The 144,179-nt window shown below is 33.6% G+C and overlaps 9 protein-coding genes and 5 pseudogenes across 10 annotated transcripts in view; 6 read left to right on the top strand and 8 right to left on the bottom strand.

Annotated features, from left to right (window-relative positions):
- Positions 1-2,284, top strand: part of LOC120160978 (pectin acetylesterase 11-like) — a 4,350-nt gene extending 2,066 nt beyond the window's left edge. Inside the window, exons 2-13 of the mRNA XM_039171292.1 lie at positions 67-184; positions 265-347; positions 438-567; positions 664-743; positions 813-899; positions 991-1,115; positions 1,196-1,256; positions 1,353-1,412; positions 1,491-1,568; positions 1,698-1,803; positions 1,902-2,053; positions 2,132-2,284. Coding sequence (XP_039027223.1) covers positions 76-184; positions 265-347; positions 438-567; positions 664-743; positions 813-899; positions 991-1,115; positions 1,196-1,256; positions 1,353-1,412; positions 1,491-1,568; positions 1,698-1,803; positions 1,902-2,053; positions 2,132-2,254 — 1,194 coding nt within the window. The 5' untranslated portion in view covers positions 67-75 and the 3' untranslated portion in view covers positions 2,255-2,284. The remainder of the gene's footprint in view (positions 1-66; positions 185-264; positions 348-437; positions 568-663; positions 744-812; positions 900-990; positions 1,116-1,195; positions 1,257-1,352; positions 1,413-1,490; positions 1,569-1,697; positions 1,804-1,901; positions 2,054-2,131) is intronic.
- Positions 2,285-4,584: 2,300 nt separating this feature from the next.
- On the bottom strand, positions 4,585-9,404 carry LOC120160977 (uncharacterized RING finger protein C4G3.12c-like). Its single transcript, XM_039171291.1, has 5 exons — positions 8,268-9,404; positions 7,795-7,992; positions 7,559-7,710; positions 5,842-5,952; positions 4,585-4,836 (listed from the first exon to the last, which is right to left on the bottom strand). The coding sequence occupies exons 1-5, from the start codon at positions 9,093-9,095 to the stop codon at positions 4,776-4,778; spliced, it is 1,350 nt and encodes a 449-aa protein (XP_039027222.1). The 5' UTR covers positions 9,096-9,404; the 3' UTR covers positions 4,585-4,775.
- Positions 9,405-10,232: 828 nt separating this feature from the next.
- On the bottom strand, positions 10,233-19,515 carry LOC120160901 (annotated as a pseudogene).
- A 26,265-nt stretch (positions 19,516-45,780) lies between these two features.
- Positions 45,781-47,815, bottom strand: LOC120160900. Its single transcript, XM_039171217.1, has 4 exons — positions 47,729-47,815; positions 47,536-47,652; positions 47,271-47,450; positions 45,781-46,440 (listed from the first exon to the last, which is right to left on the bottom strand). Exons 1-4 carry the CDS (start codon positions 47,789-47,791, stop codon positions 45,781-45,783), a joined length of 1,020 nt encoding a protein of 339 aa, XP_039027148.1. The 5' UTR covers positions 47,792-47,815.
- Positions 47,816-55,097: 7,282 nt separating this feature from the next.
- Positions 55,098-60,919, bottom strand: LOC120160899 (the record flags this gene model as incomplete). The annotated part of the gene is made up of 3 exons (XM_039171215.1): positions 55,098-55,273; positions 60,547-60,623; positions 60,705-60,919. Coding segments are annotated over 3 exons (468 nt in total), but the record flags the coding sequence as incomplete, so codon positions are not given.
- Positions 60,920-63,834: 2,915 nt separating this feature from the next.
- LOC120160974 (ABC transporter E family member 2-like) lies at positions 63,835-69,729 on the top strand. The gene is made up of 12 exons (XM_039171288.1): positions 63,835-64,084; positions 64,833-64,918; positions 65,001-65,098; positions 65,208-65,325; positions 65,406-65,495; positions 66,156-66,460; positions 66,551-66,746; positions 66,830-67,015; positions 67,121-67,390; positions 69,049-69,294; positions 69,374-69,512; positions 69,598-69,729. The coding sequence occupies exons 1-11, from the start codon at positions 63,982-63,984 to the stop codon at positions 69,491-69,493; spliced, it is 1,818 nt and encodes a 605-aa protein (XP_039027219.1). The 5' UTR covers positions 63,835-63,981; the 3' UTR covers positions 69,494-69,512; positions 69,598-69,729.
- A 4,423-nt stretch (positions 69,730-74,152) lies between these two features.
- On the bottom strand, positions 74,153-74,727 carry LOC120160975 (glycine-rich protein A3-like). The gene is made up of 2 exons (XM_039171289.1): positions 74,488-74,727; positions 74,153-74,361 (listed from the first exon to the last, which is right to left on the bottom strand). The coding sequence occupies exons 1-2, from the start codon at positions 74,660-74,662 to the stop codon at positions 74,168-74,170; spliced, it is 369 nt and encodes a 122-aa protein (XP_039027220.1). The 5' UTR covers positions 74,663-74,727; the 3' UTR covers positions 74,153-74,167.
- Positions 74,728-79,688: 4,961 nt separating this feature from the next.
- Positions 79,689-81,865, bottom strand: LOC120160898 (coatomer subunit zeta-2-like). The gene is made up of 6 exons (XM_039171214.1): positions 81,767-81,865; positions 81,066-81,225; positions 80,829-80,976; positions 80,662-80,739; positions 79,923-80,007; positions 79,689-79,814 (listed from the first exon to the last, which is right to left on the bottom strand). The coding sequence occupies exons 1-6, from the start codon at positions 81,863-81,865 to the stop codon at positions 79,755-79,757; spliced, it is 630 nt and encodes a 209-aa protein (XP_039027145.1). The 3' UTR covers positions 79,689-79,754.
- Positions 81,866-84,751: 2,886 nt separating this feature from the next.
- LOC120160964 (conserved oligomeric Golgi complex subunit 6-like) lies at positions 84,752-88,764 on the top strand. 2 transcript variants are annotated; one of them, XM_039171271.1, is made up of 10 exons: positions 84,752-85,154; positions 85,283-85,430; positions 85,541-85,648; positions 85,900-85,967; positions 86,432-86,555; positions 86,648-86,794; positions 86,918-87,184; positions 87,269-87,553; positions 87,842-87,982; positions 88,086-88,764. In XM_039171271.1, the coding sequence occupies exons 1-10, from the start codon at positions 84,883-84,885 to the stop codon at positions 88,590-88,592; spliced, it is 2,067 nt and encodes a 688-aa protein (XP_039027202.1). In that variant the 5' UTR covers positions 84,752-84,882; the 3' UTR covers positions 88,593-88,764. The 2 variants fall into 2 exon arrangements, with proteins under 2 accessions (XP_039027202.1, XP_039027203.1); XM_039171272.1 differs by having other exon boundaries at positions 85,021-85,154; positions 85,260-85,430.
- A 16,899-nt stretch (positions 88,765-105,663) lies between these two features.
- On the top strand, positions 105,664-109,283 carry LOC120160911 (annotated as a pseudogene).
- Positions 109,284-111,213: 1,930 nt separating this feature from the next.
- LOC120160928 lies at positions 111,214-117,366 on the bottom strand (annotated as a pseudogene).
- Positions 117,367-124,669: 7,303 nt separating this feature from the next.
- LOC120160919 lies at positions 124,670-127,962 on the top strand (annotated as a pseudogene).
- A 1,586-nt stretch (positions 127,963-129,548) lies between these two features.
- Positions 129,549-130,603, bottom strand: LOC120160912 (annotated as a pseudogene).
- A 5,170-nt stretch (positions 130,604-135,773) lies between these two features.
- Positions 135,774-142,327, top strand: LOC120160924 (MOB kinase activator-like 1A). The gene is made up of 7 exons (XM_039171235.1): positions 135,774-135,885; positions 137,081-137,129; positions 137,857-137,965; positions 138,264-138,357; positions 139,381-139,514; positions 139,746-139,909; positions 142,161-142,327. The coding sequence occupies exons 1-7, from the start codon at positions 135,863-135,865 to the stop codon at positions 142,233-142,235; spliced, it is 648 nt and encodes a 215-aa protein (XP_039027166.1). The 5' UTR covers positions 135,774-135,862; the 3' UTR covers positions 142,236-142,327.
- Positions 142,328-144,179: the final 1,852 nt, after the last annotated feature.

Here is a 144,179-nt window from a genome sequence, read left to right as displayed (position 1 = left end):
AGACTCTGAAAGTATAGCTGTAGTAGCAGTATTTTTCCGACACTGACTGTAAATTAGTAAATGCAGCACGGCAGAATGATCGGGTCAAGTCTTCTGGCCTGTGTGCTTACAATTATATCACTGAAAGCTGAAGGCGCTAGCGTAGGAATCACTTTTCTGCAGGATGCGGCAACGAAAGGAGCCGGTAGGGGATCGCCTTTGTTTTTCTATGTCATTTATATGTTTATGTACATGTTTTTTTATGGTTTTGATGGTGTTGTGCAGTTTGTTTGGATGGCAGCCCACCAGCTTACCATTTTGACAAGGGCTCTGGCACTGGTGTTAATAACTGGATTGTTCACATGGAGGTTAGTCCTTTTCTCATCTTGCACCGACCGACCACTGGCCATCGTGTTGCTTGCTTGTGGCGTGTATTTACTTTCACAATGACCTAACAGGGTGGAGGATGGTGTGAAGATGTCGCTACTTGCCTTTCTCGTAAGAAAACCGACTTAGGGTCATCGAAACTAATGGTGAAGCAATTTGGTTTCTCTGGACTTCTGAGCAGCCAACAAAAATCCAATCCAGGTAGGTTGGATCTGACAATTTCCCTCTGCCTCATATTTAGTCCGACCACAATCGAATGCTTTTATCTTAACACACTTATTTTATCGAAACAATTAGATTTCTACAATTGGAACCGGATTAAGGTTAGGTACTGCGATGGATCATCATTCACAGGCGATGTCGAGGCTGTCAATCCAGTAAGTTACTTCACTTAATTGAGAAATTAAGCTTGTACGTGTGTTGACGCATAACGGTTGTGTGATCAGGCTAATAATCTCTTCTTCAGAGGAAATAGAATTTTTGAAGCTATCATTGCTGATCTTTTAGCAAAAGGAATGCAAAACGCTAACAATGTAAGACCTTGCTGAGCTTGTTTAATTCCTTGAGTAACCCTTTTTTTCTACTTGTTCATAACTTGTTGGAATCTGTATACACAATAAATAGGCCATTCTTTCTGGCTGTTCTGCTGGTGGATTGGCTTCGATATTGCACTGCGACAGATTCCGAGATCTCCTTCCCGCGACAACTAAAGTGAAATGCATTTCAGACGCCGGCTTCTTCATCCATGCGTGAGTTCAGAGACCTTGACCTTCTTTACTCTATGTATACATATCTCTCATCTGACATTAAAGGAATGCTTTTCTTGTAGGAAGGACGTTTCCGGAGGACAGCACATTGAAAATTTCTATAGCCAAGTGGCTAAATTACACGTATCGTCTTGATTACTTCTGTTCTTGGCGGACTTCATGAATAATTGCTTTTTCTGTAACAAGACACATTACTTATGGATGTAATGTCCCGTGCAGGACTCCATTAAGAACTTGCCGGCGTCTTGCACTTCAAGAATGGGAACAAGACCAGAGTTGGTACGACTACCGTTGTCCCTTCCGTTAATTCGTTAATTTATCACTTCATTCTTACCAGTTTTCATTGCAAAATTGCAGTGTTTTTTCCCACAGTACGTGGTGCAGACCATGCAAACACCAATGTTCTTCATAAATTCGGCTTACGACTCCTGGCAGGTCCGTTGTCAAGCCGATATTGAATCCAATATCGCTATGCATTTGCTTTTATGCACCCACAATAACGATTCCTTATGATCCTCCTACGTTACATACTCTAATGATAGCATATGTTTAAATTTTCATCAGATTAAGAACATTTTGGCTCCCAGTGCTGCTGACAAAGCTAAGGCGTGGAAAAGCTGCAAGCTTGATTTGAACAAGTGTACACCTGCGCAGCTCAAAGTCATCCAAGGTGACAATGATTCTGCAACATGTATATATATCGTTGACCTGTCTCCTTGATGAAAGGCCAGATGAAGTAAAGTAACTGTTGTCTTATCTTTGATACAGATTTCAGGGATGAGTTCTTACTTGCCATTAATACAACTGGTGTCCTCAATTCTTCGTCAGGAGGAATGTTCATAGATTCCTGCTATGCTCACTGTCAAATAGGGAAGCAGATAACATGGTCGAGCGATACTTCTCCGGTAGTGGATAACACGGTAAGAGACTCGATACTCATCTCTTATAAACCTTAACCGGTCGCGGTCATGACATGAACTTCATGTCGTCGCATGCAGAAAATTGCGAAGGCTGTGGGAGACTGGTATTATGAGCGGAGCACCATAAAAAAACTTGATTGCCCGTACCCTTGCAACCCTACTTGTCCAAAAGTTGATTCTGAATCGGGGCTGGATGTATAATTTATTTATTTATTAGCATTATTAATTTATGGACATTGTTCATATTTCTTGGAACGTCTAATTCTACATCTATCTTATTGGATAAAGTGTATGATCTTAGAAACAAATAAAGTTGCTTGAGCTTACTACTAGTATTTTTATCCATGAAACGTTATGTAATTGCCAATTCCAGAGTTGGTTAAGATTTTATTAAGTCTTTTTTTCTTAAAGAATTGCATATATTAATTGTTCGGGCGGAGTTAGAAAATTCATTGAAGGGTTAAATTTTAATTATATGAAGAATTTTTTTAAATGAGAAAATTGAATTTTTAATTATATGAAGATTTTTTTTTTTAAATGAGAAAATTGAATTTTTAATTTTATTTTAAATACATTTTAAAATATAGGATTTGTTTAAGTGGTAAGCAACTTGATATCACTTAAATAAATCTCGTGTTTGAGTCTTTGTGCATGTAGAAAATTAAGTGGTAAGCAATTCCAGGTGTGCGACTGAATTAATCAAGGCAAAGCTTTGGAAATCGAAACGGACAAAAAAAAAAGATAAAGTCTATTTCTTTTTTAAAAAGTGTCAAAAGAAATTAATAGACTAAGTAGAACATTAAACTGTTGATTGAGACAGAATCGACCTTGGGTGGGGCCTTGAGCTAGGGCAAAAGGAGTACCCGCCCAGGCCCATAAATTTAAAAATATTATTAATATAATATTTTCTTTTATTTTTGATAAGAAATTAAAAAAATGTAAAATAAGATAATGTTTTTTTAAAAACTGTAAAATAAAAAATGGAACCCATAAATTTATTAAGATGTAAGTTGTAATTATTGAAATTTTGTATTAATGTTAATAAATAGGTACACTTCTAATAAAAACTCTAATTAAAATTTTATATTACATATTTTTTTATTTTTTTTTTGAATTAGGGGCCCAACATTTTAATTTTGTCCCGGGTCAAAAAATAGTCAGGATCAACCTAGATTGAATATATGAAAAAATATGATTTCATAATTTCAAACGACTATAACAACCTTAGGATGCTACAGCAATTGCAGTGAAGAGGCCGAAGGAGATAACATCCAGAAAATAGGAGTTCAAGCAACAGGTGGAGGCAGTCGGAAGCGTCAGGCATGAGAATGTGTCCAGGCTTAGGGCATATTATTATTCGAAGGACGAGAAACTCGTGGTTCATGATTACTACGACCGAGGAAGTGTCTCTGCTCTGTTACATGGTGAGTTGATGTGCTTAATCTCCATCGTCAGCTCAGCTCTTACTTCAATCTTTCTGAATTATCTATCTTGCTTGCTTTAGAATGATGAATCATGATTCGATAAGATAAGATAAGAGTTAACCCTATCTGTTAACTCACTGGTTTCTTGATCCCTAGTTTTTAGTTTCCTCAATATTATATCCTTTATGCATATGTAATATTTCACGTAAAATAGGAGAAGGCCGGAGACCTTTGGACTGGGAAACTAGACTTCGAATCGCCATTGGTGCTGCAAAATACATTGCTTATATGCACGCAGAAAACAATGGAAAACTAGTCCATGGAAACATAAAAGCTTCCAACATTTTCCTGAATTCTTAAGGATTCGGTTGCGTCTCATATATTGGTTTGGCAGCAGTGATGAGTCCAATGTCTCCACCTGCAATGCGAATAGCGGGTTATCGTGCACCAGAAGTAACAATCACTAGGAGAGCAACTCAAGAATCTGATGTATACAGTTATGGGGTCTTGTTACTTGAGCTCTTAACTGGAAAATCACCAATACATGCCACCGGTGGTGAGGAGATCATTCACCTGGTGAGGTGGGTGCATTCTGTAGTTAGAGAAGAGTAGACTGCAGAAGTTTTCAATGTAGAACTTTTGCGGTATCAGATTATCGAGGAGGAAATGGTGGAATACAAATTAAATTTGTTATGTAGTAATAGTGTTTCTCTTGGTTGCGCTGTAAGTTTGTTAATCTTCACATGTTATGAACGACATTAAGAATAAGAGCACTCGAGTACATAAGCATAGATATAACATGAGGGGGCTGGGATTTCACTAGTTACGCCATTCATTTTAGTCAGGTATGAAGGGTTAATTGGCCTTAGCATCTCGTGCCATAGCATCATGTTTGGTTGTTGAATCCAAGTGGCTTCCACAGTCGGTGACCATTGCAACATCTGATCATATAGCCAATGAATGAGCATGAAAGAGAGAATCATAGTCTCATAAAATTCAAGGGATGGGATGGGATTGGATGTAATGTAATGCGGTGGTGACGGATAATGAAATTCTAGTTTGCAGCATTATACCTATTTCTTTGGTAAAAATAAGGGAACATTGAAGAACAATAAAAATTTATGTTATCATTTTATTGTGCAGCCAAAAAGTGATGAAACTGATCACAGATGAGATTTATTAAACACACTCGTTCATATTCATGTTCGATTATGTTGCCAATGCTCACCAAAGTCTGTTCCCAATGCTCACCAAAGTCTGTTGCCAATGCTCAATTATGTATAAACAAACTAGAAGCTCTACTTCTCCGTAGGCATCCAATCAGGTCCGCATACATCACCTCGACAAAGAGGGCACACCCTACAAGCCAAAAACCATATTAATCTCATTGCAATTCTATTAACACTAGCCTAAGGGAACATTTAACCCTCCATTTAGGTACCTATATTATTTTTCGATCAATCTAAGTACCTAACATTACAAATTTTATCATTTTAAGTGCCTCGATCGTAACGTCCGTTAAAAATTTATGTTATCTATCACATGTCACATTTATAGAATTTTGAAATTTTTATCTGAAATAAAAAACTTAAAATTTATATTTTTTTTTATAAAAAACTCCATTTTTTTCTTAAATCTTAAAAAAACCAGAAAATATTAAAAACATTAATTCCAAAATCCAAACACCAACTGCTGCCGTCCTAATTGCAGCCAATTATTGACGAACAGTCACCCCAATCGTCACCGGCCACCCAGTGACCAGCCGTCGCTCCACTCCCCTAATTCTTAAACTTAAATCCCTAAATTTCTAAAATATAAAACACTCAAAATCCCTAAAAATCTCCTAAATCCCTATGATCAGCCGTGACCGTAGATCGTTTGGCCACCTATTAGCCTTTGGCTGCTCGACAAATTGGCAAAATGGCAAGCATGGCGCAGGGGGGTGTTACAAGGGATGACACAGGTTGGGGGATTGTGTTGTTGTTTTTTTAAAATAATATTTTCAATATTATATAAATGCAACATATGTCACTTAACGAACTTTTTTAACGGCCATTATAGTCAAGACACTTAAAATGATAACGTTTGTAATAGTAATCACCTGGATTGACCGGAAAGTAATTTAACCACCTAAATGAGAAAAAAGGTATAGTTTGGGCAGTTTATTTTGTATTAAGCCTTCTTAATAATAGGTAGTAACCTAACATATGGCATGCAACCTATGATGTTCTCCTTCAGGGGAACAGAAGCTATTTACCAAAAAGCCATTGGCAATTCATGCCTATTTTATATGGAACAACGTTAATCAAATATTTAGTCATGTTAAATAAAAATTAACTTCAATAAAAGGTAATCATCTTATACCTGTGAATCTCCTTGAGCCACTTGTCGATACATGTTCTATGAAATTCATGATTACAAGGCAATCTCCGAATGATATCCCCCTCCTCGTACTCCCCAAGGCAGATGAAACATCTGTTAATTTAAATGGAGGGGAAAAAATTAGGACAAAAAACACATGATTGATTGCATACAAGTTCCATTGGAAAGTCTTGAAAAAAAAAGCACAAAGGTTACGACCCCTAAAAACCATCCCCCCTTGCCAATTGCAGTGTTTAAGGTCTTGACCTCTAGCAAGGTGATTTAGCAGGACTGACAGTTGCAGCATCAATGCTCAAAAAGATAGATATGTGTTACTTTATCATGTGAATCTCAACGCTTTTATTCTATATGCTTCACATAGATAATTTCACATTTGCAATTACATCCAGGTTATTCATACATATTACCCCAAGTTTATCAAGTCTATATTTCAAATTTTCACACTTCAAAAAATCAAAGACCATGATTACATGGTTGCTAAAACCTAACAGTTTAAAGTAAAATTAGTTCGTCATTTATGCTTGTAACTTGTGTATTGAACTCATCTTAAATGATATTGTGGGTAAATGGTAGGGCAAATAAATTATTCTTCATGAGTTAACATTCCTTTCCCGATGAGTCATCACACAGATCAATTAATGTTGTTGAACTTCGTAATATAACACCGAATTAGAGTCACGAATCCACACAGGATATTGCCCATGAGGTCTGCCAACAATTATGCACAATATACTCTGTTTAAGCAAGCTCACTAAGAGTTTCAGATGCAAAATACTCTGAATCTATTTGTAAATATAACTTGGAAGCATGCTTGATAACTTAGCGACCAAAGAGAGCAAGTATTTCATTGTCCCCATAATACAGAACTAGTAACCATTCTTTCAGGTCTAAATAGTCTATTAAATTAGCTAGTCGAATATTGACTGTGCCATTCAACCCTCAATTATCCCAAAAAAGAAAAAAATTCCAGTTACCATATCACTAATGCTGTCACATACTCTATCTTAATTTCTAGTTAAGATACAAGTTAAGTTGTCTCGTTATCTTCACAAAGATCTACAAAGTTCACAAAGCTATTACTCCTCTGTAATAGCTTATGTTTCCTCTCACCTGATTATACATGTTTTTAAACTTAGTCTGATCTAAGATGGTAACCATTCTCATTCCTTGCTGCTTTGTTATCGTCATGTCTAATGCAATTATAACTCATATTCACAATTCAATTATCCCCCAGAAACTAATTTATTTCAGGCATACTTTGCATCTTCAGTCAAGTCTAAATATTAGACGTTTAGACTAGAATGTTTCTTTGGCAAGAGAAGAACATATTATGCTCGCATAACATTTTCCTATCCATGTTCACAACTAGTGCAAGAGTAAAGATGTAATCAATAATTTTCATACCAATTTTTAGAACACATTTCTGCAATGCCTATCTTACTCCTAAAGCACAATTGAAGAAGCATGAGAGATCTAATGTTATAGAGATTAATTGAAAACTACTTGAACTCCGAGCTAATTTGTATGTAGTGTTTGATTAACTTTTCCTGAATATATATTTAAGGCCATGATTTTAGATTCAGTCAAATAACATACACACTTGAAAACTAATAATTTGTCAAAGGCGTCCCCATACAAGTTAAATCAAATGGACAGCTTGGTTAACGGTTTAGCATAGTAGAAGAAAGTAAATACTTACTGCACAGCCTCATCATTCATAAGTTTCTGTGACTTGTATACTTTGAGAGGAAGTGATTCCACAACTTCATTTGGTGCAGGAACAGACCCAATTGGAGACAAAGATGGTTGAGAAGATAAAACCAACGATTGCTGGTGAATTTCATCCAGGGCCTAGTTAAAATACACAAAATATGACTCCAATGGAAACGTGGAGGCTTACTCCGAGAAGGCAACAAAATAACAAATAAAAATCACCTCAAATAAAGCTTCAGCTAGCATAACAATTCTGGACACGCTAGACCTAGCACTGGTGGTGTCATCGTTTGAGCTAGAATTTTGATTATTTACATGACATGCGCATTGACCAGTTCTGTGTTGACCAGATAAAATGCAAGATCTTTCATGTCCTGATAAGTTCTCAAAATGGCTTCCTGACTGTTGAAGAGCTCGGACCTGGTGCAGTTCATAGGTCAGTGACTAAAGTAAACAGACAAGGATCTGCATTCTGTGAGATGGATAATTTTTCAAAGAACCTACAGCAGAACGTAATGCATGCAGGCAAACCCTAAATAAAGCATCAGGACAGGCCTTAGCCAAACTGATTGTTCTGATTATAATTGTTAATGGAGAAAGTTGAGTTATCATCAACTTTGTCCACTAATCACCAGGATTTAGATTAAATTAAAAAGCGTTGTGATTAAGGTGGTGGGAGCAAGAAAGTTATAAACCTGAGATCGTATTCTTCTCCTCCTTTCAAGGAAATTGGATCTGTGGTGGAACAAATCATGATACCTGGCTTCTCTGGATCGTGGAGTTTCAATTTCATTCTGGGAAACGATGGAGGAATCAAGAGCGGAATCGGTGGTGGTGGTGGATGGAAAGGTAGCTAATTCCCGAGTTTGATTAGTAATTAGTTGTATGTCTTGCTGCGAAGGGAAGAATGAGGAAGCTCTACCAAGAACACGATCACGAAGCCTTCCAACACTTAAGGCTCTGCTAAAACGAGCATTGCTTTCAATAGCCTCTCCAGTTCCATCTGCATCATTGACGATAATCGGAGAGCACGAATTGCGGGGAGGTTGTTGAGGTTCTAGTGTGACAGAATTGTCACCACGGTTCAACATTGAAAGACTCGTAGGAGAAACACGATATTCCGCGGAGGACTCCAAACTATTACCTCTGCTTAATCGGAAGCTAAAGCCGGAGAGGCATCGAGAAGGAGAGTGATGCGCAGCTGTTGCGGCCGCACCAGAAGTGCTACCACCAGAAGTTACGCAAGGCGTTGGCATTTCATCGTGAGATGCCGTTTCGTCTTCAACCTTTTTGCGACATTCTTTTTTGACCTGATCCGACTCCGACGCAGGTTCTTTCCGATGGGGAAAGTTAGGTTTAGGAGACTCAGATCCAGATAACGCTCTCAGACAAGAGGACCGGAAAACTCTGTTCTTCCCCTTGGATCTTCTCCGTCTGGCAGCGTCGCCAGACGAGGAAGAAGAAGATGCAATTTCTGTTCCGCCGCCTAGTCTGCAACAATGCTTGCTCCCACCGGATCCCATCTAAGTGTTGTTTTTCAATTGAGTTTCACCCTAAATCCAAAAGAGAAAAGGGGGAAAAGCAGGTTGAATGAAGAAAGTGACATTTGGAAGATGTGATTGAAAGGCACTCCAAGTATTATTTAGGGAAGGATATGTATTCAGATCTGAAGGATGGTTACGTCTTGAAAACAGCGTGTAAGGTTAAAAGGCTTTTTCTTTCCCCAAGGAAAAGGAAGGAGGGAGTCTGCAATTGCCTCTGTTGGTGTTGGAGTCTTGTGTGGGGAAGCAGCAATTGTCTCTGCCTCCATCACCCAATGTGGATCCACTCCTCCCGCCACCCTTCATTTCCTTTTTCAAATATTTCTTCACCCAGTAACAATCTTTGTTTCATTTGATTTCGAGCGACCTCGAGACCTTGCAGTCTCGTCTATCAAAATTAAGCGTGCCACATATATCAATTCGAATTCATTTGAATAAAATTACGAAAAATCAGGAGTACAACAAACAAATAAATATTATAAAAATAAATTATATAAATAAACTTCATGAATAGTATGTTCACACTCAATTCTACCAAACTTAAGAAAAAGGTACGTACTTGAGAATTAAATCCTTTAATCCCATGGTTCTTCCAACTTCTCGTCAAGTTGAGATCACATACCTTGAAAAGTTATTAGGTAATTGTAATTTTTATCCGGTCTATCTTTCTTCCAAAGTCTAAATATCTGTAACATATGTATTAAATATTATTAAATAATGATAATCACTTACAAAAGCAGTGTTGAAAACCATACTTCTATAATCCATTAGATATATTAAGGTGACATTCCTACAATACCACATGTATCATTACCATTACACCAAACTCGACGACTCCTACTTGGTACTTGGTGTTGCATGTACGACTCCCTGAGTCCCTGTCAGTATCAGATTCACAGTTCTTCCCCTCTAATTTTATTCCTGGAAAGCACCATGTTGAGTCAGGGTTGCACGCAGAGATGGAGGGAGGGGAAGGAGGGGTTGCCCCTAAAAGTTTTAAATTTTTATATAATTTAGATTTTTTTTGTATTTTCAGTTGAAAATCCATTTTTGACCCTTATAATTTTTCAAGTTATCTCCCTTTTAAAATTTTATAAATTCATCATTCCTAACGTAAAATCATGCATCCCTCTTAAGCAAACTATCTTCCTGCAGTATTTCTCTCATCCTGCACATTATGCTGAATGCCAAGCTCTTTAAGACACGAGAATATGCTTCCAGAATGGAATGTCCAACATCCTACGCACCAGTCATTTTAATATGGATTCAGTAGTGAAAGATAAATGCAGAATAAAAATTGCCATCACATGTATGTATAATAAATTGGGTAAAGTAAATAAATGGTCCCCGACTATAGGATATTACTTTGTTGAGTCCTCAACTATAGAGAGTTACTTTATTGAGTCCTTCGACTATTGAATATTACAAAATGATCACCCGACTATTCATTATGTTCCAAACTTGTCATTTTCCGTTAAATAATTAATGATCTTCTAAGCTAGACGTTAACATGCTAACTGAGATATGATCATCATTTGAGATTATGAGATTAGATTTCATCATATCTCAGTCAACTGATTAACGTCAAACTCATATTGTCGTTAATTTTTTAACAGAAAAGAACAAGTTTGAAACATAATGAATATTTGAATGACAATTTTATAGCTTTTAATAGTCGAGGGACTTATCAAAGTAAATCTCTATAGTCGATGGATTATTTTGTAAATTTTAATAGTCGGAGACTTAACGAAGCAGTATCCTATAGTAAGAATGCCATTTGTGTACTTTACCCTAATAAATTTTACTTTAAACACACTTAACTTAACTTACCATATTGAATTTTTGTAGCATCAAGAAAAGTTTGAAGAAGGTTTGGATATGCACTCTTTATGTGATGTAGAAGTGCTTCGGCTCGGTCCACTAGTAGCTCCGCCTTATCCGTTCCAGACAATGGATCCTTAATGAAAGACCATGATTTTCGCACTGGGGATTTACCACTAGTTTGTTCTGTAAGTCTCCCTTTCCATGCAAATACAGCAGCTTCCAACCTATTAATGGCCTCAAGAGCATTATTTTCCGACTTTATATTGAACAAAACAAACATTTCCTCAACTGAGCTGGACTCGAGAGTCAAAACCTTGTACAATTCATCACCGATACTTGCCTTCCCGGACTGCAAACATGGGGAATGAGATTGAGTTGCCATAAATGCAATACAAACTATTATATAAGTGTGTGCCCTGAAGGATCCAAGCTTGTAACCAGCGCTGAGGGCTTCAAGCTATTATATAACATCACATAAGTATGCTCACCTTGGGAAGGGCATCCCTAATTATGGAAGGGATAGGCATTTCAAGCAAGACATTTTCATTAATTGATGTTGCAGCCTTGAATACTTGATATACCACCTTGCCTTTGCATTGCAACCTCTTTCTTTCGGTGTCTGAGAGCCCGGTTTTTGGTACTTGTGGCAATGGAAGCCACCACCTCTTGCTCTCCCTTGCACTCTTGTTTCTTCCTTCTGCTTTGCTTCCGACTTCTGAATAACAAAACTCGGTATTCACCATCGACTCCAGGGTTTCCTGACAATATTAAAAATTTAATCAGGTAAATGTGGGACGCGTTCATAAAAGAAAATACAAACTATTAGGAAGACTAAAGAGAGCGCCTACTATAAGCATGAATCCAACTTCTGAAGTGCTGGGAGATTCATGTGAACGTCCGCACGGGCTTTTGGAGTCATTATCTGCTCATAAGAGAAATTTATCACACTATATTGCAGAATGCACATTGTCATTTTAATCAGAACCCTACAACCACAAGAGTACCTCCATGGTCCTGCCATTTTCAGCGTTTTGCTTAGCAGGCACTAACTCCACCATATAGTTGGTAGGAGAGAGGAACCAGTCCATTTCTCTTCGCCATTTGTTTTTCCTTTCTTCAGCTAGTGGCTCCAGTTTCCACAACTCCCCAAAAACTGAAGCTGCACACTCGAATTTGTGTACCGTATAAGCTGAAGACTAATGAAAGAAGCCAATTCTATGATAACAGGAAACCACGGTGAACTTCGTAAATGTACATGCTTTTCAAGTTGCAGCTCTTCCTCATTAAGCATGTTTCCCATTGATGGGAGACAAAATGAATGAACTACAACATGAAGTGCGATGACTTTTCTTATTTAAACATATTTTTCCAAGTTCCAATCCAGAATATAAGTTTCTGGTAATATACACAAGTCTCTCGAAACAAGCTCACCTGCGAGATTTGTTATGGCCTTCGACAAAGCTAAAGCTGTAGAGACGCCCTTACGTCCACCTGTAATATCTTCCCCCAATAGAAGCTTTGCAAAATGTTCTTTCATTGTCTCGACATCTGAAAATTGAATGGGATAAGCAGGTTTCTCTTTGACATAAAAGTGCTTGGGGATTTCTCAGAGCTCCCATTCATCCGAACCCTGTTCATCTCTCTTCATCCACTTGGAAGAAATGATCCAAACGCATCTTTGCTAGAAGAACAGCTGGAGAATCATCATCCGATGCACATCCATCTCCTCGGCTCGTTCTGCTTTCATGCTCATAAGACTGATTGTTGAGAATGCAGCTCTCGAGACCATTATATTTCATTATCCCTGAAATTCTAAATTTAATATTCCATTTACTGAAATCAAGTCGGAACATACGACAACAAATAGAACATAATCAGCTAGAAAACCTTTGCAAAATGGTCTGCATGCCATTACCAGCTTTAGGCAGGTAGAAAGCAAACATACATGAGCTCAAGTTTCTGGTGTATGTTGTTCTAAATACATAAACATTGTGCAGAAATATAAGCTTTTTCATGACAGATTTGTTTGACATGCAAGTTGTAATTAAATGTAACCATTTTATGAAATGAAAACTGCAGCACTGCTCGCAAAAGGACTCATTGTAAATAAAGGTACTGATGGTACATTTCATGGACGTTCCTAAAAGACAAACAAGACAAGGAAACCCGCATGGCATGCTTTTGAAAATCCCATTTCATGTTTAGCAATTTGAGGTATTTTAACTATGTATGTTTCTCAAATGAATCATGTGATGATAAACAACAATAATAACAGCATCCTTGCCAATTGGCACTAGAATACATGATAAAGTTTACCATTTAAAAGTAAAAAATAAAATAAAAATAAAAAATAGGCGTGTGTCATTTAATAGATTTTTTAATGTTTATTACGGTCAAAAAATAATAATAATGTTCGTAACTTAGTAATTAGTAATTAAATGATCATCATTTCATTTTTGTTTGTAACTTGTGAATTGTGATTATATATAGCTGCCATCATAGGGGTGGATACACTAAATCCCTTAAAAGTATGAGTGTTTAAAATTGGGGAGTATTCGGGATTTTAATATATTAAAATGTTGATTTGTGTCGCAACCTGTCAAGTTGGATACTCATAAATCAGGTTTTTGTAAAATTTGAATACCCACATTCTCGGATCACGAGTATCCGAATTATATTTTTTACTTTTTTAAAATTACATTGTTTTTAAAAATAATTTACATACAAAATTTAAAGTTATATAATATATAACTCACACATAAAATTTAAAAATTTAGATTACATAATTAGAAGATAAAACTTATTAAAAAATAAAAAAATACAATTAAATTAAAATATTTTGAAGTTAAAAGAAATAATTTAAGAAAATAATATTTAGAATGTTATTGTGAAATAATTTTAAAAATTAAGAACTTATAATGTTAGGGTGAAATAATTTGTGAATTAAGAATAAAAAATAATATATAAGAAATCGAATACCGGTCAACGGGTACCCAATTAAAGGATATTAATAGATGAATATGTTGCAAAAATTAAAATAAAAGTGAATTTAATATGTTATAATTGAAATATATCATTTTTATTATTTTAAATTAATAAATTGTCTTCATTATTCTAATTTTATTGAACTAAAATATATCATATCTTATATTTTAAAATATTATAACGTCGATCGGATTCTAATCTTATTTAAAAACTCTATATTAAAATAGACTAATTCAATAAAATCAAGTTTCCCCTAAAATTTTCTTCAAATATATAATGAATAAATAATTAAAATAAAAAATCTTACTCTAACCGGGATATAAACAAGTCAATGCATAAGTTAAAATGCTTACTACAATAAGCCTTCAACTATCAGGAAAATTTTAAGTCAATAAAGTTCTTCGTTATATTTCAATTATAATATATTAATTTTTTTTCATTAAAATGATTTAAAATATAAATAAAATACATTCACATATTAATCAATTATAATATTTGTGTGTGTATACATATATATATATCATATTATCGTACTATTCAATTATTTCGTGTTGGAGTTCTTATTAGGTCATTTTCCCCTTTTTTATTGTCATTAACTATATATATTATGTCGTGATAGTTTTATTATTTGAATGGTGTAGCCTAGTGGTTGGGGCGTTTGTTTCCTCTCCTTATGTCTTGGGTAGTAGCGGCTTTTAATTCAATTTATTTTTTATTCATTCAATTGGTGACACGCACCATTTGATTGGATGAAAAATATATTAAATTAAATAAAAATATTAAGTAAAAACATTCAATCACATAGCGACACATGTCAACATCTGATTGAGGATTAAATCTATTGAATTAATTAAAAGTCAGGACCAAATTAATAGAATGTATAAATAATGAGGACTAAATGTGTAATTATACAAATTTTATTAACTATCATATCATATCGTTCGTTAATATTTAACGGCGGGTGGCTTGATTGACAAGATTTAAATAGTTATATGACTTGATTGACAAAATTAAAAAATCGACGGTTAAAATAAAAAAGGTTAATAGTTAGGTAGTCAATGATATAATTTACCCTAAAAACTAATGTTTTATAAATATTGTATTTTAATTAAATTACATTTAGATTTCTAATTAATTTATAATTATACATGTAATACTTTATAATTTAACGTTTTATAAATTAATTTAATAGTGCTCATCGTTAACGGTATTCATCCACGCTCGGCGAGCGTTGTAGAATTTTTCAATTTACATACACATTGTCTTATAAAAAAAGAGTATTAAGTCAACAATCTCTAAAGTAAGTGATTAAAAGTTATCATTTGATATATTCCTTCTCCTTTAGGTTGAAGTCTGAGCAAAATTTCTTTTACCCTCCCGTTAAGTAGTAATTGTTCAAAAGTATAATAATTTTTAAATACTCATTTTGTAATTGTTAAATCCCCCACTAATAACACCACCATTCAACTTCCAAATTCAAACAAAACCAAAAGGATTCAAATAATGAGATAACCCGTGCCCCATGTGGTTTGTTTTGCTTTGCTTGCAAGTAGAAGATACCATGACTATGGCATAATCCTTGGGCCCACTGAGGAGATCCAATCATAGTGAAGATGATGGTAATTAGATTTGTCCTACTTGCTAATTTAATCCGTGACCAAATTAGGGCTCCAATCATACTTGCTCATCAAACACCGGACTTTGACTGGGAATCACTTGGGTTTGAAGAATGATAGCGGTTTGTTTTTAGGGGTGATCACCTCTCGATTTTAATTAAATTAATCGACCGAATCAAATTAATTCGATTAAAACAATCAATTACCGAATTAGTTCGATTCGAAAAACAATTGATTTTTTTAATATTCGATCAACGGTTAGTTCAAATTGAAATTGATTAATTAAATTAACCAAAAATATTAAATATATATTATTAAATACATATTTTAAGTACAAACTCATTAAAAATTAATATCTAATTACTTTTTAACCATGTTATATTCACTAAATTATCAATACTTAGTTAAAATTTAACCCAAATAAAAAAATTCTTCTAATAAATTCAAATTATTCTCACTGATATATATATATATATATATATATATATATATATATATAAGATTCGGTTAATTCAGTAACCTAAGGAAAAGATAAATGTGTATGCTTTAACGTATGATGTGTAGAGAAAGAAAAGAAACAAAGGAAATACGGGTGTCCCGTCGGTTGTAGAGCAAGAGAGGAACAGGGCATTCACTCATCGGCTTCAGGTACCATAAATGTTCTGCTAAGAATTAAATAGCAGCAATATATTGCTGCTTGCATGATAATGGCGGTCACTGATACAAGTGAAGGTCTACTAATGGCCAAAACACAAAACAAGACCCATGTTATGGATACTCAACATTTCAACTCATTCTCACACACTTTGATAATTTTTTTTTATTAATTATGAGATGGTGAATAAAAGATAGTATACGTTCAATGACTCTTACTTTTCAACAATAAAAATTTATATTTCTACATATGCGGTGTTTGAATCCAAGACCTTTAGGAATAATAACAAATCTCTTAACCATTGATATAATCCTAATCTTACCTAGAAAGGAAAGAAAGAAAGAAAGAAAGAGGAGTGCTTCTAGTAAATCTAAAGCCCGCGACTTAGTAGATCTACCAATGATCAATTTTTTTAACAATAATGGGAAAATGAAATTCACATCAAATACAATATTTTCCCTGTATCATTAAAGATGTGCCTTTTGATTTTTAAAATTATCATATTCAAAATATCTTATTAGCAACAAACAACGGTTTTTATATATTTTTATCATTATATGTCTCACTCTTTTACACATATCAAAATAAATATATCAAATCTATAAATTACTTTTTAAAAATTATTTTATCATTTTTTTGACCAAATGTATATCCTAAAATTATATGAGTAATCAATATAAAGTATTATATATGTATAGGTGCATGATATAGACATGCTAAAAGGTTAATGTGTTAGGTTAGGTGTTTATATATATTATGGTTGCACAAGAAAACAAAATTAAGAAAGAAAATCAAAAACAAAAGACTAGAATCACGTGGCATCAATAACGGAAAATTTCATCACGAAATAGCAACACTCCCATAACCCTAAAAGAATTTAAAATTAAAATGGCAATAGGTGAAGTAATAACAAACTTACTATCTTCTCGCTCATCAAAATCGAGGCTAAACCGCCTGTCGCGCGTACAGCACGCCAGTCCTCTCCTCATCGTCATCACTTTCCTTCCTTCGTATAGGCGATTTTTCTGGTATATCATCGGTGATCAGTATTATTATCGATTTAATACTGATCAGATTATATTTTTCGATCTAACACCCTTAGCAGAAAAGCGCGCCTCCTGCACCGCGTTATATACTGATTTGGCGCCACGTGGGTATAGCGCGTCTCCTGTCCCGCGATATACGATGATCTGACGCCACGTGAGGTATAGCGCGGTGAAGGGGACGCGCTACACCTCTAAATGCCCAACCCTTAACGTCTCTATCCTCCCTATAAATACCCCTATCCTCCCTATAAATACCCCCATCCTCAATCACTTTTATCACCTCAAATTCTCTAATTTTCTCTCAAATATTCTCTTTTTAAGGTATATTTTATAAAATTTTTACTATTATGTTTTTACTTTATTTAATATTTTACTAATATAATTCTTTTGCAGATATATAATGGAAGGTAGTCTACTTCGCTCGGATGGAAATCATATATCTCTACACTTTGCTGATACGGTAACATTTTAACGTTTTAATTTAATTTAAATTATTAGTAATATTTAGTTGATTTATTTAATGCATGGTTATTAGATTAAGAATTAAATATCTCGACATTTTCCTGATACGGTAACATTTTAACGTTTTAATTTAATTTAAATTATTAGTAATAATTAGTTGATTCATTTAATGCATGATTATTAAATTAAGAATTAATTTTTGTAATTATTTATTTTTAGGAGAAGGACAGTGTATTAGATCCTTTTATTAGGAGAACGACAACATTATTCTGTTACTTTCAACATGAATCTTCCTCGAAATCTTCGTTATTAGCTCCTCAAGAGGTATGTTTCTCTTGAATGATATTTTAACACGCTCATTTGATACGAAAATAACGCCGGTTTCATCTTCTCGAATTTCACCATCATAATAAACAATAGTTGAAAGTCGCGCCATTCTTTGAGTTTAAAAGTGCGACAATATTATATCTGCAAAAAAAATAACTTAAACAAACCTGATTAAATAAATTATATATGAACGAAAATATAACACAATAATTTTTTTACACATCAACGTAAATAATTTAAATAATATAATTTTATATTATTACCTGCACCGCAAAACTATTTCGACGTATGCTTCCGCTTTTTAATTTTACAAACTTAAATATTAATTGAAAATAATTAGTATAATATTTTTTCAAATAATGATAATAAACAATAAGTATAATTAAAAAATTATAACAAAATTACCTTATAACGAAAAATCACACGAGTTTCTAAATCAAATTTGAGAATATTGCGAGAATTATTACTCGTTGATGGAATTGTTGTATTAATTTATAAGAGAGGAGAGATGCGAGGAGATGTGAGCCGAAAGAGTGTATTTATAAGCATATAAGGCCCGGTACCTGCACCGCGCTATATGTAATTATTCAGATAAAAGATATAGCGCGGATCAGGGACCGCGTTAAATATAATTTTGGTACGGCGTATAACGCGGCCCCTGATCTGCGCTATACCCTTACGTGACGTATAGCGCGTATCAGGGGGCGCGCTATACCCCACGTGTAATTCAGTCAGCGTATAGCGCGGTTCAGGGGCGCACTATACTCCACGTGGCGCCAAATCAACGTATAACGCGATGTAAGGGGGGCGCTTTCCTGTTAAGAGTGTTAGATCGAAAAATATAATCTGACCGGTGTTAGATCAGTAATAATACCGATCACCGGTGATATACCGGGAAAATCGCCCGTATATCTCTCTGTCCACCGAAAAAACGTTTACAATTTGCCGTCGAAGAATAGAAAGAATAGGGTTTGATTAAAGAAAAAGCCAATGACATTGGAAATGTGAACCCTATTCTTTCCGAAAGAAGAAAAGCCTAACAAAACCTTTTTTGTTCTCCCTTTTCGTGAAAGAAGAAAAGCCTAACAAAAAAGGTGTGTGCTAACTTCAAAATTAAGATCATTAATGAACAATGGGGCTGGAAATGTGAACCAAAAGAACCAACCAGTAAGTAAGCAAACTAGGCTAGCAGGCTTCATTATGTGTAAACGAGAGACCCAGAGAGATGCATTTCTCAAACACCAACAACATATAAAACGTCTCAGAATAATTTTTTTTTTGTAATTTCATAAACCCAGGCGTTAAAAGAATAAATAAATAAATAAATAAATTATATATATATATATATATATATCTATATATATATATATAAAACCATTCCAAAAGTTCCAATCTCCCATTAACAAGAAACAAAAAAACACTGCATTTGGAGAACATACCTGGGAGACTGAAAATGCAAGAGCTAAGGAGTGAGTGGTGAGGCTTCAAAGTTGAAAAGCAGTCAAATCTGCATTTGAAGATCAAGGAAGGGAAACCCAAAATCTAGAAAGAAAGGGCGAGAATGTCACACCCCAATTGGTGGGGTTAGATTTCTTTAATTTTAAATATGGGAAATAAATAAACACAGGGAAGAGTGGTTCAACCACTGCAATTATTATTATTATTTTTATAATATGAAAAATTAGACCATAAGTGGCTAAGAGTTTGGCATGAAAGAAAACAAAAGATTCTAACAAGAAATCTGTAATCTCAAATCCCAAATCATGGTTTCATTACCCAATCTACCCACTTTCCTCTTTGTTTCTTCGATGTAACTGCCATAGGCGCCATGCTATGACGATCAACCCCTTGTATATCCTCCATGAACTCTCCAACAAGTCAAAGACTCTAATCCCAAGCTTGTTGTGACTGTCCGGAGTTATTGGACAAGGTAAGGGTTTCGAGTTCCCTGTAATTTTGCTGGTCCTGGACGAAACCAACCACCATATATGAAGTAAAATAATATCCCAAAGATACTGTCTTTTCACGATCTTCTGGATTTAGCGGGGGATGTAAAAGAATTTCCTGTGATTTCTATTAAGCATATTGATACACAGCCCTTCGACTCTTCAGGCACAACAGGGTCGGTAAGGGTGTTGTTTTAACACTGGAATTCATGCAGCGACTTTGCTGGTAACCATGGATCAAAAATTTGTGGGGAAATGCATTGGGTTACTTGTGTATTGTCAATGTTCCATGTGTTGGGCTGGCAGTTATAGCTTACGGGCAGCTGCAGAAGGGGAATTTGTTGGTGTTAATGTCCAGGTTTGACTTTGGGATGTATTTTGAGGAATATAGAGAAGTATAGAGTAACTCATTTATGGGTTGTGCCTCCGATCATGCTGCCATGGCTAACAGACTGTTGTTAACAGTTTGATCTTTCTTTGGTGAGGCAATCGGTCTGGTACTGCTCTTATGAGGAATGAAATGATGGAAGGTGAAGATACACGATCTGTCTGGCTCGGCTGTTGCGGCGGCTTCATAACTACGCCCTTTGTACCATCAACAGGTTGCGATTGGGTTGCCAAGTCCAACCGGGAGCTTGGTGATTCTTCGTCCCGACGCTTTAAGGCAGAGAGCTGGTTGATTTGGGGAAAGCTCAAGCATTAACCCCGAACCCGAGCGGCTTATAATGAGCTGAAGAGTCCACGGGGAAGTGAGAGCAGCAAACCGTCGGTGCAACTGGCCATGCGACACGTAACATGCATAGAGGATGTTGTCATATTCATGGCACTCACGGCTGTCGTTGACCATAGCTTTGGTCTTTGGTTCATTGCCAAATGATACAACTAGATTTAATAATTAGAGTGTGCATGCAAGGGACACCCATGTGGGTTAAGTGGCAATGCTTCACACATCAATTATTTGAAAAATGGAGTTATGATTCCCAAAAAGGAAAATCACGTGGTTGGTTATTAAATAAGTGGAAATCATCATGAGTCCTCAAAACATGGTAAGAACTGGTCTTGTCTCATAGTTTCCTTTAGTTTTATTTTTTAGCTTAGTATTGCAAATTAATTTGGTTCAGTCCCTAATTTTAATGATTAATTATTAAAGTAGCCCCACAATATTCTATAATACTAATTGGGTTTCCAAATTATTATTTCAATTTAATAAGCTATCTTTATGGTGAGGAAAATATTTGGATACGAGTTAGTAATTTTGATGGTCGGATCGAGAGAAAATATGGAAGTTGAATCAAAGATCGAGGGGTTCGAATGGAATTTAATTGGTCGACCAGTATGGCACGGAAAATCGAGGTAATACTTTACTACCTCTTTATGCTTTATTTATGCTTTAGAACATGTTGGTATTGGTAAATGCATGGATGGAAATGTTTGGTCTCATATGTGTAATTAATGAAATCTACACTAGATACGAATACGGTAGAAAGTAGGTAACTGATATGGCTCAGATGACTATTATAAAAATGAAGGACAGTTGGAATTAAATTACAAGTTCTGGAATTAAGTGATAAAGAATCAGCCATAGATATGTAGATTATAATTTATCTCATTAAAGGTGCTTATATATAAATTATGAGAATATTTCGAATAGGTAAAATTATGAAATTACCCTTATGTTGGAAATGACAAGAATTGTCCTTGGAAGTGGATTAATAAATCTGAAAAGAATTACTGATATGCTAAAACTATTGATGTGCATAAGAAATGTTAGTTTTAATTGGAAATTATGGATAATCGGTTTTAACCCCAAAAAGGTTTATGCTAGATACTGAAAGTCTTTTAAGGAATCATTTCAAGATCAAAGAATGTTCGAGGAAGCAATTAATCATAGGATCGCTATATTATATATTTCGTTAAGAGCTAATATCGAAATTATATCTGGTTAAAAAATAACGAAAATGCCCTTGAGAGGTAAAATAGTCAGAGTTAACCCTGAAGGAGAAAGTACTTTGAGATTTGTACTTAACTCGATTAAGTACGAATTTAATTATTAAGATCCTGTCTTTGTAAGAAAATTCAAGATTTTTCGTTTGTAAAATCCGAGAAGGCACCTGACCCGAAAATATCTGAGTTATGAGTAAATACCTAAAAGAACAACTTATTGGAGAGTGCTCTTTTATCAGAATTGTTTGAACTGGAATAAATGATAAGTTTGGATAAATAATAAGTCCGAACAGAAGAAATGATTGAAATATTATAGATTTGTAAAATGACCAAATACCCCTAGAATGGAAATGACTCAAGAATGTCACCAAGCTCAGAATGAATGAATATACTCAAGCATGAAATGAATAGAAAAACGTTGAGCACCAAAATGACCAAAATACCCTATTGACCTAGAATAAGTAAATGTCTTGGATTAATTAAGGAATCCAAATAAACATGGATGTTGTACTGCTATTAAAAGTTATAGAATGCAGCTTAGTGATCAACCAACGTTAGTGCTATATCATTACCTGAATGATAAGTACCACTTGAATTTTTGTTAATCTTCTCAATTTGGATCGATGATAATTCTGGAAGTACTTGGCTCATCTCAACTCTAGAGCGCATATAGTACTAATAAGTGGGTTTTCGTGAGTCAAATCAACCACGAATACCATAATGACTTTATTATATGAATAAATTGAACTGAAATAAAGACAACGTGTATTTGAAATTCAAAAACGTTTGAATTATTCTGGAAAACTTTAAATCGGGATAGACTTGCTTACTAAACGAACTAAGTAACATCAATGACTGAGGATTAAATAGGTGATGGATGAGTTGGAAACACTGTGAACTTACATGATGAATTGTCCTTATGGGTTATGAGTCATGGATCAAGTACGTCCATATTTCCTGATATTGTTAAACGTGGAAATGAAATAAAGACCGTTGGAAGATTATTCAGTGATGATTATGAGGATGATCTATGGATCTGCATTATGGTATTAAAGAGTGAATACACTGGAAGGATAATGAATTGACTTGTTGACATGTCTCGTTTGGGAGTCGTGTAACTCGATTTGTTTGATAATATGATCGATAGTCATAGATTGTAAATGACTTGAATCTTCGATTCTATATTTTCATCTAAAATCACTTCGGTCATGTTGGAAAAAACAAGTAACGCAGAGGAAAAGATTCTGAATATCTCATTTGGTTCAATTGGGCTGAAATCATATGAATTCAAAGTATTTCCTGAATACCCTGATTGTTTGGGTAATGGAATCACTTGCAGTAAATCTGAATTTAGAATTATTGTATAAGGTTCCTGAACGTTTTCCTAATGCACACGAAAATATAGTGGGATTCTAATGTATCAACCTTAAATGTCTGGCTAGATCGGTTAGTAATCGATTCTCCTCAAGGACCTTGTTCTTGGAATTCGATATCTGAATTTAGAATTATTATGTATAAAGGTTCCTGAACGTTTTCCTAATGCACACGAAAATATAGTGGGATTCTAATGTATCAACCTTAAATGTCTGCTAGATCGTTAGTAATCGATCTCCTCAATAGACCTTGTTCTTGGAATTCGATCAAATTTCATAAGTTTCATGTTATCCAAAATGATAACTACAATGGCCTCTGAAAATACTTGGATTCTCTAGTGTGTTCCCTAATTTACTGAACTATTTTATTGGTTTTAATAAGGTACACTGAGTTCTTTGGTTATTGTTTTATTGATGCACCAATTTAATGTGATGATTTATGAATTGTGTCACGGTGCATTGAACTTTTGGATTGAATTACAATAGTATAGCTCTGATCAAGCTAATAAACAGAATGGGCCTAATGTGACTCTTGGGGCCCCAAGATACATTAGTTGGCTTCCCTTACTGTGTGCTTAGGGTAACTATATGGACTTGGCTTACGGGCTTAAGGATACAAGCTATAAAGCTTATCCTTAGGTTGGCTTTATTTTTGCTGTGTGCTTAGAGTAAGCTATATAAAAATAGTTTTTGGAAATTACTGATGTGTACAAGAAAAGAGTTTAAACTATGATTTTCAAAAGTTAAATTTCATTATGATTTTATGAGATTTACTGAACTATCATTTGATAAGTGTACCTATTATGATTTTATTATACTTTTGGAACACACTAGACATCCTATTCGATCTCCTGAAAATGTCATACTTTGAAAGGTTTCTTATGACTGAGATTCATGGCTTCTACTCGATAAACTTCTAAGGGAACCCCAAATTATTCTACAAACTGGTATACGATGATTCATAAGGAATCTATATGGCTTTCCATTTATCTACATGTCATGTAGCATCATCTGGTAGTTCTGTATTACTGAGCTTTCCGAAGCTCACTCTATTACTCAACATTGCAGGTTAAAGAATTGTACCAATGCAGCTATCGACATCAGTAAGGTAGTTCTTCCGGCGTTGCTTACAAGAATGGCACATGTGATTAGGGGGCATGTGAATTGTATTTTGTTTTATATTTGAGTTTGAAAAACCTATTTTATTTCTGAATAATATAAATCATTTATGATTTTACATATTTTAAGAAAAGTTTTAAATTTTCTGCTATTTTTACAGTGGGTCGCTCCGGTGGCCCTAATGTGACTTCCCGGATCGGATCATGCTACCCGCATCGGTCTGGGGGTTACATTTAGTGGTATCAGAGCTATGGTTTGAGTCAAATTTTTCATGATAGACTGGCCGGTCAATGTCAAATATGTTTGATCAGTACATGCCCTAGACTGCAATCGTATCTCTCTGAGCCGGAACTCCAAGGCTGAGTCCCTATCTGTAGCGAGTAAACCAAGTTTCTATCTGTTAGGCTATACTTGTACAAAAGAGAATACCAAAACATCTGTTTAAACGCTGTGAAGCACCTCACGATCCATGTGAGAGTTATTTATCTGAAAAATTCTGACTTGACTCCGGAAATGAAATTTGGATATGGTACTTCTCTATGAGCCTATTCTTATAATCAAGGCTGAATGATTTCATAAGGATAATTCTATTTAGATTCTTTTATTGGAATGAGGGAAAGTTATGACGAAATATTCAGATGGTTAAAGATTAGTAAATAACTCATACTTCTGTAAAAGTTATTTGAAGATATGAAAGAACTGTTGAAAGTTTTATTTCAGCAATTATGTGACATGAATGAATTTCGAGGAAGAAATTCTTTTAAGGAGGGGAGAATTATCACACCCCAATTGGTGGGGTTAGATTTCTTCAATTTTAAATATGGGAAATGAATAAACACAAGTGGGAAGAGTGGTTCACCACTGTAATTATTATTACTATTTTTATAATATGAAAAATTTAGAACCATAAGTGGCTAAGAGTTGGCAAAAAAACAAACGATTCCTAACAAGAAATCTGTAATCTCAATCCCCAAATCATGGTTTTCATCACCCAATTATACCCACTTTCCTCTTGTTTCTTTCGATGTAACTGCCATAGGCCCATGCTATGACGATCAACCCCTTGTATATCCTCCATGAACTCTCCAACAAGTCAAAGACTCTAATCCCAAGCTTGTTGTGACTATCCCGGAGTTATTGGACAAGGTTAGGGTTTCGAGTTCCCTGTAATTTTGCTTGGTCCTGGACGAAACCAACCACCATATGAAGTAAAATAATATCCCAAAGATACTGTCTTTTCACGATCTTCTGGATTTAGCGGGGGATGTAAAAATTTTCTGTGATTTCTATTAAGCAGATTGATACGGCAGCCCTTCTGACTCTTCAGGCACAACAGGGTCGTAAGGTGTTGTTTTAACACACTGGAATTTCATTGCAGCGACTTTGCTGATAACCATGGATCAAAAATTTGCGGGGAATATGCATTGGGTTTACTTGTGTATTGTCAATGTTCTATGTGTTTGGGCTGGCAGTTATAGCTTATGGGTAGCTGCAGAAGGGGAATTTGTTGGTGTTAATGTCCAGGTTTGACTTTGGGATGTATTTTGAGGAATATAGAAGTATAGAGTAACTCATTTATGGGTTTGTGCCTCCGATCATGCTTGCCATGGCTAACAGACTGTTGTTAACAAGTTTGATCTTTCTTTGGTGAGGCAAATCGTTCTGGTACTGCTCTTATGAGGAATGAATGATGGAAGGTGAAGATACACAATCTGTCTGGCTCGGCTGTTGCGGCGGCCTTCATAACTACGCCTTTTGTACCATCAACAGGTTGCGATTGGTTTGCCAAGTCCAACCCGGGAGCTTGGTTGATTCTTCGTCCCGACGCTTTAAGGCTAGAGAGCTGGTTGATTTGGGGAAAGCTCAAGCATTAACCCCGAACCCGAGCGGCTTTGTAATGAGCTGAAGAGTCCACGAGGAAAGTGAAAGCAGCAAACCGTCGGTGCAACTGGCCATGCGATACTAACATGCATAGAGGATGTTGTCATATTCATGGCACTCGCGGCTGTCGTTGACCATAGCTTTGGTCTTTGGTTCATTGCCAAATGATACAACTAGATTTAATAATTAAGAGTGGTGCATGCAAGGGACACTCCATGTGGTTAAGTGGCAATGCTTCACACATCAATTATTTGAAAAATGGAGTTATGATTCCCAAAAAGGAAAATCACGTGGTTGGTTATTAAAATAAGTGGAAAATCATCATGAGTCCTCAAAACTTGGTAAGAACTTGGTATTGTCTCATAGTTTCCTTTAGTTTTATTTTTTAGCTTAGTATTGCAAATTAATTTGGTTCAGTCCCTAATTTTAATGATTAATTATTAAAGTAGCCCCATAAGTATTCTATTATACTAATTAGGTTTCCAAATTATTATTTCAATTCTAATAAGCTATCTTTATGGTGAGGAAAATTATTTGGATACGAGTTAGTAATTTTGATGGTCTGGATCGAGAGGAAAATATTGGAAGTTGAATCAAAGATTGAGGGCGTTCGAATGGAATTTAATTGGTCGACCATATGGCACGGAAAATCGAGGTAATACTTTACTACCTCTTTATGCTTTATAGAACATGTTGGTATTGGTAAATGCATGAATGGAAATGTTTGGTCTCATATGTGTAATTAATGAAGATCTACACTAGATACGAATACGTAGAAAGTAGGTAACTGAATATGGCTCAGATGACTATTATAAGAAATTGAAGGACAGTTGGAATTAAATTACAAGTTATGGAATTAAGTGATAAAAGAATCAGCCATAGATATGTAGATTATAATTTATCTCATTAAAGGTGCTTATATGATAAATTATGAGAATATTTCGAATAGGTAAAATTATGAAATTACCCTTATGTTGGAAAATGACATAATTGTCCTTAGAAGTGGAATCATAAATCTGAAAAGAATTACTGATATGCTAAAACTATTGATGTGCATAAGAAATGTTAGTTTTAATTGGAAATTATGGATAACCGATTTTTAACCCCAAGAAGGTTTATGCTAGATACTAGAAGTTTTAAGGAATCATTTCAAGATCAAGAATGTTCGAGGAAGCAATTAATCATAGGATATCTATATATATTATTTTCGTTAAGAGCTAATATCAAATTATCTGGTTAAAAAATTACAAAATGCCCTTGAGAGGTAAAATAGTCAGTTGACCCTGAAGGAGAAAGTACTTTGAGGATTTGTACTTAACTCGATTAAGTACGAATTTAATTATTAAGATCCTGTCTTTGTAAAGAAAAATTCAAGATTTTTCGTTTGTAAAATCCGAGAAGGCACCTAACCCGAAAATATCTGAGTTATGTGTAAATACCTAAAGAACAATTTATTGGAGAGTGCTCTTTTATCAGAATTGTTCGAAAGGACTGGAATAAATGATAAGTTTGGATTAAATAATAAGACCGAACAGAAGGAAATGATTGAAATATTCTAGATTTGTAAAATGACCAAAATACCCCTGGAATGGAAATGACTCAAGAATGTCACCAAGCTCATGAATGAATGGATATACTCAAGCATTGAAATGAATAAAAAACGTTGAGCACCAAAATGACCAAAATACCCTATTGGCCTATAATAAGTAAAATTCTTGGATTAATTAAGGAATCCAAATAAACATGGATGTTGTACTGCTATTAAAGTTATAGAACGCAGCTTTGATCAACCAACGTTAGTGCTATATCATTACCTAAATGATATAAGTACCACTTGAATGTTTGTTCATCTTCTCAAATTTGGATCGATGATAATTCTAGAAGTACTTGGCTCATCTCAACTCTAGCGCATATAGTACTAATAAGGGTATTCGTGAGTCAATCAACCACGAATACCATAATGACTTATTATATGAATAAATTGAACTGAAATGAAGTACAACGTGTATTTGAAATTCAGAAACGTCTGAATTATTATGGAAAACTTTAAAGTAATCGGGATAGACTTGCTTACTAAACGAACTAAGTAACTTCAATGACTGAGGATTAAATAGGTGATTTGATGAGTTTGGAAACACTGTTGAACTTCATGATGAATTTCCTTATGGGTTATGAGCCATGGATCAAGTACGTCCGTATTTCCTGATATTGTTGAAACGTGGAAATGAAATAAAGACCGTTGGAAGATTTATTCAGTGATGATTATGAGGATGATCTATGGATCTGCATTATGGTATTAAAGAGTGAATACACTGGAAGGATAATGAATTGACTTGTTGACATGCATCAGTTTGGGAGTCGTGTAACTCGATTTGTTTGATAATATGATCGATAGTCATAGATTGTAAATGACTTGAATCTTCGATTCATATTTTCATCTAAAATCACTTCGGTCATGTTGGAAAAAACAAGTAACGCAGAAGAAAAAGATTCTGAATATCTCATTTGGTTCAATTGGGCTAAAATCCTATGAATTCAAAGTATATTCCTGAATACCCCTGATTGTTTGGGTAATGGAATCACTCACAGTAAATCTGAATTTAGAATTATTATGTATAAGGTTCCTGAACGTTTTCCTAATGCACACGAAAATATAGTGGGATTCTAATGTATCAACCTTAAATGTCTGGCTAGATCGGTTAGTAATCGATTCTCCTCAAGGACATTGTTCCTGGAATTCGATCAAATTTCATAAGTTTCATGTTATCCAAAATGATAACTACAATGGCCTCTGAAAATACTTGGATTCTCTAGTGTGTTCCCTAATTATTACTGAACTATTTTTATTGGTTTTAATATGAGGTACACTGAGTTCTTTGGTTACTGTTTTATTGATGCACCAATTTAATGTGATGATTTATGGAATTTGTGTCACGGTGCAATTGAACTTTTGGATTGAATTACAATAGTATAGCTCTGATCAAGCTAATAATAGAATGGGCCTAATGTGACTCTTGGGGCCCCAAGATACATTAGGTTGGCTTCCCTTGCTGTGTGCTTAGGGTAAGCTATATGGACTTGGACTTACGGGCTTAAGGATACAAGCTATAAAGCTTATCCTTAGGTTGGCTTCCTTTTTGTTGTGTGCTTAGAGTAAGCTATATGGAAAATAGTTTTGGAAATTACTGATGGTGTACAAGAAAAGAGTTTAAACTATGATTTTCAAAAGTTAAATTTCATTATGATTTTATGAGATTTACTGAACTATCATTTGATAAGTGTACCTATTATGATTTTATTATACTTTTGGAACACACTAGACATCCTATTCGATCTCCTGAAAATGTCATACTTTGAAAGGTTTCTTATGAGCTGAGATTCATGGCTTCTACTTGATGAACTTCTAAGGGAACCCCAAATTATTCTGCAAACTGGTATACGTATGATTCAATAAGAAATTATATGGCTTTCCATTTATCTACATGTCATGTAGCATCATCTGATAGTTCTGTATTACTGAGCTTTCCGAAGCTCACTCTATTACTCAACATTGCAGGTTAAAAGAATTGTACCAGTGCAGCTATCGACATCAATAAGGTAGTTCTTCCGGCGTTGCTTACAGAGAATGGTACATGTGATTAGGGGGCATGTGAATTGTATTTTGTTTTATATTTGAGTTTGAAAACCTATTTTATTCTGAATAATAATAAATCATTTATGATTTTACATGTTTTAAGAAAAGTTTTAAATTTTCTGCTATTTTTACAGTGGGTCGCTCCGGTGGCCCTAATGTGACTTCCCGGATCGGATCAGGCTACCCGCATCGGTCTGGGGGTTACAGAGAAGGTGGCGCAGGATAGAATTGATATATAATGGCGAGCCATGGGGTGTTAGCGTGAGGCTCCTTCCTTACTGAACTGGAAAGAGATAGAGAGCTTTATATTCACAATGTCACCATTTGCTTATATTTTAAACTCACAGAATGCGACAAGGAGCGTCCGTGTATTGGATGAAAGATTGGACGAGTTCTGACCGTAGATGGAAAGTGAGGCCCAAACCCATTAAATAACTCGTGCTCGAATTTGATTAAATTAAAATTAAATTAACGTTTAATTTGAGTTGATTTAATATGAACTCGACTCGATACATTAACAAATGAAATCAAACAAGTTTCAACTCGAGTGGATACGCCTACAAACAATTCATTAACTTTTTTTATAATTTTTTAGTAGTTACTTTAAAAAAATATTTCATTAAAAAATTAATAATTACTGATTTTTAATAGATAATAAGAAATATATTAATTACAAATTAATAATTATAACTAATTATTAATTTTTCTGCTAAACAACAAAAAGATTACTAAATTATTAATCAAAACTCTTATTACAAAAGTTAACAAATAACAACATTTAAATTTCTTTTATTAACAAATAATAACATTTAAATTTCTTTTTTTTAGTCTTTATCATATTGTCCCATCAAAACAAATCTATCTAATTTATCGATTACTTTTTAAGATTAATTTTATTATTTTTCTTATTTATGTGACTTGGTATGTGATTAAATTAACTTCCTAAAACTATGTGATTAGCCAACGATGGATAAAAATAATAAAACAAAGAGAGTAATTATTAATTTACTAATTAATAATTTACTAGATTTTACATATATCTAAAAAAATAAGGTAAAAAATCTAGTGAGTTTAATGAGTAACGAGTCTAGTCGAGTAACAAATTTTATTTGATAATTTTTTTTTAACGAACACAATTCAAATAAAATTTTATCGAACTTAACAAATAACGAATCGAGTCGATAACTTTTTTTTAACAAACAACATAAGTTAAATACTGTTCAACTCGCAATTGAGTCGTTCGAAGAACACTCATAGGGCAAAGCGGCGCAACTCAGTTCTATACCTATGCCCATTGGTTCATCATCAAGCTTGAGCTTATGCCACTATTCGGATTTAAATTCTGATTAAGTGCAAGTGAAGTTACACTCTCCAAAAATCCAATCCCTAATAACGTTGGTTGTAAAATTCTAGTATTGTACAAAAATTAGGTTACTTCTACTATTTATATAGAATATCTACTTGTACCTATTGCAGATGAGAAATGGGGATGTTTTATGCTTTGCTTAGATTATATATATATATTCTTCTCTGTCCATTCAGGTGCTACTTTTAGCACATTGGTAAAAACATTTGCTGGAGGGAGATATTGTTGATTTTTTATTTGAATTTGAATGAGGGTTGAGTATTGCAGTGAACGAGTCGAGTCGAACTCAAATAATATTGAGTTTGATTATACTCGAAAAGTATAAAATTGAGTTTTACTCGACTCAAAAGTTCACGAGCTTAAAATTGTCAAACTCGTCTTGAACTCGAAATAAAAAATTGAAGCTCGACTCACCTCAAAAGCTCGCGAGTTTAAAATTTTAAATCTCGACTCGAAATCAAAATTTGAAGCTTGAATCGAACTAAAAAAAACTTGAAATTGAAATATTCTTAGACTTAGCTCGATTGAAGCTCAAACTCGAGCTTGAATCTAAATCTTAAATACATGAAAGCTTTATATTGTATTTTTTTAAATAACATATAAATGTTAATATTAATAATAATTTAGTTTAAATAATCTAAAAATTTAATATATTATTTTTTTTGGATTGTTCACAAGATTTTCGAATCAGATATTAAATAACACACTTCAATTCATTAAGAATTCGAATCGAGTTCAAACTGGAATCCAATTTATTTGATTCGAAAGTTAACCAAATTTTGACAAAATGAATTTCGATAACTCGCGATATGTTTCGTCTCATTCATAGCTTTAGTGTTGAAATGGGGTTGTATTAACATAAATTATACCAACTTTAAAAAAAAGGAAGAAAAAAGGAAAGAGAGAAAGTTGTTGATGTTGAGCAGAAGAGGCGCCGGAAGAAATGGACAATTGTCTTTTTGTCTTGACCCGGATGGAACTCTCTTGATTCTTGAATATTTTCAAAATGAATGGGTGTAGTTTACGAGGAGCGAGCAGAGCGGCTGTCTCATTATATGCAAAACATATCATTATTCTTGGTCTACCAAAGAATCATACTCAACACCAAGCACAAAGTGGCAATAGCAACGGAAACCAAAAGAAAGCTCACTGTCATAGGCTTCTGGGTATTTATGCTCTGCTACAGTTTAATTTAAAGATAAAAAAAATATATTTTAGATTAAACATAATTTAAAATATTATTATTTTACTAACATTTTCTATTAAGCTTAAAATGTTACCAAAAATATATTTACAATTATCTAAAAATCATTATTTTTTAATCTTAAATTAAACAACTATTCCTTAGACTTTGTCTAGACTTATGGGCAGCGAGCCGAGCGCATTATCAGCACACTGGCCCATACCTATCTCCCACCTTAAGTTTTCATTTTGAACAACACCAAACTGAATGGTGTGTACTTTATTGGAATGCGTACCTCCAATGTCTCCCTTTCTTTCTTACTTGTTACATTTCTTTTTGGGTCGTTAACAACTAAGAAATTCTATTTACTATTTTAGAGACATTTAATCCAATTCTACATATTTAAGAATAATATGTTCACAACCTCTCAATGGTTAAAAAGAAACATTTTCTTTTGATGACTTAAGTTTGAGCAATTTAGTTTTTACTAGGATTGTTATCGAGCGAGTTGATTGTGAATTTAACAATGTTTGATTTGTGCTCGTTAAAAGAATTTATTATTGAACTCAACTTGTTACTCGTTAAGCTCGATAAAAATTTACTCGGCTCATGTTCGTTAAAAGACTTGTTACTCTACTCGAGTTGTTACTCATTAAACTTGCCAGAATTTTAACTTTATTTTTTAACTATATATAAAATCTAATAAATTAATAATCTTTAATTAATAATCTAATAGACTTTTGTTGTTTATTAAAAAATTAGTAATTATTAATTTAATAGTTTTCTTATTATCTATTAACAAATTAGCAATTATTAATTAGACTTCATTTTTTAATCAAATAATTTTTAAGATAACTACTAAAAATTTATAAAAAAATAAATAAATTACTTTCAAACTTATTGAGTCAAATTGAACCTTACTCGACTTAACTCATTAAGGTCTTAAGTCGAACACTGACCAAGTTGAGCTCGAACAACTCACAAGCTACTAAGCTCATTAAACACCCCTAGTTTATACATGTGTGTGAGTTTAGATCCAAGTCTTTTCAAAATAATAATAATAATATATTTGTTTATTTTTACTTATAGATTAATATAATTATTTCTATTTGTAATATATAATCACAATCAATAATTATAATGAAAAATCATAAAAGTTAAATCAAAATAAAATTGATTTATGTATTTGTATAAAATCAACACCATAATTTCACATATACACAGAGAAGTACACTCACTTAATACTAAGCATATCAAAACATCAACTAAGCCTTCAAATGCTTTAAATTTTCCTCAGAAATTCTTCATTTAACCCCACTTTTTAATCAATTCAATCATAAGCACTCTAGTTCAAATTCATAAACTTAAAGAACGCATATTGACACTAGAGGTGCACAAAAAATCCGAATATCCGATTTTACGTAAAAAATATCCGAAACCGGATTTGAAAAAAAACCGATTTTTTTAAAACCGGATAGTATAACTAGTTTGGGGAAAAATTGAACGACCGGATTTTTTACCGGATTAAAAACGTTTTTTTAAAACCGGATTTTTTCAAACCGAAACCGGTTACATCATCCGGCTCTCCAAACCGGTTATGATCCGAACCGATTTTTTATAAACCGGTTTTTTAGCTTGGTGAAAAAACCGGATTGGTTTTTATCCGATCCGGATCGGATTTAAATCCGGCTATGTGCATCTCTAATTGACACCATGGATGTATGAAACATCCTTATCTTCTTGTCGAAATGTCTTTAAAATTCGGGGTGAATATTTCTTTAAAGTCCCGTTTTGAAGGAGTACTAAATTGTGATTCGAGAGAATCGCCATCAATCCTAATTAGAGTTTGATTGAATCACTTAAAAGTTTGTTAGTTTTATAAAATTAAAATAAAAAGAAGTGTACCTACAAGAGAAAAGAATCCAAGAGTTGATTAAGTATGGGAAATGATTATAAGTATGGGAAATGATTAACACTTTTACAACGCCCTTTCGGTACCTAGTCGATTAAAAATGTTATCTTGAGAATGAAAAAATTAAGAATTAGAAAGTTAATTTGATTAATGATCCTTTAAAATAAAATAAATTTCACTTAAACTTCAAAAAGAAAGTGAAATTTGTTAGTGAAACATAATATATATATATACAAGAAAATTAAAATGATATGTACCACATCACCAAAAATGATCATTACAATGGTATGTGCTACATCACAAAAAATAATGACATGACTTGTGCTACATTAATACTACAACACATGTAAAAATGTCATGTTAGCAATATGGATTGAATGTTAGTCAACTATCGATTTCCATTCAATAGGTTTGTTTTGACAAAAATTAAAATGTTAAAGAGGTAAAAATGTTCAAAAAAAGATAGAGCATAAAATGACCATTTGTATAAACATTGAGGAGTAATTTTGTCATTATGTAAGAAAAAAATTAATGACACATGAAAAATTTCTACTTAATAGCAAAGTTCTACTCAAAAGTACCGGACAATGTTTCTAATAGTACAGAGGCAACTATCTACCTATACTACTATAATATTATTGTACTTGTGCAGATTAAGGGATATTTGTAAGCATTACCCAAAAACAAAACGATATTTGCAAGCAAATATATATAAAATGTATTTTCCATTTAATAAAAACAACATTAAACCGGAATAAAAAAATCAGATCAGCGTAATTCAGTTTAATAAGGTAGACACAAAAACAAACCTCGGTACGTCTCTCTCCCAGCCATTCCATTCTGTGTCACAAATTCTCACCATCGTTTCCAAAACACATACTCGACATTTTAATCACTAAGATATTCAATTTGTAAAATGTCTAATTCAGTTCGACAGGAAGCCTATAGTAAGGATAAAAGAACAGGCATTGCGTTGAAAATTCAAAGCCAACCATGATTAGATAAAGAGAGAAACATTCTATCGACAAATTTGGCAAAAATCGATTGAGAAAAGGCTCCCAGGACATCAACAGATGGGAAATGAAAGATCTGTTTCCATGACAAAATGTGTCAATATATACCAAGTATAAATCACATATGCGTTAGTAATCAATACGGCAACCAAGTATAGGAATTGCAGACCTTATAATAAATGTAAATATCTTCTCGGAAGAAAGCTTTTACAAACAATATAGACCTAGCCAAAACAAGAGACAAGAATCTCTTATCAACAAAGAAAAAGGTGAGGGGGAAATTAGATAAATGCTAATCACCAAAGATGTTCTCACTTGGTGAAGATTAAAAGCAGAGTGCAAACAAGAAAGTTGCAGCCATGAGGTATCAAACAACCAGCACTTCAACTAGAAAAGTAAAAAGTTAATCCTCAATGAAAATTTCTACTGTAATTCCTGTTTATACTGATATTATAAACATGGAACAAAACAGAAACAAGAAGAAAGTAATAGAACACATGTTGATCAGTGCTGCGATCGATCAATTTCAGTGGCAAATTAAACAAATTTCAAGATCTAACAAGTTTCAGTCTGTTCCAATATCTTATAGGTAATCTAAAAAGTATAAAAACCAATGAATTGATAAGTAATTGCAACAAAGGGCATTTAAATAAATTGATAAACAATAAATCAGTTGCATCAAATTAGTAGACAGAAATATAGACAAATAATTAAAAACGATTAAAGAGTCAATGTCGGATATCAATTTAGATTCCAGATGGGCTGACAAATATGTTTCGACAACGAATAAAATAAAGTGTATCGGAAGTAGAAAATAATTTATCAAATTCTGAATTAATATCCATATTTAACAAGTTTCAGTCTGTCCCAATATCCTTATAACCATTAGAGGTAATCTGAAATTCATAAAAAAAAATGGATTGATAAACAACAAACCAGTTGCATCAAATTAGTAGCCAAAAGATAAAAGAGTCAACTTCGGACATCAACTTAGATTCTAGATGAGCTGCTAAATATGTTTTGGCAACAAATAAAATAAAGGCTATTGTAAGTAGAAAATGATTTATCAAATCCTGAATGAATATCTATATTTACAGAAAAGATTATACTGAAAACTAAGGTTTATCCCTTAAAAAGCTCACATGGACATCGCAAATTGAAACAAAAAAATGCAGGAACAAAAACTAACGGAACTAGACAACTTAGTTCTTCTACTTATACAGTGGATTAATATGATTAATAAATTTATGGATTTTAATTTTCTATTATATTAATCTTTTGTGCAAAAGACTTGAAAATGGTGTTAACCAAATGAAACCTAACAGCACAAAAGATTAAAGCATCACAGAAAATGCTAGAACAGACTACAATTATGGATGTTACTCTCAATCAACAATAAATCGGAATTTACTAATTTCAACGTAAAATTATCATAATAATTCCTAGACTTAAAGAAAACATTTGCAATAAGTGATGCTTTTTTTTTACTACAACAGCACCATCGTTTCGTAAATCTAAAGATTCCGAAGCAAATGAATAGTAATAATAACAGTAATGATAAAAAAAAGCAAGTACCTTTGTTTTAAAAAAAGCAACTACCGAAAACAAGAAACAAAGACTAAATCCAAACTGAGATCTGAAATCATAAGCCGAAAAAAGAGAGAATAAAAGGCAAGATCCACGCAATCCTCACCGCGGTCTCCGATTCAGTTGATGCAAGGCGGGATCCAATTTGTGCATCCTCCAATCACGGCCCATCTGGCTTAAAAATCAAAATAAAAAACAAATCCAGTCCAATCTAATATTAAGGAGCAGCCAATCAGTTCCCGACCTGCACCAAGCGAATTAGAGACCGCCGGTAACTGAATCAATCTCCAGCTCCTTTTCTCCCTTTACCGAAATGGTTGGTTTTGGGAAAAGGGCTCTTCCATAGCATCTATAACTATTACTGTTTCTATAACCCTATCACTGAGCTTCATTTTGCCATATTTGCCCGTTATTTATAATCGCAACAGACCAGTTTTTTCTCTCCACGTGTCCCAAAGTGACTCCTGTTCTGTGAGCAAACAAAGGAAAAGTCTCACTGTCTCCACTTGGAACTTAAAGCGCAACGCGTGTGTTTTTTTTTTAACATTTTTTCTTTCTTATAAACCTTTTGAATTTTAATAACTATGATAATGGAATTTTATTTCTATTTGTAGGATAAACTATATAAAGGTGATTAATGTTTGATTAAGTTTTTGTTTTGTTTAATAAAATTTTAAAAATAATAAATTAGTCACTAATTTTATCAATTTGTAATAAATTAATCACCCAATATTACTTGCGGTTAACTTGGATGAGAGAAAATTAATATGCCAAGTTAGTATGATTTTTTGACATCATTTAAGCATGCGAGATCATTTTGACCAAACCTCATTTTTTCCTTCTTATTCTTCTTCTTCTTCAAGTCATCATTTTTTTCCAACTCATCTTTCTCAAATCTCGAACAAATCATATAATGTTTAACAAAGAGTGAAAATGAGCATTGTACCATGATCAGATAAAGAGAAAAACCTTAATGAACATCTCCAATGGAGCATTGAATGTAATATCCCAAATACAGGGCTAGTGACTAAAATGTAAATTTTGAAAACTTTGTGCTCAATTTCAAAATAAGTCAAAAGTTCAGGGACTTATTTAGGGAATATTTTATGAAGGATGATTCAATAAATATGTGATGAAGTAAGGGTAAATTTATCTTTTCAAAGGAAAATTTTTTTATTTTTCCTTTATAAGGAATTAAACACGTGGGAATGGGGGAAAGAGAGAAAGAGAAGTCTGTAAACTTACTTCTTCTTCATCCTTTCAACGTGAGCTCTTTGTGTCTAAGGTGAGTTTGATTTTTAGCTTGTTTTCTTGCAGTTAAAAGAATGGTTTTGATTAATGGATCCTTAAGAAAGATTATGGGATCTTAAAAGGAGATAGAAAATTAAAGATAAAGAAGTTATGGAAGATTTAATATAAGGGGTGATTAAGTGAAATTATGGAAAGAGTTAGAAAAATGAGTTTTGAGGTTAAATTTGACTTGTCAAGAATAGAAATAAGAAATTCAAAGTGTTAGAACTGAATTTGGAACATGTTGATTATTTGGTATGATTCTTGAATTCAAGTATAATAATTATATATGGGATGTTATGATGAGTTAAAGTGAAATAAGTTAATTTGTGTAAGTGGGGTTAAGTTTAAAGGCATGAAAGAAGAGTAAAATAAAGAATTTAGTTGGGTGATGGATGATTTTCGGGTGAAACAAGTAAATGTTGGGTTAGGGGTATCGGTACTGTTCATTCAGTACCGATATTTCAAAGAGAAAAGAAGTAGTAATTGGGGTAGGGGTATCAATACTGGTTGAATGAGTATCGATACCCTAAGGTGAAAATTCATATAAATGTTCATAAGTTATCAGTACCATAGTATAGTAGTATCGATACCATATTAAGGGTATCAATACCAGACAACATCGAATCTAATATTGGTATCGATATCAGGGGGTATCGATACCATAGCATAGAAGTATCGGTACTGTGATGGTAGTACCGATACTACTTAAGTTGGAAAATAGAAATTAGTGCGTTGCTTAGTTGGCAATAGTAAGAATCTTTGCAAGTAATTCGAATTCTGATATTTATTGGATTGTGTATTTGTATAGATAGTGATAGAGAGCAAAGTCCGGACAAGTCAACAAGTAATAGTCATCAAGAAGAAATAAGGGATCAATGTTGACTAGTGAGGCCAAGTGAGTGCATATTAGTTAGTTTATGATGTTTAATGGAAATAAGACTAAAGACAAGTCTATTTCCTATAGTAGAATATATGAGTTCATAGATATAAGCCTGTGTTTGTTATGATTTATATGTATTGACATGTTATTGTATATATTACATTATCTGTGTAAACACATGTTAGTATAATAAGCCAGGTGAAATAGTATAAATGATCTATGTGATTATATAAGAATATGAAATAAGAGATAAGGTAAGGATATAAGGAATGATATGAACATGTGATAAAAACTACGAGCTAAATATAATATATGTGAACATAAGATAATCCAAGGGTAAGCTATATGATAGGGTACAAATGATTACTCAAGAGAGGTTAGGAGCTCAATGAGATATGACCTATGTGATCTAGGTGAAAATAAGAGAACAAAATATAAGATGTGTGGTATAAATATAAATGATTATATAAACATGTAATATGGATTAGTGAATGATAATCTAGGTGTTTATATGTCTATCAGAAGATATAAGAATATATCTATAAGCCATTTAATATGCACTAAGTAAGTTAAACGTTATGTGATATGGTCTATGTAATTATATGAAAATGTTCATATTAATACATGTATAAGTATATGTTATTCTATGTGCTATGTGAGTATATGTATCAGTGTATATGTGAATGAACATAGATGAAACATGTGATGATATAAGAATAAGATATGAATCATATGATATGAGTTATATGGGAAATATATGTGAACATGATATGACCTATATGTTTATATGAAACCATGCGAAGTGATATGACTATGTAACATGAATAAGTGAATATGTGACAAGTATAAAGATAATGCCCATGTTATGTGTCATGAGAGCTAGAGGTATAGTTGGCATGCCAAGAGTCGAGGGTTACCTATGTCCTTTGGGACATATGAACATGTTACCTATGTCATTCGGAACATATGGATAGATCATTCGGGACAAATTCTACCCGCCCCTAGTGGGAATTATACGAGCTGTGATGACACTATATGTGCACAACCTCAATGAACTCACATATTTTTAGTTCTCAAAAGTGTACATGGGTTAAACAAAGAAATAACATAAAGAAATCTTGTATGATGTTAGATGCTTTGTTTGTGAAAGGTATAGTATGAAATGCTTCAAAGGTTAAGATCAAATTATATGTTCTAAATGGATTAATGATAGAAATAATGACAATAATGTGACTAGAATAATGACGATATGTATGCATGTACATAATTGGTTATATGATATGGTATATGATGTTTGTATTATATTATTATATGAATTTTGAAATGTTCGTGCATTACTGAGTTTATAGAGTTCATATTATACGTGTTTTATGCCTCACTAAGTTAACGACTTAGCGTGTGAGTGTTTCACACGTAGGTTTCGATGAGATTATGGAGCGAAGAGGAGCAAGACAGGTCATTCTCCTTTCCACGAATCAGATCAGAAATGTATTTGAATACATGTAACTTGTTACCTATAATGTAGTTGGCATATAGTATAAAGGTTTGAATTGTATAAGCTCTGATATGTTTTGTAAACCAATTGTTTTTTTAAATTAATATAAAATATTTATTTTCTTGAATTGTGAATTTAAATTTTAACCAATTTGTAAAAGAAAATGATTTGAAAAGTCAATGTGACACATGGAACTTGGATCCGGGTTGGGGGTGTTACATTGAACACAACGTCCACTTCAGCGAGATTCGACTTAGGCTTGGATGCTTTTTGGTTGTGAAGTATGTTGGTATCAGGAACAGCTCTAAGAAGATGTTGTACAGAAAATCATTAATCTGTAAATAGCTGAAAGCCAAAGCAGAATACAATGTAAATTGCAGGTATAAGATAAATATTTCAATACCTTGAATAAAAATGATTCAAGAACAGTAACAACATTCACAAGCGAAGGGTCCAATCTAATTTATTATTTAGCTTCTCTAGTAGTTGCATCGTCATCGTCTTTTTAACTTCCTTTGCTTTCCCATCTGGCAATGAAACTTCCCACGCAACCAAGTGCACGATAAAAACCATTTTACTACAACTCAAATCTATCACACAAATTTAAACGACCTGAATCAGTAGGCATTCTTAAAGCTCTCTGCTCTTAATAAATTCACGGCCTAAATTTTGAGTAGCCTTGATTAGAAAGACTATAAATTTATCATTCTACTTAAATAACTATTCTTGACGAGTCCATAATTTTGAGAATGACTAAATAGACTTACTGTTAGAAAGGATGGGTTTCTTAACTCTTAATGTATTCAATCCGAAAGAGTTTAGATGATCTTATTTGAGAATAACTTATTGAATTAACTGATAAAAAGATAATGAATTCTTATTTTAGAGTTTAGGTGGTCCATTTTTAAATGAATTTGAAGAATTCACTTATTTTTATTGTAAGGATTAGCTTACAAAAGCTCTCAATAATTTCATAGTTCTGATTCGAGTGATTTATTTTTAGATAAACCTAATGAAATTACCTATGTAAGTGAGAGAGATTAACTAATTTTTATGAAAGACGTTGGGTCGTCTCTCTAGTACACTTATTATTGTTGTTGTGCTTATTGTTGTGATTGTCTATTGTTGTATTTTGGAAGATCGAAGTCCAAGTTACTCAAAGCAATGAGGAGAGGACGAATTTGTCTTAAGAAAACTGTTCATACATGCTTCAATAAAACTTCTACTTTCTCGACTCTACTCATATCCATTTTTATGTTTAAATACGAGTAACAATTTCGTTTCTTTATTTTAATTTTATATTTATTTTACTTCGTTCGATTAAATAATAATATTATCTTATTTTAATTATTATTTTACTAATATATTTCTAGAATTAACGTTTTGTCTAACAATCAAAACACAGCATAAATTCTATTCTTAAAAAGATGTGTCTCCACACTTCTTTATTAGGTTCTGAATTAGTCTAACCAATAAGATCTTGAAATTAAATTATACATTGATTAATTACTTTCATTTTTCCTTTAACATTGTGACACAGATGTTTGAAATGAAGACTTCGATCTTCACTTTCCTTGGATCTGACCATGTAATTATATTCAATGCACTTAAAATTTGGTGCATTTTTTCTGCACTCAGTGTCTGATACACTGACTTTGAATTTCAAATTCTTTTCTCAAACTCTTTATCACGTGGTCGTTGGGTTTATTTATTTACTGTTTTAAAAAATTAAAAAAAAATATTCTTCCTCTTGGTAGATTAGTTGATGAGGTTGTTATAGTTGTTCTACCTTCAAAGATTTTTTATTTCAACACTCAAATATAGAGGAATTCTTGAATGGTGAGAGAAATTTAATTGTATTTGAGATATAAATAAAATAATGATGATAAATGATTAAATGATTGTGAGAATATATAAAACTTTTGAGTATAATGAGATTATATTTAATAGTGATGATGATAATAGAAAAATTATCAAATGATAATGATACATATGAGAGTAGGTCGACGATTATATTTTTTTGTTAATCTTTGATGATATATAATATATATTAAATACTCTTAACTATTTGATATTGAATACTTATATATTATGTGCATGCGATACTCGAACTTAAAATCTTAAGGAACAACAATAATTCTTTAATCATTTAGATTGTTTGGTTTGTGCAGTTAACGATTATTAATATGTGACGTCAGTTCCTCTTAAAAATAATGACGATAATGAAAATAAATTAAAAGTTTAATGACTGTATTACAAATTTAAAAAGTATGATGAAAAAATCATGTATCATAAACATTAAGGGATCACATGCATAATCTACCCTAAAATAAAAAAATAATTGTTTACTTTTAAATTGAATGAGGCGTGGATTAGAGAGAGAGATGGCAGTAGAAGGCCGATGCTGAGCTACAGTAAGAGCACGTGCGAGTGGTTTACATATGCAACGTGGAATAATTAATGGTGTGTGACTGAAAGTGATAAAGATGAAAGAAAAAAAATGATTTGCGTCGGTATTTTTTGTGTTTGGTTCACGAAATATAAGATAATCAGTGAGAATAAGATTACCGGCGGAAATAAGATTATTATTAATGTTGTATTTTATGTTTAGTCTGTTTAGTAGGAATGTAAGATTACAATGTTTGATTAAAAAAATAATAGAATATTGAAATGTATATTTTAACAAATTGTCCTTATTATATATTTGTTTTTTAACAAGTTGAATTCTACTATAATTTTACTATAATTAATTTATATATATTTTTAAAAATTTAAATTCATAAAATTTATATAATTTTTTTTGTAAAATTGAAAAGATAAATAGGTTTAATGAAAGGACAAATTTTTATTTTAACCCCTAAACTTCATATAAAATTCTAATTATATATTTTTTTGTAAATATAAAATAGTTTAAGGATAAACTTTTAATTTAACCTTCGTAGAATTTTTTTATTCAACGACAGAAGAATGATATTTGTTAAAAAAATAAGGACATTTTAGTTTAAAATGTCGATAATTTAACAATACCTAAGGAAATGGAGATAATCACATTCCCGATAATATACCCCCAAAAGATTACCGAGGACTGAGAATGTTGGCCAACCGAACGGGGGAATGACATTCCATTCCCCCCGTAATCCGAGATCCCCTAAACTAAATAGCCCCTTATAGTTTCCGACAACAACATGATATCCGGTGATAGAATTTGGTGATAAAGTTTAAGGATGTTAATTTAAAATTTAAAAAAATAAAAAGATTTAAATTAAAATTTTTAAATTTTTTGAATAGTTTAGTTTATATTTTTTTTCAAAAAAAAAATAAAAATCTAACTAAAATTTTTGAAAAATTGAGAGATTTAATGAGATTTTTTAAAAATTATGAGAGGGGGTTTAATTACAAACATTGAAAACTTTTAAAGTTTAATATGAATTTTCAAAAATTTTAAGGGAGACATTAAACTTTTTAAAAGATTTAAAGGCCTAAATTATAATTTTTTAAAATTTTGGGTGAGCCTTCACCTCACTAGTTCCTCTTATGTTTCGCCACTATTCACTAGTTATTTTAATTTTCTATTTTAATAATAGTATACGATTAGGGCTGATAAGAGATTTTACGTTAAAAACAAATTATCAATCCTTCTTAGTTGAAAATGGAGGTAAAACCATACTTCTTTTTGTTTAAAAATTGATTCAAAACAAATATAAATTAATATTTGCTTAAAACTTTTTAATACGAAAAAACAGACATAATGTAAACAAATATAGTAAAAAACACGGGGTTGGGTATAGGTAACTCATAAAGGTATTGCTTTGTATACAGGTTTTGTTACCTAAAAATACACGAACTTAGATATTAATGTATGTAATAACTGCCATAAAAGTTCACTCCAAATCCCTTACAAATGTAGTGGCTACTAAATTTATTAACAACTTTTTTCCAAACATCATTTTTTTAATTTATAAGACTGATATTACCTCTTTTATTAATTTTTAGACACAAATTTAGAATTTTATTTTTTTTAGACACAAATTCAGAATTCATGTAATTAGGGACGGATCCATGTTATAGGTGGGAAGGATAATTGGCCCCCGAAACTTTCATGATCTAATTATTTCTTAAGTCATTAGTCGTTTTGAAATCATTGCAATTAAATCCCTACCTTTCTAGAACTTTCTGGTATAATCGGTTTGCGGACTCTGTCATTTTTAAAATTAATAAAATTAAGCTTCAATCCTAAATTTATCTGATTCAATTATATTTTAAGACTTTTAAAATTAATGAAATTAAATCCTTAATCTTTTAATTTTTATGGTTTAATTATTTTTTACGATCTTATTTATCTTAAACTTAATCAATTTATCTCCTCGTAATTCAATCCTAGCTCTGTCCCAACAAATAGCTACGATAAAGGTTATCAAATTCTACTTAATAGATTGACAAATCTACTAAAAAGTTGAACGTTTCTTTAACAAAAGTAGTAACTATTTAAATATATATGATTAGTGTTACTTATTTTACATCATTCGTTTCTATTTTCGAACCTCCTACAAACCACTTGAACATTTGGGATTTACATTGAGATCCGTTTAAATACCCAATTAGCCCATCAATCCCTTTTACAATTCAAACCCTAATTGCTGACCTTTGAGATGCATTTCTTTTTCAACCATCACATCCTTTACTTCTAAAATCGCATTATCCTCCTTAAAGTAAGCAAAACCCCATATCGAATAAACAAAAATAAAACTAAATTACCTTAATTTCACTTTTTTCAAATAAAAATATCCAAAAAAAAGTAATTTCCTTTGCTTGCTTTACCATACATTTCCTTTGGTTAGCCCAATCCTTAATCCTGCAATGCACTTACCCTGAATGGACAAAAGCATACATAAATAAATGCAAGTGGAGTCTCTTTGATTCCTTATGTCTATCAAATTCCAAAAGCAAAATAGCCATAAACATGACACTCTTCATTATATTTTATATTAAAAACAGCTACAATTTCCAATACACCCGTCATTTTTCATTATTTTATGTCTACTGTTATAATACCCGTTATATCTATCAATCGCGATAAATACAACTCCCTTAACACATATCTACGTAATCTGAATGGGATATAAAACCTAGTTGAATGAGATACCAAAGCAGCTTGCTAGTCGGTTCTCGAGGCTTAAGTTCAATGGAGCCAGCATATGGGTAACCTTGGGCAGTGCTGGATAACTGAGTGTCCCCACTATGAACCAATTGAAACTCAAGAGGGAGACTGCATCAGAAGCAGGTTTGTTCTTTATACTGATGAAAAACTGAACAACGCTTTTCAGTGACATGCCAACAACAGCAAAGAGGGCCACCACAAGGGGCATGCAAGGATCTTCGGCTTCCCAGACTACCATTCCAACCAAAACTGATAAAATTGCACTGAAAAGAGTTTTTGAAAGTGCAACGTCTCGCCGTTGTCCGATAAAAGTGTCGACATCTTGAACACTAGGCGTAAATAGTTCCACTGATCCGCTTGGTTCAGGGCCAGGTTTTAATAAATTGAACAATTTAGTGTTACTCTTGTTCTTACCTTCCAATACTTGTCTGTTTATCATCAGCTCTTGCAAGGAGATCCCACTTCCCTTATAACTGGAAATCCATGGGGCAACGCTGTAGGGAATGACATGATTATCAACGGAATTCATACTTTTGTTCGTTTTTGTCGCATTGTGATCGGTATAACTACATGCTGCTTTACCTTGAACCTCTTTCAGCTGAAGGTTTTCATCCTCTAAATACTGCAACTGGTAGCATAGTATTTCAGTATATGCTCAAAGCTACATGCAATGCAGAAAGTTGTACATGGATTTCAGTCTTCCCAAACACATGTTCATAAATGACCGATTGTGCATCTTTTGGTTCTAAGATAATTTATGTCTCCATAAACGACAGATGGTCCATACTCAAGTACAATACATTTAATCATACCAGTTAAATAACAGGGTAAGTACACAAATGGTCTCCGATTATTTTTTTGTTGAGTCTCTACTATTAAAAATTACAAAATGATCTCAACTATAAAATGTTGCTTTGTTAAGTCTCCAAGCTATTAAAAGTAACTAAATAGTCACCTAACTCTTCAAAGTAACTAAATAGTCACCTAACTCTTCAAAGTAACTAAATAGTCACCTGACTCTTCATATTCATATGTTCAAAATTCATCATTTTTCGTTAAAAAATTAACGACAGAATGAGCTGAATATTAATATACTAACTGAAACTGAAATATGATAAAATCTGATCCAAAATCTCAAACGACTATACAACTCAAATGGTTCTAGGATATGATTCCTAGTCACTAGGTTAGGATTCATCATAAATTTTTAATGATAAATGATAAGTTTGAAATACATAAATAATCAGATAATCATTTAGTAACTTTTAATAATCGAATGACTCAACAAAGTAATATCTTATAATCGAAAGATAATTTATAACTTTTAATAGTCAGGAGACTTAGCAAAACAACGTAAAAATAACATCTATAGTCAAGGACCATTTGTGTACTTTAAATAATATGTATGTATCCATAAATGCCAGATGGTCCATACTCCAGATAGTTTGAGATATTTACTTCACCCTCCAATAATTCGATCCTGGCAATAGCCTTGTCATGTTCCCCTTCAAGTTCAATTAACATAGACTCCATAATTCTTCTTTCTCTTACAGCTGCTTGGAGATGGTCCTCAAGCTCCTTCCTGTCCCAAACAAGCGTCTTCAAATCATACTGCATCTCTTGTAGACGTTGTTCCAGCTGCAAACAAGACCATGCTTCTTATTTCCGTTGATAATAGCAGACATGATAGAAGAGCAACTGTCTAAGCTATGCTGAAACTAACCAGCATTTCCCTCTGCAAGGCAGTCAACATTCTGAAAGGAAGAGATAGAAGAGCAACTGCCCAAAGTACTGATTTCCAGAACATGTTCACAGGAAAGGAAATTGCTGCCTTCACCAACTGCAACCAGGTTTTAACACAAATTTTCGGACAAAATGTACCAATTTGCAGAGAGAAAATGGTATGGTTATGATACCTTGGTAAACAACATTAGCAAACCAGCCATTATGAATCGAGGGAGCTTCTTCTTTATAATCATACTCCCATTTACTGCATCAAAATAATTAAAGATTCATTACACTAAAATGAAGAACGCAAGCAAAGCATTTCAGCAAGTACTATATATATATATATGAAGAATGAAGAGAAAAACCTGGAAGATTCGGAAAGTGCTTACAGTGGAGTACAGAGGAAAGTTATTTCGCAATGTTACTTGCGAACTGAGTGTGTTTGAGTGAGAGAGAGAGAGTGGATGTTAGGAAGGGGGAGAAAGGTGGCACCAGGAGCGCGTCTTCGCTGACACGTGTGCAAGTTTTCATGCAATTTATATTTTATTTTATTTTTGGACAACAAAGTTTAAGCTTATCTTATTACGTTTTATTTGGACCATGCTGTTACGTGTATCATATTCATAGCTTCAGTGAATCTCCCACCGCCATTGTTTTAGACTCTACTTCACTCAACTTTCCTTTGGGAGAAACTGGCTCTATTGACGTTAGAATTGGATCTATTTATTTCCTATGGGTCGGGTTTCCCTCCATGGATATTCTTAATGTTAAATTAATTTTTTTATTTAGCTCTTATTTTTAATATTTTGATCTTAATATTTAATTATGGGTAATTTTTTTTGTAAATAAAAATATTAATCAATAGGTCACTAGCCATCCGTCGGGAGTTTTGGGGTTAATATCGATATTTTAGCAACAAATCTAATAAATCTAAGCATAATTCTTGGTGTATTGATCTTTAAGGAGTGTGTGCGAGTTGTTTCAAGAATAGCTAGATTCACCCAATTATACTTTTTTTCCATTATATCTAGGAAAACAAAGAGTGCATGATCCCACGAATGACTTTTAAATAAATTTTTAAAATCATATTTAACAACCATAGCATTTCGTGGTTTTATCTTGAGTCTTGTGGTTCCACCACATCAATCTGTTTATTCTTTAATATTTTTACAAGAAATATTATTTAAGTTAAACTTATTGGTTTAAAAGTGAAAATATGATATCAAAAATATTTAAAGGAGGTGGTTAAAAGCTCTCACTTTTTTTCTTAAATCGTGAATTTATTACTGTTAAATCTATATTTTGATATAAAAAATAAAAGTAAAATGTTTTTATACTTAATTGAATTTATTCAATTATTTCAAAAATAATTTAAAGTTAAAATAAACTTGAAAAAATGTTCTAAATGTGTTTCTATTTAGCTAATTTTTTTAACGTTTTCTCAAACATTTTTATACTTTAAAACAAGTCCAAATAGTTTTTCAGCTTTGAAGTACTAATATTGTATGAACTGTACCGATATTATTTATGTAGTATTGACACTATTCATGTAGTATCAATACAACATTTTATTTTCAAAGTTCAGAAAATTTCGATAAGCCAAAATGATACTAATACTCCTAAGAGTACTGATAGTACATGATGTAATACCGATACTCCAATTCCCCAACCTCTAGCTTTTTATTTTAATAATACAGGTAGTATAGATACTTCAAGAGGTAGTATTGATACTATTTTGTCAGGACACTTAAAATGATAACTTTTGTAACGTTAGACACTTCAATTAATAAAAAATAGTTTAGACAACTAAATAGGAAAAATAGTATATTTTGGGCACTTATTTTTATATTAAACCTTTAAAAAGTTACGGGAAGTGTCATTTTACGGGTAAATTACATCATTCATCCCTCAACTATCTTCTCACTTTTATTTTGGTTACTAAAGTTCAAATTTTTAATTTAATAATTTAACTTTCAAATGTTTCATACTTTAATCACTCTAACTTATTTTATTGATATATGAGGGGTTCATGATTTAGGATTCATGGTATAATTTTTGGGTTTGGGTATAATTTTAATTTTTTTATTTTAATTATATATTAATAAAATAATAATAAAAAATTCATACCATAAAAATATAAAAAAATAAATTAAAGTGAATAAAACAGGAACAATTTGAAAGTTGAGTAATTAAATTGAATTTTTTTAAATTTTAATGACCAAAATAGGAGCGAGAAGATAATTGAGCGATGAATGATGTAATCAACTCATAAAAATATCACATAGAACAAATCCACTAAGTTTTTAACGGCATGATACTAAAATGAAACCTAAACTAATGTTAGGTATAATTTTGACAAAAAATATAAAGTTTAGATACCAAAACGGAATAAAAGTAATAATTTAGATACTAAACGTTTAGTTTTAGCCCAAAAAAACAAAAGAAAAACAAACAAATAACTAATGTGATCAATATTAACTATGTTAAGCCTAAGCATATTATCGATGATGAGAAACAAAAAGGTAGAGGAGGGAGAGGTTGAAGCGTTGCTTTTGTCGCAGCTGTCTTTCGGTTGGGCCCCGAAATTGGGCTTCGACTTGAAAAATATGGATTGGAGTCGCCACCGATCATTTATTTAAAACAAATGAGTTGATCGGATACCCTATTTCTTACCTGATCTGCGTCTTTCCAAAGATGTGTCAGGTTCGGGAGTCGGTTACGGTCAAGGAAGGATTAACACCCTTGAACCGTCCTTTCGGTACTACGTAATTTCCAGTTGTCTTTGATTAAGAAAATTGCAAGTTAAATTAAAAGGTAAAATTTGATCCGAATTACTTACCCTTAATGAGTTTACGGAAATACCCTTAAAAAAATAAGATTTTAAAAGAAAATAATAATAATAAAAGAAAGTAACAAAACTAAAGAGTAAACCAAGAAAATAAATGAAACCAATAATAATAAACATAAAATAATTGGATGAAAAAAATGAAATTGAATAAAATAAAATAAATGAAGATAAAAATATATATACAAAAAGAATAAAAAAGGTAAAGTGTTTTTTAAAAAAAGAAAAATAATAATAAGAGCAAAGAAACTAAAAATATAATGAAAATAAATAAATAGTATAAATAAAATAATAAAAAAATATATATAAAAATATATAAAAATATATGTATAATATAATAAAATACTAAATAGTAATAGTAATAATAAATAAATGAAAAATAAATATACATATAATATTAACTAAAAAAATAGTAATCATAGTAATATAAAATAAAATAAAGTAAGAATATATATATATATAACATTAGGAAAATATAGTAAAAAACAGCAAATAAGTAAACATATATAAATAATAATAATATAATATTTATACATATATATAATAGGAAAATAATATAATATAACACAAAAAAATGAAAAAAAGAGAACTATAATAAATAAATAAAATATAATTAAATAAATATATATATATACATATAAATAATAAGGGTTAAATTAAAATAAAAAATGAATTAGGGGTCGAAATTAAAAGCCAATTGAAGAAAAAACGAATCTGCGTGTATTTAAAATCAGGGGGACCGAAATGGGCATTAACCCACTGTAGAGGCAAAACACACGGATCCAAACGACCCGTTTATAAAAATCTGAATAGTTTTTCAAAAAAACACAAGCATCGGAGGCTAGATCTACAAAAATAGATCTCGAAAACGCCCCCGTTCATTGGCCAAAAACATTTCTCTCAGTTTTCTTTCGAATCAAAAACACATCAAGGGTAAGGAAAAATAACATGCGAAAGTATGAACTTTACCTTTCAAAATATAAATGCTTCGAAAAATGGCTACGAGTTGCTTGTAATTTTTTGCTTGGTATTTCGTATATCTCTTCCGAATGTGTTACAATAGTGAGTTACAATGACTATTTATAATGCTTGTGGATCCTATCTTTAGGAGTTTAAATAATAGTAGAACTCTATCATATTTTTAGGAGTTTGAATCCTAGCAAAATTCTATCCTATTTTTAGGAGTTTGAATCCTAGTATGACGAAAATGTGTGTTGACAGCTGCCCCTCTTTGCCCATAATCGTGTAACGGGGATAGGACAAAGATTAAAAGACACACTTTTCATTCAGTGGAGTTGAAAATTGACTCTGATGTTTCAATAACTCCCTGTCGAATTGAGTTACGGATGACTCCTCTATCGTGAAGTCGAGTTCATCTTGAAATGATATGAAATTGAAGCTGTAGTTCAGAATTTGAATCAGCACGTGGCTTCCCGTTGACCTTCGGTCTTCTTCTCGGTTTAAAGACCTTGGATCGGAATCGAACTAAAAAATCTTCATTGACAGATAGCTTTTTCTTGACTTAAGCTATGCTGTTTGAAAATGGTTGCTTGTCACTCAGGCACGGCTAACCCAGGTCCTCTTCTCGACTTAAAAACCTCGACTGCAACTGGAAATTAGTGCGATTGATGTGCCATCGATCTGAATGGAATCAAACTCGACAATTTTGATGGCAGATAACCCTTCTAGCCTTGAGTTATGCTGTAAATGATGTGCCTAGGAGCTGAGCGTAGTCGAACTCGAAGGTCTTTGTTGACAGATAATTCTTCTATGAGTTGGATATCCCTCGTCGTGAAGTTGAAATCCAATATAAAGATGGATGATGCTTGTGTGCACGATTCCCTTCGTCGTGAAGTTGAAACCGTAGGTGGCCCATTCGTCGTGAAGTTGAGCCTGAAATTGGATATCCTTCGTCGTGAAGTTGAAATCCAAGTAAGTAGCAGTGTTCCGAGTCCAATATCCTCCGTCATGAAGTTGAAATTAGCTCTGGAATCAGGAAATTGTTTGTTGACAACCAGTCGTCCCTTCGTTGTGAAGTTGAACTTGTGTTGTCTCGAGTCCAATATCCTTTGTTTGTGAAGTTGAAATTGGCTCCAAAATTGAGAAATTGTTTGTTGACAACCAGCGGTCCCTTCGTCGTGAAGTTGAACTTGCGTTGTCTCGAGTCCAATATCCTTCACTGTGAAGTTGAAATTGGCTCTGAAATTGGGAAATTGTTTGTTGACAACCAGCGGTCCCTTCGTCGTGAAGTTGAACTTGCGTTGTCTGGAGTCCAGTATCATTCGTTGTGAAGTTGAAATTGGCTGTGAAATTGAGAAGTTGTTTGTTGATAACCAACGGTCCCTTCGTCGTGAAGTTGAACTTGCGTTGTATGGAGTCCAATATCCTTCGTTGTGAAGTTGAAATTGGCTCCGAAATTGGGAAATTGTTTGTTTACAACCAGCGGTCCCTTCGTCGTGAAGTTGAACTTGCGTTGTCTGGAGTCCAATATCTTTCGACGTGAAGTTGAAATTGGCTCCGAAATTGGGAAATTGTTTGTTGACAACCAGCGGTCCCTTCGTCGTGAAGTTGAACTTGCGTTATCTCGAGTTCAATATCCTTCGCTGTGAAGTTGAAATTGGCTCTGAAATTGGGAAGTTGTTTGTTGACAACCAGCGGTCCCTTCGTCGTGAAGTTGAGCTTGTGTTGTCTGGAGTCATATATCCTTCGTTGTGAAGTTGAAATTGGCTCTGAAATTGAGAAGTTATTTGTTGACAACCAGCGGTCCCTTCGTCGTGAAGTTGAACTTGCGTTGTCTGGAGTTCAATATCCTTCGCTGTGAAGTTGAAATTGGCTCTGAAATTGGGAAGTTGTTTATTGACAACCAGTGGTCCATTCGTCATGAAGTTGAACTTGCGTTGTCTTGAGTCCAATATCCTTCGCTCTGAAGTTGAAATTGGCTCTGAATTTGGGAAGTTGGCATATACCATTTGCACTTAGAGGATTGTTTTGTTTGAACACGTATTTGATCTTTCATGTTTGTTTAATCTTTTAAATGATTGAATTTATGTTGCTTTCTAAGGTGGAGCAATTGAACAAATTTTAATCTTTAGTTCTTCGAATATTAAATGAATTAGTGATTTTTTTAATTCTTCAAGAATTATAGATTTTTGACATATGGAAAGATTAGACCTTTCTTACCCTATCTCAAACCCCAGAATAAAATACCTTGATTCTTTGCCCAAAACAACTCGTGGTCATTACCAAAAGATGAATTTTTGACATTAACTCCTTTTGAAATTCTTGAACATTGCCTTTATCTTTTTGATACACTCATACCTTTCTTTGAGTCAATAAGATCACACCACTGTCTTTTTTAGTCTCAAAAATAACCTTTCTTACCATTAAACCGTCATTTCGGTACTACGTAATTTCCAGTTGTCTTTGATTAAGAAAATTGAAAGTTAAATTAAAAGGTAAATTTGATCCGAATTACTTACCCTTAACGAGTTTACGGAAATACCCTTAAAAATAAGATTTTAAAAGAAAATAATAATAATAAAAGAAAGTAACAAAACAAAGAGTAAACCAAGGAAATAAATGAAACCAATAATAATAAACATAAAATAATTGGATGAAAAAAAATGAAATTGAATAAAATAAAATAAATGATGATAAAAATATATATACAAAAAGAATAAAAAAGGTAAAATGTTTTTTTAAAAAGAAAAATAATAATAAGAGCAAAGAAACTAAAAATATAATGTTAATAAATAAATAGTATAAATAAAATAATAAAAAATATATATATAAAAATATATGTATAATATAATAAAATACTAAATAGTAATAAAAAAAATAAATAAATGAAAAATAAATATACATATAATATTAACTAAAATAATAATAATCATAGTAATATAAAATAAAATAAAGTAAGAATATATATATATATAACGTTAGGAAAATATAGTATAAAAAATAGATAATAAAATATATATATATATATATATAATAGGAAAATAATATAATCTAACGCAAAAAAATGAAAAAAAAGAACTATAATAAATAAATAAAATATATATATATATATATATATATACATATAAATAATAATGGTTAAATTAAAACAAAAAATGAATTAGGGGTCGAAATTAAAAGCCAATTGAAGAAAAAATAATCTGCGTGTATTTAAAATCAGGGGGAGCGAAATGGGCATTAACCCACTGTAGAGGCAAAATACACAGATCCACACGACCCATTTATAAAAATCAGAATAGTTTTTCAAAAACACACAAGCCTCGGGGGCTATATCTACAAAAATAGATCTCGAAAACGCCCTCGTTCATTGGCCAAAAACACTTCTCTCGATTTTCTTTCGAATCAAAACACAGCAAGGGTGAGGAAAAATAACATGCGAAAGTATGAACTTTACCTTTCAAAATATAAATGCTTCGAAAAATGGCTACGAGTTGCTTGTAATTTTTTGCTTGGTATTTCGTATATCTCTTCCGAATGTGTTACAATAGTGAGTTACAATGACTATTTATAATGCTTGTGGATCCTATCTTTAGGAGTTTAAATAATAGTAGAACTCTATCATATTTTTAGGAGTTTGAATCCTAACAAAATTCTATCATATTTTTAGGAGTTTGAATCCTAGTAGGACGAAAATGTGTGTTGACAGCTTTCAAAGACATAATGATTAGTATATATAAAGAAAGAAAAAGACATCATTTGGTCTTGGAAGTACAGCGTGAAGGAATATAAGTTCCATTCAAAGGATAGAAATGCAACTGACAATCGAGACGACACAAGAACCTAACTGAACCCAAATTGCTTATCCTCCATCTCACTCTGCTACCGCCTTTGAAGTCCAATATTATCAAATCTTTCTTCAACCCCACGTCTGTTGGTTTTTGGCAAATATCCCACATTGGTTTTGTATAAGGAGGAGGGGAAATTCTTTGTTATAAATAGAGCCCTCATCCTCCTTAGTTTAGCATCCCACAAATATAAGCCTTCTTCACTATTAAAGGTTATTTGTACTCTTTCTCTCTTTGTAATATTTCCTCTACTAGTGAAATATTATTTAATAGTGTTCGAGGAGGTATGCATAATTTTGGCCTAACCTCATTAAATTTTGGTGTTCTCTTTAGGTTTATTTAATAGCTATTGTCGGGTATAGTTGTTGTTAATTATTGTCCTATTAAAATGACTTGTCTTGGTAGTTCTGTCTAAGGAAAATGGATTTTAAGAGGGACTATTGTGACCCTTCCTCTTTCCTGGGAATCTACCTTGGTGTGATTTTTAGTACAATCGTTTTCACACTAGTCATATAGATAATAGTTTTCAAGGTGAATTTGTTATTATTGGTGGAAATTAACCCGAATTCCACAACAATTGGTATCAGAGCTCTTGGTTTATTTTAGTATGCTCTGTGGTTGCGGCTTAGGCTGATCTTCCACATCAGAAAAAATTTCCTTGGGATAATTGACATTCCGCATTGACAGCTATTAAATAGAATTTGTAGCAGAAATGGAAGACGCAACAAAAACATCCACATCGTCGTCAATAGCTGTGACAAATATTAAATTTGCAGTTGAGATTTTTTATGGCACCAGTCATTTCGGCATGTGGCAAAATGAGGTTCTAGATGCCCTATTTCAGCAGGGTCTAGACATTACTATTGAATGAGAGAAACCAGATGATGTTGAGGGAAATAATGAAAGAGGATCAATAGATTGGCATGTAGTACTATTCGATCGTGTCTTTCTAAGAGCAGAAGTATGCATTTTCTAAGGAAACTTCTGCAAGTAAATTGTGGAAGGCACTAGAGGAGAAATTTTTGAAGAAAAGCAGTCAGAACAAGCTCTACATGAAAAAGAGATTATTCCGCTTCAACTATGTACCAGATACCACTATGAATGATCACATTACTAGCTTTAATCAGCTGGTAACCGATCTGATGAATATGGAAGTGACTTTTGAAGACGAAGATCTGGCTCTGATGTTGATGGGATCACTTCCTGATGAGTTTGAGTATCTTGAAACTACTCTACTTCATGGGAAAGTTGATGTGTCTCTCAGTGAAGTAACTGCTGCCTTGTATAGTTATGAATTGAGAAAGACAGACAAACAAGAAAACACAAGTGTCGAAGTAGAAGCTCTTGTTGTTGGAGGCCGTTCGAAGAGTCAGAATAAAGGAAGGAGAGGGAGATCGAAGTCAAAGTCCAGATTGAGCAAAGATGAATGTGCCTTTTGTCGAGAAAAAAAGGCACTGGAAGAAAGAATGTCCCAGGCTAAAGAACAAAGACAAACCTGAAAGGGGAAAGGCTGTCTCAGAATCAAATGTGGTCGAGTATGATGATGCAGATTCAGATTTCGCATTCGCTGCTACACCATCAACCAGCTGTTCCAGTTCATGGCTGTTAGATTCAGCTTGTAGCCACCATATGACCCCCAATAGAGAATGGTTCTTTGATATTAAAGAACTAAAAGGTGGAATTGTATACACAACAAATAATTCCCCTCTTTACACATTTGGGATTGATTCAATTCGCTTGAGGAATCAGGATGGATCAATCAGAACCTTAACAGGTGTCCATTATGTACCCGATTTAATGAGAAATCTCATCTCTGTAGGAAACTTAGAGTCAAAAGGTTTAGAAGTGAGGGAAAAAGATGGGATTATAAGGATTATCTCTGGTGCACTGGTGATAATGAAAGGAATCCAAAAAAGAAACAATCTGTATTACTTTCTGGGTAGTACAATTGTTGGGACAGCAACAGTGGCAGCTTCTACTGATGAACAGGAGTCAGAAGCAACCAGGTTATGGCATATGCGCTTGAGGCATGTTGGTGAAAATCATTGAAATTGTTGATAGATCAAGGATTATTGAAGGGTGCTCGGGCTTGCAAATTAGCTTTTTGTGAGCATTGCATCAAAGGGAAGAAGACGAGGGTGAAATTTGGAACAACAATCCATAATACTAAAGGTATTTTAGATTATGTTCATTCAGATGTATGGGGACCTTCCAAGACAACTTCATTGGGAGGAACACACTATTATGTCACATTTGTTGATGATTTTTCCCGGAGAGTTTTGGTGTATACAATGAAGACAAAGGATGAGGTGCTAGGATTTTTCCTTAAATGGAAAAAGATGGTGGAGACTCAAACAGGCAGAAAAATCAAACGTCTCCGTACAGACAATGGTGGAGAGTACAAAAATGATCCATTTCTAAAAGTCTGTGAAGAAGAAGGTATTGTCGGGCATTTCACTGTCAGATCTACACCACAATAGAATGGGGTGGCAGAGCGTATGAATCGAACATTAGTGGAGAAGGTTCGGTGTATGTTGTCTAATGCTGGGTTAGGCAAAGAATTTTGGGCTGAGGCTTTGGTCTATGCTTGTCACCTTGTCAACCGCTTACCATCGACTGCTATTGGTGGTAAAACACCATTAGAGAAATGGTTTGGAGAACCCGCTACAGATTATGATTCCTTACATGTGTTTGGTTCCACTGCATACTACCATGTTAAGGAGTCAAAGCTGGATCCAAGAGCAAAGAAGGTGATCTTTATGGGGATCACCTCTGGTGTGAAAGGCTATCGTCTTTGGTATCCAGAAACAAAGAAAATAATCTTCAGCAGGGATGTTACCTTTGATGAATCTACCATGTTGAGAAAGGTGACTTCAGAAAAATTGGAGTAGACAGATGGAACTCCCAAATAGGTAGAGTTTGAAGGAAGCATAATTGACCCAGTTAGTAAAGAAACTGGTGTTGACTCTCCTATGGTAGAAGAAGAGTCAAATGAAGAAGAGGTTCAGACCCAAGAACCTCCACAGCAACATGAATCATTTGCACTCAGAAAGGGAAAGAGAACCATTAGACAACCTGCTCATTATGCTGATATGGTCTCTTTTGCATCACCAATTGCAATTGATGACGTTCCTGCCACTTTTAATGAAGCAGTCCAAAGTTCAGAACATAAAAAGTGGAGGATCGCCATGAATGAAGAAATGCAATCCCTTCAAAAGAATCAGACGTGGAAACTAGCTAGTCTTCCGAAGGGAAAGAAGGCAATTGGGTGCAAGTGGGTATATGCAAAGAAAGATGGATTTCCTGACAAGAATAGCATCCGCTACAAAGCAAGATTGGTGGCTAAAGGCTACGCTCAAACGGAGGGAGTTGATTATAATGAAGTATTTTCTCCAGTTGTAAAACATTCCTCCATCAGAATTTTGTTGGCTTTGGTAGCACAGTTGGATTTGAAACTAGTTCAGATGGATGTAAAAACTGCATTTTTACATGGAGACTTGGATGAGGAAATCTACATGACTCAGCTAGATGGATTCAAAGTTGCTGAAAAAGAAGAGATGGTGTGCAAATTAGAAAAATCGCTATACGGATTGAAGCAATCTCCAAGGCAGTGGTACAAGCGATTTGACAAGTTTATGATAGGGCAGAAGTACACAAGAAACAAATATGATCATTGTGTATATTTACGCAAGCTACAAGACGGATCCTATATATATCTTCTTCTTTATGTTGATGATATATTGATAGCTTCCAGGAGTCAGACAGAAATTGCGAAACTAAAGACTCAATTGAACAGGGAGTTTGAGATGAAGGATCTTGGTGAAGCAAAGAAGATTCTAGGCATGGAGATATCAAGGGATAAGAAATTGGGGAGGCTTTGTTTGTCTCAGAAAGAATATTTGAGGAAGATATTAAAACGTTTTGGCATGAATGAGAAGTCAAAACCAGTTAGTACACCTCTTGCTCCTCATTTCAAGCTCGGTGCATCCATGTCACCTAAGGATGATGCAGAACGGGAATACATGTCAAAGGTTCCGTATGCAAGTACTGTTGGTAGCTTAATGTATACAATGGTGTGTACGAGACCAGATATTTCACAGGCAGTTAGGGTTGTGAGCAGGTATATGCATGATCCTGGAAAGGAGCATTGGGAAGTTGTGAAATGGATTCTGCGGTATATTCTGAACACCGTAGATGTTGGTTTGGTCTTTCAGCAGGACAAACAAGATGGTCAGTGTGTAGTTGGGTATTGTGATTCAGACTATGCAGGTGATTTGGACAAGCGTCGATCAACTACTGGTTATGTGTTTACATTTGCAAAAGCACCAGTCAGTTGGAAGTCCACCTTACAATCAACAGTGGCTTTGTCTACTACAGATGCAGAGTATATGGCAGTTACAGAGGCTGTGAAGGAGTCAATTTGGCTTCAAGGGTTGTTTGGTGAATTGGGAATGGAACAAAAGCACATCAAAGTGCACTGTGATAGTCAGAGTGCTATTCATTTAGCAAAGAACCAAGTTTACCATGAAAGGACGAAGCACATCGATGTTCGATACCACTTTGTACGAGAAATTCTAGAAGAAGGTGGAGTCATAATCCAGAAGATTCAGACCACTCAGAATCCTGCTGATATGTTGACAAAAGTGGTAACTACGGTCAAGTTAAAACATTATTTAGACTTGGTCAATATTGTTACAAATTAAAAGATGAATTTGCAGACACTACTGAAGATTGGATTTTTTGAGAGACGTGTGTGGAATTTGCCAAGGTGGAGATTTGTTGGTTTTTGGCAAATATCCCACATTGGTTTTGTATAAGGAGGAGGGGAAATTCTTTTGTTATAAATAGAGCCCTCATCCTCCTTAGTTTAACATCCCACAAATATAAGCCTTCTTCACTATTAAAGGCTATATGTACTCTTTCTCTCTTTGTAATATTTCCTCTACTAGTGAAATATTATTTTAGTAGTGTTCGAGGAGGTAAGCATAATCTTGGCCTAACCTCATTAAATTTTGGTGTTCTCTTTATGTATATTTAATAGCTATTGTCGGGTATAGTTGTTGTTAATTATTGTCCTATTAAAATTACTTGTCTTGGTAGTTCTGTCTAAGGAAAGTGGGTTTTAAGAGGGACCATTGTGACCCCTCCTCTTTCCTGGGAATCTACCTTGGTGTGATATTTAGTACAATCGTTTTCACACTAGTCACCTAAATAATAATTTTCAAGGTGAATTTGTTATTATTGGTGGAAATTAACCCGAATTCCACAACAACGTCCACATCCTCTGCTTGTTCTGGCCCTAAAGGTATAGGTGATGATTGCACTACATAATTAAAATTAACTGAACTGTTCTTACTTACTTCAAAGGGTGGTGCTACCAGCTGTGCCACCACTTCCCCGTTCAAACCTAGGCTGTAACTTGAATCCGAGAAGCTAGCATGCGCCATCTTGTTCCCGTTCTGAGCTCGAATCAATATCGTTACTTGAATTTCCAGAACACCCGCATAATCGAGCTACATACAGTTTAAGTGAGCATCTATGACGCTAACGTAAGGCACCCTGGGATGTATAACTAAGTATCCTATGAAGGTGACAATGCCTGCAATAATGACCGCTACGGTCAAGACGGTGCAGATGATGGCGGCACACCACACCAATGGATTCGTTGCTCGTTCCCGGCTCGTTGAAACTTTAATTTCGGCTCCATCGGGTTGGGATAGGCTCACCAATCAATGTCAACATGCGGAGGTTTTTTCGACTTTTGGTTTATGTGGTGCACTAGGGAGGTTTAATGAAGGTGATTCTCTGTTTCAGGCTTCTCAAGATTGGCAAGGTATAAATTAGCTCCAAGCGGCGGGGAAATATCTTCCTTTCCTACATTTAAAGCATTTCCTCCCATATATATACTATATATATACACAAATTATATTCTAATAGTATTAACTGAGAATCTAACCACACTTTATCTCTATAAGCCAAAAACACATAGCTTTAGCTTGCACTGCCATTTGCATTTAACAAGGCAATCGTACCAACTTTATTCTTATCCCTAGGTTTATTATAATTCTGAAAGGCAAGCACACTGTACGTGATAAAAAGTTAAAGCTGTATCGACTTACAATGAATTTTCAGATCAAATTTGAAAATTTCTAAATTAAGATGTCATATGATAATCGATAAATGTTTAGTTACACTTTTAATGAATCTTGAAACGCCTCGATTGAACATTTCTAATATGAGAATTTTGAATTAATTTAAACTTTCAATTATTTTATTAAAGACCATATATCAATCATGATATAATTGTAATAACATACTTATTTTTATCTCATTTATTAATATAAGATATTACCATTATTATTTCAGTTTATTTATTGTGCATACGAATAAACTGTTTTATAATAAAATCATAAGAATAGTATGATTATTCTTAAATAGACAATATTAATACATTAAGACTACTATGTAATTGATTGAAGACAAAATATTGTCATTCACATAGGAATGTCAAAATCAATAAATGTATATGTATTAGAGAATAATATATTGGACTGATAACTACATATACGAGTATATTTTTTAAATTATTATGTAATAGTCACAACACTCGTACTAATAACTATGTATATGATCCTCGGATTTGAGATCATCATTATTTCAATATCGTGAATCGTACATTTTGATACAACCAAACATCCATCGTAGCTAGTTGTACCATAAAGACTGTTGTTGGATATATCGCAATCCATGTAGTAAGACACGGTTGATTAATATATGATTTGTCCCTCCTACATGATAGAAACAACATCTTATGTAACTTGATTGAATGAAACTAGAAATACATGGTCACAGTCAAATAAGTTGACATGAGATTATATTTATTCGTTTACTATAGTCTACTCTTGATATCAGGAAATATTAGATGAGCTATACAAATGTGATTATTCCATGACTTGTGTCCAATCTAGATATGAAGAAAATAAGATTTGATGCATCAAAAGTTAATCACATAAAGATTATGTCGAATCAATACTTCTAGTAACTTAGGCAGCAATCTTATATTGCTAGATGTTTATAGTTCAGTTTATTTATATGCACAAAATAATAACTTAAATAATAATGCTAATGCCTTATATTAATAAACAAGGTAAAAATAAATGTCATTTATAATTATGTTTTTAGGCATACTCTAACAAAATATCATTGATTTATGTCTTTTCATCGTCCAATCGTTATTCGGTTGAAATATGTTACTCTCCGCTGGACGTGTTGTGCTTTGACCATTGAGATCTATGATTGGAGACCTGGATGTATTATAACCCAAAAACTTTCAAGGTTAAAGTTTTTTGCTAAATATTTTAGGGTATGTAATAATAAAGTTGACGAGGGTTTGAGATTTAAGGTTTGGGGTGGTCTGTGAGGGTTTCAGGACTAGGATAATGTGGGTTAGATTGGTGAGGGTTTAAGGTGATTGATGAGGGTTTATGGCTAAGATAATTTGGGGTTATCAATAGGAGTAGAGTTAAGGTTTTTTGAATGAGATACAAGTCTAATGATTTTAATTTAATTTATTTTATTATTTTAAATATTACTTGATATTAAATATTAATAAAAATACCATGTCATAATAAAATAATCTATGGCATCACAACTTTTATAATTTAAACGATGAAATGACTAAAATAGGAGCAATTTGAAAGTTTAATAATTAAATTAAAAATTTATAAACTTTAGTAATCGAAATAAGAATGAAAAGATAGTTGAGTGATTAACCATATAATTTACCCTAATTATAAAGAGAAGAGAACCCTAAAAAGTTCGTCAACATAATTTAGATGTGCTCGTCTTATCTCTCCACTGATCTAAGCACACGTCTCACATATTTTCTCTCTCTCTTTCAATTTGGGGATTTTAGTAAAGGATTTGTGGTTAACGAAGATTTATGATTTAAGATTTAGGGTGGTCTGTGAAGGTTTCATGATTGGAATAATGCGAGCAAGGTCGGTGAAGACTACGAGGGTTTTAGGTTGAAACGATGTGGGGGTGATTGCTGAGGGTTTAGTGTGGTCAATAAAATTTTGAGTGGCTGGTTGGGGTTTGGATCTTAGGGCTTAAGATTAAAGCTTTTGGATTAAGACTAGAGTTTAATAATTTTAATTTTAAATTTTTTATTTTAAATTTTATTTGACATTAAATATTAATAAAAATGATATGTCATAATAAAAATATCGTAAATTTTATGGGGCAAGATCCAATTACATAGTGTAACACTTTTTAGTTTTACACTTTTTTAGGATCATTAGATGAAAGAAAATCAAAGGTTGTATGAAAAAAACAAGGAGTTAATCTCAGTCTTTGATTTCCCTTCATCCAATTATCCTAAAAAGGTGTAAAACTAAAAGTTTTACCCTAGGTGTAAATGGATCCTAACCCAAATTTTATAATTTAAATGATGAAATGAATAAAATAAAAGTAATTTAAAAATACAGTGATTAAATTAAATATTTGTAAACTGTAGTAACCAAAATAAATAGAGAATATCATTTAGTGATGAACAGTATAATTTATCATAAATATAAACAGAAGAGAACCCTAAAAGGTTCGTCAACGTGATTTGGGTTTGCTCTACGCTCATCTCCTCTCTCCCGATCCAAGCACACGCCAACGCCCCCCCACCCCTTTTTTTTTCTCTTTCAATTTCCATCAACAAAAGCTTTAAAACGCCACTCGACCTTAAAACCCCTAAACCTACACAATCTTTTGATTTCCCTTTTGTTAATCAAACGGAGAGATGGCTGATCGCTTGACACGTATTGCAATTGTCAGCTCCGACCGCTGCAAGCCCAAGAAGTGCCGCCAAGAGTGCAAAAAGAGCTGTCCTGTTGTTAAAACTGGTAATCTGAACTTTACTCTCTCCGTTGCTGAATTTTTCTTTTTAAATTTTGTTATGGAACGGCTTTTCCTGTTTTCTTAGATTGAAAATTGGGGGCAATCTAATTGCATCTTAATTGAATTTCCTTAAGTGAATTGTTTCATTAATTTTTACTGGATGACGTTAATTAGTGGAGAACCCGTGAAGGGAACAAGGAAACTTACAGTGCTTGTGTTGCAAGCGGATTTACCATCAGTCGGTAACCTGAAAGAAATATAAAGCAATATAGTATAGGGGGAATGATATTATAGAAGAATGGGAAAGTAGTATAAGGTAACAGTTAGAGGAAGAAACTATATATATCGTTATGGAATTTTTTTTGAGAAGTTACCATTACTATTACAATTCGGTACATCCAAATAACTACAATCAGAATCTTTCGTTTCAGAAATGACTTAAACCAGAATAAATCTTGATAGAATCTCAAAGTTCTCAGGGCTCCTTGTCATGAAGTGGGTATATGAAATTCTTATAACGATAATGTTTCTTACAAAGAGTGTGTGTATATATATTCCACCTTTACTTGCTGGCTCAGCTAGCACTAATATAAGCTTTTATTTGGAAGCATTTTGGATTTTGTTAATGTTTGTAATATATCTATCTAGTTGCACACTTGTTATTCGAGTAGGCTGTTAGCATGTTACTTGGGTCGTTTGTCCATTCTCTCTTGCTTGAAATTTTCCTTCTCACTTTTGATTCTCTGTCTACAGGGAAACTTTGCATTGAGGTTTCCCCTGCCTCAAAGATTGCTTTCATCTCTGAGGAGTTGTGCATTGGTTGTGGAATCTGTGTCAAGGTCCGTTATTTTACTTTGATGTCATATTGATGTTGGTTTCTCCGTTTTTGGATGAGTGTGAACCAATTATCTTCTGATGCAGAAATGCCCATTTGAAGCAATTCAAATCATTAACTTACCAAGAGATTTGGATAAAGATACAACCCATCGATATGGCCCCAATACTTTCAAATTACACAGGTTGGTTTATTCACGCTGTTCTTCAAAATCTTTGTAACTTTTCTGTTCATTTTTTTGTTTCTTTCTCCCTACCCCTCCATTTTGAGATGATTTTGAAATGCAATTTTAGGTTACCAGTTCCAAGGCCTGGGCAAGTTCTCGGGCTGGTTGGAACAAATGGCATTGGAAAATCAACTGCTCTTAAAGTTTTGGCTGGGAAGCTAAAGCCAAACCTGGGTCGTTTCAATGTAATGCTCTGAGGTTTTGTTTCTTTAATTGATTCTTTCACTGTGTTTTTTATTTACCTGTTTGGATAATCTATTTCCAGAACCCTCCAGATTGGCAGGAAATTTTGACCTACTTTCGAGGATCTGAGTTGCAGAATTATTTTACTCGCATCTTGGAAGATAATCTGAAGGTTCTTAACGTTACCTTTTGATTTTGCATGTTCAACTTGCATTTTTCTTTTTTATATTCGTTTATAAGTTCTGATGGGAGAGATGATGAGAGCTGTGGATGATCTAGTCACATACTATGTCAAGGCATTCTTTATTGATCTTGCTTGTTTGTTTGAAGGTTTTCTTGACACATATGTTGTGAGATCCAATGAGTAAGATTGAATCAACATCAAGTTCTATGACTATCTTTCCTTGCTGTTAATATTTCTTCCATAAAAAGAAATTGTGTGATAATCTGTATGCAAATTTTCATAAATAGTTTAACCATAACTTTTTTTTTTGTTTCTTCTAATTTTATTATTTTTCCAGCATCGGTATTGAATTTCTTTATATGTTTCAGCCTTGGTCTCTTGAGCATCCTTGGGGAAAGCTATGTAAAGTTAAACCAGTTTAGTTTTGCAGTTAAGATTGTATAGTTGAAGGACCTATAATTTTAGTTATGTAAAGCAACATAACTATGAAGCTTGCAGAAGAAAATTCAATGATTGATTATAATTTTTACTCTTTTGTCAACTTTATATATTTTATATTGTTGCTACCCTGATTATAGCAACTTTAATTAGTTCCTTGCAATTCCCTTTTTTTACTTGATTTTTTCTGATAATTTTTATATTAAATAGGCCATCATCAAGCCACAGTATGTTGATCATATTCCAAAGGCTGTTCAAGGCAATGTTGGACAGGTGCTTGACCAAAAAGATGAGAGGGAGATGAAGGCCGAACTCTGTGCTGATCTTGAACTGAACCAGGTCATAGATCGTAATGTTGGGGATTTATCTGGTGGAGAGCTCCAGAGATTTGCTATCGCTGTTGTTGCCATACAGAATGCTGAAATATATATGTTTGATGAGCCTTCAAGTTACCTGGATGTGAGACAGAGACTGAAAGCAGCACAAGTCATTCGATCTTTGCTCAGGCCTAATAGGTAAAATCTCATGTCCTTGGTCTCTAGTGCCTCTTATAGATTGAATGTTTCTAAATGGGGTAACTATACTTAATACATTTTTTATTCCAGCTATGTGATTGTGGTCGAGCATGATCTAAGTGTCCTGGATTACTTATCGGATTTCATTTGCTGCTTGTACGGGAAACCGGGGGCATATGGAGTTGTAACCCTTCCCTTCTCCGTAAGAGAGGGAATAAATATATTTTTGGCTGGATTTGTCCCTACTGAAAATCTAAGGTTTCGAGATGAATCTTTGACCTTCAAGGTACACCTGTTTCTATTGTCATCCGTGTAGTTGTCATTTATCTTTAAATTCTTTTCTTATCCTCTGTTTCCCCTTCATTTTAGGTTGCAGAGGCCCCACAGGAAAGTGCTGAAGAAATTGAAACCTATGCACGATACAAATACCCAACCATGACTAAAACGCAGGGTAATTTTAGACTTAAAGTTATGGAGGGTGAATTTACTGATTCTCAGATTATTGTAATGTTGGGTGAGAATGGAACTGGGAAGACCACATTTATTCGTATGCTGGTATTTTGCTCTTCCATTTTTTGTGCATTCATTATTACCTGTTCTAATTCATTGTTTATCTTGTCGCTTGAATAAGTTGATTAATATTTTTCGATAAACCGGCAGGCTGGTTTGTTGAAACCTGATAGTGTAGAAGGTTCGGATGTGGAGATACCTGAGTTTAATGTTTCATACAAACCTCAAAAGATCAGTCCCAAATTTCAATCTACAGTCAGGCACTTGCTGCATCAAAAGATACGTGATTCATACATGCATCCCCAGTTTGTTTCAGATGTGATGAAGCCACTTCTCATTGAGCAATTGATGGATCAGGAAGTAGTGAATCTCTCCGGAGGGGAGCTGCAAAGAGTTGCATTATGTCTATGCCTTGGAAAGGTAAATGTTTCTGAATTAGCCAAAGAAATAAGGATATGGATTGGAGATAATTTTCCAAGTTTTTCTATACCTCCGAACAAGTTTGAAATGTGATCAGTTTTGAACCTAAAATTGTGGAGGTGCTGGTTACTGTTCTTACCTCATCCTAACCTAAGTTTTAAGGGATTACTCCTTTTAACACTGAGAGTTACCTTTCATATCCATGTTTCTAGTTATGGGCTTACCTCATCCTAACCTAAGTTTTAAGGGATTACTCCTTTTAACACTGAGAGTTACCTTTCGTATCCATGTTTCTAGTTATGGGCTTACATGGCAGCACTAGTATCTTCTTGTGTATGAACTTGTGTTCCATTATAGTTCTTTTAGGCTACAGGGGCATCTATTTGGGTATGTTGAAGGGTCTATGCAGATTTTTCAGCTCTGTATTATGGAAAATATCTTCATATGCAAGTTGTAGGTCTTCCTAAGTTGTGGAACATGTAGTGTGCTGATTACTCAAACACATTATTGTCTTCATTTGGAATTTGATAAGTTTTTTTCTTTAACATTATATGAAATATGTGGTGGTTCTCTGTTCGAATCCTAGGAATTGAGAGCTATTGAATGCTATTTTCTTTGGATCAAAGTTGTGGGTATACAAAGTTAAGTTATGAGATCGTAGTTTCCAAAAGCGCGTCTAAGGCACCAGGCGCAGGTGGGCACGGAGCAAAACACCTTTGGAGAGGTAGGCGCAGCGCAAAACGGGAAGCCCTCCCAGGCACGCGCTTCGGGGGCTTTTCTCCATAGGTGCTAGGCGCACGCTTCTTCCGCCCTAGGGGTAAGGGTTAGAAACACCAGTTACTGAAGATCATTAGAAGTTTATACAGCAAAGAAAGCCAAAGAAACAAAGTAAAAGGAGACAATGTAGTGGAAGGAGAAGAAAGGAGAGCTGAAGCAGTATAAACGGATAGATCTATTAAGTAGCAATGACGTGTGAATACACGAGCCACATTAATGACAGGAGTTATGGCGTTGATTCAGGCGAGGAGATTGCATTTGTTGTATAATGCATGAATCCAGCATTGAAGTGTGAATATATGAGCCACATTAATGGCTGGAGTTAAGGCATTAATCTAGGCTGTATAATACATGAATCTAGGTGTAGCCTTGATTAGGCAGGTCAACAGTATTGGTTTGACCTAACAAGAAAATCAGGCTGCATCAACCTCCTATCAGATTAACCCGTGGGACAAGCAATGTGTTTTGTTAATGGTAGAAATAGCACTTAACTCTTGAGGATGGGACAAGCAATGGTGAAGGAGTAGAGTGTCAGAAAGAGTTTAAGTGCTTCATGAGTGAACTGGTGGGTGGGTAATGGGTGTAGATATTGTCTAGAGTTGATTTATAAACCTTTTAGCATAAAATCTACGCCTCGCCTACGAAAGGTGCGCGCCTCGCCTTGCGCCTTGTGCCTTTTAAAACTAAATATGAGATAGATCAAGTTCTATTTGGTTTTGGATAATCCTAATTAGGAGTTGCGTAGTTATATTTTTAATTTTTTATTCAGTTTTCCCTTTTTTTGTTTCATGTAATGTTGGTATGTCAATTGTCTTTTAGGTCATGTATTTGCTTTCAGAATTCCAAGACTGAGGGATTGATGCCTTTTTTATGTCATGCAGCCAGCGGATATTTATCTGATAGATGAACCTAGTGCTTATCTTGACTCTGAGCAGCGTATTGTTGCTTCTAAAGTCATAAAGAGGTTTATCCTCCATGCTAAGAAAACTGCATTTGTGGTTGAGCACGATTTTATAATGGCAACATATCTTGCAGACCGAGTTATTGTGTATGAAGGGAAACCGTCAGTGGATTGTATTGCAAATTCTCCTCAGTCCTTGTTGACTGGCATGAACCTCTTCTTATCTGTGAGTTTATAATTCCCTTTGTGGTATTCATTTGAAATTTCTGGTGATGCTCACTGTTTGACATTGCTGCACTCTACAGCATTTGGACATCACTTTTAGGCGGGACCCAACCAATTACCGACCCAGGATCAACAAATTGGACTCAACTAAGGATCGAGAGCAAAAGTCTGCTGGGTCATATTATTACCTAGATGACTGAGACATTCATTTATTGACATGTGAGAAATAATTGTTTTCTGTTATATTTGGTTATGGATTGTAAGAATGTTGACGTGGTGGGTGCTGAACTTTTGTTCATTGCAGTTGCTGATTATGATAAGATGAAAACGAAGACATCCATGTTGGGTATTTCTGATGGGACTTGTTCTGATCAACAAAAAATGGAGCTGAAGGAGGTGGCGTGCTATTTATTTTAGAAAATTTTACCCTATGAATGAATGCCCTGCGCTGTGCTTTTCTCCTTTATGTTTTACCCATTTTGGTTGATATTTGGTGAGTTAGAAGAGTATTGCTACGACTAGATCTAGCTGATTATAACATAAATTTCCAAAACATTTTTTAGATATTTTAAAACCATATTATGAATAAACACCTTTAAAACATAGTTATTAATATAAGATGTAATCTGACTAATATATAAAACCATGAATGACTGAGTAAAAATAAAATTTTTCACAAATCAATATCGATGTATTTATGACATCAATAGCAAAAGTAGTGTAAGTCGTAAAACAAGTATTTCAAAATATGAACACATCATTGAAGACGAAGGTATTTGGAAGATAAGAACATTATAACAAAATATATTATACGAATGTGTCGATCCTCAAAGTGTCAAGTCTAGGGTGCCTATTCAAAAGTATCTGAAAGGGGGAAAAGTTTGAAAAAGTGAGTTAGGGAGTTCAGTGTGTTCCAACAGTGTAAAATAAAAACATACAATTAAGTTTCAAAATAGATTCATTACCAAAGTCACGAAAACGACAGTAGAGTTCTAGTTAAAATGCAGAATAACCTTTCAGTTGTAACTGCATCTATACAGACTTACCTTAGGCCTAAAGGGCGTAGGAGTCAACTTAAGGGAGTAGGAGCCAACCTAAGGGCGTAGGAGCTAACCTAAGTGAGCACCTTGGGCCATAAGGTCTTACCCTAGTCGAAGCGTAGGTGCCTACCTGAGAGGTATGTTCTTATGGGCTGTTTGGTTTGGGAAATGTGGGATTACCGGGGGAATGAAATCCACATTCTCCTGTTTGGTTGACCGGTAATATCATTTTCGATAATGTTTTATTACTAACAGTGGATTTTTTGGGGTATATTATTAGAAATGTCATTACCCCCTTCCTTAGATATTGTTGGATTAGCAGCGTTTTGGACTAAATGCCCTTAATTTTTTTTTCAAAAATATCATTCTTCTGTCATTAAATAATAAAAATTCTACGAAGGTTAAATTACAAATTTATCCTTAAACTATTTTAGATTTACAAAAAAGTCTATAATTAAAATTTTATATAAAGTTCAGGGGTTAAAATAAAATTTTATCCTTTCATTAAACCTTTTTATATTTTCAATTTTGTAAAAAAAATTATATAAATTTTATGAATTTAATTATTTTAAAAAAACATATAAATATCTTATAGTAATATTATAGTAGAATTCATCTTGTTAAAAAACAATATATAATAAGGACAACTTGGTCAAATATATATTCCAATAATATTTTATTCCTTTAACCAAACATGGTAATCTTACATTCCTGCTAAACCAATCAAACACAAAATACAACATTCCCAATAATCCTATTCCCTCGTAATCTTTTATTCCCACTGGTAATCTTACATTCCGTGAACCAAACGCACCCTTAGGCCTATAAGGATTTACCCAGTGCACAAAGCAAATGAGCCACCCTAAAAGAGTACCTTATGGTCCATAAGGTCTTACCACTAGGCCTAGGATCCAACCCAAGGGTCGGTTTAGGTCCATAAAGAATTACTAGCTTGATCAGAGTTGAACCTGCATGAGAAATTACTAGCTTGATCGGAGCTGAACCTACAGAGACTTTATCTCATATCCCAGAGTACCCCGAAGAAAATAGTTTTCAAACAATAGATAACAGTAGTAGGGAAAACATAGCTCATACATATATCAATTTAGTTCAAACAATAACCAGAGAACATGAATCAGACAAGCATGCTTAAAACTTCAGTAAATCAGAAAATCAAGCTTGAAACCGATAAATCATACGAAGTCAAATCAGATCAACTAGCCATAATGCAAATCAGATAAAACGGTCATGTGCACATGATATTTCAAACATGTATTCAAAACATATATATATATATATAGTACACAAGGAACACACCTTGCAAAACGAATCAGTCTGGTAGATCTATCGAGCACCAGTTTCACTGTGTTCTTCAATTGTACGAGAACCTAGGTCATTACAAAACAAAATTACTACAGAGCAAAATTCTAAACGGTGTATTAAACAGGTTTACAGAACCATACGAATAATCACGGGCTCTCGTGTGCGACAGATCGGGAGAATCACACGTACCTTAATTAAAAATTTCAGTCAGTTATCGATCTTAAATTAATTTCACTTAATTAAATCTCTTAAGTAAATATGCATGTTCATATTCTAAAGGTCAATTCGGAGGCTTTCGGGTTAGAATTTGGAAAAAGAACTTCTGATTCAGACTTAGAACGTCGAAAAACATAAAATATGACTTATCGAAAATTTTGACTTTTTGGTCTAAGTCAACGGTCAAGTTTGGTCAAAGTCAATGTCAACAGTCAACGGGCATGTCAAAGTCAAAGGTTCGAGTCAAAGTCAACGGTTTAGACTGGTTTATGTTGACTCAGGTCGGTTCAAGTTGACTCAGACCAGTTCTAGGAGGTTTCATGTCCGGGGAGGAGCCCCACGCGCACAGTCGATATGCGGCGGTGCGTGACGAGGAGGAGGAGGTCGGAGATGGCGGCCGATTACTCACAAGGTAACCAAACATCATTTACAACTAAAATTAATCTAAAAAATCAACCAGAAACTTCAACAAACAATTGAAATATGACCGAAACTTACCCAAATCGGCGATCGGTGAAAATGGCGACGATAAGGTGGCATGTCGGTTGGGTTTTGATCGCACAACGATGGCGAGTCTGGCTATAGTGGTGGTGAAGCAAACCGACGACTGAGGCAGATGAAAATCACGTCGAATCACAAAGAAAACCTTTGGTTTCCCGACGAGCTTTGGAACACTCTCTACAATGAATGGTGACGGTTCATCGAAGGTGCTCTACAAGGATTTGATCGGATGATGATTGCACTTCAGTTGGTGTGAACAGTGTCACCGATGGACGGTGGCGGAGATCGGCAACAGAGAGAATCGAATAATCTCCTTGTGTTTCAGACACAACGACGGTTAATATTGGTGGTTCGCTATTCGAGGATTGGTTGTGGATTGCTGCTAAGGCCAACGGCGGTGGCAGTGCACTCCACCGTTGGTCGGAGGCAATTGATCGACAATGGTACGGTGTGTGAAGGGTTTAGTTTCATGTAAGGGCTTGGAATTTTAATTTTGGTTTCTCCGATTAGGGTGGGTAAGTGATATGAACCAAATTAATCCCATTCCCACAACTACTATAGATATTTTTATTATTTCCTAAAACCTACAGTATCCTAACTCGGTTGGTTAAGGCCTAGGCATAGTTGTCTAAATTATGCAAGTTCAATGTTCAACAACACATCATTTTCTTTATTTTATTTTAACTGATAAACAAATGGGCAAAATCGAGTTCAAGCCTCTGGATTAACTATACATTCAAACAATAACCCTCAAATCTTAGAAGAAGAACGTTTTGATCCTTTAAATAATTAATTTTAATAATAGTTAAATCTCTAAAAAATTTGGGGTGTGACAATCTAAACTTTACTTTTGTTCTGTTTTGGTACTTAAACTTTATATTTTTCTAAAATTATATAATATTTAATTTGAGTTTTATTTTGATACCTTGCAGAAAATCAAAAAATGAAAAATAAGTTTTTTTTACAAGTGATTTCTTTAATATCAAGAACGTGTAAACATATTTAAAGAGCTAATTTTAAAGAAAATAAAAGAGACGATGAAATATTTGTATCCTCGATAACTTTAAAAGTTGCCCAAATTTTTCTCAAGGTTAATTTGAGAAGTTCAAAATAAGATATGATACCAAGTCATTTCGTTATTTTATATAAAATGATTCTGCTGACCGAGAAGATATAGAGAACAAATTGGTAACTATAAGAGAAAAACTAAACCAGTATTCTACGAATGATGTTTTCAATATAGATAAGATTAGTTTGTTTTACTGATTACAAGCAAGCTGATCATTCTCTTATAACCAAATGATTTGAAAGAACCAAACAATTTGAAGGAAGAAAACAAAGCAAAGAGAAACTTACAATTGTTATTTGTTGCAATTAAATAATTTGAAGGAAAAAAAATAAAGTCAAAAAGGGATTATTTGTTGCAGTGAGAATGACTAAAAATATATTGGAAAATTGGAAAACAAGTGGGAACAGATTCCCTAAAATTTTAAACTAATATGTATTTAACGGATATAAGCAATCATAATTGGAGCAGTGTGAGTATAATTAACTAAAAGCATAAATACATATGGATAAGTTAAAGCTTTGTAGTTGCGTTTCATAACACATAACTGAGTTCCAAAACTTGCATGGACTGAATCAAAAGTACTAGTACAAATACTATATGTTATTACATGTCAAAATAACATAAAAGAAAGGGTCTGTAATTATTTATAAAGCCAGCTGAAGTCGATTATTATAACGTCAGTCATAGTAAATCACTTCCACTTCTTGAATTTGCCTCCTCCATGCTTAAACTTCCCGTGCTTGAATTTCCCACCATGATGTTTGAACTTTCCGTGATGTGCAAAATGGCCGCCACCATGAGAACCGTGGGCCAAGTGGTGAGCCCCCATGGCCGCCACCATGAGAACCGTGGGCCAAGTGGTGAGCCCCCATTGCAGCTGAAGCACCGCCGGCAATCATTCCCCCTAAGCCACCGTGCCCTGTAGACGCAGATCACAAATATAAATAGAAACTCGAACAAAATGAAAGCTAAATTATTGGCATCTGACAAACATGGCATGGCAACGAACTCAACTAAAAGCGTGAAGACAATCTTAGAAGTTCACCTGAATGGGATGCGCCATGAGGTGCGCCAGGATAACCGGTTGGTGGATTGCCTTGAGGGGGGTATCCTCCGTGACCATGACCATGACCTTGACCTTGACCGAGACCATGAGCAAGGTGTGAAAAGAGACCCTTGTCATCATGACCAGGCTTATGCTTGTCCTTGTCCTTTCCCATGTCTTTTTAGTTTTTTCTCAAACTGTGGAACAAAGATGGGAAAACCATGAATGATATACAACACATAAAATCCATGTTTAGGGAAGCTTTTGGAAGATGGAGAACCTACACTTAACACAAAACAAGAGAGAGAAAAAATCTGAAAAGTGAATATAAACATACAAAGATGAATACAAGTAGATGAAAAGAATACAAATCTTTGTATTTATTTATAATCTAATCAGGATGAATTTTAATTAAAAGGAGATTCCACGCGGCAGCTGACAAGGACACGTGGATTACTTACCTCCGTTTTAATCTTGAGCTGTACCTTCCATTTTTTATGCGATCGGTGCCAATCTCATGTGACATCACTGAATTAGTCACCTTTTATATCATCGGATTTCTATCAATCAGTTGTCCTCTTGTCGACGCACGTCATTGTCTGAAACAAAATAATTATTGTATTTAGTCATTAATCCTATCGCACAAATTATTGTCAGTTGTTATCATCGATGAGATTACACAGTCGTTCGAACTAAAATTGTACCGTTAAAACCTCTGTTCACTGATCTCCAACCATTTAGGAGGATTTGGGATATAAAGATTTAAGAATTTGAGTCTTTTTTCAGAAACTACAAAATTTAAGGTTTCTTTAGAAAATTAGGAATTTTTTATTTTTTATTTTTAAAAAATTAATGTCTCGTGTCAAGTAATTATTAGTTGACAGTTTTTGTAACGGTAGTTGATAGATTTATCTTAAAATAGTAGCAGAATGAAACTTTAGACACCATAAATGATAATGAAATAAATGTTAAACATTTACTTTAATGAAAAAAATTAGATAACTAAAGTAAACAAAAATTATAATTTGAACATTTATCTTTCAATTAAGTCTAATTTGAATATTTATTTTTTAATTAAACTTTTTATTAATAGTTTAGTGAGAAATATTAATTTAATTTTAAATTAATAATTAATTTTAAATTTGGCATATTTCTATTTATTATAATTATTTTAAATAATAAGTTTTAAGAAATAATATTTTATTGATCGAGTATAAACAAAGCAGTTCAATTTAACAATTGCAAAAAAAAAATGAAATCCTTATATGATCTTATCACTGTGTTTATGTGAAAGATTTAATTTTCTAATAATATAAAAACAAAATTAGTAAAGTATTGAATTATAAAATTCCATCTGTACAAAACGTATTTTATAAAGAAAAGTTAGTATGGTTGTTGTTATTGTTGATGCTATTGTTATTGATGTTGTTGTTCTTGTTACTATTGTTGCTACTATTGTTGTTGATGTTGTTGTTCTTGTTACTATTTTGTTACTATTGTTGTTGTTGTTGTTCTTGTTACTATTGCTGCTACTGTTGTTGTTGTTGTTGTTCTTGTTACTATTGCTGCTACTATTGTTGTTGTTGTTGTTCTTGTTGTTCTTGTTACTATTGCTGCTACTATTGTTGTTGTTGTTGTCTCTTAAATTATAATATAACTTCTTAGATTTGTATCTTGTAACATAAAACCATAAGTTTATCTCTATGTATAATAGATTTTACGATCATCCAACCGATACAAACATGTAACATTCTAAAATCCGGGTTAGTAGTTTAGGGTCGGTAATCGAATAATTTATGTGATTTCTGATAAAATGCTGTTTTTAGAATTTAATGTGGAAAATATTTTGAAAATATTAAAGTATGATTTTAGAATATTAAATATTGTCTTATTTAATTTGATTTATTAAGTGACTAAATTAAATTTTATCAAAATTAGAATTTAGTGACTAATTTATAAAAAGATAAAAATATCAAAATTTATAAAGTAATTTTACTAAGATCTTTTTCTCTCCATTTTTCTGCTTACTTTGCCGTGAACTTCAATCAATTTAGCTCTTAATTTCTATTTTATTTTAATCAATTTTAATTACTAAATTAAAGTTGGTTTTAACTGCTTTCTTTCATAATTCATTTTAGCATCCAACTACATCCTCTTTCAACTCTCTCATTTTCTCAACTAAAATTCTCTCTATTGTTACTCTCAATTCTTACGGCCATTGATGAGCAAATACATAATTGATATCTTTTTCAACCTACCTTCATTTTAATCAAATTCCTTTAGTCTTTCTTCATTGTTTTCAAGTTTCTCAATACTCCTCTTTAAGGTTTCCATCTCCATTATTTCAGCAAGGTAAATCTTATTTTCTTGGCTCTCTTTTATGCTTTAACGATTAAAAGATCCAATGGTGAAGTGATCTTGAAGATTACTAGTTTTGATTATGATTTTTCAAGAATAAATGATAATTTTCGTAATATTTATTTGAGGTAATTTCTTGATTTTATTTTTGATGATTCTTGATGAATCTAAGTTGCTTTAATGATGATTATGATCTTATTAAATTAATTTTTCGATTACAAATAATTTAGATATTGAATTCTTTAAAACAAGCTTGATTTTGGTGTTTTTCGAGAATCCGAGAATTGTGTTGATTGCTGCTATTTTCGTAGGATTTGGTTGTGTTTAGATGTTGCCCCTCTTTGCTCATTGGTGTAGAACGGAAATAGAGAAATGACATAAAACACCAATTGTATTGGGCGGAACTGCCAACGAATCTCCATGTTCTTCTCATTATGAACTCTTCACTCTCTCATAAATGTCAAATTTGAAATTTGAGTGAGCTCTCCTATATGAACTATTCTCCTTCCTGGATCATCTTCTTCTCTTTGGACAAATTAGATAAGCTCTTATATATGAACTCTCCATTATTCCATAAAGGTCATTCTGAGTTTGAACACGCTCTCCTATCTGAACTCTCTACTCTCCACAGAGGCCATAATGAGACCAAACAATCTCCCCTATATGAACTTCTCCTCCCTTGATCGCTTTCTTTTATATAGAACGATCAGATGAGCTCTCTTATATGAACTCTCAATTCTTTCACAAAGGTCATGTTGGAGTTGAACAAACTCTCTTATATGAACTTCTTCTCCCTTGAATGAATTATCCTTATAATGAACTCTTGTTGAAAAAAAACTGGTTCGTATTCTCAAACATTATAAATGATAATACATAATTGACACAACACCACAATGAAGGTCAATGAATGATAAATATCTCTTGTATTCCCAAGAAAAATAAGTAAAACAAAGTGCAAAACAATTTCAATGTAATATCCTTCTGAAAACTGATCAAAAGTATCAACCCAACCTACCAATTGTCAATTCTTCAAGTTTACGAGTTCCCCTTAGATTACGGAAATGGGAAAGAAAAGGATTAGAAATTGTTTACCTTCAGTGTGAGCATTGCTCTTTTGAGTCTTTGAAAACAAAGCTTTCTCAAAAGCTTCCTTAGCACTGTTAGTCAGCCGGTCATCTGAATAATATTTAACAGCAACACGGTTCCCCTTGGAATCCAGGAGGATGTTTCTAATAGAAGGACAAGAACACTACCAACACACCAACCATAAACACAATTAAGGATTGTAAATGTCCCAAATCATGTTGTTGGATTGATGCTTAAGGTTGCTGATGTAAGAAACAATGGCAATGTGATCTAAGGCTTACATTCAGTGCTTAGTTTCAATTAAAATTAAGAGAAAATAACCTCAGTGACCAAAAATCTCATATAATATACGATTTTGACTAACTTTTTTTGGATTTGCGAAAATAACCAACAAAATCGCAATGCGATCTCTAATTCGCATTGTGATCTCCACTATCGCAAATTCGCGTTGCATTTCGCGTTGCGATAGTTGAAAATCGCGTTGCGATTTTCCATTTTGCGTTGCGATAGTTGAAAATCGCGTTGCGATTTTCCATTTCGCGTTGAGATGGTCTACAGTTGTCGTTGCGATTTTCCAAATTCGTTGCGATTTTCCAAATTAGTTGCGATAGTCTACAGTTGTCGTTGCGATTTTCCAAATTCGTTGCGAAAATTCGTTGTGATAGTTAAAAAAAAAGATTTTGCTTCTTAAGAATTTTCTCTAAAAAGATAGTATTCGCGCGAATTTGGAAAATCGCAACGAATTTGGAAAATCGCAACGACAACTGTAGACAATCGCAACGCGAAAAGGAAAATCGCAACGCGATTTTCAACTATCGCAACGCGAAATGGAAAATCGCAACGCGAAATACAACACGAATTTGCGATAGTAGAGATCACAATGCGAATTAGAGATCGCATTGCGATTTTGTTGGTCATTTTCGCAAATCCAAAAAAAATTGGTCAAAATCATATATTATCTGGGATTTTTGGTCACTGAGATTATTTTCTCTAAAATTAATGTATTCTACTGCCCGACTTAGATATAATTAAGATTAAAAAATAAGATTCCTCAATATATCTATAAGAAGGGGAGAGGGGATGGGATCCGAATACATTGTTGGAAAAGTGTAAATAAAAAAGTAAAACCGAAATCGATTCTTCAGTCGAACAGAACAGCAGTAAAAATAATAGGAGCTGAACATAGGCAGTCAATCGATATCAGAATACAAAACGGTGATAATAGAGAAATAGAGCTGACTATGTGTGTTGGTTTTTATTAGCAATTTTAAATATTTTCTTTCGTTATTTGTTAATCCGTCGAATTTAAAAATCGATTTTTTTATATAAATATATCATTATTTATAAGAAATTGATATACATATAATTTTATTATACAAACTATAAAATTTTTGTTGTTGTTGTACTGAGTGTTTTGAACAATTTTAATGTGTTTAATAAAGGTGTTGAGCCGTGAATGCATATCTAAAATTTTAAATTTTATATATTTTAAATAATTTTTTAGTTTTATAATTTTATGTACTTTTTTTAATTATAAAATAACTTCTTAAATTTGTATCTTATAACATAAAATCATAAGTTTATCTCTATGTATAATAGATTTTATGGTCATCCAATCGATATATTCTCAGAACCCATTTCCTCCATCACTAAGCCTATTATTTTGCATTAATATTCAAATAAATCAAATGATTACAACTATAAATATGCAAGAATAAAATAATATTAGGCATCATCATCCATGGTAAAAAAATACAATACATGAATGATAAAGCTATAGAAATATAATCGCTCAAAACTCTTTTTTTTCCCTTCTCTTATCATCACTTAAGGAGAGATCTTGCTAAATGTTCCCGAGCAGTGGCTAATGCGTGAGTTATCGTCTGCAAAACATTAAAAAAGAAGAAGCAAATATGGTTTCAGTGATTAAAAACAAAAATCTAAGTGAATTGATTTTTAGATGTTCCTTTAAGAAAGCAAAGTAACAATACCTGCTCAGATAAAGGAGCAGCCTCATATACACTATGACTAGCAACCTTTCCCGCAATGGCACTAGCATCTGTTTCTAGGATGATACTGCAAAGGGAAAAAACAAAGAAAATAATTAACCAGGTTATAAAATCACTCTTATGACCACAAGTGGATTGAAAGAGCTAAGAACCTCTAAAAATGACAATTTCAGTTCCAGCCAATAACTCATAAAACTCTTGTTTACATACTAATTTTTAGCCAAAAGGTCTAAAAACCTGATGTATTGTACAAATTCATCTGTATGTAAAGTTTTCTCACAACATTGCTAGAAGGGCAAGTACATGTGTGTTTGTGTATTACAATACTAATGATTATTAGAAGGGTAAAATGTGCATGATAATGTCTTCCCTTTACTTGTATATTTTTAGTCTAAGCCAATTTACCAACCTTGCTAATTGATGGCATTCTAGATAAAAATGAGATGAATGAATAGACACGTTAGCAGACACAAATAATACCCTTTTATCCAAGTATTAGATCAGTAACAACAATTTCTACTAATAATGATAGGCTAACAATCATTGAATTAAAACTAGTTTATTAAATGTTCTCTGGCACCAACCATGCTAATTGATGGGATTCTAGCTTTTGACAGAAAGTTAAAGCTTCAAAATTAACGGGACCTTGACTAGCAACCAAAAATAAATAGTGTTACCTATACAAAAGTAAACTTTAACTAAAATAAATCATGTTGCATACCCTCCGTCGACGATCTCATCAAGACATAACAAAATGAGATCCAAGTTCTCCAGTGCTTCTTTCTTTTCCACAGTCCCTCTAGACCAAAAGGAGTATAATAAGTTGTACGCAATATGACCTTAAGCATGTATAAAGACATGGTAAACAGAATAATAAATTATGAAAACCTTAGAAGAAGGCCAACTGCATCAAAAAACCCTTGAAGAACAGTAACCAAAATGAGTTCATTTTCACCCTCAGCCCCAGTAACAAAAAAGTGAAGGTCTTGAACAAACTTGTACACAATGATATGATTCTCAAACATTGCTATCTCCGCTGTAAACAGGGAAACAAGACCACAATAAAGTAGAAATGGTTATACATTATGGAAGGTCAATGAATGATATATATCTCTTCAAGTTTACCTTCAGTGCGAGCATTGGTCTTTTGAGTCTTTGAAAACAAGGCTTTCTCAAAGGCTTCCTTAGCACTGTTAGTCAGCCAGTCATCTGAATAATATTTAACAGCAACACGGTTCCCCTCGGAATCCAGAAGGAGGATGTTTCTAATAGAAGGACAAGAACCCTACCATCACACCAACCATAAACACAATTAAGGATTGTAAATGTCCTGAATCATGTTGTTGGATTGATGCTTAAGGTTGTTGATGTAAGAAACAATGGCAATGGGATCTAAGGCTTACATTTAGTGCTCACGTGCTTAGTTTCAATTAACATTAATGTTTTCTACTCCCCGATTTAGACACATCTAATATTAAAACAAGATTCCACAATATATCTATAAGAAGGGGTGAGGGGATGGGATCCGAATACATTGTTGGAAAAGTGTAAATAAAAAAGTAAATCGAAATCGATTCTTCAGTCAAACAAAGCGTAAATCTGCAATAAAATAATGGGAGCCGAACATAGGCAGTCAATCGATATCAGAATACAAAACAGTGATAACAGAGAAAAGGTCCTAACCATTTGTTTTGTTTTCAGATGATGGACAAAAATGAAAGCTAAAGAGCTGATGGGCACTTTCTTCTGGTTGTGCTAAAGATGTTGGATTTAGATATGGTGAAGAAGGAGGTGGGGAGTCGGAGATAAAGCAATTATGAGTAAACAGAGACGTAATGTAATGCCACCCTGTAGTGCAACTGCATCTTTATATCTACCACGGTTGGTACCCCCATGGGCTTCGCATCTACCTTCGACCTCTTCATTAACTTTTATTAGAACTACTACTACTATTAAATTTAAAACCATCACCCATATAAAAAATTTCTATTTTATTTTTAGGTTAAATTTATGAAATATTGTTGTTAGAAAAATTAAGAAACTAGTTTTGTTTAAAATTTATTTAGAGATTTAGGATAATTTTTATAGTAACAGAAAATGTTATCGGTAGATAAAAATAATATTAATAGTGTAGAAACTCATGTTCCTCCGAGATTTAATTTAATTTAATTTTTTATTTTATTTTATTTTTATTTTCATTTCATTTTATAATTATTAGTACTTGTCATTATTTGTTAGTATTATTATTTTATTACTATTATCATTATTATATTATTATTATTTTATAGTACGCATTATTTATATTATAGATTAATATTTAGCATTATATATTATTTATTATCAGTAGTAGTATTAATAATTATTACTATTTATTATATATTATATATATTATTATTTTTAATTATATGAGCATTGGTGTTTGTAGGTCCAAATTATAAGTAGGCCCAAGAAACAATCCATTTAGGTGCAAATTTTGCATATATTATTTTGATGATACATTGATTACGTAGAATTCTTATGGGCATGGTTTACTTTATGGGTGACGAAACCCTTAGTTTAGAGCACCCATGGGTAACCTAAGTGTCATGATATTCATTTCACTTATTTGACTTGATTCATATTTTGATATGATTCGTTGAATGTAGCCACATCTAGGAAATCATTTACTCGATGGTCATAGTGATAAGATTTGTATGTTCCTTCTCCTAGTGTACATAGGATAGTAAAGAGGTTTATAAGGGTTGAAATTTGTTTGATTGAGATCTAAAAGAGTCTTTAAATACTTTAAGTGGATTTCAAATGTCTATGGGTCATATAGATGAAGTTTATGAGTCATGTAATGTATGTTGGGTATATTCTGATGCTCAAATTCATGTTTTGATATGGTTTAATAATCGTGGGACAAAATAAGGTTATTTGGATTTGAAAAATGACATTTTTAGTAAAATAGAGTAAATGTTTAGAAACATCTAAGTAGTGGTTTCAAAATTATTTGGGTATAATGATTAAAGTTCCAGAGGTTTCGAAACCCCTCATGAAATTAGTATTTTCTGCATAATTTTTACATACGACGTTAGCATCAATTATCGTCTTTTTTTAATTCTTATTTGTTAAAATATCTTGTGATTGAAATAATATGTATACAATAAAAGTGATCTTTTTAATGATCCCATAACTTTTTAAATTCGTAATATAATCTCTAAAATTCATAAATTTTCTTTAATTATCTTTAAATCTAATCGGTTTTATTCTTTCAAGATTGTCACAAAATGATTTTAGAAACTCGAATGACATTATAATTTTTTTGTTCATGATTTGATTAATAGTAAGTTGTATTTATTTGTATACTGCTTCTATGTATGATGTGGAATCTATTACTTGATTATACGTCTAGACCGGGTAAAAGTATAACATAGCTCTCTAATAGGCACTCCTTCATCGCATGTCATCCATGTTCCTCATTTCATCGTATGCCATCTAAAATCAACTTTTAATCTAACCACACCTAAACTATTACCTACCCCTTTATGAGAACCACTATTACTTTTATCTCTCGTACTATCCTCAACTACCCAAGAACCACCAACGAGCCTGCACCTGCTTCTATTTCTTCACTATTAAACCTCTAACAGTTATTCTTAAACATCATTCTCGGTCACCATCCTTAAATATTTTGATCACTTCACTTATCAAATAAAAAAATAACAACCATCCACAACAACACAAAAATAAGAATAATCAGAAAAAAAAGAAGAAAAATTTCACCTTTGACTTTAGTGGGTCTCTAATAATCGAAGCATCTATTTAAAGATATAAATGGTAGAAAGGTTTTTAGAGAAGAGAAACATATCTTTATTCGGGCTCCATCCAACAATGTACAATGAAGATCAAAGAATAAGATATTGAAGCGTTCAACAGTAGTATCACGGAGTTTGGTATATTTTTCGATTAAACGAACACTAGATTCATATTTAGGAGGAAGAAACGAGTTTAGAGGTAAAATTTAGGACTGGCCATCGAAAATGGCAAAATGACATGACATGGTTGTTAATAAAGACGAGCGATGTTCAAAATTTGGATTGGTTGTAATAAAGGAGGCGAAAATGCGATGAAGAAAAAAAAGAAAGAAGAAAAAAGAAATAATTTTTGTAGAAATATACTGATACTATTTTGATGTAAATTATTTATGGGAACAATGGGGTTTATGTTGATTGTAGACAGTTTATCTCTTCTGGTTTGGATGAAGAGCCACAACCGATGAAAGATTGGTCATTGGCTAGTGATGTTAATGATGAAAGATGTGGAGAGAGTTGCAGGAAGAATACTCTTAAGTAGAAGAAGTAGTCACCTCTTCTGCCTGTTATTGGGCTTTATATATTTGCCCTCTTTGCATGCTAGTGCCAGGTCCAAAATCATGATTGTTATGTATAAGTCAATATAATGCATTAATGCAGCCTTCAACTAGTAAATTGGTCCTAATCAATCTCTAGAGTTTATCAAAGACTGACGAGGACTTTTTGGCCACCAATAAGTCCCTCTAGAGATGATCTTAGTAGGTTGGCGGGGAAGTTGTGTTTCTAGAGATAAAATTACCTCTATAAAGATATAAGAATGTTGTTTTGGTGTAAATTATCATATCATCACACTACTTGTGATTTATCAAAAACAGAATAATTCGAAAATTGAGTGATTAAATTTACAATTTTTAAAGTTGAGTGACGAAAACAGGAATATGTCAAAGTTGAGTGGTTGAAAGCATAGTTTACGCAAATAAAAATATGTAAAACCAGAAATCTCAACAGAATTTTTATGCTGGAAAATGGAAATGGATCTATGAATCTACCTCTGCCTCTATCCTCCGACTGCTCAAAGTAATTGGAAATTTTGACAAGCGATCGGGAAAAAAATAATAGAGTAGAAGAGACGAGAAGAAGAAAAGAAAATGGTGACAGGGGGGCTTGCTCCTGGGCTGTCGCGTAAACTGAAGAAGGTATTAGAATGTCGGGCGGACACTCCCGAAGTTTTGGCTTCTCTCAACACTCTCTCCACTTTGTACTCCGATAACACTCCTCAGGCGCGTCGCAACCTCAGATCCACCATCGAGAAGCGCTCTCTTGAAATCAACCTCGATTTTCTCCGTGCTTCCCAGGCTGCTCAACTCGCTTTGGATCGAGTCGAGGACGAGGTCAATTCCCTCGCCGACTGCTGCGATAAGTATATATGCTCATCGTTTCTCTTATTTTTTTCATATACGATTTCCATTCTCCTATGTCTACGTAAATTGTTTGTCATATTTTAGACTTATTTTATGTAATTAAAAAAGATCCAATCGAATCTGATAGGATTGGAAAGGCATTGAGCAGTTGCAGTGCTAGCACCGGTGATATTATGAATACCACCGAGAGATTGAAGCAGGAACTCGAAGTTACCACTCAAAAGCAGCAGATTGTCTCCTACTTCCTTCGAGATTATCAGCTTTCTCCTCAGGAGGTTTACATTCAATCGTAAACCTTTTTTTCTTCCTTTTTGCCCTTTTTAGCTTCAATTCTTTTTGCCGCCCCTTTTTCTGAATCCATTATGTTCGTTTCCTACATTTTTAGATTACTGCATTGAGAGATGAAGAGTTTAATGAAAATTTCTTCAAGGCACTTTCTCACGTTCAAGAAATTCATGCCAATTGCAAAATTCTTCTCAGGACGCATCATCAGGTTAATAATATATTTCCTAGCCTGCATATGAACTCTTTAACTGTATGTCAATAAATTGCCAAATCAGCCATTTATATCTTTACATTTAAGACATGTTATAAGTTTTCTCTCGTTCTCTTTCTTAGTTGCCTGTCAATTGCTTCTGCTGTTAGATTTCTTTGTCATTGCATATGTTGATCTGTTCCTTATGCTTCAATTTCCATTGTTAATACCTGTCTTAATACAATCACTAACATGAGAATCCTTTACAGCGTGCTGGTTTGGAGCTGATGGATATGATGGCTATGTACCAAGAAGGAGCTTATGAGCGACTATGCAGGTCAAGCATATATTGAATGATGGAACTTTTATTCTAAGATGGAATTAAGTAGTGCACCATGGTATCTGTTAAGAGTTTGGAGTGTAGGAACATGCTAAAAGTAAAATCTCATATTTGACGTTGAGCATATTAGAATGCTATAAATTGTATTCTAAGATGGAATTTAGTAATGCACTATGATATCTGTTAAGAGTTTGTAGTGAAGGAACATGCTAAAAGTAAAATCTCATATTTGACATGTTGTTAATTACTATTCTCCACCTTCCTGTCTTTTATTTAACACGTTTGTTATTAAAGTGTGCAATATCCTTGCTACATGCATCAGATTAATTGGCTTATGGTGGCTATTGGTTAGGCTGTATGTGGTATTCTCTGCTTGACCTGCTTGACAAAAAATTGGAGATACAGGGTATTTTCCCAAGTGTTGGATTAGTTGGTTGACATGTCTTGTCCCTTTCTTGTAGGTGGGTTCAGGCAGAATGTAGGAAACTAGGTGACACGGATAATCCAGAAATTGGTGACCTTTTGAAAACAGCTGTGCACTGTCTTAAGGAAAGGCCTGTCCTTTTCAAGTATTGTGCTGAAGAGGTTATTTCATTGAGCCAAAATTTTAAGTTCACAACTTCACTGCCTTCTGGTTTTCTGTTGCATGTTATTAAAATTTTCTGCTGTAATCACAGGTAGCAAATATGAGGCATAATGCATTATTTAGAAGGTTTATAAGTGCTCTTACACGGGGAGGACCGGGTGGAATGCCAAGACCAATAGAAGTGCATGCTCATGATCCTTTACGTTATGTTGGAGACATGCTAGGATGGTTACATCAGGTTTGTTAAAAAAAATAGACTTCTATAAGGTTTCTGTTTCTCTTCTTCAAATAGTTATATTTGTATTAAGAAACATTTAATTTTGTATTTTGTGTTAATTTAGCTTTCCTTCACTCCTTGTAGGCCTTGGCATCAGAACGTGAGCTTGTGCTTGCTTTACTAGATCCCGATGCATTGATAGAGACTGGATCAGCTGCAAACCCATTTGTATCCAAGAACGTGGAGAATGATTTTGGAAAGATTGAAGCAGACTTGACATTTGTTCTTGATAGAATTTTTGAAGGAGTTTGCCGACCTTTTAAAGTGAGAGTTGAGCAAGTTCTACAGTCACAACCTAGTCTTATAATCTCTTATAAACTTAGTAACACGCTAGAGTTCTACAGCTACACCGTGAGTGACCTCTTTCTCTTTTGTTATTCTGGTTGTATATGGTTTGCTTGTCATCTGTTGATAACAATATCTGTTTGCTTACAGATATCAGATCTACTAGGGAGAGAAACATCTCTTTGTAATACTCTTTGGGCACTGAAAGATGCTGCTCAGAAAACTTTCTTTGAAATTCTGAGAAGTCATGGGGAAAAACTTTTACGATATCCTCCCCTTGTTGGTGTAGATCTTTCACCAGCACCGGCTGTAAGGGAGGGAGTTTCTGTGCTCCTTGAGATAATTGACACATATAACAGCATGATGGTTCCTGCTTCAGGGAAAAAGCCTGCTTTTGATCCAGTTATATCTGCTTTACTTGATCCTATTATTCAGGTGTGTCATGTTTAATATTCTTTTATCAATTGCTTTGTTGTGATAAATCTTTTCCTCAATGCATGGTGTTGAAGTATAATTTTCACATGTTCCTTTTTTCCCCAAATGAGTTTAGTATTTGTTGGCGATCATTATGATGTTAAGTATTCCTATTTTCGGATAGTTAACACATGTTCAGATCATTGTTTGCCGCTGCATTGGAATTTGGGAGTCAACTTTAGTGCTGTGCAGATTTTCCTTTGTGGTTTCTGTACAGTAGATTAACTTACTACCTTTGATGGAATGCAGATGTGTGAGCAAGCAGCAGAGGCACACAAATCAAAGGGATCTGGCCACTCAAGAAGAAGTCGAATGAGTTCTGACTCTCAGCCTAGTAAATCCGCATTTGATGCAATTTTGTCAAATAACAACTCCGCTACATTCTCTCAGGTTAATAAGTTTGGTCGTGTGTTTATTTGATTTCATATACTTTACATGCATGGTTCTCTGCTTGAGGTTCCTTTTTCACTCATTATATCATGGATTTACGCAGAATAGTGAAGCTCCTTCCAAGATCTTCCTTATCAACTGCTTGTGTGCTATTCAGCAGCCATTACTTGGACACGAGGTTGCAGCTGAATATGCAAAGAAACTTAGCACCATGATTGATAATCATGTAAATGTTCTTGTGGAAAAAGAAGTCGACGCAATTCTTAGAAGATGTGGGTTGTCAATGAAGATGCATCACTTCCCTAATTCAAAGGATACAACATTCGGGATGCCATTAGCGGAGTCAGAAGACACAACGCCAGCTTCTCTTTCAGAGTGTTTGAAGGCTTTCTTTGGATTTATTTTGGGAAGTGAGAGTTCCTTGCCTGAGTTTGAACAGATGCAAGTTCCAAAGTTGCGTGCTGATGCATGTATACAGGTAGCTAGGTCATTGGCTGATACTTACGAGCTTATTTACAATTCAATCATGGACCCCAAAAACAAATACCCAGATCCCAAATCACTGGCAAGGCATCCTCCAGATCAGATAAGAACCATTATGGGAATATGAGGCCCTGACCGTGTTTTACTTTGATAAATGTAAAGGATCGAGGAATCGTGTTTTGGGAGTAGCACAAACTTTTTGTCTGCTTCATGTGCTTCAATATATAAGCTAAAGAGGGTTTGTTTTCCAAATACACAAAACAATTATTGTATCAATGACAATGTATCTTCTTCGATGAGGCCTGCATATGTGTTGGTCATTCCTTTGTTGCTTGTTTTTCTTGGGTGAATTGGTATATAATGCTTTTCCACCTACCTACCTTAAATTTGAAGCAAAATATTTGTCGTTCGGGTAGCAAGATGCTTAATCTCGGCCGACAGGGTTCTCAAAACTCGACTCGAAAAATCAATTTTTTTTACTCAACTCGAAAAAACTTGACTTGAATTGACTTCAAGTTGTAATTTTATAAACTTGACTCGACTCGAAAAAATTCAAATTCAGGTCGAGTTATAAAATAGGACTCGTCAACTCGAATTTTTTTTGACTCGACTCAACTCGATTGCACACCCCTATTGGCAGTGACTGGTTGCCAAAGTTTATAGTTGCATCCCACGAATGTTATGGCCGTCACTCCTAGTGCTGATCTACGAAATTTTTTGACATAACTTAATCTACAAATGTTACACTCGTAATATTTTACGTTCAACCGTAAATATTACAAAGAATATAATATTTTAGATTGCGTCCAACCTAAAATATTATGTTTTTTATAACATTTTCGATTGCACTTTTTTATATTATACTTATTTCCTTCGTTTTTTCTTGAATTAACTTGCTTTTTTTTAGACTTTCGCCCAAATGAGTGTTATTGTGAAAGGAACAGATGTAAATCAAATTAGAATCCATCAAATAAATAAAAACATGCTGATTGGAATGTTAGATTATGGTTACATCTCTGATTTATGGTCGGATTATGTCCCCATGAAACACACATAATTAAAAAGTCAAATCAAATTAGAAATTGACTTTTTTATTTATTATTTCCCGCACTCTGAGATTTGGATCTGAAATGCCTTTTGAGATGGGAATGTCTCAGGAAAGGCGGGTTAATATACGGTTAATATACAGTATTACCGGATACATTAAAATGTATTTAATAAATTTGGTTTAACGGTACCTATTATGTTAACAACTAATAATGTTTTAGGTAGAAAATATGAAAAACTATTAAAAAATTTGGTAACCGGTAAACTTTGGTTATCGGTAAGTATCTATCCTTTTTATAAAAGTGTCCATACTTTTAACATATCAAGTAAATTTTACCGGTTTTGTCATAATGAATCTGGTTTTGTCATATTTTTACCTGTTATATTGTAAATTACATATCCTTTTTATAAAAATGTCCATACTTATTTCACTGTGAAAATATATTTATTATTATCTTTAGTTAATATTGTTAAATTTAAAATCTAAATAATATTTTATAAAATATCAAAACAATCAAATAATTTTTTGTGTAAATGAAATTATTAAATTAATATTGTAGGTGGAAAACATGAAACACTATTAAAAAAATTGAAACATAAATTACATAACTTTCAAAAAAGTATATATCATTTTTATAAAAGTGTACATACTTATTTCACTGTTGAAAACATATTTATTATTATATTTGGTTAATATTGTTAAATTTAAATTCTAAATAATATTTTATAAAATATCAAAACAATCAAATAATATTTTGTGTAAATTAAATTATTAAATTAATATTGTAGGTGGAAAACATGAAACACTGTTAAAAAAATTGAAACATAAATTACATAACTTTAAAAAAAAGTATATATCATTTTTATAAAAATGTCCATACTTATAAAAGTAGGTCTAAGTCATGAAGAAATATTAAAAAATTGTGCTACCGGTTCGTGTCGATCCAAATTAAAAATGTGTCGATCCAAAACGATATAACAGGTAAAACTATGACAAAACCGGTATAGAAATGATAAAACCAGTCAAGCGCTACCGGATACATTTAAAGTGTCGGTACTTTAATATAAGGATTGACACTTCGTGAATTTAAAAGAGAAGCAGTTTTAAATCTTATAAAGTGTCGATACTTTTAAAAAATGTATCGATCCAAAACGATATACCAGGTAAAAATATGATAAAACCGGTAACAAAATGATAAAACCGGTAAAACGTTACCGGATATATTAAAAGTGTCGATACTTTATATAAGGATCGACACTTTGTGAATTTAAAAGAGAAGCAGTTATAGCGCCTATAATGTGTCGATACTTTAAAAAAAAAATATCGATCCACAACGATATAACAAGTAAAAATATGATAAAACCGGTATCAAAATGATAAAACCGGTAAAATGATACCGGATATATTGAAAGTGTCGATACTTTCGTAAGTACGTGTAATAAATTATCGACACTTTCAAAGAAATAGGTAATTATCCTTTCGAAAGTATCGACACCTGACATAAAAGTATCGACACTTTTGTATTTGTATCGATTAAATATAAATAACATATCCGATGAAAATATAAAGGCCATAGCTAAATATCCTCTGAAAAAAGATAGAACGGACGAGTTTTTGAAATCGAAGCGTAATTGTTGCTGCATTTCAGAAGGCGTTTCTAAAGCGAAGTTTGTTTGTTTGTTGCTGCAGTCGAATCGAAAAGTATGTTGTCGAAACCCTAATTTTTTATTATTACAGTAATCGCGATAGGGTTTTTTATGTGTTGTTTGGGGTTTTGGAGTAAGGAAGCATTTGGGACCGATTGCAGGTAGAAATAGATATTCAAGGAAAAATATAAATGTCGATACTTTTATTAAATATTATAGGTAGAAAATGATATTATAGGTTGTATAAATGTGCCGACACATTTTGGTGTGGCCATTCAAATTCTTTTGAAGAAACCGTTTTACCACAAGAGTAGTTATCTATATTGTATATTGAATAAAGTGTATGTAACAAAATAATTTGATTTGCGTAAACTGATATATGAAGGAAAAATGGAGTCAATGGGTTGGAAAATTGTTGGTGGAGCAGATGACTTTGAAATTGAGGCCGAGACTCGAAAGCAACCAAATGGTGGATATATGTACTTCTAGTAAGTATCAATGTCTTTTTGTTATTATTGTTGAAATGGTAATTTGATTAAAGTATCGATAAACTTTAAATTGATTACAAATTTTAAATGTTAACAGTATGGCCGAATGCAAAAGGATGAAGGGAGATGGCACACAGAGCGGTTCGGTATGTAAAATGAAATTGACATTGAGTAGTATTAGTATTTAGTGTTAATGTATTGATTAAGAAACGTTTATGTTTAATATTAGGTGAAAAAAGATGTGAGGTCCAAATGGAATTCAATGAGTGATGCTGAAAATGAACCTTACATCACACAGTCAAGGAATGATAGTAAAGAATACAAAGAACGGAGGAAAGCACATGAAAATAAGGTATTCATTAAACTTGTAAATACGTTGATACAAAATATAAGAACTATAACATTATATATTGTTAAAAAATATAGGAAGTGTCGACAAGATGCAGCATTAAAAGGGTGAATTTATTAATTAAACACCTTAAGGAGAAGGGTCAGTTGAATGTGCTGGGAGAAATAGGTTTTGGATCGTTGATCGGAGTAAGGGATCGACCTATTCGGAGGGAATTGTGTCGATCCTTGATGGCACAATTTGACGTCAGTCAATGTATGGCTAAGTATGGTGAGTATTCATTCCCTCTGGGGGTATCGACTGCTGCAGCCGTCTTGGGGGTACAAAACAAAGGCAAAAGTGTTATAGAAGTCTGTAGGAGTAAGAACTGGAAAGCACTTGCCTTCAAATATGGTTTGAATCATAAGGTGACATATGCTGAAGTTGAAGAGGATATCAAAAGTGGATCTTACTGGGGGATGAGCTGAAGGTCCGAGTTCTATTGTACCTTGTCGGGATATTTCTTTGTCCAACGGGTGATACGTCAACGAACAAGGAATATATGAAGCTCATTTGCGATGAAGGCTTGAAGGGTGAATTCAATTGGGTTGAATATATCCATTCGAGATTGATTGAATCAATAATCACCTTTAAAAAGGGCAGCCAGAGATACCTCAAAGGGTGCATAGCAATCTTAGAGGTAAATGAGTTGAATCACTTTTTTGTGTTTTTATATAAAAATATAAATTTTATTATAAATGCAGGTTGCACTGTTCGATTTTTGGTCGGGCTGTGAGGCAGTGCCGGCTTATGAAAGAACCGGAGTGGCACGCATCCGTGCATGGGGGAAGGAAGAGGTGGTTAGAGTGATGGTGAAGTTGAAGTTGGATAGAGGGAAGAAGCAAGAAATGGTAATAAATGTAATTAATAATATTAAGAATATAATCAATGTCTTAATATTGTAATTTAATTTTGAAGGTTATTGGCAAGGATGTAGAGGAGGCAGTGGAGGCAGAGGAGAAGAAAGGAGGGATGGTTGTATTGGGGGATGACGGTGAGTGGGACGACGGTGAGGGAAAACATAGTAACTTCGACATTTTGATGTCTGAATTGGCTGATATCAAAAAAATCCAATTTGAAATCATACAAAGACAATCAAGAGTCGAAGAGAAACTTGATCGAGTCGTAGAGAAACTCGAGAGAGTCGAAGATACACTTGAGAGGCATAAGGGGGTAGTGGAAGGAAAAATAGATGGAGTGGTGAAAGAAGTAGAGGTGTTGAGGGGTGAAGTGGTGAAAAAAGTTGGGGTGTTAAGGGGTGATATTAAGATGGTGACGGGAGAAAAATTTGAGGGAGTGGTGAAGGAGGTTGTGGATTGAGGAGTGAACTTACGGGGGTGAAGGGGGTGGTTGATAAATACTCGGATGAAGGAGCTCAATTGAAGGGTGAAATAAAAGAGATGAAGAGCTATGTAGAAAAAAAGTACGATGAACTGAAAAAATATGAAGAAGAAAGAGGAAGGAGGAAGAAGAAGAGATGGAAGAAATGAGGAGGAAGGAAGTCGATGTCATTTATACACCGGAGAGTGTTATAGCAGCAATTTTGGATTCGGAATGTCCTGCACCCCAGAAGAAGAAGCAGAAGGTAAGTTTAATAAAAGAATACTTAATTTGATTTTTATTATGTTGTTGTGACAAAATTTTGTATGCAAAATTGTAGGTTGAAAAAGCGGATATTCCAAGCGGAATTGATGACATCGAAGCTGCAATTTGTGATTATTTATGGAATAGCGAGTTAGAATCGGGTAAGTGAAATATATTGTTTTGTGAGTGATATTTAAATATTTCATGACAACATATTAATCCTAATGATTCATACAGATATTCTGTAATCTCAATGGGAAATCAATTCGCTACTGTATACGACGTTGCAACGTTGAAGCCTACGGAATGGGTTGGCGGTGTGGTAAGTAGAAAGTAGAAAATGTTAAAACTTATTGAATATGTTCTGATTGTGTAATTAATTTTGTTAGGTTATCGATTTGCTCGCTTGGACCATATGCTACGATTCTCAAAAGTCACTCCGGAGGATTGGCTACCTTCCATACCTCTTAGTGGTGAGTTAAATTAATAAATATTGAAAAGTAGTGTTATAGACGGTAAATTAATAATGTTTGTTGCGTAATTACAGCAACATGCGTTGGATGCCAACAAAAAAGAAAGTGTTGAGAGTATTTCTACCTTCTGGGGTGTCATATTGGATAACTATGTGAAATTCACCGACTGTGAGAAGGTAAGACACCATACCAATTGCAAATGATGTTTTCTGATATAGAATGTTGAATTTTGTCAAACTGGGTGTGAAATTTGTTGCATATCATGATCACAATAAACTACCATAATTCACATTGGTATCTGTTGGTGTTGGATATGGTAGATCGTGTTGTAACAATATATGATAGTATGTTTACAACTGAAGCAGCTAAACAGAGAGTGAAGGATGCTAAGAGATTGGTATGTATGTATGTATGTATGAAAGGACATTATGTAAATTATAATGCATAATTTTTTTGGTGCATAACTTCTTCTATTTTAATGCAGATTAAAATATTAGATTCTTATAATAAGAAACGCATTTGGGTTGAGTCCTGTGGATCTCTAGGAAAGTATCCCTTGAAAAATTTCAAATTTGTGGAGCATAAGAAGAATAAGCAATTGAATGGGTATGAGATGTTATCACAAATAGAAAGCTTAATTTATGCAGTATTCATCATAATTGACATGTGTGGATTTCAAATTTTGTAACAGACATGATTGCGGCATGTATGTGATGATGTGGATGGAATCGATCGGTTCTACAGGGGCAACTGGTGATTTTGTAAGTGGATAGAAAAAATCGTTTGTGGTAAAATTGTTAAAAGTCGTAGATTGAATGTTGTAGTTGACAATACTTAACGTTCTGACAATTTGAATATAGGTTGTTGGAGACTGGGATCGATCGCGAATATTAAACGATCTCGTAAGCCACAATTAAAATGAACGAAGACAGGAGATAACAAAAGCTGCAATATTACATAAGAATAACAAAAGGATGCAATGATGTAAATGTAGGGTTAATTTTGTATAAGATTTATAATTTTGTATACGATTTATATTTTTGTATGTGAATATAATTATGAATGAGATGAGAAAAGTTAGCAGTATGTTGTTGTACATGTTTCTTATACACATTAAGGGTCATGTTGATACTTTGAAGTAAAAAACAAATTTACAATATGACCAACAGGGTGCACCCATAAAGTGTCGATCCATATATAAAAAGTGTCAATCCCAAAAACATCGAAAACCAAAAGTATAATGTAATATGTAATTTTTCAATCTAACCGGTACAAGTCTACCGGTTTTATGAGAGAATATGTCTAAATAATGTGTCGACACTAATATAGTTTGTGTCGATATTTTTTTTCCAGAATGAATGGAAAACAGGGTGCACCCATAAAGTGTCGATCCATATATAAAAGTGTCGATCCCAAAATCATCGAACCCAAAAGTATAATGTAATATGTAATTTTTCAATCTAACCGGTACAATTATACCGGTTTTATGAGAGAATATGTATAAATAATGTGTCGACACTAATATAGTTTGTGTCGATATTTTTTTTTTCCAGAATGAATGGAAAACAGGGTGCACCCATAAAGTGTCGATCCATATATAAAAAGTGTCGATCCCATAATCATCGAACCCAAAAGTATAATGTAATATGTAATTTTTCAATCTAACCGGTACAATTATACCGGTTTTATGAGATAATATGTATAAATAATGTGTCGACACTAATATAGTTTGTGTCGATATTTTTTTTCCAGAATGAATGGAAAACAGGGTGCACCCATAAAGTGTCGATCCATATATAAAAAGTGTCGATCCCAAAATCATCGAACCCAAAAGTATAATGTAATATGTAATTTTTCAATCTAACCGGTACAATTATACCGGTTTTATGAGAGAATATGTCTAAATAATGTGTCGACACTAATATAGTTTGTGTCGATATTTTTTTCCCAGAATGAATGGAAAACAGGGTGCACCCATAAAGTGTCGATCCATATATAAAAAGTGTCGATCCCAAAATCATCGAACCCAAAAGTATAATGTAATATGTAATTTTTCAATCTAACCGGTACAAGTATACCGGTTTTATGAGAGAATATGTCTAAATAATGTCGACACGTTATAGTTTGTGTCGATACTAATTTAAATATCAAGTGTTTTTCCACCGTTTACGATATATAGTACTCTTAATCGAGAAACCCTAAACATAAAGGCAAGCAGGCAGATCTTCCTCTTTCTTCTACCGTTATCATAAGTGACGATCAGATATTCAGGTAAATTTATCGATATTTTATGAGTTTGATTGATTTCTATATTGGAGTTTTTTTCCTGAATGTGTTTGTGTTCCATTGTAATAGGGGTAGCATCAAACCAAAATGGCTCCAAAACGTCAGCGTCAGAAGCGAGGTCTTTCTCAAAGCTCTTCTCAACCCAGTTCTTCTCAACCACCTCCTTCTGTAACAAACGATTCTTCTGAGGAAATCAGGTCCTTCGAAACTCTGAACTTTAGATCCGACATGGAGAAACAAAGATGGCAGACGAGTTTTAAAGTAAGGAAGATTCGTCCCGAACGTGTCATTGACCTGGGTTTCTTGTTTGATGATAAATATGCATTTAGTTTTAAATCCACATTTACATCTTGGGGTTGGCTTGAATTCCTTGGTGTAGAACCAAGATATTATCCCAACCTAGTTATAGTCTTCTACAACAATGCTTCCTTACAGCACGAGCCTAATAAGACTAATATAATAGGAATTAATACACATGTCATGGGGAAGGATATATATATATCTCCAAAAACTATTGCGGAGGGTTTAGGTGTAGCGAATACAGGGGATTCAGATGAAAATGGTGTAGATTGGTCTACAATTAAACGGGTTACTAGAAATAGCCCAATTCACCTCGATGTAGAGTCGAGAGTGTTTCACAAAATGCTCACATGGTATATCCGGCCTAGTGGGGGAAAACATTCAACGCTTCGAGACAGCGATTATTGATGGATAGCAAAGTATAAATCCAAAACGGCTCCAAACATTGCAAAACTCATATTTAATACAATTGTATATATGGTCACAAAGGGAGCAACAATTTCAACTACACTACCATATGGATGTGTCATCACCCATCTGTTGAAGAAGAAGGAAGTTGATTTTTCGCATGACGCCCCTGTTCGATTAACCCACAAGATTGACATGGTATTTATTAAAAAAGCGGGATATGATTTTGTTGAAAAACTCGGTTGGAAGCGTGTCAAGGAGGTCGGATTAGATCAAGAGAGGGAGGAAATGGACCTCGTTGGCCATGAAGAAGAGCAACCAAGTGGAGACGCAATGATGGAAGAAGCTCCAGTTGCAGAGGATGTCACAATTAAGACCGTGATGGAATACATGGTCAATTTTCGGGAGCATATTGATTCCCTTGTGAGTGGAATGCGATCCGATATTTCATCATTGCAACGTGAAGTCTCCATGTTGCGTAACGAATTACGTCAACGACATCAAACGAGTTAGGTAATTCATTATCTATGTTTCTTAACATTTAAACGTTCTGAACTTTATTTTATTTTCTTTTAACAGATGTGGACAACCAAGCGGTCGCAGAAGATGAAGCTGACGATGAAGATGACGATGATGATGACGATGAAGCTGGCGATGAAGATGATGACGATGATGATGATGATGATGAAGATGATGATTCAAACAAGTATATCGTGTCTGCAACGCCGCCTTCAAGAAAACTTTTAATTTTTGATCTCAATAGTGTCCTTGCCTACATCCCAAGACTGCCGGCAGGTTTTAATTCTATTCTTTTGTATCCATTATTTTAACATATAAGCGTAGAACTTTAATCTCATTTTCTTCATGTTGTAGATGTTGTCCTCAGAAGAGGATTATTTGAATTTATGTAATTTTGTGTCGACAATTTTGTTGTTGCCCTTTGGTCTTCAAAGATGAGGTTAGAACATGTTTGAGGCAATTGAATTACTGTAGTCAAAATCGTTAATATACATTTGAATGTTAACATTCAAACTTGATTACAATCTCAGGCATAACGTCGACCGTGTACTTGAGAAACTACCTGTATTTTCTGAGCATTTTCTATTCGTGTGGGTAAGATGAATGTCATTACAGTTTGCTGACTTTTCGTTGTCTATGATTCCTACATATTTATGTTCGACTGTTTGTGAACAGGATCAAAAAAAATGCAAAACATACGATTCTGTTACCTACTGTAAAGATCTCAATGATGTTTGGAACGCGTGTCCAGATTTTAACGAGCTAAATACACTTTTGGTCGATGATTCAGCGGAAAAAATGATTTATAATTCGGTAAGTTGCATTTATGCAATATGTTTTTCCAGTTGAACAGGTGTTCAGACATTGATTATTTTAACAACTTATGTGTTTATATAGAAATACAATTACATATGTCCACATACCTTTGACGCTGCTTCCCATTCGAACGACAAAGCTCTAGGTATGACACAAATTTATTCATGCTTATGCGAATTTAATTTATTGTTAGTAAAATTGTACCTCATTAGTTTGATAATTGAAATTATTTATGTATGTCCTCAGAAAAAGGCGGAAACATACGAGAGTATTTGGAAAATTTGTTGAAGGCCTCTAATGTTCCGGACTTCGTTAGAAACAACCCTTTTTCATCGGATTAATTTTGTTTGTCGGTACATTATTTGAACATTCTTGTGTATTTATATTTTGGTGTGATTATATTGTGTGTATATTTTCATTAATTATTCCGTATTTGCTTCTATGTGTACATATACATTTGAGTGTCTATACTTTTTTAATATATTGTAAAGTATCTATTCTTTTTATAAAAGTGTCTATACTTTTTCCACTGTGGAAAACATTAATTTAAGGTTATCTTTTGAGTGAGTTTTAAGATATTAATTTAGTAATTATAGGCGTCTAATGATTTATTTTTTACGTTACGGTATATATTATTATTAAATTAAAAATTCTTAATATTATTTTATAAAATATCAAAACAATCAACTAATTTTTTGTGCAAATGAAATTATTAAATTAATATTGTAGGTGGAAAACATGAAACATACTTAAAAAAAATTGAAACATAAATTACATATCTTTAAAAAAAGTATCGATCATTTTTATAAAAAGTATGGACACTTTCAACATATTATAATAAAATAGGTAAATTTGCAATGCTATCGGTATAAATATACCGGTTTTATGCACGAATAGGTCTACAACCTATATCGACACTTTTAATCTTGTGTCGGTACTTTATGTCCAGATTGGAAGAAAAATGTGTCGATACATTGTTAAAAGTGTCGACATTTACACATCGGAACCCATAATTATAATGTAATAGATAATTTTGTAATATAACCGGTATAAATATACCGGTTTTATGCGTGAATAGGTCTACAACCTATATCGACACTTTTTAATATTGTGTCGGTACTTTATGTCCATATTGGAAGAAAAATGTGTCGATACGATTTAAAAAAGTATCGACATTTATACATCAGAACCCAGATTTATAATGTAATAGATAATTTTGTAATATAACCGGTATAAATATACCGGTTTTATGAGCGAATAGGTCTACAACCTATATCGACACTTTATAATATTGTGTCGGTACTTTATGTCCAGATTGGAAGAAAAATGTGTCGATACCATTTAAAAAAGTGTCGGTAATTTTAAGTAACGCGGTTTTCTTCCTTCATTCAAAATATTTATATGTACATACATAGGAGTCATGTTGATACTTACGATATATTATATGGAGATCGTTGTCATTCCATTCCGTCTTCGAAAAAATCAGTTGATGTAGGCTGTGTGCTTGTACTCAAACTGAGCTTGACTTGAGGACATGTTAGTTTGTTATGCCCCTCACCGTTGCAGTACCCACATCGCCTAATTTTCTTCTCGACCTTGTTCTTCGGCACTTCTTTTCGCTTGCGTTGTTTTCGTTGAGGGTCACGAACATTGTTTACTACAATGCTCTGGTTGACTGAATGATTCAAACCAAACGAGTTTTCTAATTCTTCTATTAGTTTTTTCATCTCATCTCTTGCGGTTTTGAAAGACTCGTCTGTCTTTGATGCAATGTAGCATAACCTACTTGACGTTGAACGTAGAGCAGCGAACCTTGCCATTTGCATCACTTCTGGAGACACATTCAAATCAACATAGCTGGGTGCAGAAGCCTTCGCATCATTAGTCCACCTACTTTGAATCAAAGTCCCGGGCAATATGTGTAGTCCAATTGCTTCAAAATGTGAAGTTGATGGCGACACGGAAGTCCAACGGTCTCGAATTTTTTGCAGGAGCAAATTAGAGTTTTCGTACGAGAATCAAAACTAATTTTAAATTTCCTATTTTTTCTGCGTACTTTGACAAAATATAATGTTGACATTCATCTGATAAGGACTTAATCTCTGCCTCAATCCGTACAATGTCTCCCGTATAAGTTCATCTTGGAACACACGAAAAGATTCGCGGGTAAAAATCGCAGCGGCATGGCTTTCAAGGTCGACCAGTTTTGTGATCTGGAAGGCTTCGTATGGGAACTTAAGTAATCCGCTTTCAACTCGTTCATACGCATTCTACTAATTCCATCTTCAATTGCACGAACAACATCTAAATATGTCTTCTTGTGTTTCAGTGCAATAGCTAGTGAAGCATTCATAGACTCGCACCTTTGTGTTGAGCGAATATTGGCAAAGAAATGACCGGTTAGATATGCTTGTGCCCATAAGTGCCGTGTATTTCCCTTCTCAATCACCCATGGATGCTTTTGGACGTTGAATTCTGAAACAATCGAACGCCATTGAATATCAAATTCCTTGGTTGTCCACCAGGAAGCCATGCATTTTGAGAATGCTGCTGTAAACTTTGGGTCACCAATGTTAGCTTGTGCATTGCGAGAAAGATGCCAAGAACATAATCTGTGCTTAGCATAAGGGATAACAGATTTGATAGCCCTCTGCATTGCCCTATCCCCATCGGTTACAACGGAAATAGGTGATTTAAGCATCATGGCTTCTAAAAAATTCTGTAGCACCCACTCGAAAGATTGAGACGTCTCGTCAGCGATTATGGCAGTGGCAAACACAATTGTGTTATGGTGATGATTGACACCAACAATAGGCATAATTGGTCGACCATACAAATTATCTTTGTACGTTGTGTCGAACGCGATTACATCACCGAAGCATGTGTAATCCGATCTCGATGTAGAATCCGACCAAATAAGATTATACAATGCCCCCCGATTCGTCTACTGAGTATGTCATAAAAAACCCGGGATCATCATGTTTCTTATAATCAAAGTAGGCAATAAGCGCATTCATATCCCCATCGACAATTTCCTTTGCTTTACCTCTTTGAAGTGCATTGTAGAGGTCTTTATGTGTAAATCCAACATTATGATAGCCCCCTGCTTGCTGCGTTAAATAGTTCATTACTTGTGACGTGCCAACACCGACCTCTTTCAATGTTATTGCCTCATCGATATCAGCCTTACTTACAGCTCTATTAGAACGCATAAATGGTGTCATAGCAGATGTGCACAATGTATGATTATATTTCTGATCAGACTTACTTATAACCCACTGATCGTTTGTATTTGTTGTTGTAACTACGACTCTAGCCTTACATCCTGTTCTTGTGACTGGCGTATGAGCACGTTGACGATCAACAGTATTGACTTTTGATACTCGAAACCCTTCTTTGGAACAACAAAATTCTTGTGTCTTCACATTCCCTTCCACGTCAAGCCGTGTTGTTCCCTTACGTGCACTAAACCTATGTTCCCGTGCGAATCCCTTGTAAAAGTGCCAAGCTTGATCATGTGAACAGAAGAGCTGACCAACCAATCTATCAGATTCATCAACATTATGTACTTCATGGCATTCCTCGGTTGGCTTAACATTGTCTACATCAGTATTATCCATGGCAAAAATTTTGTTGTGCAAGTTCATTGCTCCAGGAGTTGATAGAGATGTAAGCAAAGGTTCATTTTGAACATGTTTCAGTCGTACTGCTTTCAATAGGATGTGGCATTGGTAGTGGTAGTTAAAGGGTGGGTACAACATTAAATTCGCAGTACATATTTAGGTATGTACAATAACTACAAGTATATATTATCATTAAATTTAGGTATGTACAATAACTACATATTTAGGTATGTTTGTTAACTACATATTTAGGTATATACATCTTTTGAGTGAGTTTTAAGATATTAATTTAGTAATTATAGGCGTCTAATGATTTATTTTTTACGTTACGGTATATATTATTATTAAATTAAAAACAATAAACATATATATTACATATTTATTATTATCTTTGGTTAATGTTATTAAATTTAAATTATAAATATTATTTTATAAAATATCAAAACAATCAAATAATTTTTTGTGTAAATGAAATTATTAAATTAATATTGTAGGTGGAAAACATGAAACACTGTTAAAATAATTGAAATATAAATTACATAACTTTAAAAAAAAGTATCGATCATTTTTATAAAAAGTATGGACACTTTCAATATAATAGGTAAAAATATGATGTAATAGGTAGCGCTTATATAATGTAATGGGTATCGTTTATATAATGTAATAGGTAGTGGTTATATTGTAAAGTGTCTATCATTTTTATAAAAGTGTCCATACTTTTTTCACTGTGGAAAACATTAATTTAAGGTTATCTTTTGAGTGAGTTTTAAGATATTAATTTAGTAATTATAGGCGTCTAATGATTTATTTTTTACGTTACGATATATATTATTATTAAATTAAAAATTCTAAATATTATTTTATAAAATATCAAAACAATCAAATAATTTTTTGTGCAAATAAAATTATTAAATCAAATTACTTTATTCCAACCATGTGACAAGTGTGACAACTCCATCAACTCACAACTCAGCTTTGAACTCAATCAATATTGTCTTTTAGCTTGATGGTTCATAAAGCATGTTACTTGAACAGTATGAATCAATTATGCAATTTTCATGTTCAATTTAACACTGCATTTCAAATTCATTTCATATGTAATTGGAGTTTGAATTTAAATTTCAATTTGAGTTTGAATTTCAATATATATTTCAGCTCCACTATAAATATTAGCCCAAGCCAATATGCATGATAACATTGATTATTCCTAATTTCCACTGTTTTTTTCCAACGTTTAAACGCGAGGGAAATCCCGACCATTGTATTTTTTGGTCAACTTTAAAGCGTCAGAAACGTTTCGGGCGTATGATCTGGGTGGTAAACAAATAGCAACTAAAATCATAAGTCCGAAATGCTTCTGAGTACCACCCAAATCATAAGTCTGAAATACTTCCGATGCTCATCAAAATCCAAAGCTCATATGGTGCCAAGCAAAAGGAAATCAAAATTCAAATCTCATATGATACCAAGCAAAAGGAAATCAAAATCTACAACTTGAGTTTGAACATTGATATGATATGTTCAGTTGTTATCATGTTGGGATTTTCTCGTTTTTGATTGCTTGGATAGTTGTTCTCTTGCTTGTTCAAGTGTCCTTAGCTTGTAATTTATAGCTTGGAATGTTTGATGTTGTATATTATTATTAAATTAAAACAATAAACATATATATTACATATTTATTATTATCTTTGGTTAATGTTGTTAAATTAAAAATTCTAAATAATATTTTATAAAATATCAAAAAATCAAATAATTTTTTGTGCAAATGAAATTATTAAATTAATATTGTAGGTGGAAAATATGAAACACTATTAAAAAAAATTGAAACATAAATTACATAACTTTAAAAGAAGTATCGATCCTTTTTATAAAAAGTATGGACACTTTCAATATAATAGGTAAAAATATGATGTAATAGGTAGCGCTTATATAATGTAATGGGTATCGTTTATATAATGTAATAGGTAGTGGTTATATTGTAAAGTGTCTATCCTTTTTATAAAAGTGTCCATACTTTTTTCACTGTGGAAAACATTAATTTAAGGTTATCTTTTGAGTGAGTTTTAAGATATTAATTTAGTAATTATAGGCGTCTAATGATTTATTTTTTACGTTACGATATATATTATTATTAAATTAAAATTATAAATAATATTTTATAAAATATCAAATAATCAAATAATTTTTGTGCAAATGAAATTATTAAATTAATATTGTAGGTGGAAAACATGAAACACTATTAAAAAAAATTGAAACATAAATTACATAACTTTAAAAGAAGTATCGATCCTTTTTATAAAAAGTATGGACACTTTCAATATAATAGGTAAAAATATGATGTAATAGGTAGCGCTTATATAATGTAATAGGTATCGTTTATATTATGTAATAGGTAGTGGTTATATTGTAAAGTGTCTATCTTTTTTATAAAAATGTCCATACTTTTTTCACTGTGGAAAACATTAATTTAAGGTTATCTTTTGAGTGAGTTTTAAGATATTAATTTAGTAATTATAGGCGTCTAATGATTTATTTTTTACGTTACGATATATATTATTATTAAATTAAAAATTCTAAATAATATTTTATAAAATATCAAATAATCAAATAATTTTTTGTGCAAATGAAATTATTAAATTAATATTGTAGGTGGAAAACATGAAACACTATTAAAAAAAATTGAAACATAAATTACATAACTTTAAAAGAAGTATCGATCTTTTTTATAAAAAGTATGGACACTTTCAATATAATATAATGTAATAGGTAAATTTGCAATACTATCGGTATAAATATACTGGTTTACTTATAAAATAGGTAAATATAAGCGCTACCTATTACATTATATAAGCGCTACCTAGTATGTTATTATACTTTATAATATTTCCGGTTAAATAATATAACATAACCGGTATAAATTTTAACCGATCATTTATTTAACCGGTCACACCTTATATTAACCGTTTTTTAGGCGCCGCACCATAAAACTACCCCTTTTGAGATGGTGCTTAGTTGGGAAGGAAGATTAGAAAAGAAAAAGACCCGCTAATTTGTTGTTTTTCTATACAACGGAGATTAAGACCCATTGAATTTAGGGTAAATTACACATTTAGTATTTAGTTTATTATTTTTATTCTATTTTCGTACTCAAATTTTATCTTTTAACATAATCATACCTAACGTTTACCTACCGTTAAAAACTTAATAGAACTGCTAACATTATATTTTTATTTTATTTTTCAATTATGACATAACATTACCTTATTATGAAACATCAACATCACCGTTAAATTTTTAACGGTGGATACTAAAATGAAACCTAAACTAAACGTTAGGTATGGTTATGAAAAAATTAAAGTTTATACACCAAAATGGAATAGAAGTAATAGATTAGGTACTAAATATGTAGTTTACCCTTAAATTTATCATTAGCGCCTAACTCTTGTACAGAAGTATACTTCTTTTTATTTATTTATTTAATTATGCAAAATTACAAGCAACAGCAAAATAGCAGGCACAAGGCATTAAGATTTAAGAGTCTAGGACGAAACAAACAACATCGAAATAAACTACAAATCCAGGCGCAGGCCAAAGGCAACAGCTTAATTGGGTTTGAAGCACTCCCCCTTTTATTAATCAAATCGACCAAGGTTGTCTGTTGTATCACACGCCCATCTCAATTCCAACCAAACTTGTCATTCACATACATTGTAATCCTTTACAAGGAAGTAGATGGCAGGAAGATCGGCCGGGAGAGATGCACGGAAAGCCCATGCCTCCATGGCGTTGGTGCAACTCTGCAGTGGAGGTTATCATGTAATTACCAAAGTAGCCCTCAATGTTGGTGTTAACCAGCTTGTCTTCTGCGTCTTCCGTGATCTTCTTGCTCTCGCTCTTCTTGCCCCCATCGCCTATGTTCGTGAAAAGTATGACTGATTCTTCTCGTCTTTACTTTTTTTTTTTTTAATTCTAAATCATTTCTATTTTTATAAATGAAACGGGGTTATCGAGTTCCTATTGTCTTTGCTCTAATGTTTGTTTTGAATTCACAATTTGAAATTTCGATTTTCTTTTTTAAGTTACACTCACTCCTCCACATTTTAGTCGACCTTGTATTAAGATGATTCACCGTTTATGCTCACATTAAGATTATCTACATTGTATCCATTGGTAAATTGATGGTCTTTTTGGTTTCCTTGAATCCAAAATATAACATTGGGGTCGTTTTATTCCTCATTCCTGCAGAAGAATTCGACCTCCTATGACTAAACGCCTCCTCTTGTCATTCTTCTTTCTTGGGATAACTGGGTGAGTAGTTCTCTCTAACCAGTCCTAATTGATATGTTAATATATTATAACTTAAACTTTGTTTGTGCTTAATAAACAACCTGCTAACAAACTTATCTACTTTGGACTACTTGGGTAGGATATTTGGCAATCAGCTTTTATTTCTCATTGGTCTGAGCTACACAAATCCAACTTATGCTGCTGCCATACAGCCTTCAATTCCAGTGTTTACCTTTCTCTTGGCTGTAATGATGGGGTAATGGCAACAAATTTTTTACTTTTTGATGTCAGTTCATGTCTACATTTCTTATACAGTAAAAGCATATATTTTGATGTCTGTTACATTTTGCCATATTTTGTATGAAACTCTACGTGCAGTACAGAAGGAGTGAATTTGCAAAAGACTGAAGGTCAAGCAAAGGTTGGAGGTACTCTAATCTGTGTTTCTGGTGCAATATTAATGGTTCTGTTTCGTGGTCCAGCTTTGATTGGACAGAAAGATGCAGAATTTTCTCACTATGACATAAGTGCCAGGGGTCAACCAGAACCTTCTGGATGGCTTGTGTCTAGTTTTCTGGAGTTTGGTCTTGAATATTGGCATATTGGAGTTCTATGCTTGATAGGGAACTGTATGTGCATGGCTGCTTTCCTGCCATTCAGGTATGCCTGCATAATCATATGATTAATTTCGGACGGTTATTAACTATTTGCTTTTTTACCACTTCTATAACTAGTATTCTTGTAGGAATTTTTCAATAATTACCAAGCAAAATGTGTCGGTGCAAAGTTTTTCCATGTAATAGCTGTTATTTGCTTGTGGTAGATTAAATTCCATATCTTATTTTCTGGAGGGAACAAACAGAGATCTCCGTTTTAGGAAAATAAAAGGAAATTTGAGGTTTGATATGTTATTCTTGCCCCCGACTGTTTTGATCTGTCTCATTAGATTTTTATGATCGGATGCTCTGTTATAGTCAATTAGTCATATAATTAGGTCCATTGCAATTCTTCGTGATGCATGTTTTAAATTTTAATCATATCTGGGAGTAACCATCTGTGATGCTTTTGTACTGTCTTTCGCTTGGGCAACACTAAGCATTTATGCAGTAGCTACCATTTACTTAAAGATTCTTATCATTGACATCAACATTGCATTTCCTTAAAAACGGTGCTGATTTATTTGACCACTTGCATCTTTATCTATAATTTGAGCTTCACGTGTGTATTTTCTTGTTATTTCACCTTTATTTAGGCTCTGTTTTTAACAATTCCAGGCTCCAGTTTAGCCAAGTATCCTGCAAACATTTCTGTCACAGCCATTCCTATTTCTTTGGTGCCATATTGATGGTAACAGCATCCTTTTTATGACCAACGAGTCGACAGACTGGAGGCTGACACAGGCTGAGTTTTTTGCCGTCTTATATGCTGTAATTTCTTGTGAATTTTTTACATCATCTCCATTCATAAAAGGTTTGCAAATCATGTTATTGATAGACTAACAATCAAAGTTACTGCTTTATTTGTGTTTCAAATGTTATCGTGTGCTTGTTTTAAATTTTTTTGGTTCAATGCTTGATATGCTAGTTTAATGATCAACATGAAGGCTCAGTTTCATTTTTTATTTAGTCATTGTAGCAGGTGAAGTGAAGGAAACGAATTCATGTAGACATCTAATTTAAGAATTGGTGTGCAAAGTTGAATCGATCTGTCTATTAGGTGTTGGAAAAAGAATCTTAATAAATTCAATTGGAAGAAGAAATTATAAATGGTAAATATAGCAACACCATTAAATTTTTTTTCCAGAGATGCACTTTCCTTAGTTTGGCCTAGACTTGCCTCCTCCTCTACACACATTTTAGGAACACAAGTATAAGAAAATTCCCGTTGGAGGTTGTAAGGCAGTTCCTCTATAAAGCAAAGGGAAGTGCGTGATTTCTTGGAGAGAGAAGTAAGTGGACATTTAAGGAAAGAGTAATAAACTTTTGGTAAAAAGAACTAATCTTGGTTCTCTAAATGTGTAAACATTATGTATGGTTGAACTAGTCTTTGCCGCCCTTGGGGTCTGTAATAAGGATTTAGAAGCTGCCTATCAAGGATGGTGGAAATTCCTTTTGGTCCTGAATAAAGGGGAAACCTTTTAGAATAAAGGCTCCACGAGAGTAACGATAATGTGATGTCCTTCTTAAAGTATCTTAAAGACTTATCTGCCTACCAAATAGGTAAACATAAACCTAAAGCTATGCCAATTTGTGTTTTCTTCAGGGAATTGTTGCATCTGCTCTTAACTATGGGCTCCTGACGTGGTCGAATAAGATCCTGGGGCCTTCTTTAGTTGCTCTTTATAATCCACTTCAGCCTGCGGCATCAGCATTTCTGTCGAGAGTTTTCCTTGGCAGTCCAATTTTTTTGGGAAGGTTTTATTTCTCTCTCTTCTTCTACAAGTAGAACTTAATTGCTAATCAACTACAAAATAACACTTATTTTGCTCACTTCATCAATAGTACTCGAACAAAAAGCTGTTGTGAACTTGTTTGGTTTTCTTTTGTTATGGTAACAGTGTCCTCGGAGGTTTTCTAATTATTGTTGGTCTCTATATGGTCACTTGGGCGACCTACAAAGAAAGGCACACTGCTATGGGAATGTTGCCTCATGTCGTTCGGTCTTCTGAACCTCTCATTCACAAAGATGCATCAATTAACAAGAACCCGTTTCACAGAGGACACATTTTCTCCTCTGTTCCGTCTGCGAAGCCTGTTGATTAACTTTGTAATCCTATGGGGTGTAAAGCTCCCATGAGCTCTTTTCCCACTGGTACGTTTACTAAGAACAATGTGTCACTCGGAATTTGTAAACTTTTGATGGGTAGCAAAAGAGAAGTTCGTTAAATCCATCTGCAAAGTGCTATAAGTTTAGTTTCGTGCACCTTTATGTCTTAATCTGTTGCGAGAAATGCAGTTTTTCAGGACGTCGATGATTTATACACACAAAAATTTAGTAGTTTTTGGATTGCTTAAGCAAGTAGAGTGCTCCATTGATTAGCATAAAGCCTAATCCTAGACCTAATGTATAAGGATGATGAAGATTGTGCAAGAACACGATGAATGGTATTGCAGCAGCTCTTGACCTCCTAAGAATCATGCAAAATTTGACAGGTTGTCAAAACCTTTATAAATAATTTCTAGTAGTGATAAGTAGGGTTGAATCCACATAGGATGATGTTAGATTAATCTTATAGAAATATATACAAGAAATTAAAAGAGGGGTTTGTATAATGTGAATTAAATTAAAAGATTTAACGGAAGAAGAGTAATTGAAAATAAATTAGAATTTAATGATAAGATTTAATTTATGGGTCAATTATTGATTTCAACATAAGATTGTCTAAATCTCGGTTGATTATAGTTACTCAGAAAACTCTAATAACTTAATATCTTCTTAGCTTCTCGGTAGTCAAAGATACGCTCAAATGATTACTTCTTTTGTTGATTAGACAATCCCACATAGACACACCGAAGATTTAGTCTTATCAACAATTTATGAAGACCCAACCCTAGTTAACCAACTCACACCAGCGTAGATGATTCGAACTAGATCTTATATCTTCATAACTTGTTCCTAGGTTATTTTACTACTTGTATTAAAATTTGTCACACTTACAGATGAGAAGATTTCAATTAATAATATAAAAAATTTAATAAATTATAAATTGACCAGTTCATGCAATTTACAAATCAATAATTAACCAATAAAACAGAAAGTATAAGAATACTTGGAAAAATAAAGAATAAAAAAGATCAAAGAATTTCACGAATCATTAAATTAAAATTTTTAACTAGATGAACGAGTTTTACTATTCATGAAAAAGAAGGAGATCTAAGAAATAAAAAGAATGTTTAAGAGAGGTGTCTCTCTTCTTCCCATAACGATCATCCCTATCAACTATTAAAAGAGAGAGAGTTTAAATTGTAGATTACATCATTTTGACTTACCCTAATCCTATTATAAAATAAAGATAGAGTCCCAATGAGACTTCATCAAAATCAAGTTATAATGAGACATCTAACAAGAGAGACAATAAAGTCATTCGAGTTTTATAATTTTTTTTATTTGTATTTTATATTTTAATTATCATCGAGAAAGTAATATATGTTATTCTTTTTTTTTAAATTATCAAGAAATTTTATTTGGATAAAATTTCGATTAAGAAAAGAATATAACACATTTTTGAATCTTTACAATTCAATCTTTAATAATCTTCAAAAGTTGAAGTAGATAATGTATTGATGAAAAGTTATTTCAAATTACCAACCGAATGTTTTCTAAATATTTATATTACTATCACTTTGAAGATCACGAGGAAGGAAAATTCATAAAATATTCTCTTTTGGTGTATTTTCCTTTCATTTCAGTTGTACAATTTTATTATATTCGTACAGATAGTTGATATCTTATTTGTGAAATTAAATCATATATCTTTTTAGATATGTTCGATTAATATTTTAGCCAAACATATGTACACATTACCCCACGAATAATAATCATTTCTACATATATTTAGAAAGACATCGACTAATGTTTGAAGTTCTAAAGGTAATCATCTTGTAGAACTTAGAAAATACTTCTGATCAACTAGGATAGGCCATTTTTGGACTAAGATACATCGTTATTAGATCAACTAAGATAGGACGTTTTGGACTAAGATACATCGTAATTAGATCAAGTAAGATATGATGCTATCAGATCAAATATTTTTTACTCGTCTTTCAAAATAAAAAATATTTATTTACATTTAATAATCTTACACTCATTGAGGTAATAAATACGTTTTATTTATACTGAATCAAAAGATAGAAAATAGAAGTTCGAGTGTATAAACTTAAAATTATCTGGTCTGAAAGTTGAGTCTCTTTATGCAGTAGGCAAACATGAAGGCAAAGAATGTCGCAAAGCCGATCAAAACTCCGGCAATCGGTCCCATGAAGTTCGACTCGTAGCCGTATTGATCTTTAATATACGATTTAACAGAGGGATCCGGCACGATACCAGGTGCTTTTATGCTGTCTCAACATCTCCATATTGGGACAGAATGAGTCCGTAAACTGTCCATGCCATGGGACAAATCCAGTAATACCATATCCACCACTTGGGAATTCTCTGAAGGTAATGAATTTGTATCAGTTTTTATGATCATTTTTAAAACTCAATGATTGCTTGTGAAACAAGTAAACTTACCGGTCTTGGAATGAAGAAGCCAGAGAAAAGATTGAAGAGAGAGTAGAAGGCGGCAGCGAATACAGCTGCTATTTGATGGTTGGGTGTGATGGAAACAGTCATCATTCCATAGTAAGTGAAGTAAAGGAAGGAGAAGAAGTTGACAAAGAAGAACCAGAAGAACTTTGCTGCAGTCCATTCAAATCCCACCATAGCATATACTATAAGAGTATAATATGATGTTTGGAATAATACGTATGGCACTTCACATGAAACCTGCAAGTAAGCACTATGCAGTTAATTTCGAGATTAAAGTATGGAGATGTAACGAATGAGTGCAGTAAATCTGTTTTGACGCACCTGCGCCAGGGCATACGGTAATGCAGAATACATCCCAGCTGCTCGTTCGCGATAAAACACAGTTCTCTCAGTGGCTACAATCGGTTGTACTGTTGAGCTGTTAGCAATTCCAACGAACATGACTGCAGCATACATTGCCCCGATAATCATCATAAGATCGCTTGTGGTATCCCTGAACCATGGAACAAAGAGAAAGAAAATGTAAGCCTTATTTCAAACATTGGATAATGTTGCAGACATGAAAAATAAGGGCAACAATATGAGCTTTGTAAGTCGGAAATCGGTACTGACCTTTTAGTGCCGACCTGCCAAAATACAGTACCGACCATGAGGGCCGAAACTAAAGTGAAGAAGTATCTAACAAGGTTATAGTCTGGACTTCTCCAATAAGTCCACCATTGTTTCCAAATGCATGATTTGAATTGACCCCATGCAGATTGTGAGTACTGGGAGGCAAAATAAAGGTCTTTAGCTCCTGCAGGCGGTGTGCTTAACTCCATTACTAAGGCCTTGTTTCTCCTGTTTACATACATTTATATATATTAGCTCAAGGCAACAAAAGTAAGTGAATGGTAGACAATCGAAATTCCTTGTCTGGACATACTCATATAAGGATGAAGTTTTATAGTGTTCGGCAAAGTCAATTCCAAGTCGAGCTTCAGCTGCTATGGAGCTCACTTCTAGCATCCATGTTGCTGGATTGTACTTATCTTTAATTTTGGGAACTCCAGGGATTGCCTGCAATGGTGGACAAGAGGGGAATGAAATGATGATGATTTCTTTTTTACCTCTTCGAATTAGTGAAATAGATACGAGAAATCTTGCTGTAGTTACATACCTCGAAATATTCGATAATCTTATGAGAATTTCGTCCTAACGGTCCAGAGTAAATCACCTGACCTCCTCTTTTCATCAGTAGTAACTCATCAAAGGCTTCGAAGATATCGATACTAGGCTGATGAATAGTGCAGACAACTGTTCGTCCAGTATCCACTGTGTTTCGAACAGTTCTCATGACAATGGCTGCTGCCCTTGCATCGAGGCCGGATGTTGGTTCATCCATGAAAATGATTGAGGGATTAGCAACAAGTTCTACTGCAATTGTTAACCTCTTTCTTTGTTCGGTAGACAACCCTGTGACACCTGGAAGCCCTACTATAGCATCTTTAAGGTTATCAAGTTCGACCAGTTCCATCACTTGATCCACAAAAGTCTGAACAGAACATCAAATAATGTTCAGACCCTGAATTAAAAAACTAAAGTCATGCTTTATGTCATTGAAATAACACAAACCAGTGTTCTTACCATCTTTTCCTCGTTGCTGACTTCTTTTGGTAGCCGTAGGAAAGCCGAGTAAATCAAGGATTCTTTGACAGTAACTTGAGGTGAGTGAATATCATTTTGTTCGCAGTATCCAGAAATTCTAGCAAAGGTCTCTTGTACCTTGGGGAAACCGGATATTCTTATATCACCCTCTATATATCCACCGGTTTTTCTTCCTGCTAAAACATCCATCAATGTGGTCTTTCCAGCTCCACTGACTCCCATCAATGCAGTCAACACTCCTGGCCTAAACGAACTGGTTACTCCTCGAAGTAGTTGTAATCTGTCTTCTGCAACTCCTTGTGCTTTCATTTCCTGTTCAAATACTTGATTTTCAAACCATGCTCTATGATAACAACTATAAGGTTTGTGTCAAATGTGGCTTATAAAGAATGAAAAAAAGGATCTTACCGGTGGCATATCTACATAGTAATTGACAGTGTCGAAGGACATTGCAAGAGGAGTGAAAGGAAGAACCATTCCTCTCTTCGGAGCAACACCGATGGCTGCATCAAGTGAAGAATCATTCTGGCTCATTCCATTGGGATTGGTCCGACTGCTCATTCTTAGGATTTCTATTTCTTCTAAAAGATTTCATTTAATACGATTAATATTTTGATAGTTAAAAGAGTAAACTTTATAGAAACAAACCATTTTGTTAAGTTTCTTACTTGAATTAAGTGAATCTGCGGTAGAGAGTGATCGTGGGAATGAATCTTTGCTCGATTTAGGTCTCATTAACCTTGGTTCTCCCTCGGTATCTTCATAGTTAGCCTCTAGTTCTTCTGCGGTTTCCTCAGAAATTACAGCTTGCGGCTTTCCAAGTGCTATTATACAGCAACCAAGAAAATGCAGAAGATTAGTTACCTAAAGGGAGATGCTGTATGCTAGAAGAACACATTAGTCCAATGGAGTGTTGAAACTTACGGTTTAGGTACGTGAGGGCAAAAGTGAAGAGAACGTTAAAGAGCACCGTGAACCCGAAAAGAACACCTGCTCCAATCCAATACCAGTTTTCATTATTTGGAACATCATAGTTCCTAAGCAGTTGCACCCCCAACGGCGTGACATTGTCCGAAGCCTGCATTGTAGACAAAGTTTCGGCTTATAACTAACCTTCTTTTAAATGAAATTGTATGTCTTTCCATAATATAAAAACATCCAATATCTTACTGAACAAGAAAGCTAAATAAATTACCAGTTTGTTCATCCACCTCGGGTCGAACATTTCATTCACAGTGAAGGCATTGTAACCATAACTCAATGGTGAAACCCAGTAAGCCCATTCCCACCAATTCGGAATTTCACCTGTCAAAATAAAACACCCCATATCAGGTAACTTGAATAATTAGGGAGAAGTGTGATAATCTTCCCTTTATTTATGGATTTATGCTTACGTTTAGGAACAATGAAGCCTCCCAACAAGAACACAAGGAGAAGCGTAAGAGCCCCTCCAGTGTTAGCTATGACCATTGCTCTGCATAATCCGGCGATAAGCCTAAAGAGCCCGGCTGCCATTTGTTGTGTCAAAAACACCAGCAGAAGCTGCTTGAAAAACCTGGCAATAGGTTTGAAGGGTGCTCAGGTAAAAGGACAGCTGGAATTAATAGAGTGACATGTTAAAAAATTGATGTGATTTGATTTACCTGCTGGCCTCAGGTGCAAATCCGATAGAGTAATATGTCACAGGACCCAAACAACAGATTCAAGAATCGATATTGGAACCCTGAGCAAGAAATTGGGCAAGGTGTAAGTCCAGGCTGGGTGGAATAGAAGATCCCTTTGTTTTGTAGAACACTGGAAGCCTATTGATCATCAAGGAGAGCTCGGACAGACCGTTAAACATGTTTATGGCCATTCCAAATATAAGTGCACCTACATAGGTTGTACCATCTTGCTCGTTCCTAGTGTTCAATTCAGTCCGCAAGAACACTGTCGACGCGATGACTGCCATGATGATAATTTGAACAGTCTTGAACACGTAAAGGAACGAATTCCTCTTGATCAATAACCATTCTTTGTCCCAACAGGCCTTAAGGAGTTCCATTTTAGAGACTGAGAATTTTTGGAAAGCCAATGCTGCTTTGTGTCCTCTCGACTTGTCGAAAGGCACAGAGAGCTCGTTATGGAGGTGCATTCCGACATGGAAGCTCTTGAACCTGCTTGCAAATTCAGTCGCTGTAATATATGTGTATGGCTTGCTTCTATCTTCCCAGTATTGTTCTTGATCTTTCTTTGAAGTAACCTCTTGTAAGAAGTCAGCAGTGCCTTTCCTGTCAGGACATTTGAAGCCACAGGTCTCAAAGAACTCAACAATATGCTCACGTGGACCCTGATAAACAATTTGACCTTCGGACAAGAGGACGATGTCATCGAACAAATCGAAAGTCTCGGGAGCAGGTTGGAGCAGGGAAACGAAGATTGTAGCCTCGGTTAAGTGCACAATCTGTTGCAAACACTTGACAATCTGGAATGTTGTGGAACTGTCGAGGCCGGTTGATATTTCATCCATGAAAAGTGTCTTGGTTGGACCAACAATCATTTCCCCTATATTTAATCAAGTTCTTACATTAATATATGAAAATGAAAGTCAAAAGAAGGGGATTAGGGAAATAATCAACCTGTTGTTACTCTTTTCTTTTGTCCACCAGAAACTCCCCGGTGCATCTCATCTCCAACAATGGTATCCTTGCATATGTCAAGCCCCAAAAGCTGACCAATTCAATACAAAAAAAAATCAGAAAGCTTATCCATGGTTTGGTTGGTGACTGCACTTTTCAACCAGACGAGTGATTAATCGTAGACCCTTCAAGAAAATCAAAGATTTATGAATGAATGGTTTAAAATATCTTACTTTGAGAGTGTAATCAGTGATGAGGCTGCTTTCAACTCCTTCCATGGAAGTAGCCTGGAAAAGAAAATCAAAAGTCAAAATCATAGATTGTTTAACCAATTCCAATAATTAAAGATTCTGTAACTTATACCTTCATGAAAAGGTCAACATCAGCTTCTGGGAAAATTCCTGCTTCTTTTTCCCTTCTAGCAAGCTCTTTCAAGAGATCTTCAAATAATAAATTTCAAAAGTCAGTCAAAAATCATATTCACCAAAGCATAAAATTAATGGTTTAATTTTGGTTACCATATCGAGTCCCGACACCCTGACATCTTGCCGAGAAATCAAAGGTTTCTTGAACTGTCATTTCTCCGACATGAACATCGTTTTGACTGATATATGCAGATGTTTTCTTAGGAACAAATTCATTAAGTCTATATCCGTTGTACGTTATGTCTCCTTTAACCCTTAAGCTTTCATCCAACTTGCCCGCCAATGCCAACAAAAGGGTCGTCTTCCCAGAAGAAGGTGGCCCAGTAAGAGTGTCATCCTATAAATCCAAAATTCAATTAGTAATCCTTGGAAACAAAGAAGCTTGAGTTCATAGCAAGATAGCTTATTATATACCTTGATGGTTTAACAATCCCAGAGACATCTTTAAGAATGGTGAGATTTGTTGTCTTTGCAAGTTTGATTCCGAGCATTCCGAGTGCCGATTCCGCAATGTTTCTAGCAACGTTGGTAAGAGAAGGAAGAGCTCTGCTTCCAATGTAGCAATTGGCTTCAATCGTCAAGTGCTCAAACCTCACTTCTACTGTTGGTAGTTTGATACCAACCCTGTGATCAACCAAAACAAAATTGGTGATTAATTATGTTACTGGGGCTACCGAGTGTATGAGTATCAAATTTAAAGATTGAAAGCTTACCTATCAATCCTGTTTCTGAACTTCTTCAAGTACTTTTCATTGTCTTCCTCAGCAACCTTGAAGAGCATGTCCATGAATTTTGTCTGTCATTCATGTCAAGCTTTGTAACATCAACTTGTCGATGTTCCACCTTCTTTCCGATGATTTCGTGATCGACAAACGACTGCATGACGCTGGTTCTAAGACGATCATAAGTGGGTAACCTCTCGATGGCAGCCCATTTTAAAGCTTCTTCGTCTTCGTCGACACTGCGACTTCGGGTTGAGTGCTTGGAAGCTGAAAATACATCTTCCATGATCCAGCTGCTTCTGCTTATACTCCTTCCTATGCTGCCAATCCCTATTCTTTTGCTGGGATTTCCAGCTCTTTGTAAACCATCCATATTGATTTCGATTATTTTGAAAAGAAACGGAACAGTGATTTTCTGTGTATGTTTATCCAAGGAGAAATTAGAAAAACAAATGAAGAAAAGCACACACGGTTGAAATCAAAATTCAGTTTAGAGTTGTGTCAATCTCTTATATCTTTCCCGCTGGTTTTGGAAATGAATGCGAGTATATATATGTACATGCAAATTATTAGAGTGTTCAGATCTGGTTAGAAGGTCAATCGTGTGTTATTATTAGGTGTTCTCATTGTTCAACTAACAACTCTGGTTTTGAATATTTTTTTAATAAATATTTATTTTGGATTTTGTTTCTGGCAAGAATTTATCAACGTGTTAGACCTTAGGGTTCCAATTTTTTTAAATAAAACTAATAATTGAATAATTTTATATATTTTGTCATTTATATATATATTTGGTGAAAAGGTATAATGAATTATTACAATAATAAATTGCTTTAATTAGTAAAATAAAATCCCAATGTTGGAAAGACGCCAACAAGAGTTTATTCAATTGAAAATGGAATCGAATCCACATGGGAAAGAAGAAGAAATTAATAAATAAACATTAGAGATAAAATGAAATAAATTTAATAATTGCATCGGCTTGGAACCTTCCTTTCTTCAATAGATTAATGAGTTAGAACACATTTTCAATAATAATAATAATGAATTAGAACACAATTGAAGACCATTGGAAATAAATGTCCAAAATTGGGCAAAATTATTCAATTGAAAATGGAATCGAATCCACATGGGAAAGAAAAATTAATAAATAAACATTAGAAATAAAATGAAATAAATTTAATAATTGCATCGACTTAGAACCTTCCTTTCTTCAATAAATTAATGAATTAGAGCACATTTTCAATAATAATAATAATAATAATAATAATAATGAATTAGAACACAATCGAAGACCACTGGAAATAAATGTCCAAAATTGGGCAAACTATTTCGTCTTTCAAACACAATTGAAATTATTAATATCTTTGAACCCAAAAAAATAAAATAAAAAATAAAAAAATCAATTAATTAAACAAGAAGCCATTATCCCACTCCATTTTTTATTCATGTTTTCAGTATGGCTTATGCTTACGTGTAATCATCCTTGTAGCTTCGTAGACGTTTCCATCATTTATCATATATGCAACTTATTATGAATTATAAACATATAATGTGTATTGCAGTGTAGGTTTGAAATATGGGTGTTTATGGAGCAAGACCATCGCAAATTGAGTAGTGTTTGATTTATGCTTATTAAAAAAATTTATTGTTTGATTCGACTAGTAATAAACAACGTAATAATCATAGAATAATAAAATCCATATATTTTATCATCAAAATGCCACGACAAATGTTCACAACTTTAAATTTTGTTTCGGACTAACAGGATGAGAACGTTACCTCCCGAAGAGGAACCAGAGACCTTCGAAGATGGGCCCAGAACAACAAAAATAAATCAGGATGGGGAGGAATCTAAGTAACCTCTAAATAGAAACTCAACAGAAATCAAGAAAAAGGATAGGGATGTACCCTTCGAAGAAGATCTCAAGTTAACCTCCGAAAAGGAACTCAAACAAAAATTTATACCAACCAACAGATCGTGCATAATACAACATCATTCAAGAATCACATATGTTCCCATAAAATATATATCAAAGAAACAAAACATCATAAAAAAACATATAATACAGGTCAAAGAATATAGCTATACTAGTTAAACGATATCAATTAAGCCATAAACTTAAGCCATAAACTTCCCATAATCAATAGTACTAGGTCCTGCGGAATGAAAACTTAATAATAATAATGTATTACTATAAAAAAAAACTAAAGCAATTCATACTTAAACAAAATTATCTAGTAATTCATTTAACAACAATCACGCGTATCTCGAATCGAAAGTGCGGAGTCGAGCTGAGCTAAACAAAGGTGATTTAGATATACTAGAGAACGGTTCAAAGACATGTGATCACCTTCAAAACATAATATCAAAGAGTAAGACCATAAATTTCAGAATGTACTTAACTATAATGTAAAGCACTAAAAGAAACAAAAGATGGCATTCGAGTTAGAATTTGGCAAAATAAACTGCGAAAACGGAGTCAATACGTAAAAAAACATAGAGATAAGGGTCAACGGTTAAAGTCAACGGGTAAATAGTTTGGGTTCGATCTGGTCCACGGTTCAAGACCCGTTTAGGACTGGTTGACTCAAATTGGTTCCCTCTATTGCCGGTCCGTAGATTTATTTCAAACAATTTTCATAAATATAGTGGGTTACACGATTCGAGAATTTAATCTGACTTTGATACCACTAAATATAATCCTCTATGCTCGACTTAGAAGTTACAACCGAATCATAAAAATTTCCATGAACAATGAAGTGACCAGTGAAAGTTGATAAATCGTACTAGAAATATTTATCAAAATTAATATCAGAAATAAATAATATCATAAAGGAGATTGAAATATATTTAATCTCATACAATATAAAATCAAGACTTCACCCCTGATAATCAAATTGGTTTATATCTGAATAATATGAAAATGTAAGACATAAATAGATTGAATTACAAAATTCAGTGTGTCCTATTAAAAGTAGATAATTCAAGCGTATTGTAATAAACAAGTGGGGATGAAAAGTCCATTCTCTTTTGGTCTGATGTGTGGATTGACAACATTCCTTTAAAATCTAAATTTCCTACAATTTTTGCTTTATCATGTAATGAATTGAGTGTTGTTGCAGATTTCAGAGTGAAGGAGGAATGGGGGTGGTCCTGGAACATTCCCCTCGGAGCATAGTTAATTCAATTGGGAGGTCGATCATTGGAATAATTTTTCTAGACCACTTCAAGAATTTCGGCCATTCAGTTTAAACAGAGATTGGGTCTGTTGGGAGGGAGCGGAAGATGGGACGTTTTTGGTACGCTCTGCTAGTAAACTTCTGTACAGCAATTTTATTGAGGGTTTGGATTGGTCCGGTCTGGTTTGGCGAGGTTTGACGATTCCAAAGTTGAGTTTTTTACTTGATTGGCCATTCAAACTCGTATCCCGGTTAAGATGGAGTTAGTTAAGCGAGGAGTGTCCTCAATCACAGATATATTGTGCCCTCTGTGTGGTAAGTGCCCTGAATCAGTTTCTCATATTTTATTTACTTGTGAAGTTGCTTGGGTAATTTGGATGAAATTTGCATCCTATTGGGGAATATATTTGGTTTGTCCGGCCTCTCCACTCTCTTTCCTTCAAGCATGGCAGGATTTGCAGGTTATTAAATTTGCAAAGTCCATTGGGCATTTGATCCCCTTCGTTGTGTTATGGACTTTATGGCTTTGTAGGAATGACTCAATATTCGGTAAGACCGCCTTTGACTCTGCACAGGTTTTCTTATTATCAAGAAATAAGCTTGCAACAAGGTTTAAGGCTAAGTTCCCCTCGGTGGAAATCTCAATTGATGACCTTATGCTTGACCCTTCTCTAGCTGATAAGTTGAAAGTCTATGGAATGAAACATTTGTGCAAGCGGGGCTGGATGTTATTTAATGCTCAATTGTGGTTCTGATATAAAATAGTTAGTGGAGAGTGACGGTGAAGTTGCGGTAGAGTGGGCGCTGGCACCGGTGAAATGTCTCCGGATATATGCGCCGCTGGTCCTGATTATAGCAAATTTGGTTCAGCTCTGTTCAACATATCGCCAGGTTCTGCAATGTTGAGGACAAAAACCTTAAGAAACTAGAACGATAACAAACAATATTTTTTTTTTGGTCAGAAGGGTTTGCGATAGAAATGGAATATATTTATATATAGTTGAGAATATGATCTTTTATTTATTTTTTTCCTATTCACCGGCCTAAGAAATTACAAGGACTATGCAAGTGCTCAAAGTCGTGCACCCAAGTAACATCCCAGCCTCTATTTTCAAAAATAAAATAATCAAACACATGAACACTATATCATCTCAAACTTTACTTGTTCAGTTTAGCTTTTCTTTTTCACTAGATCAAGACTCAAATTAGAGACGGATGCATAATTTTATATTAGAAGCTGAACTTCTAAAATTTTAAGAGGGGATAAATTTGTAAAATTTCATTGGGACGAAAATAAATTTTCAATAAAAAATACATAAAAAATCTAAAATATATGATAATTTTAAATCTTCAATGGACGATACGACTCAAATCCGTAGGTAAATAGAAAAACTTAATGAAACCGTTTCAAACTTATAATATATATAAAGAGAAAAGAGAGCTAATAATCAAACAAAGTTGATACCAGTAAACATGATCATGGCCTAAAAACTTAGGAATTAAGTTTGTTACTAACCTAACAACTACGACTATTTTCAGTCCTATATGGATATTGCTATCGTTTTAACTTTTAAGAATAATTATTGACATGAGTGAGTGCAATCCACGTAACAAAAGAAATAGCAGGACAAGAAGACCAACAGCAAATCCATTAAATTTCATGAATCAGTTTGGTATTTCTATTGAAATTAGCAAAACAAGCTTCTCATGATTTAATTGTTAAATAAAGTTTCACATATTGCTTGAAGACTAAGAATCTATTGAAGAAAAATTGAAAAGTAAAACACTGTTAGCAATCATACACATAAACCTTGCTAGCTAGATTTATTAATTTACAAACTAAGGCAACTAAAGCATTTGAAGTTTGAAGCTACATGTGATTATGAGCTATTTTAATTAATTAATTTTAACAAAATTATTAACAAAAACTTTAACTTTTGATTAATCTTGTAATAAAAGAAAGCTATATGTTTTTAAAATCAAAGAAAAAAAAGCTCAAAAAAATAAAATAAAATTACACCTGAGAGAGGATACTCACGTAACATAAGAGTAAATGAAAATCGTGTTCACCCTTATCAAGGGCAGAACTAAGAATTTATTATAGCGGGGTTAAATTATTTTTTATTTTTTATAAATGCAATTTTTTTAATTGAGGGGGTCCGGTAATTTTTTTTATTTATTTTCAAAAAAATATTTTTTAATATTAATTAATAATTTTTTAAAATTGGACAAGGCCTGGACCCCGATGTTCCGCAAATGACTCTTATTTTTATAACAGACTAGCATGCTTATTTTTATAAGACTCAAGTGTGCAGGAAGAGTTTGTAATTTTATTCGAATCTATTATAAATTATTTATTTATGTATTTTGTTTATTGTGACGTTATGTATTATCTATCATGTGTACCAATATATATATATATATATATTGCGACGTAAAGTGTCCAAATAATTTTATAAGAGCATTAGGATATAGTTGACACTTGACATATCATTTGGAATGTTTCATTTCATAATTTAAGGTGTTTCTATTTCATCCCTAAACCCCAACTTTTGGAGTCTTGAATTTTGGGTCTCTTAAACCTCATTTGAAACTCCCATGTGTACTCTTAAGATAATATATCCATTGGTATTTTTATTTCAAATTTTGGTCTTGCATAAAGTCAATCCCTAAACCCTTTTTTCATTTATGAATAAATACAACATGTTGATTTATGGTATAAATTGATGATAAGGTGGTGTTGTATTGATAGATTTAGATACAATAGAAATAATCCCTAATTAAAAAGGGAAATCCAAATATGTCGTGAGTGGTGCAGTGATATGAGACGTTTCATAGTCTCAAATATTCGATGGGTGTAGTCGCCTAAGAGTCTAATGATAATAACTTGAAACGTTAAGATAGAACACTCGAAAAGAATGAATATGATACAAAGTAACTATTTATATAAATGTTGGAGATAATTTTGTTATTATGCGTTTAAAATTTTATGAATGTATGTTTGAACGTTGGGAATCCCACATTTCATGTTTGGTTGGTCGGGAATCTCATTTCCGGTAATATTTTATTACCAATAGTATATTTTTTGGACATATTACCGGGAATGTATTACCTCCCTTCTCTTATGTATTGTAACATTACCGGAGTTTTGGACTAAAATGCCCTTAAATTTTTATTTTTTTCAAAAATATCATTCTTCTGTCATTGAATAATAAAAATTTTACGAATGTTAAATTACAAATTTATCCTTAAATTATTTTAGATTTAAAAAATCTATAATTAAAATTTTATATGAATTTAAGGGGTTAAAAAAATTTCCCTTTCATTAAACCTTTTTTATATTTTTAATTTTATAAAAAAATTATATAAATATTATGAATTTAATTTTTTAAAGAAAATATATAAATATTTTACAATTTGTAATATTATACAAATATATAATAAGGATAATTTGGTTAAATATACATTTTAATAATCTTTTATTCATTTAACCAAACACGGTACTATTACATTCCTGTTAAACCAACCAAACACAAAATACAATATTTCCAGTAATCCTATTCCCTAATAATCTTTTATTCCAACTGATAATCTTATATTCCGTGAACCAAACTCACCTAAAGTCTTCAAGAACGGTAAAGGAATCATCAAAGACAGCCAAAATAGAAGCCGTTGCTCGCTGCCAGTAATAACTTACCATGGACGATATGAACTGTTGAAACACATGAACAAGGCAGCAAAATTCTCTGTCTTGAACCTTACGTGGCATGCCATGATAGGTTCTTCAACTCCCCTTCCCCTCCATGTGATTCAACACGTTTCCATCTCGTGTTCTGTTCTCAGTGTTCTTTCACTGTACAAATATATATATATATAAAGTTGAGCTGTTTTTGTGCTTATGCTCATGTTTTACTTATAAATTTGCAGCTGATATCTCATTGAGTTCATTGAAAATCCCCTGCATCATTGGCTTTCTCTCTCTCACTCTCTATATATCAATTTTCTCTTGTTTTTCTCCATTATAAGAGAATTTTTTTTGTCACCACCGTTTACCAAGAAAGGATAATTGCAGAGATTTGAGAGGTACAACAAATAAATCCAAAGAAATTCTCCTAATGATAGCATTTTTTTCTAAGTTGTGTTGTCAGATTTCTGCACAACTTGTTATCAGTGAAAATAAATTATTTTAATTTTAGGGGTTTTTGTGTCGTCTTCCATATGGTTCGCAAGATGAGACATTTTTTTTCTCTGGTGAAGCTTGTTTCCTGTATCGATTTCCTATTTTTAGTTATCACATTGACCAAGAATGGGATCTTACATTTTCCCCATATTTGAAAGACATGAACTTGTGGTTCTTCTCTCTTGTGCCTTTACTACCGTCCTCTGGAATTACTACCATTAGATAACTATCTAAATAAATTCAAATAAGCAGCTGTTCAAAAGGAAAATCTTTTCTTCCTTGTGCTTTCTTATTTCTCGTTGCTGCAAATAATTTGGGTGAAAAAAAAAGTTTCATGCTTTGTTTTGAAGGGTATGCAATTGGCATTGAAACTACTTGCTTTTTGCATTTCATTAATTGATTAGTTTTTGTTCACAAGGCCAATGTATCCATTGATAGTTCTGGTGAGGAAGAAAACAAAAGAGAAAGGGTTTATTGGCCTGCACTGACAATGAAATCATTCAAACATTTCTTCAATGTCAGGGAAATGATTACAATGCTTGTTTGTTTGTTTGTTTCTTTCATTCCAATTATAATTATTATTTCCCTTGTGAAAGATATATAGTCATAGTGACATGTAAAGTATTACATGTAGGGCAGCAGTTGGCATTTAGATCTACAAATTTTACAGCTTTCGAGCGTGTCTTGTCTTAGTGTCAGCATTGCTTTCAGGATCTACATTGAATTGAATTCTTGTTTACAGCAGTGCGTGGCTTTTCTTGACTTTCATCATTTTCTAATCTATGTCCCTTTTTAAGTTTTTGCTGGACAATTTGTTTAACTGGATTCAATTGCTTGTTTCCATGTACATGAGATAAATCAAATTTGTGATGTTGTATTGCTTCTTGATTTTCATCACATGTACACGAGCATATGTTGATCGGCGGCTTTCGAATTTGCAGGTAGCTAATTATATCTGAAATTATGAAGCAAAAAGATGAAAGAAATCAGCCCCAACCTGATAAAGGTTTCAAGATTGTCCCTGCAACATTACTGGTTTTCACGTTGTGCGGATTATCTTTCTATCTTGGTGGAATCTTCAATTCTGAGAAAAATATATTTGAAGGGAAGATAGTCCAAGAGCTTTCCAAGGCTGTTTCTTCTCCAAAAGAATCTGCAGTGCAACCCCTTCAAATAAAAACTGTTTCCTTCCCTGAATGCAGCATTGATTATCAAGACTACACTCCATGCACCGATCCCAGGGTAACACACTATGGTTCGTTTTAATTGTGTTATAGGCTGCTTAGTTAGAATGCTATACTGATACAACTCATGTCCATTGCTACAGAGGTGGAAGAAGTACGGTTACCGTCGACTTACTTTCCTGGAACGCCACTGCCCTCCTTTGTTTGAGAGGACGGAATGCTTGGTTCCTCCTCCTAATGGATACAAACCACCAATCAGATGGCCAAAGAGCCGGGATGAATGTTGGTACAGGTATTATCTATTTTATAGCTATTTTCTGGTTCTGCTTGAATATATGTTTAGAGGGTCGATTGCTTTGTCATAACATGTTGATCTGCTTTCAGGAACGTCCCATATGATTGGATCAACAAGCAAAAGTCTAATCAAAATTGGCTGAAGAAAAGAGGGGCCAAGTTCCTTTTTCCAGGTGGTGGTACTATGTTCCCAAAGGAGTGGGTGCATATGTAAACTTGATGCAAGATCTGATCCCTGAAATGAGAGATGGCACAATTCGAACTGCAATTGATACCGGTTGTGGGGTGAGTTGCAATTCTGAAAGTTGGTGGAATTTTCGTACTAGAACATAAATTAGACATGATTCTACCTCTGTTGCTTACTGTTATATGATTGAACCCTTTTAATCGATGTATTTCCAGGTTGCGAGTTGGGGAGGTGATCTATTAGATCGTGGGATTCTGACGATTTCTCTTGCTCCTCGAGATAATCATGAAGCTCAGGTGCAGTTCGCATTAGAACGTGGGATACCTGCAATCCTTGGTGTCATATCTACACAGCGCCTTCCTTTCCCTTCAAGCTCATTTGATATGGCTCATTGCTCAAGATGCCTTATCCCATGGACTGAATTTGGTAATGATAAAGAACTAAAATAGTCTTGTAGTTTGGATGACATATGCTAAATTGGTTTAACATTCTTTTGTTATTGTCATTGTTTCTTTTACATCAAATGACGTAGTTTGATTAAGTTCCTTTCTGAGCTGAGAATTAGTAGGCATTATCTGATATTTTGCTCTATTGGTTCAAAGGCCTTTTCCTCGTCTTATCATACACTCTCGGTTTTTAAACAATAGATGCTGTTGCTTTCAGGTGGAATTTATCTCCTTGAAGTTCATCGCATACTCCGCCCTGGTGGGTTCTGGGTCTTGTCTGGCCCTCCTATAAACTATGAACATCGCTACCTTGGATGGAATACAACTGAGGAAGAGCAGAGAGCAGTTTACGAGAAGTTGCAGGACTTATTGTCTTCAATGTGCTTTACAGTCTATGCCAAACAGGATGATATTGCTGTGTGGCAGAAATCTTCAGACAATAGCTGCTACGACAAGCTTGCCAGTCCTGATCTCTACCCTGCCAAGTGTGATGACAGTATCGAACCAGATTCAGCATGGTACACTCCGCTACGCCCATGTGTTGTAGCTCCAATACCAAAGCTCAAGAGAACATCCTTGGACTCCCTACCAAAGTGGCCAGAGAGGTTAAAAGCTGCACCTGAGCGCATTTCAGATGTTCCCGGTGGGAGTGGCAATGCTTTAAAGCAAGATGACAGCAAGTGGAAAGTGCGGGCCGAGCACTACAAAAAGTTACACCCTGCACTTGGGACTGATCAGATAAGAAATGTTATGGACATGAATACAGTTTTTGGAGGTTTAGCAGCAGCTCTCATCGATGATCCCTTTTGGGTTATGAATGTTGTCTCTTCCTATACTGCCAACACATTGCCAGTGATCTTCGACCGGGGCCTCATTGGCACATATCATGATTGGTAATTTCAAATACATATATATCAACTCTCAAACCTTTGCATACAAATGCTGCTCCGAGACTGCAATATGATTGCTTTTTAGGTGCTAGCTTTTACATGGTGCATTAACTTCTCCTTTTGTAGGTGTGAAGCGTTTTCGACATATCCTCGGACATACGATCTTCTACACGTCGATGGCCTCTTCACCGCTGAGAGCCACAGGTGCGAAATGAAGTACATGCTGTTGGAAATGGACAGAATCCTTCGCCCGGAGGGGCACGTACTAATGCGGGAATCCAGGTACTTTATCGATGCTGTCGATGCCATGGCTAAGGCAGTGAGGTGGAACTGCCGTAAGGAAGATACGGAAGACGGCAGCGAGAAGGAGAAGATACTAGTGTGCCAGAAAACACTCTGGTATTCCTCTAACAACAACAATACAAGATGATAATATAGCAGAGTGATCCCAAGATTCAGTGTGACAAGTCTCCTTGTCTGCTTTAAACTATAATTATTGTTGGAGCTGAAACAAGGAAGTTCGCTACTTTGATACACAAAGGATAATTAGATATCCCAAACAAATCAAAAGGAATCTCCAAATTCATGTTTCTGCCGAAAAAGAAAAAAAAATCATTTATATATACACACGGGGTCCTGATTTATTGTTGTCTTCACTTTTTGGCCTTTCTTCTTGATTGTATTTTATTTGTTGTTAACTAATCCAAAAGAAAATGGGTTATAATGTTGTAATTTTCAATTACATCTTATTGTTTTATTTTAATTTTGTCATCATTTAACTCATTAACATATTTAAATCTATTAGTCTAATTTAAGAGAATAATATCCATATCGAGGTAAAGACGTTTTTAGCTAGGAACTCCTTAGCGATACACTTTTATCATGCATAATAAACAAAATATTTTTAAATACTGTTTTAATGATTAAATTAAAAATAAATAGGACAAATGGGTGTTATTTTGTTGGGTATGTCTACTATTAAAAGATAAAATGGACACGTGGTTATTCATATGTTCCAAAAGCGTTTTTTTCGGTAAAAAAATTAACAGTTGTCTGAGCTTAACGTTAACATGCTGATTAAAAAATGATAGTCATTTGAGTTTATGAGATAAGATTTTAGCATATCTCAGTCATCATATTAACGTTCAACTCAACAAATAAGGACGAGTTTGAAACATATGAATAATAGGGTGATCATTTTATAACTTTTAATAATCAATGACTCAACAAATAAACATCTATACTTTACCCAAATAAATATTATTCCACAAGTTAACAGTTGAGTCTCATATTCTTCCGCAGAACAGACCCGTCTATCAATTGGGATAACGGAAGAAATCCATTTATTATTTGTTTCTTCTATCCCAAGTCCCTTCCGCATCTTTCTTTGTTATTATATGGAAATTATTATTTTCTATATAGTTTTCTTTAATTTTTTCAAACTTTTTTTTATTATGCGTATATTTTATCTTTCGAAACTGAGAAAACAACTGGTTAATTAGCTTCAGTAGAGCCATTGAAAGCTTCACTGCCTTATAAGCAGAACTTTGGGGCAATATGGGCATGAATTTGATTGGGGCGAATGAGTTTGAACGCTGCAATAAAGTTAAGAAGCTGGACAACTATTTTTCAGTTGACACCCCGGAAAGAAAACAAGGTTGTGGATGGAATGGTTAAGCTCGTGGACCACCAACATTTCAATACTTGTGTTTGATTAAGACTAGTTGTAATTTATGAGTTCTCTTTTTGTGACACAAGGGTTGTCGGCCTTGTTTCATAAAACTCGAAGTACTAGGGCGATTAAAGGCATACAAGCTTCCCAGAATGGCCCTCGTGTTCTCCATCTTTTGTTCGCAGTTGATAGCTTGGGCTTCCTTAAAAATTCCACTTTTGAAGCTACTCATTAAAGAGATGTTAGGATTTTATGCTGCATCTCGCATAACCTATCCAAATCAGTCATTTATTTTAGTCCAAAGACAATTACTGCTCATCGAACTCAAATGCCAAATATTTTCAGTATTCCGGGGGTGGATTCTCTAGGATACTATCTTGGTCTACCTCTTCACATCGGTAAAAATAAAACTAGAATATTTGGATATTTGCATGACAAAGTTACAACGAGAGTGACGAGTTGACCGAAGCGCCTTTTATCTTACGGTGGATGCGAGATATTTTAAAAATAAGATAAATAAAACTTAAGAGTATACACGTGCACCTTAAAAACCCTTGCTTCACTCTCAATCATCTCAGCAGATTTGTAAACAAAAGGCAAGTAAGAACTCGACTCCATATTTCTTCTTGAACCTGGTTCTATGTAAGAATGTAGAAAGGTCCTACTTCTTACGCCAAATGGATTGCCAAAAAACGGGCCAGTTCTTCTGAGCCTCATTCCAGCCCAAGAGTGACCCTTCTCTCATGGGATCCCAACTAGATGACACGATGCCAAACTTACCCCTAACAGAGCCGTCCCGAAGAAGAAGAAGGAAACAATAAACGGCACCCACGTTGGAACATCAATTTTCAACCCAACCTTGAGATAATAAAAGAATGGGAAAAACAACAGCCCTATAAACAATGGGATCCCAACGGTTAATCCCATTCGGCTTATCATCCGGTTTGTTACCACCTCAGGTATCACGCCTGCCTCTGCCTCAATTTCTTCTTCCTCTTCATCTTCGTCTTTGTCACCGCCACTCTTTGTCTTCTTGCTTTTCTTGGGTGGGGGTCCAAACCCTTTCGGGCTATTCAAGGTGGCATATAGGGGTACCAACTGCAATGGCCCTATTTCATTTTTGGGGTTAACTGGGAATTGCCGAGTTTTTATGCCTAAGGATGATGAAGAGCATTTTTCATTGACACGGTCAATCTGCAAAAACATAGGCGAATTGTATTATCTAAACAAAAACTTACTTGGAATTCAGACAACATAAAGAGATTTATGAAAGTGCAACCCAAATTTAGACTGAAATAGAGATGAATAAGATTAGATTTTAAGGTAAACGAAAGCCTTTTTCATGATATGAGAAAATGCATACCTTGTAAGGGCAGGATAAAGATGACAGTACCAAAGCTGCCATTCACTTGAGTCTTGGCCTACTTCACTTTTTTTCCCTCTCAAGTGCTGGTTAAGTTGGTCCAGATATGGGGAAGCCACAGATGAGAACTCAGAACCCTATTTTAAGTTAAAGTTGTTGCAGATTTAGAAGCTCAACCACCCTGAAACTCTTTTATCCCCAGTTATCAGTCACAAGAAGCGATAAGGTTGAGGTTCAGAAATGATCCGAAGTATATGTACATCAGTCGGGCCAAATCGGATTGGGCCATAACCTTTTGATGGAAGAGTCGGGTCATTGTTTAAAAAATCACATGATAACCAATTTTTTTTTTTTTTTTTTTAAAGAGGGTTTAGTTTATTATGTTTAATTAAAGAGGTAAACTACCATGATCTTAACTATAAAAATTTTAATTTAATTATTAATTTTTCAAGACCAAGTATTTTTATTGTTCATATGTGTTCTCTCATATTTATAATTTATAATTTATAAAAAAAACTATAAATTTTCAGTTTTATTAATAATATTATCATATTTGAGATATGAATTACAACATTTTTATATATCTTATATTATAGTTGATTTATAATTAGATACATTTCATATATATTATTGTAGTTAATAAAAGTTAAAATTGGACTCATTAAAATTCATGATGGGTGTATCTACTATCTAAACTAGATTAACTTGATAATAGATGTTATCGGAATTCAATATTCAGCCAAAGAAATCATAAAAATAAGTGTTATATTCGATTTCTTGGCTAGTGGAGCTTCTGAAGACTATAAATCACTAAAGTTCAACTTTTCGGATGAATACCTAATGGTCATATTAGTAGAAGAAACAATCACTTCCACTTTTGAATGCTGGAAGATGAATTTTGACGGTGCCTCCAATTCTTCGGGACAAAATTGGGACATATTTTATCTTGCCTAAAGGAGATTATTATTCATTCATTAGTGGACTAAATTTCAATTGCACTAACAACATGACAAAATATGAGACTTGTATTTTAGAACTCTAAGATGCTATCAGACGTAAAATAAAGATTCTAAAGGTGTATGGGGATTCAACTTTAGTGATCTATCAACTTTAAAGAAAATGGAGATAAAAGATGCCAAATTGGTTGAATACCGAAAATTTATCTTAGAACAAATTGAGGAATTTAATGAGGTTACATTCCATTACCTACTAGAAAAGAAAACCATATGAAAGATGTTTTGGCTACCTTAGTTGTAGTATTTAAAATAAATGGAGGGGTTAAATATGATGTCAATCGAAATGCAAGCCTACGAGTATCTGACTCATTGTTATCACATCAAGGAGGAAGAAGATGATAATCTATGGCATTGTGATATCTTACAATACATTAAATTCCAAAGTTACTTTGAAGAGGCAATTGAAAATGACAAAAGAACAATTCTTTAAATAGTTGCATGATATATTCTAGATGAAAAAACCTGTATAAGAAAAGTCACAATCAAATATTGTTGAGATGTGTGGATACAAAAGATGCTAAAATGATACTTGAAAAAGTACACGATGATGTATGTGGCACTTATACAAATAAACATACAATGACAAGACAAATCATAAGATTCATGTACTACTTGTCCACAATAAAAGATGATTGCATCAATTACACTTGAAAAATGTCAAAATAATACTTGAAGAAGTACATGATGAGGTATTTGGCAAATTGGCACTTATGCAAATGAACATAAACTTGTCCATGTGAGGGTAGATATCATAGAGTAAACCTATAAAAAAAATCAATGGTCATATATTTATTCTTGTGGCAACTGACTAGTTTACCAAATGGATAGAAGTTGTGTCATACACCAATTTCACTCAATCAATTATTTGTAAATTCGAGGAAAAAGACATTAAGAATGGAATTGAAATGATATCAATGCTAGATCTATAAAGTTTAGGGTTTTTTTGGTCAAACGTACACTAAATTCACATTCAAAATGGTGAGACACATTTGATGAAAAATTTAAGAGTTATTGACCTCCGAAGAGGTGGCCAATAGTGATCAGAACAATGGTCGGTATGATGGTCATAATCTGGATTTGTTCAAGTTGAAAAGAGAAATAGAGAGAAAATATGAAAACGATGAGGAAGAAGAGAATGAAAATAGAAGCAATTTTAATTATTTATTTTATTTGTCTTTTAATGATTTAAAAATATTTATTTACTCCATATCATAACGCCATTAGGAAGTTAACGGTTAACTGGAAAAAAATCAATGTATAAAGTTGAGTAAGTTAATTGATAATTTTGAAAGTATAATAAGTAAAATAGGAAAAAGTAAAGTTCAATTATTAATTTGTAACACCCACTAAAATTATAATGGAGGAAAACTTTAATAGGCAATTGGAAAAAAAAAAGTTAAGATGCAAAGTGGGAAAAATAGTATGCTTCAAGGGGTAAGTTGTGTATTAGGTCATAATAAAACATTAATATGTTTAATTTTAAGGTAAACTGCATGTTTAATACGTAAATTATTGCTTTTGTTTTGTTTAATACCCATACTTTTTTTAAAAAAAATATTTAATATTTAGTTTATGTTTTAATTTAGTGCCATGTCGTTAAAAAATAAATAGAATTATTGATGTAACATTTTTTTATCTTTTTCAATGGTGACATGTCATTACCTTATAATAACATGTCAACATCACAGTTAAGTTTTTAATGGTGGGTACCAAAATGAAACCTAAACTAAACGTTATGTATAATTTTGAAGAAAAAGTTTGAATGTCAAAACGGAAGTAATAGTTTAAATACTAAACATGTAGTTTATCCTAAATTTTATTTCGCTGGTTTGGGCCAGTAGCTACAAGTTGTAAGATTACTGTACAAGTGTAACTTTATTAGTAACAGAATATCAAAATTACATAGAGCCCACAAATCGAATAATTCGTCCGTACTCTAACTCAATGAATACTAGGCCTGTAAATGATCTGAACGTTCAGCGAACCGTTCATGAACCGTGCGGCGGGAAGTTCGTTTATGTGCGTTTATTTATTAAATGAACGAACATGAGCAAGATTGTGTGTTCGTTTAATTAAATGAACGAACATGAACATAGGTCTCGTTCGTTCATTTACGTTCGTGAACGTTCGGTTATGTTCGTTCGGTTATGTTCATTTATGTTTAACCCAATCTTCTTAAATCAATTTTGGTGACCAATTTGTAAGTATCTTAAAAATATTAATTAATCTGATATTCTGATGACCAACTCCATAATTAACCCAATTTTATTTGGATATTAAATCCAATATGTTAACCGGTGAGGCACCTCGCACCTATATTTTATTATCCCATTTTTTCCCAAACCCTAGTGTTCACTGGAGAGTGGAGACGATCAGTGAAAGCTTCAAAACAAGTTATATTATAATGCAATCTGAAGTTTTACAGGTCTGTTTTCATCTCTTTCTCTGTTTTATTTGGCTTAATAGTTGATATGTAAAGTTATTGTGGGTATCTTCACATCTAAAACTCAATAAAATATCATACTTCTTTCTAGAAATAAATTAGAAGATAAAGGTAACAATTGGAAGTATATAAACATCAGTAAAGAGAAAAATATATATAATTTGTCAAAAAAACAAAACAAATGTTTATATGCAATTTATGAAAAATAGTGTAATAGCGAAAGAAAATAGGTTTTTCAGGAAAAACCCATTAATAAGTAGAAAATACACTTTGACAATGAACTTTTGTTTTCATAGTTTTTGTGTGACCTTTAGTTGTGGAATATACTTTAGGTACGTTAAAATTTTGAATGGTGGTTTAGCAATAATATCAGTTAGAAATGTAGCATCAGAGAGATTTCGGATCTATGTTATTACCTTGTAGTCCAATTTCTACCGTTCGAAATTTTCATGCTGTTAAATTTTCTACTCTGCCAATGGAAATGATCATTATTAACAAATCTCACTAAAGTCTGACATTTATGTCACAAAACTTTTAGCCGGCGAATTTATTAGAATAATGTAATGGAAAATGATTTTTTATATGTAATCATGGACCACTAAGATAAATGTTATAGCGTTAAATTAAAGTCGTGTAAATCATTTAATATCTTTAAAAGATCGATCGAAATATCTGATATATTCAAACATTTCATCACTGCTACAGCTCTTACACTATTTATCACTGTAGATTTGGTTGATTTGCATTGTCGACTATTTTTCATGAAAGAATAATGGAAGGTAGAGTCTCCAACGTTTATGTTCGTGCTCATTTATGTTCGTGTTCGTTTATGTTCGCTTATTTATTAAATGATCGAACATGAACAAGCTATATTCCTTAAATGAACGAACATGAACATACATCCATTTGTATGCGTTCGTTTACAGACCTAATGAATACATCTTTAGAAAGGTTTATAAAGTCCAAGTAAAAATGATTAATATACATGTAAACGAATCGAACGAATACGAATGAGAGTATATTTATTTTTAATTATTTTATTTTTATTCGTGTTCATTCGTTAAATAATATATTTTGTTTGAGTTCGTTCGTTAAAATGATAAACGAACACAAATTAATGAACGTAAACAAACACAAATGAATGAGCGTAAACGAACATAAACGAATAAGTATAAAATTAATTGGGTTTGTATTTGAGAAAAATATTTTCTTTTCAAATAATTTTATAGTTTATATTTCATTTAATTGATTTTCTTTATTTGGGTTTAAAAGTAATTGAGTTTTAAAATATTAATGAGTTTAAGTTAAAAAGTTATTAGGCCTAATATTTTAACATGTTTAGAGATTGAGTTAATATAAATGAACAAACATAAACGAAAGAATATAAACGAACATATTATCAAACGCTCATAAACGTAAATGCACAAACAATATCTTTATTCATGTTTGTTTATTTAATTATAGAATAAAAATATTGTTCAAATTCATTCGTTTAATAAAATATTTGAACAAATACTACTTTGTATTTACCCCAGATTAATAGAAGAAAAATAAAAAATAAATATACTAACATAAACGAACTTTTCACTAAACGGTTCATGTCTGGTTCATTAAACGTTCGGTTTATTTACATGCTTAATGATTCATTTAAAATATATAATTAATTTCACGAACCAATTTACCTCAATGGTTAAAGGAATCAAAAGGTCATGAGTTCGAGCATTAGCAACTATAAAGATGATTGAACGTTCATTATCAAGTGATTAAAAATATTTAAAACATATACTACTTTATAATCGTTTTTAACTTAATAATATATATATATATATAATTAAATCAAAATTAGCGCACTCGTGTCTTTACCACTAATATATAAAGCGGAGAAAGGCTACGCAAGGAATAATAAATGTTTATTTTATTAAGTAGTGATAAAAAAGAATTGTTAAGGCAGAATTTCATTTTTCAGGTCTCCTACCTGAAGAAACGAAAATCGAAGCCTCTCTCTCTAACCATGAGTCTTTTCGGTCTCGGCAGGTGACTTCTAATTTCCACTTATTTCTTTATTTTTTTTACTTCTCGTGAAATAGTTTGATTATTTTCCTTCATTTTTTATTTATTTTTTCATTGCTTGTTTGCGAATTGCATTGATAATTCAGTCGGTTCTGTTGTAGTTCTGCAGCCTTTTGTGATTCAAGATCAGCTATCAGCTTCTTTTTTTGGGCATTCTTTAGATTTTTAATTACAATTATGAAAACATTTCTTTTTTCTTCTTAATTTATTCCCTGATTCTTTGATTGCTCTTTTGAACTGTACCTGCAATTCATTTTTTTACCTAGGGCAGTTGGCTGTGGTTAACGTTCTTTTCTTTATTAATTTCTCAAACTCAATACTATCCGCTAATTATTGTTCTTGCTGTTGAAGTATATGTTAAAAGATTTCCGAAGCCTATGCATTTTAAGGAAAGTGAATCTTAATGCATGTTAAACTTGTCCTCTTCCTATGATTAAAAGCTATGAAAAACAGGTGGTTTAAGTGAATGACTTAATTGGAAAGGTTGAAATGGTGAACATATACTAAATCATTAACTTTTAACTTATAGATACCATTATTGGCAAGATTGGGCTTTGTATCTTGAAGCTGAACTTTATCAAGTAAGTAGCAAATTAGATCCATTGACAATTTGATGACAATTTTATAAGGTTTGCGATGGCAGAAATATCATAAAATTGAATTAACTGGAAGAAAAGTGAAAGGAATGTCCAAATCTAGTCTAAGGAAAGCTAATTATTTTTCCGAAAATCAATTTACTGATCTTCTTCGAATGATGCTGAAGATCTTTCAGAATTTTCTGCTAGACGAGCTCTAGCTTTCTATCTTGCTCTCTATCATGCAATACGTGTCCATGCATCTCTGATCAGCATTGGTCACTGCTTCAAGCATAAAGAGTAACACAGAATTAATCTGCAGAAGTTTTATATATATTTGTTTGTTTTTATAATAAAGAATCAATATGATGCTTGGATTGAGTTCCATTGCTTCAAGTGTATGATCCTCGAAATATGAAATATCTTCAATGTTCACAAGCTTCTAGTGTATGATCCTTGGAATATATGGACCTTGTTTGGTGCCTGCATATTTCTGACTCCTACTCCCAATTCTGAGCAGAATAGCCGGTAAAAGATTTGTGTATTTTTCAGTTTTTCCTAATATTAAGTTTCTCTGGAAACAGAAATCAGCGTACATTCCGCCCAAAAAAGAGTGCACCTTCAGGAAGTAAGGTTGGTTGCTTCTTCTTTTCATTTTTTCTAAAAAAATATGATTAATGTCATCCCCTGCTTGTCAGAAGTTGATGTGATTCATCTCTTAAATGTTCTTGAATCTTTTCTATTGTTGTTGTGATCTCATTAGAAATATTTTTTCCTCTTTTTGATGACTAAGAACTTCTTGGGTGTGAACATGCAACTTAAGACTGGAAGTATACTTGAAAGTTCCAGATATAGGAACATAATAAAAGAGAGAACAGCTTAACACCTAACAATAAATAAAAAAATCCTGAAATGGACACTGAAAATTTATCTTTATTTGAAAAGCACATTTTCTTCACCATACCTATCAAGAGAAGAAAAAAAAGTTCACTTACCGTTATTTATATTTAAAGTATCATTGCTTTTGATGTCACTTATTAAAACAATAATTTTACATTACGGTGTTTACTATAAGTTTCAGTGGCAAAGTTGAAATACTACAAATTTTAATGCTTTACTGGTACGTATGACGGTCAGGTCATGTGATAATTCTTTTACTAATTAGGTATCTATGTCTAACATGGTTAATGCTGCTGTGTTATTAAGCTTGAAATAATTTAATAGCCTTGTTGAGGTTTCTCTCCAGTTATTCAGAGCTGACTTCTTTATGGTGCCTTCATATAAAATTTTAAGGACTTCATTCTTATGTTTAGCGAATTTGTAGTTCTAATCATAGCATTGTAATCTTGACATAATGCAGGGTGCACAGCTTAAAAAGCACATTGATGCTACCCTGGGCAGTGGAAATTTAAGGGAAGCAGTTAGACTACCTCCTGGCGAGGATTTAAATGAATGGCTCGCAGTCAACAGTATATTTTTCTTCTCTCTCGTTCTTTCTTACTCGCATTTTTGCGGCAACCACATACACACACAGTCTGAATAAATCTTCGTCTATATATTTGACAAATATGGATATAATTTCTCCTTGAATTTTCTGCTCTAGTATGACCTTGCTGTTACTGTCGTAGCAGCTGATATTTTCTTTTTGTATCCCATTCATTAGTTTTTTTATAGGGTGTTTTAGTTTATTTTCTTCCCTATTTCTAGGTTACTACCAAATTTTCTTTGAATCTCATTGTTAAAACATAATTATTGGATCTTTTTCAGCCGTGGACTTCTTCAATCAGGTGAATCTGCTCTATGGTACCCTCACGGAGTTTTGTACTCCTGAGAACTGTCCTACAATGACTGCAGGCCCTAAGTAAGAGATACGAACCATATTCCTTTTGCCCTTTTCAATAAATTAGACACAATCCTAAATTTTAATATTTTCCTCATGACCTCTGTCATGTTTGGATCTGTTGAAGGTATCAAAGGCTTTTCTCTCTAATGATGGATATATGCACAAGATAAAGTTAAATCAGGACTCCTTTCACTTAAATTTAGTCGCTTTATCTCTTTGAACTAGATGTTACTGTAGTAATTTAATTTTGTCAAATTATATGCATCTGCTAAATTTTATTGAATTCTGAAGTCGGAATAAATAATATTGTCTGGCAGGTAGGATGAGACTTTGACTATATATCATGTTTTTATTGATTTTGATAGTGCTAGACTGTGATGAGAATGTTGGCTTGCCTTAGCCTTCTGTAATAATTTGATTTTTGCCTTATATTTTCAAATGCCTGTAGAAAGACATCAAATATGTTGTAGCTAAAAGTGTTCTTTAGACTCAAAAGCCTTATAGTCATGTAATTCTGTCCAATAATATACAACTTGTGCAGATGTAACTATGAAACTTTGATCATCTTTCTCCCCAAACTTCTGTATTTTTCTTATTTTCATGTTTGGTTCTTGTACCTGGTTCTTTCCGTCAATCAATTTAATAATTCCACGCTACCTGTTGTGCACCTTAATTTTAGTATACTTGTTTTTGAAAAATCTTCAAAGAGTATACTGTGAATTACTGAAAAGAGGAGAGAGTTTACTGGAAGAGAGAGTTGTTTTCCTCTGCTATTCCTCTGCTATTCGAATAAACAATTAAATCAAATCTATTAAAATAGGCTGAGTTACAACAGTGGAGTTCTACTAGGATTTACAACATAAGGGTCCTGCTAGGTGTTTACTTTCTTATCTAAATGGATAACTATCTTATCTTCTACTTGGATAAATCTAAAATACAAGTTTAATACAGAGTAAAATACTAATCCAAAGTACACGGCTATATCCTACATATACCTTGGGTTTTTTGGAGCTGATCATTTGTGCCTTACAAAACTTGCAGGTACGAATATAGATGGGCTGATGGTGTGCAAATCAAGAAGCCTATTGAGGTTTCTGCTCCAAAATACGTTGAATATCTAATGGACTGGATTGAAGCACAGCTCGATGATGAATCCATATTTCCTCAAAAGCTTGGTAATATCTTGACCATTCATGTGTTTAGTCGTCTTTTAATTCTTTGTGATGAAGTCTGATGACATTCTGTCACTAGAAAAACATAATTGTTTGCTTGTCTATGCATGATGACAACACCGATTGATATTTTTTCTAATATATATACATGTTCAAAAAGGAAACAAAATTATTTTGCCTTGTGTCTATGAAAAATTCCTTTCTATATTTAACTGCATACATAAAATTTGCTAGGCGCACCATTTCCTCATAACTTCAAGGAGGTGGTGAAGACAATATTCAAAAGACTGTTCCGTGTATACGCCCACATTTATCACTCTCACTTTCAGAAAATTGTGAGCCTTAAGGAGGAAGCTCATCTGAACACATGCTTCAAGCACTTCATATTGTTCACTTGTGTAAGTCGTCTTCTGTCCTCTGCCATTATTTACCTTTTTATTTTTTTGTTTTTTTATAGGAAAGGGAGACCTCGTTAAAAAACCCCTTCATACCTTAAGAAATATGACTATTTCGTATGGCATTGGAAGGAGGAAAAGAGTGTCTCAAAATATTATTGAACAAATCTTATCAAAAAAAAAATATTATTGAACAACCATAGAAATACAACATAGGAAACAGAAAACACCTAAATGCAACGAAACATAACATTACAACCCCCCCCCCCGAAACTAACACAACTTGCCTACACGCAGCCCCACTCAGCCAATTCCCTCTTTTGCCAACTTATCAGCCTCCCAATTAGCCCCTCTGGAAATATGCCTAATCATCACATCCTTATCCTAATTAACTCAATAATCTTATTAAACAACGAACACTCAGAATTAGGACAACCACCCAGGTTCTTTATCCACTTAACCACAACAAGGCAATCACACTCTACAATTAATCTCCCTTTACAACCCCATTGAGAATCAATAAAAGGGTTCAGGCCCCTTATAATTGCCAACATTTCAGCAACTGTAGGGGGCCCCTGTCCCACTGCCTCTGAGAAAGAACCCAACAGAAAACCACCTGAATCTTTAATAGTGCCTCCAATGCCCCCTTTCAACCAATCACCAGTGACAGCACCATCCACGTTCAATTTAAAGAAACCTGAAGAAGGCGGAACCCAAACTGTCCGAGATAACACCTTACTCCCGTGGCTGCCCCACATATCCGCAACAGATGGATCCCCCATTAAACAATCGAAAAGCATAGAGAAATCTGTGTGTTTAGCAGAGAACCAGGCCATGAGTCTGTATCTAGTTTCGAAAAAAAGATTAATCTGATCCTTAGACCCCCCTCAAACACTAACCTGTTCCTGTATTTCCAAATAGATCACATAACAGCACCAGGAATAAATTTCCAGATTTCTGATTTCTCAACCAACCCCCACCAAGCGTGCAGAAAAAAATCAGGAGCAAAATGCAAAGGGGAATGAACATTCCAAAAGCGCAAAAACCTGCACCACAACTCCCATGACACAGAACAGGTGAAGAACAAATGCGACACTGATTCAGGAAACAACCCGCATAACGGGCAAAAACTATCCACAATACCGGGTACTTTCCTATTCAATAACTCACACTTAACAGCTAATTTCTGGAGCATAACCTGCCAAAGGAAAGATTCCACCCTAGGAGGCACAAAACCACTCCAAACTATTCTACCCCATTTATAATTAGTCCCCAACACCTCGTACCAGCCCTTAATACAGGACCTAACCGTAAAAACCCCATCACCACACCCTTTCCATAATAAACAGTCATCTCGCCTCTGATCAATACACAGAGTAAATGCAATAATTCAATTCACATATCCCCTTCCCAATCCGCCAAGTTCCTCCTCAATTTGATATCCCAAACCCAAGTTGAAAAACAAAACGAACCAAAGTCTGAAATTTCCCCCCTTTTATTAACAATAAAACATTCTTGGGAACCTATCCTTTAAAGACACCCTTCCAATCCAAACTTCATGCCAAAAAGAAATAGACTTCCCATTCCCAACTTTCAAAACCAGCAAATTCCTAGCATACTCACCCAACACATCCTCTTTCTTCCAGCTTTGAACAACACTCTTCCACAACCAAGAAGCATGGCTAGGTAACTCCTTCAATAAAATATCATTACCATCCAAATTATATTTACAACAAATCATATTTTTCCACCAGGAATCCTTCTCATTAGAAAATTTCCTCACCCATTTTCCTAATAGAGCTCTATTCATCAGCTGTAGATTAGAAATACCCAACCCTCCATTGTCCTTTGGCAAACACACAGATGACCACCTAACCCAATGCAATTTTTTCCTCTCAGCCGACCCTCCCCATAGGAACTTCACAAGCACAGTCCTGCCAGCCATCGTTTACCTTTTTATGCAAATCTAAATAAAATCCTGTTGTTTATATGCAAAACTTGGAATGCTCTACCACATAAGTGTAGGCTTACCATAAACTTTTCCAAGCAGTCCTGTTTACTTGTCATACATGCATTATGCATCTCATGATTTTCAACGAAAAATCTGGATCCCAACCCTCAACCAAACAACTACCTGAGTCAAGCCTTTGGTTAATTTGTTTGTTGTCTTCATCTTTATCTGATACATGCTTTCTAGAATGGAAGTTGAGTAGGAAATTTTCAGGTAAAATGAGGATGTTGTTACCATGTGCAGGAATTTGGGCTGATTGACAAGAAAGAATTGGCTCCTCTTCAAGAACTCGTAGATTCCATCATAGTACCCTACTAAATATGTAATATATGTTAACAGGTGTTGGAGAATGGAGATCCTGAGAAAGATGTTCATTTAGTGGATCCAAATGCAATAAAGTTTGTTTTATTCGTGTGTCACTTAAAACTTTAAGTCTCTATTTCTGTATGCTGTAAATGCAAATTCATATTTCATATTCCTTGGATTTAGAATATTGCAAGACTGGCCCTGTTGTTGTTTCCTTTCTTTTTCTTTTTCTTTTGGGTTAATGATAAAATAAGTTCCTAAAGTATACCTTTTTGTTAACTTCAAGTACCTAAAGTATGTTTTATTCAGTGTCTAACGTTTTCTCCGTTGTTCTTTTAAGTGCATACGTCGTGATCGTTAAAAAAAGTGTTATCTGACTTGTGTCGTGTTTATATATTTTTTTAAAAAACTTCAAATTATTATTATTTTTTAACAGGTTCAAATTTCTTTAAAATCAAAATCTCAAAATTCTAAAATTCTAATTTCAAACCCCATCACTATCGTTGTCGACTGTTTCTATCATCAAACGATTATCCACCCATCATTTGTCTTAATTTATTAACTATCACCCTTGCCAACACTCCAAATACTTAATCCCTACACCTTTCAACTTATAAAAATAAAATTTAAAGTTTATATATCGTTGTTTTTGTTTTAACTTATTAAAGTTAATCAACCATCGTAACTTTCTTATCATAAAAAATTCAAGGCATTATAATTAATCAACGACTAACATATTAAAGTACCAATATAGGAAAAATAAAATTTAAGTACCACTTTTGATAACAAAATTAAGTAGAACTTATAAAAACAATATAGTTAAAGGTAGATTTAACATTTATGCTTAAATAATAATAATAAAAGTCAAGCTTCTTCGATCAGAGTTCTAGAGGTTTCTTCTGGATTAACCTGGTTTGTTTTCGTTGATAATATCAGTAGGGGAGTTCACAGGAGAGCTTTATGGGAACGGTTCAATCACCATGGAAAGGTCACCAGGGTTTTCATCCTTATTATTAATAGAAGACCGAAATACAAAGATGCAACGTTTGCCTTTATACATTTTGTGAGCAAAGTGGATATGCTTAACGTTGTGGAGAAGATGAACAATGCCATGGTGAATGAGAGGAGAATCAAAGTAGGAATTGCTAAATATGAGAAGCATTGGTTCCAGAGGAGGTTGGGGGTGCGCATACGGAGGTTTTGAATGATGTAAAGCTGGGGGGTCAGGGACGATAGGTCTGAAACACTCTGTGAAATATGAGGAAAAGGCGGCCTTGTTTAATAAGTTCTATGATGGAAGGTCATACAAAGATACGGTGGTCGGGTTAACAGAACTTCAGCTGGTTCGCAGGATATAACCATTAGAGGTCTAGGGGCGACAAAAAGACCTTTGAATGTATTTATTATGGTCGAGGATAGGGAATGGTTGAAGTCGTCCATAACTAGTATATGTAAGTCGGTCTTCGATTTTAAGTTTGTCCAAAATACTATTTGGAATGTGGGCTTCAACGCAAAGGTGGTCAAGTGGGGTTTCGCCTGGAATGCGTGCATTATCGTCTTCCCGTAGGAGAAATTGATGAAGAAAATGTTAGAGGTGAAGTTGAGGAACTGAGTTTCTAGTTCAAAAGATTTGAGCTAGTCCTGGTGGATGAGAATGTTCCTTTAGCTTTCTGCGTAGTTTCCATGATCAGAGTGCCTTTAAACTGTTGAAGTGAATCGTTCTTTTCTAATATGCGTCTAGATGAGGAAAGCTGGTGAAAATTCAAAAGAAATTCTCAAAAAAGCAGATTGTAGAGTAGCTCAATTGCTCCTAAGGGTTGGAAACCCCTTTGATGTCCCTTCACGTATCTTTATCTATTCGAATGGGAGATCGTACGTGATAAAATTCAAGGTAAAGTTGGATGAGGAGTTTTTCCCAGAGTTATTGACTTTAGATGAAGATGATGTGTCTGAACA

Source organism: Hibiscus syriacus, unplaced genomic scaffold (assembly GCF_006381635.1).
Source record: "Hibiscus syriacus cultivar Baekdansim isolate YM2019G1 unplaced genomic scaffold, ASM638163v2 tig00111394_pilon, whole genome shotgun sequence".
NCBI classification, from domain to species: Eukaryota; Viridiplantae; Streptophyta; class Magnoliopsida; order Malvales; family Malvaceae; genus Hibiscus; species Hibiscus syriacus.
The sequence above is the reverse complement of the archived record's forward strand: the minus strand, read 5'-3'. Positions and strand labels throughout refer to the sequence as shown.

Excerpts from the sequence above, each read along its gene's own strand:
- LOC120160977 (XM_039171291.1), bottom strand. The coding sequence starts at position 9,095 with ATGGGATCCGGTGGGAGCAAGCATTGTTGCAGACTAGGCGGCGGAACA. Across the intron at positions 7,711-7,794 it reads TAGCTGAAGCTTTATTTGAG|GCCCTGGATGAAATTCACCA; the intron begins GTGATTTTTATT and ends TATTTTAACTAG. Across the intron at positions 4,837-5,841 it reads TGGCTCAAGGAGATTCACAG|GGTGTGCCCTCTTTGTCGAG; the intron begins GTATAAGATGAT and ends TTTGGCTTGTAG.
- LOC120160900 (XM_039171217.1), bottom strand. The coding sequence starts at position 47,791 with ATGATTATAAAGAAGAAGCTCCCTCGATTCATAATGGCTGGTTTGCTA. Across the intron at positions 47,653-47,728 it reads TGCTAATGTTGTTTACCAAG|TTGGTGAAGGCAGCAATTTC; the intron begins GTATCATAACCA and ends ACCTGGTTGCAG. Across the intron at positions 47,451-47,535 it reads CCTTGCAGAGGGAAATGCTG|CTGGAACAACGTCTACAAGA; the intron begins GTTAGTTTCAGC and ends TCTTGTTTGCAG.
- LOC120160974 (XM_039171288.1), top strand. The coding sequence starts at position 63,982 with ATGGCTGATCGCTTGACACGTATTGCAATTGTCAGCTCCGACCGCTGC. Across the intron at positions 64,919-65,000 it reads GTTGTGGAATCTGTGTCAAG|AAATGCCCATTTGAAGCAAT; the intron begins GTCCGTTATTTT and ends CTTCTGATGCAG. Across the intron at positions 65,326-65,405 it reads CAAACCTGGGTCGTTTCAAT|AACCCTCCAGATTGGCAGGA; the intron begins GTAATGCTCTGA and ends ATCTATTTCCAG.
- LOC120160975 (XM_039171289.1), bottom strand. The coding sequence starts at position 74,662 with ATGGGAAAGGACAAGGACAAGCATAAGCCTGGTCATGATGACAAGGGT. Across the intron at positions 74,362-74,487 it reads TCATGGCGCATCCCATTCAG|GGCACGGTGGCTTAGGGGGA; the intron begins GTGAACTTCTAA and ends CTGCGTCTACAG.
- LOC120160898 (XM_039171214.1), bottom strand. The coding sequence starts at position 81,865 with ATGAAGAGGTCGAAGGTAGATGCGAAGCCCATGGGGGTACCAACCGTG. Across the intron at positions 80,977-81,065 it reads GACCAATGCTCGCACTGAAG|CGGAGATAGCAATGTTTGAG; the intron begins GTAAACTTGAAG and ends CCCTGTTTACAG. Across the intron at positions 80,008-80,661 it reads GATGAGATCGTCGACGGAGG|TATCATCCTAGAAACAGATG; the intron begins GTATGCAACATG and ends TTCCCTTTGCAG.
- LOC120160964 (XM_039171271.1), top strand. The coding sequence starts at position 84,883 with ATGGTGACAGGGGGGCTTGCTCCTGGGCTGTCGCGTAAACTGAAGAAG. Across the intron at positions 85,431-85,540 it reads ATCAGCTTTCTCCTCAGGAG|ATTACTGCATTGAGAGATGA; the intron begins GTTTACATTCAA and ends CTACATTTTTAG. Across the intron at positions 87,554-87,841 it reads TACTTGATCCTATTATTCAG|ATGTGTGAGCAAGCAGCAGA; the intron begins GTGTGTCATGTT and ends GATGGAATGCAG.
- LOC120160924 (XM_039171235.1), top strand. The coding sequence starts at position 135,863 with ATGAGTCTTTTCGGTCTCGGCAG. Across the intron at positions 135,886-137,080 it reads AGTCTTTTCGGTCTCGGCAG|AAATCAGCGTACATTCCGCC; the intron begins GTGACTTCTAAT and ends CTCTGGAAACAG. Across the intron at positions 137,130-137,856 it reads GTGCACCTTCAGGAAGTAAG|GGTGCACAGCTTAAAAAGCA; the intron begins GTTGGTTGCTTC and ends GACATAATGCAG.